We start from the raw sequence: 119,165 nt of genomic DNA, 5'->3' as shown, positions 1-119,165 counted from the left end.
GGGAGATCACGTTTTCTTTTAGAGTGATAACAGCCACTCAATCTAGGGAATAGCTTTCATATTGCACGAAAAAAAAAAAAAAAAACAGGACACTAAAGCTGCGCTAATCATTATTCTTATAGTTAAAATGGATCAAATCATTTTACGTAATGAGAAGCGTGTTATTGTCCAACACACTGAATGCTCAGCACCTTTCAGCTTATTGCTTTGGTTTACAGTTTTACCCTCCTTTAGAAGTTTGACATTTCACCAAAAACAGCTCTGATAAACCCACCAACATTGCACTTAGCATCTTAAACAGAGGTTTTCTCAGGTTTTGATCAACAAAAACAGCTAAAAGAAGGTTAAATGTGGTAATTAAATGCACCAGGTGGCATGTTAACAAATGTTTAATAAGCAATGTTCTTGTCTAAAGAATGTCTTTCTTTCTTTTTTAAAAAATTTTGATTGTGAAGACCACTAAGGTGACAAAACCATTTGGGGGGAGCTGAGAACATGATCGAACTGTACCAAAATGGCCTCAGTGGAAACCCCACCCATACTGTCTGTACTAAAACCCCTCAGATTTTGTTCTGCTTGACTTTATCAGAGTTGGCCATTGCAGAAATGATGTTCATGTACTGTTCTACTGCTGCATCACCCCGAAGAGACATTCATATTCATCCTGATAGTGTTTAATTTTTATGCAGCCCTCAAACTTTTATTTGTGCTACGTTCAATCTTCATTTATTCTTCATCAGAAACACATATAGTCTACTGATATTTACACATCTCCAATTTCTCTTTACTCTGACTCCAAAAGTACTCAAATTGACCTTGTGGTTGCAGAGATATGCTAAGTGGGCAGCCCATTTAATTTATTTGGTCTGACTTTCCTGATCAGAGACTGATGGTGGCCATAAGGTGCAAAAATTCAGAAAAAGCAGTAATGCAGAAAACCAAAACATTTCATAAAATAGAGTAATTAGGTTTGTTCTCTAATTTTTGAAAATGTGAAACTGTCTGTTAAGCTGTTTTTCCCATTTTATAATGATGTTACACTTTACAGTCCCCATGTAGTAGGTACAAAATGAGCATCTTAGATTTAAATAAGAAAGTATGTTGATATATGAATGCAAAGCGGCAGTTCTTAGAACCACAAACTTCTCTACACAATCCTATAAAGTGATCATAAGGTTTCCTCACACTGCAACCATACAATAGAAAAGATTAAAGTATGATCTGGATGTGGTGGTTGTTTTATTCTCAAAACAACTTAAGGGAACTTTTAATTTCATATAATTTGATAACTACTGACCTCTTGTGGTTTTTAGCTAAACGTCCACTTCAGTATTTTCATGTTTCCAAGAGAAAAGGTGTCATTTTATACTAAAAGAAGCCATGGAGCACATACAGAGGAACTTTATTCAGTGTTAATACAATAAATATACAACTCAATCTACTCAACATGCGACTGAAGGTCAAACCAGAGATCATCTTAAAATGACACCAAATAGCAAACCATCTGTAAATCATACAAAATATACAAAAAAAATCATTAATATTTTTTTGTCAAATGTTTAATTAAAATGCAGTCATCAGATAGGGTTATGGAAATGCAAATTGGACTTTCAGTGTATTTCTACCATATAACATGTTGACAATAAAACAAAATCTAAAGTCATAGTCCATCTAGCACATCACAGTTCACACCTTCTCACTTTCACAAGTCAGAAACATCATCCTAAACCTGCAGGTACCATCCAGTCTGATTCCTTTCAAGAATAATCTTGTAATTTCAGTGGGGTTGGACTAAAACAAGGCATGTTGCAGAGATGAAGTCATGACCGATCACAGACTCTGTTCTGCACTTTAAGACTTAAAGGCCCAATTTTTTCCATTTACACCCATTCAAACACATCCAGATAAAGGCTAATAACTGGCTTTAATGCAAAAACGCAACACACACAGCGACCCAACACAGATTCTCAGAAGCACTTTGCAGCTTGTGCAGTATGTAGAAAAACTACACATTTAGAGACAGTTTAGAAAATTATATACTCTGGATTTTTTTTTTAATATATTTTGAGTGTATAATTAAAATAAAGAAAATAACATTAGATTTGATTGTTTTTGCTGGAGGTCAGTGATAATCAACATGCTTATCAAAATCAAAAATGGAGAAAGCAAAAACTAATATTACATTACTGGCCCTTTATTCTATCTTTTTAAGTAACTGTTATTGCAGTACAATGATTTACAGTAGATACATTTAAGAGCTAGTCTTCACATTTTTATAATCTTGCACTGTCTCAAATGTTTTAATGATGGTAAAGAGCATCCTGAGTAAAGCTGAGGAAAACCTGCAGCACAAGAAAAGCTGAAGATAAAATATATTTTTTCATGTTAAACAACAAAAAAACATACATGCATACCTACTACATACAGGAAAGTGGACTGTTTACTAATTTGGACATTTATGTTTTACTTTTAGGGGAAAAAACTCCGATGCATGTACAAAAATCTGCACTAATGATTACAAAGGTATGAGACCAATGTTATAAATATATGTTTATATGCACATGCAATGTGCAGACTCCAGAGAGCAGATTTAAAGTGCAGTTTGTGGGATTTCACAATAGATATGCAGCTCAAAACAGGCAAAAATAGTTTAGAAAAAGTGATAAATCAAGCACTGCCTCAAAAATGGCAGCTATGATCAACTTTAGCAGTAGAAAAAAAGGATGCAAATCTTGCTGAATCTGTTTGTGCTGCCTGGTCTGAGACACCACCTTCAGTTCATTTCTTTTCTAATGTTTTCTAACCCAAACATCAATAGATACTAATACAAGAAATTAATAGGAAATATTTTTAATACATTTTTTGATAGCTGATAAATTACTGGAGTTACATCTCACATGCCAATTTTTGCTAATTATTTAACTTAAAGTATAGTTAAGGCTGAATCTTTTAGGTTTTTAAATCAAATGTTTAACTTTGGCCTCAAGGCAAATAAAACTTAGAAAACTATAGACATTTCACCAAAGTGATCTCTTGGAGGCACTAGTAGAAAAGTCAGGAAGTGCTCATTTCTGATGATGAGATGTTTCAGGTGGGCCAAAGCTGTTAACTGAGCAACACTGCCACCTACAGGACAACACTGCCACTACAGCTTCACGTACCAAATGTTTTCTTGATGCAAGCTTCTTACATGCAACTTAAACTGAGTATTTTCATTTTTTTACAACTGAATGGAGTGAAAGTCTTAAGCATACAGTCTTTCAAAGGTAAGTGGTAGTTGAATAGTGAGATTTTGGGAAAAGCACCACTTTAAAGAAGCTTTAAAGAAACTGTTTCATAAGATTCTGAGAGAAGCAATTCTCTCAGAAAACAATTCAAAACTTCAGCCAAACAGATAAATCAAAGCTCGCTTTGATATAGGTGCACATGTATGAACTTCTTTTGCTTGATAATAAAGAAATTTTAAAAACAGGGATCAGAGACTGGGTTGAAAAGAAGCCAAAAATGGCTTACGAGGAGAAATGCTCGGGTGATTGCAGAGGGAGTCGGCCCAGCTGCATTACAATTCGTTAACAGACAGCTTGTATGAAGGCAGAAAAACATTTAAAAAGGCACACAAGCATTCATGAGCTTGGCCACACACACACAAATATATATATACAAAAACCCACACAGAGGAAATTGAGCACGCTGGTTGATCAATACAAGTGCAGAGTAGGTGAGGGGTCCCAGAGTGCACAACGTTGCCAGGGCCAGGCCAGTTCCAAGTGGTTGCTTTCTCTCATTCAAGTTACAGATTACAGCTGACGGATGAGTCAGGAGTAGCTCATTAACCACCTCAGTACGGTCAGAAGGCTGCAGGACTGTCCATGTGTTCAACAAGGGACGGGGTCAGAGGAGGGGAGGGGAGAGCTGGATGGACAGAGGAACAACTCAGACCTGCTCCTTGAAGGTTTCTTGTGCAGCTCTGGATGCAGCATTAGCAGCAGCCGTCTGGACGGTCTTGTTGGACATGACGCCTGTGGCGAACTCCTGCTGGGCCTTCTCAAAGCTGGCGCCGGTGGTGCGGTACATTGCATGGACCTGAAATGAGAATGGAAACAAGATAGTTAAATTAGGACTACACAGGATACTCCATAAATCACTTCTAAATCTGTTGAGGGTTTACCTTTTTGAACATGATGAGGGACAGCACAGCCAGTGATGTAAAAAGAGCTGCTATGAGGATCATAATAATGCCCACTGGGATGCTCTTATTCAGGCCAGTCAAAGCGGAGATCCACCCACTAAGAAGAAGAAAATCATGACCAACTAACAATGAACTCTTTACATCTCCTCCCTCACTGAGTTTATTGTTGTCTACCACTAAACCACTGAATTAGAGGACAGACCACAGCAGAAGCTGAGCTAAATTCAGCGACTCAAACACCATCTTGGTGCCTTAATTTTTCCCTGGAGCGTTAAAAGTTTAACTAATCTGCAGGTAAAAATAATGATTCAGTCCTAACGTGCTAAAAACTGCAGTACAACTGTAATTTCTAAAAATTACATAATTGTTTTGTAGATTTACTCTTACAAATTAAAGCATGAATGAAAGTGTAAATACTTGGTTGTTGATGGCCAAATATGATGAAAAATGTATTTTTTTTAGCATTTAGTGTGTAGAAAGAAGAAGAGGCATTACAGCCTATCATAGGATAAAGTAGTAAATCAAAAATAAATAAATAAAAAAGCCATTAATTAATTGATTTGTTTAAGTTTGGTCATATACAAACAAACCCACAACTACATACAGGAAGCTTTTCTACAGTGTTCAGAGCCTGAATGTGATAAGCAATCAGTCCTTTTTGCTTTCTTCTGTCTTGCTGCAGTACATTCACACCTGCTTGGTTCTTTAAAAAAACCCAATAAAAAACAAAAACAAAACATTCTTAGCAGCAAAATGTGATGTAGTAAGGGAAATGGATGCAGAGAAACAAACCACCACACACTTCTGTTGGGCCAGAAGGGCATGAATGAGCCTGCATGTTGTTCTTTTTAGCTTTATTCTGCTCAGTATGTCAGATAATAATTTATAAATTACAAAACTTGCATGATTTCTCTTCCATTGTGGCATAAATGTGAATTATAAGATTACATACAGAAACCTCTACCACTCTTAATGCACAATATGCCTGAAATACAATTTTCATCTGCCTTGAAATGTTTATTTTTCCTACTTGTCTCACCTTGCGCCCCAACCACTGATTCCAATGCACTGGACAACATAGATGCCAAACTGGCAGATGTATACAAAGAAGAAAACAAAAAATCTGAAGGAGCTGTCACTCCTGCAGAGAAGAAAGAAAAGGCAAACAAGATATGAATGATAGAAGCCAGATTAGTTTGGTGTTGTGCATCTGCATGATAACGCTTGTGTTATTTACCTGAAGGCTCCATAAAGTGGTCTGTACCAGCAGACAAAAGAACATGGTGTAAAGAGCAAAAGCCAGAGGATGGACAAGCCAAAATCCACTCCACGTCCTGGATCCACACAGAACCAGGCCAGGCAGCCCACCATGTTGGCCAGCAACGTCCCACTGTGAACTAAAAGAGAAGTGGAGCAATAAGTAATCTTGGAGCCTTTACTGTAATTGGGACAACATGGCTGCACTACTTTGTAGCAGTACATGTCAAGGCTCAGAAAGTGGGCTGCATTATGGCTGCTGCAGCAGAGTCCAGTGTCCTGCAAGGTCAAGCCCACCATGAAAGTGGAAGAAACACTGATGCTTAACATTTCCACATGTAACACTGTGCAGAACTGGAAACAACACACTGAATAATTCATTATTACCATTTGTTCTTGGGGTCCTAATAGCAGCTGCACGGTTAAAGTTACCGTTCAAGCAAAGCAGCAGAGTCTGTTTGACTCCTGGGATTTTACATCTCTGTGTGGAATATGGCATCAGGCTGACAGACCACAGCGGACTGGCTGGTGGGGAGATATTTATACTGACTGTACTCAAGATCCACCCGTGCTAGATAAAAATCCAGTTTTCTGGATTAAAAAGAGGGTTTTAAGTCAAACAATAATCTCTGTAGAAACTGTGCATTTTCTCTGAAGTCTATCTGAACAACTTTCCAGCAATCATCTGACAAAGTCTCTTCAATGGACCACATGACTGAACCACATGTGTTTGTCATGTGGCTGCTGAATTCCTATTGAAGCTATTCATCCCCTGATAAACACACACACACACACACACACACACTTAAACCACTATTGGAAACAAGCAGAGGGAGGAAAAACAGTTCAGCACCTCTGAAGAATTAATAGAACAGAATAAAAGTTCAGTATTCAAAGAGACTGTTAGCTTCTTTATGACATAAAACAAGTTATCAATAATCTAGTTTATGAATGGGAGCTTTTCCATTTAACCTTCTCTCAGTTGGAGGTGTTTTCTTTTGGGCAGTAATCATCATAAATGTAGATGGATGCACTTTATGTGTGCTTATGAATGCATGCACTGAAAGGACACTCACAATGTTTAATTATTTATCTGCCAGTCGTTAAAAATAAGCTCTGTGGTGCTGCACAAGTTGGCTTCAGTTCTCTGCAACTTAATCAGATTACAACCATCAGACAGCAGAGCAGCACTGAGCAGGAAGCAAGAAGTCAGATGGTTTTTCTCATTCTGGATTAGTTGTAATGGCAGAAACAAGAGAAACAACTGCAACGTCTGACTTAAATGCAATAAACAATCTTTTTTTGCAGTAATTCCAGTTTGAAAACTGGTTGCCAGCTAATCTACAAATGTCTAGACAGGAGGTTTAAGTCTGGAAAGCCTCTACCAGTTAGAACTGATAAAACCTTTCAGATGAAAAGCAAATAAAGAAGTCCAGTAGTCTTCAACTTCAGCATATATGCTCACCAGACACCCAGAACAGCCCACGTCACCCCAATTTTATTAAAACTTCATTTGCTTCCAGTCAAATTTCGTACTGACTTTGAAATTTTAGAGTTGACTTTTCGGGCGTTACATGGTCAGCAACTTGCTGTGTCATTATTCCTCAGGGCGCACCCTTCGGTCCTCAGGCCAGAGCCTCCTGAAGGTCCCAGAGACCACTTTTAAAACCTAGGGAGACCTGGCTTTTCAGGCTGTAGTCCCCACACGGGAATGACTTGCCCCTGTCCCTCCGTGTGGTCGACTCCGATGACTCTTTTAAAAAGCAGGTAAAAAGATATTTTATTCAGGAAAGTTTTTGTTGACGGTTATTTATTTTATGAAATGATGTTGTTTTATTGCACCCATTTTATATACAGTACAGTTTTATATTTGAAAAGCGCTTTATAAATAAACTTTACTGTTAGGTCCACCTTGCTAGTACCATGTTGGACCCCCTTTTTCCTTCAGAACTGCTTTAATTCTTTTTGGCTTCATGGATTAGACAAGATGTTGGAAACATTCCTCAAAGATTTTGGTTTAGTGTCAATGAGAGGAAGGCCGCTGGTCCAAATGGAGTCACAGGAAGAGTACTTAAGGCGCGCACAGAGTGCACTGTTAGCAGAGGTTTTAAGTACCACCTTCAGCCTCTTGCTTCTGCAATCTGTGGCTCTCTCCTGTCCTAAGTCAGCCACCATAGTTCTAGTACCGAAGCATTGCTTCCTGAACGACTACCACCCAGTTGCACTAACCCTCATCGTCACCAAATGTTTTAAAAGACTCATCTTACCCACATTAAAGCTGCCATTTCTGTTTGACCTGTTTTGGTGAGTCTGTGTGAATTGTAGCCTCAGTTTCCTGTTTTTAGCTGACAGGAGGCACCCGGTGTGGTCTTCGGCTGCTGTAGCCCATCTGCTTCAAGGTTGGATGTGTTGTGTGTTCACAGATGCTATTCTGCATACCTTGGTTGGACCCAGTGCTTATTTGAGTTACTGTTGCTTGTCTATCATCTCCAACTATTCTGCCCATTCTCCTCTGACATCAACAAGACATTTTGGTGCAGACAACTGGATATTTTCTCTTTTTCTGACCATTCTCTGTAAACCCTAAAGATGGATGTGTGTGAAAATCTCAGTGGATGAGCAGTTTCTGAACCCAGAGGTTATGCTAGATGTTTCCCATTGTTGGTCATTTTGACAGAAAAGGTCATAAATATAATCTATATTTACCCATCACTTACATTTTTCAAACGACAATAAGGATATATTTAATAGCAATTGATTTTAATTCATTTTAACTAATATTCAGTCTGAACAAGCTGAACAGAAAATCCACACTTAAAATAAGAACAGTTCACCCGCTTGTGCATAAAGTGGGATTGCTGCAGAGGCTATTGTCATGAGGATTTGGACTTTTTGCCTTGGCCGTTTTGATGTCGTTCTGGAGACTGAATCCGTGCTGCGTTGCCACACTGGAGATTGAAATTACAAGCGTCACTTCAAAGTTTTGAAATCAGGGAACATTTCTCCAAGTGAAGTGATCACAAGTGGGCAAGACTCTCAGAATGAGGGGTTACTGATCCCACAAGCTCTTGTTTCCGTGAGAGGACATCCCGCAGCATGCGCTCCTTCTGCACCGTCTGTGACCTGTAGTGGTCTTTTTTCCAAGTGAAGCCAATGAAGTCTTGTATCAAGAGAGATAATAGCTAATTAATACGCTCACTCGTTACCAAGTGGTCAGGGGTGTAAACTGCAATCTGACAAAATCACAGGTTGTCTTCACATTTTTGTCAGATGGAAAATATTCGGTTAACAGCAAAGTTACTTTCAAAGTCGCTTAAATCCCCTTTCTTCCTCACTCTGATGCTCAGGTTGAACTTCAGCCAGTTGACTTCACCATGTCTACATGACTAAATGCATTAAGCTGCATTAACGTTTTAAAATAAGCTTTTTGTGGCAAAGGTCTCCTTTAAGAGGACTTTGAGGGGCTATTTGAAATTCTACATCACCTCATACACCAACACATCATGATGAAAAGTTACTTACGCATCCAGAGGTAGTACATGATTTTGACCGTCTTCTGAAACTCTACAGGAATATCCACGGTGATGTCGTGGTAGAAACACGGACCCACAGGCAAGTTCTCTGGGAGTGGGGGCCAATTGTTTTTCCTCCCTGTAACAGTCAGAGTGAGTTACTTAAACACCGTACTGAACAGAATAATACTTCATTAAAGTGTGAACAATACTAATTTAACCATGTCAATAACATTTTTATAACAGAATGAAAATGTTGCTGCTCTCTTCAGTGGATGCTAAGTCATGCACAGGGGAGAACATAAAAAAGCTGTGTCAGTGCTTGCAGATGCATTCTGACTTCCTGCTTGGTTTCTTGTGTGCATCAAGACGATATTAAACGGAAGTCTTGCATCATCATGAATTGGACCTAATCTCCTGAGACCCGAGCATTAGTTTGACTTGTGTTCATTTCTTCTAGCTATTTGGGGTTAGGAGGAACCAATAAATATAATTTTATAATTTATGATTGTACATATTTTTATGATCATACATATAATAGATGATGTAGACATGAGTATAATTTTAAATTAAAAAACAAAGTCTGTTCTGACACCACCAAATGGTAAGTGGTAACAGGTTTCAGTTATACAGAATTTAGTCTTATGGTGCAGACAACCAAATGTGTGATGTCCTCGTATGCGGACACTCAATTAAATGTTTGGTCTCTGATACAGAAACTGTCTTGTCCATATATGGCTAAACGTAGAAATCCTAATGGCCCATTTATGCTTCCTTACGTACGTAATAGGAACGCCCGTTTCAAGCGTTGTCATACATCGCCGGTCTTTATACTTTCATGTGTCTTTTACGTTGCCATGGTTATGAAGTCAGTTCATTCACTAGCAGGCAGTGCTGAGGACAGAGTTCACTCTTGCTCTCTGTACATTGCTATAAAGTTTTTTGCAGCCACCCAACACACTCACACAGCCTTTCTTCAAAAACATCTTATCATCTTCTGCATTAAGCATAACTGGGACTTAAGCTAAAAAACATTACCAACATTGACTACTGTCACAGTGAAACCAAGGGAATCCACTTATTTACTTTCTCTGGAAGTTTAAATTGTCTTTTTTTACAATTATTTGTGTACATAATAAACAAATGGGTCATCTCTTTCTATAGCTCAGATAGTTTGCCAAGAAATTCTCCATTATTTCCTTTTTGAGCTAAACCATGACAAAAATCACTTCCTGCTTATAGCTGAATATTTAGATCTAAATTTATGTTCTGACATAAGGGTTGTGTTGCTCCTCCAGACTGAATATCACCAGGAGTCAAATTGCTCCTTTAAATTAAGATCAAAATTTGACTGTAGTGTTGGTGGAGATTAAACACTTGGAAGACATCCCACTGAGCCTTTCTGTGCATTAACAGGCATCACCGCTCTATGTTTCTTCGTTCTGGTGGCTCTTTCTCACCTCCTGAGGCACTGAGCGACTGCATCTCTCTCTCCCGACGGTCCAGCTCTGCAGCCTTTTTTTCCAGCTCCTCCTGCCGCCTCAGCAGCTCAGTAGCGGCTCGCGATGGCTCCTGCACGCAAACAGATGTCACCACACTTAAAAGCTCTACAGTCATTAGATGGAATATTTTATTTCAGCTCACAAGAAGACATTTGAAATAAACCAATTTTCTGTTTTCTTCCATGTTTAACCTGAAGTGATTTCCTTGTAAACCTTCTCTTGAAACCCCAGCGACAGAAAGGGCCTAAAGCAGAGCTGCTTTTCTCTCCACAGAGTCAGCATGAAATTAGATCTCCTGTTTAACACTCAGTTCACAGTCAAAATCTCTGCTGGTGCTGTTGGATTAAACCATCACAACCTGCTTGACAGATCTATTTGTTCGGCGCATGTTTTAAAAGATAATGGGCACAACCGCTTGTCAGGTAGAAAGGTCATTAAAACAAATTCTAAATGTAATCTCTAGTCCCAAAAAACTGTCCTGTTTATAATAATCCTGCTTTATTACAGGATTTTTACAGGATTTAGAACATACAAAGAAAGTCAAAGGGCAACTAATGATATTCAAAGCAGCCATTTTTAATTGTAAGCTTCAGCTATGCTCAGTCATACCTGTCCCTGAGGCTGCGAGTAGGCTGGAGGCTCCTCGGTAGGTTTCATGATGGCAGGTTGTGTGCTGCCTGTTGGGCCTGTAGTTCTGGGTGCCATCCCTGCAGGTGTCTACAAGGGAAACATGAGAGTAAATCCATTTTTAGCCAAATGTCACCATCACTCCTGCTGACAGAGTCTGATAATAATGTGAAGGTGCCAAAATACACACATCACTGACATACTGTCAAAACTGCAGCAAAATTAGGAAGTTATAGTGTTCAAAACGGTGAAAATTTGGTGAAATATAGTAACATATGAGCATTATTGAAAGACTATTGGTCAGTATATATTACTGAATAAGGAAACATTAAAAATTTCTGTTCAAATATGTTAGGATTGTACAGAAGCTTCATTACCAAAAAAAGAAAGATCTGTGTGAATGACAGAGTATAAACAATGCTAAATTTTATCAAAATATAAGTAACAAAGAATGCCAACTGTGGTGTCAAAAACGCAAAGGCCTTTGTTAAGAGAAAAAGCTACTCTTAAGATGCATGAAAATGTTTCCCCTAAGTTTCTTTGGATAATAGTACAATATTAAAAGTCAAGGAACTGCTCTAATGTTTGGGAGCTCACAGTTGCATCTTATATGCATCTTATATTTCTGAAAATATACCATTTGTTGAGTGCTAATTTTCTAAAATAAACATCTCAGATGGCTTAAACTTTTCAAAGGCAGAACTATCAACTACTTGACATGAAACGCGTTTAAAAGCCGCCAAGATAAGTTTAATAGTATGAGAATATGGGGTACCAGGCTTTCTGATGGGGGGCATTTGGTCCCTGTACGACCGGTGTCAGAGCTTAGTCTACGGTCCTGGCAATAAGTCGGATCCATTTCCGATGAGGGTTAGATCCACAGGTGGCTGAAATGAGTTTCCTCCGTAGCTTATCTGAGCTCACACTTGGCAATAGGATGGAAAGCTCGGTCATCTAGAAGGGAGCCCAGATGAGGTTAGGACGCCTCCTGGACGCCTCCCTGGTGAGATGTCCCAGGCACATCCCACAAGAAAGAGGCCCAGGGCATGCTGGAGGGACTACAACTCTTAGCTGGGTTGGTAACACCTCAGTACCCCCCTGATGTATTTATATAGCGCACACATTCACACACTTATGGTGGAAGCTGCCATGCAAGGAACATGCAGGAGCAATTTGGGGTTCGGTGTCTTGTTCAGGGACACCTCGACAGGTGGAGGATCGAACCAGCAACCCTCAGGCTACAGGAAGGCCACTCTACCCACTGAGCCACACTGCCCCTACTAGAAGTGGGCAGAGAGCAGGGCAGAGAGAGGGAACCCAATAACCCAATAAGAGGTAGAAGATGAATAGATGGGCTGCTGCTGTCATAGTCAGACTGAGTCTTGTGTGACAACATGCTTGTATGTAATGACATTTTTGCAATAAAAAAAACTCTGTATACACACAAGCTTTAGAAGTGTGTTATCAGTGAATACAAATTCATGCTTAAACAAGAGAACAAACGACTATATTAGAAGTTGTGACCAGTTCCTGGTGAAATCTGAATGATATATACAAAAATATCACTTATTAGACTTGTATGTATGGACTCTGACAGAACTGAAATCATGCATTTAACAACAAAGCTTTTAAGTGATACATCATCTGAAAATTGTATGTGAAATTTGAACCTACAAAAATATATGGATTTCTTTAAGGTACAGAAAATCCCTCAGATGCTTCCATGTATGTACGAGCTCCCGGCCACTTGATAAAGTGAAATGATACTCACTGGTTTGGCATCTGTGAAGGGATTGTAGTCCTCTAACCCAGCAGGTGTGGCTTGTCTCACTTGTGTCACTGATGGATCCTGGGGAATTAAAAAAAAATCACATGGAAAAATGTACAACTTACAAAGCAGAGTGTACAAAAAAGCTTTAATACTGTAAAGAAATACTTTATGAACAACAATACTAGCCTTGATATACTTTAAATGAGTTTTTCACCCAAGGACAGCAGCACAAAGCAGGAACTCGGGAGGAAAATGGCTCAGCGTAAAAAACCCTTCATTATTCTGCCAGATGAAGGCTAAACAGCTACCTTTATATAAATGCAACAGCCTATAATTCAATACTGGCAAAGATGGGATGATTCCAATAATTTTAACAAGTCGGTAGTTATAAATATCCAAGCACAGGAGTTTCAGAAAGGGAAGCGAATGCTTTTGGCAGCGTAAGACAAAAATAAAAAGAAAAATTTGTGCTTTTCTCATTTGCTGCAAACCCTTTTCGTTTTAACCCAAACAATACTGTTCACACAAGTTTGTAAGTGACAGCCACACCACACAAAGTGGAAAGTAAAACAGAAGCTAAACTATTTAAGATCAGACCTACATTTAGTTTGTCTGAACGACAAATTAAGGGTGATACAGGAGTGCAATCATAGCTCATATTCAACTATAGCTAACACAACCAGTAAAGAAATAAAATTGAAAATATTCTGCCTCTATTTAAACACTCCTTTCCTTGTAGCAATCTGTTAAGTCACATTTTCATACATTTCTTTCCATATTAATCTTACCATCAGCAGTCTTCAGCCACACACAAGTTTCATTCAAATTGCAGCTCAAGATTAACATCCAATCTGTGTTTCCCTGGTCTGCTATCCTTAGTATCTCAGTGCCGTCTTCGACTCTTAAATGTCTAGGAACATCTCCTCTGCTGCCCCACATGCATACACACAAACATGTCACCAGACCAGGGTCATGAATATTTTAGGGTATGTTACGTTTAAAATTTAATTCTGCCCTAGTGCACAGCTCATCCTGCACATGCATATTCACCCTGTTCATTGGATGAATCAAAAGATCACCATGAAAGCTCCACCTGTTGCATTACTGCATTTTGATACTGATTAAAATGCAGTAAATATTGTGTTTTGTGCAGATGCAGGTGCATAAACCTCACAGTGACACACAAAAGCTGAAAACTTCCAACTTTTGAATGCATACTCTTTGTGGTCTCGACATTTTAAATATGATTAAATTAGTGGGACTTGTAAGCGATATTTGCAGCCATGTGTTTCTTTTTATTAGCTAACATGAAGCCGTTTTTTTTTTTTTTTGGTATTAGACCACATTCTGAGAAATAGGACAACAGGCAGAGTGATCTGATGCATAACTGAGAGCGATGGTTTTTTAGCAGGAAAGGAGCCAGCGGGGGATTCTTGTACCACATTTTGCCATGACAGCACCATATGATTTCATAAAGTATTGAAGATAGCTCAGAGAGGGGAACAAAGCTCCATCTTTCTTCCGGCAAAGCACTGTGAGCCAAAGAAATGACAGTAAAGTGGCAAGACAGCAGGGGCTCATTGCTCATGTCAGTATGCTAATGAACTCCATGAATTATTCACTTCTCCTGCGTCTGTGCACTCAAACTGCACCATCATTATCCTGCCTTTAAACACATTTTTTAATGATAATATTTCTGCAATTAATTAAAGCTGATTTAATTTTAGAATCGTTTATGGTCATCTACTCGTATAGAGGAATCATAATCATTGCTTTTGATTATTTATAGTCATGTTTTCAATATCTAATATGCAAGACTGTAATCATTAATCAAATAAGCCAATCAGAGATAACTTATCTGAAATATTTTGATATTTTCAAATCATTTTAAGAGCAAAAATCCTTGTTATTTGCTGGTTTCGTCTTTGTGAATGTGAGGCTTTGCTGCTGTTCACAGCAATCTGTTACGTAGAATATTTTAACAAAGCATTCTAAATTATATATGTTTTTAGCCCTGAAAATCTTTTAAGTTTTGTTTACCATACAATTTTAAAATTGAGTTAATATCAAAGTTATAGCATAAATTTAAGTTGATAAAATAAAGACTTTGCAGTATTTGCTCTGGTAGCATCATGTTACTTTTAATGCACTGCTGGAAAATAATTATGTAGTCCGTATGTTACATTTATTAAAAATTAAGTGGCATCCTATTTTTTAAGAATAGAAACAGATAACTTTCCAGAAAATGATAGAAACCAACGTAAAAAGAAAATCATGGCAAATTTGTGAATGTAAAACAAAAACTAAAACCCACTTTATTAATTTATTTTTGTTTCTATTAAGGTAAAGAATAAACGTTTGTTATAGATTGTTTTTAGCTTTCTTAAGTTCTATAAAAACAGAACCTTATATCATAATGGATAAAGTAGCTGCGTTGTAAAGAGATTTTCCAAAAATAATTTGTGTATATGTTTACAACTGATATCATGAGACATAAAAAAAGAAAGGCAGGTTTTTAAGGGCCAAACAGTAAATGAGTAAATGCATGCCTTCACCATGACGAGGCCAAGTAAACGCAACACTGTCTACAGTCAAACAGCTGACAGAGGGCATGACTCTTCAAAACAATATGTTCACTTCCACTCCAAAGCAGTACTACAATAAAAACTAGAATTACTACTTTATGTCTTAATTACAAATACAAATACATCAAATTGACCACACGTTGATACAAACGGCTGCACCTTATTTGGTTTTCCAACTTAAAAGTGATTAAAAAAGCTTGAACTTTAAAAAAAAAACAGCATTCTCCCAGTCGGCTGCTGTCTTAAGTCAAACCTAACATCCGCTTTACTTCATCACAAGAAAGGCTATAACTTTGAAGCATTACATATATTTTAATATTTGGCCATTTCTGACAGGAAAGGGATGTAAACGGTGACGGCACAACTTCAAGTAGCAGAATTCAAGCAGCCTCATCATAACGGCGTTGTCCAGACAATAATATTAATGTGAGCTGAAGAAGCAGCTAACGTACAGCGGCTAACTGAGCAAGCTAATGTTACCTGAAATGGGTTGTTTAACTCCGGGTCCGCGAACGGGTTACTGTCGAAATCTGCCATTCTCCAAAGATGACGACCTACGTCGCAAAGTGTGTCCCAGAGGTGATTATCTTGACCACAATTAAGGGTAAAATACTTGGGCTAACTTTAAAGAAAACGGAATAAATGATACTGTTAAAGGTGAAGTCAAGTGTTGACCTGTTTCCAGAAATACTATCCGGAGGGGGATTGGTCACCAGTAGCAGTTCAGTTGTCACGTGATCAAACGTCAGGCGGAAGTAAAGAAAAGTCAGAAAAGTAGATAGATAGATAGATAGATAGATAGATAGATAGATAGATAGATAGATAGATAGATAGATAGATAGATAGATAGATAGATAGATAGATAGATAGATAGATAGATACTTATTTATAAGTATTGTTTTTTCAACATATTTTCAACACAAGTATTGTTTTGTGTTGAACACGAAAAATTAAGTAAATGAACAAAGTACTAACAAAGTTCTTAAATTTGTACCACATATCTGACATTTTAAATAAATAGACAGTACATTCCTTTCCACATTGAATTTTGGAGTTACTTGCGAGGAGTACGACTTGCACGACATTTTTGCTCACTTTCTTTCTTCTAAGACGTGATCTTGATGCCATGGCAACAGGGAGTCTCGGGGCGTTTCAGCCATAGATGTATAAATTCTAAACATGACATCGGTGCCACATCAACCATCTGCAACTGTTTCATTTACAAAGGTGTGTCCCAATTCAGGGTCTGACACACCTTATAGTCTTCCTGTATTCTAATTATCTGTAAAATAGCAGCATTATTCTTTTAAAATATGACATACTTTTATGGTAGTTTTTTTCCGAGTTATATAACTACTTTTTAAATCACATATTTCTTTCCTATTTTGTTTTTCTTTTCATCAAAGTTTTCTTTTGTATTCACTTTTTACGGGAGAAAAAGGCTTTCACAACATAAGGCGTTTGTAAACATGTTTCACGGTCCCGTTATGAAGTGTGTGGGGAACATGACAACAGTAGTTTCTGGTTTTTCTAGATCTATGTAGTGTCTGCAGCTGAAGCCCAGTCATGTGACACCAACTTGTCCAACTCATACTTCCGCTTCTGCGTGTAAAAAGTTGTGAGAATCCTGGTAGAAGTTTAGCTCTGTTAGAACTTTAAACGCCAAATTACACTAAAATATCGACCCATTTATGAAGAGTTAATAGCTCGAAACAAAAGCAGGACACAGCTTGATATTTAGAAGCGGAGTCATGTCGACGGGAGCTTTGTACAACGACCAAGGAGGAGCGGAGGCTGCAGTGGAAGCGGGGCAAGAGACCACCCCGACCACATCCAGCACCGGAGCAGCCTTTGGACTGTTCAGCACTGACTTTAAAAAGTAAGTTGACTCAGCATGTGTTCTGTCCAAAGCTGTTGTGGCTCATTAGTTGAAAACTAAGAAAGCTATTGCGAACTTCTTGCGGCTGTTTGCAGCGTGGCCGACTTTAAATGAGGCCAGCATCAGCACAACATGCAGCGATGACTGTTAGCTGCTCACTGAGTTATCATACCTTCTAATATACTCACTTATTCTGTTCAAACAGGGATGAAACTAAAAATAGGAGCCACAGGCTCCTTTACAAGAGCACGGGCCCCTGGGCATAGTCATTAAAGGGGCCCCTCATCCCCCTAGGAAGATTGAAGATGTAAATTGTCACATGCCCTTTTATACATGTCCAACATGCAGTGAAATGTTAACGAAGTTGCTCCCCAGACCGCAAGAATATGATGAAAGAACACAAAATAAGTAATAATAATAAAACATTAAAATATGGATAAAGTAAGAGTAAGAATACAAGTAAAATAGAAGTTTAACAGAATTATTTACAGATGTTCAAAAGTATCTAAATGAATAAATAAAAACTTTAACTGCATAGTAGATAAATCAAAATTAAGGTGTTTAGCATCCTTTTATGGGCTTTTCTACAAGTCGGTCAGGGTTTTTCATATCATTGTGGCATCTTTCTGTCCCTTTTCTGCTATTAAATAACATTTGGGATTATTTAGCATCCCTCTGGTTGTTCTGAGTCTCACAGTAGTCAGTTTTAATCCTTTTGTTGACTTATGTGATTTGTTTGTTTTTTGTAATTAATCTGTTTTGTTTTAATTTAATTTAATTGGTGTGCATCATGATATATATTATGTTTCTGTGGTTGTTAAAAGTATTTTTTCAGCCACTGTATCACTGCCACCATTTTGGGGTTTGTGATATTTTGTCAGTTTCTTTGTGTTTTTTTCACATCTTCTGTTGGTCTTTCAGTCCATGTTTGCAACAGTAAATACTGTTTTATTTAGTGTCCGTGAAGTTGCACTTGTTTTGCGTCTACTTTTAGTTGGTTTGCATCCACTTGTTAATATTTTTGTGGTCTCTTTGAATTTCTGTCTAATCATTTTGCATGTTATTGTGATATTTTTCTCTCGCTGGGCAGTAGATTTAGTCCATTTTTTATTTTGTCTTCTTTTTGATATTTTTCTTTTTGTATGGGTTACGTTAGTGTTTCTATCCTTAAGACCCACTGCCATGCATGTCTGACTTGTTCTCCAACACACCTAATTCAGATTAATGAACTTCTTCATCAAGTTCTTTGCAAACTTGTCAACGAGCCGTTCATTTAATTTTGGTGCGTTAAAGTGGGGTTACCTCTAAAACAGTAGTGGAGAACTATGGTCCTCAAGGACTGCATTCCTGCACATTTGACCCTCGTCCTGCAGTTTGTCCCCATGTGTCCCTGCTCTAACACCCCTGATTCAAATCAGATGGATCCAACAGCAAATCAAGTTCTGCACAGTGAATCATTAATTTAAATCAGGTGTTAGAGACGCATGGGAAACTTGCAGGATGAGGTTCCCCACTGCTCTAAAACATGCAGGGCAGTGCTTCCTGAGGACCAGAAGTGAGAAACACTGGTTTACATAAATTGGCAGTCCATTTGCTAATTCAAGATCTTAGGGTATTTTATCTAAGTTACTCTTAATCAACAATTTATTCTTTTTGGGATCAGTTTCTATTTCTTTTAAATCATTTTGTTTTATGAGCATCCTTTCAAAGACATGTTTTGCCAGTTAGACCACCAGGGCTTCTTCACACCTTGTGCTTGGTCTTTGAAATTATTAAGTCCTAAAGTCTTGTATGCCATTCATTAATTGCATTAACTTTTCCATTAACCAATAAATGACTAAAGAATTTAAATAGTGTTGCTAACAAATGCTGACAACTGATGCTCTAAAAAATCTGGAGAACAAATGCTTGCAGCTCATTTGCTGGGAAACTCATTGATCATCAAAACTTTGGAAAAATATAAATTTTTATTTTTATAAAAAAAAAAAACAAATGGAATTCTGCCTTTGTTGCCTTGAGAAGTAATTAATTTGCTGCTGGTCCATCTAGCTATTACCTGCTGAACAGTAGATGTATATGGACGAAGGTTTGTAAAGGCACCTATTTAGCCTGAGAATCAGGAAGATTAACTGTCTCAATATGAATCCGCTAACATATCTTTAACCAAATCTTTAATGATTGAGTGTCAGAATCTCATTAAAAATGACACCATGGCTTCAAACTACATGTCTGTCAGAATATTTGACAAAAAATGCAGATTAATCCATTGAATCATACTTTTTCACTGTTTTGAGAAAGGTGTTACATGTCTGACCTGCAGGAGGACTGACGGCATCTCATCAGAACAGTTTCTTAGTAAATATGACAGATGACATTAGTTTTCTCTGAGAAATTTTTTTTTATATTTTAATATGTTAATCATATGCAGCTGAATTTAGCTGTAAAACATGCGTTTTTATTGTTTAGTTTGATACCACAATGACCTTCTTGTGCAGAAATTGAGAAAATATGCTTTACATATTTTGTGATTAACCTGCTAGAAATGACTACTTTTGTTTTCTTGCCAATTAGTTTATAACAGAAACTTGCAGGCATAAAAAACTGTGTTCAAATGAAACTTGAAAAGAAAATACAAAAAAAGTTAATGTTTTTTTAATACATGATAATAACTTCCCTTACTTCTGACATTTCAATGTTAAATATAGTTTAATTGTCATTTAGTGCATTTATACTTAAACAAGGCTGTGCGTCTAGCTGCCACTAGAGGGCAGCAAATCACCAATTCAGTTCTCTGTGTTTGACTATATTACCAATCTCAATGATGATGCATATCAGCTGCTGTAGTTTGTTTTATTTTTTTTAGAGAAGCTACACACAAGAGCTGCAGGTGCAGACAAGCTTCAGTATTTTATTCAGTTTTTAGACTCTCAGCTCCAGTAAGAAATCTTAGAGACTTTACAATGTCCTACTTTGTTTAAAACATTGTCTTCAATTTCCCCTTCTTTGAAAACTTTAGATGGAGTCATTATAAAAGGTTTCCATTTGCGAAAGTGTTAAATTCTGCTTATAATCCCATGGTGGGCCTTTAAGCTGACTCATGATCGTTTGGAAGAGGTCAGTTCATATGTTTGGCCACCTTTAGACCGTGCTAAGAGAGCAGAAAGTAAACACAAGGAGTTAAATGATGACTGTCTGACACAGTCCTCTGTTAACCTAATGCATGTTCTTCAAGTTGCAGCACCCATATCTCATATTTGTGGTGTTGGTAAAACTCCAGCTTGATCAGTAGTTAAGTTCTTTTTGATTGATTTATTTTCAATTAGATTTGAAATGCTGAATTTTTGTTGCATTGAATGGGAACAGTAACGCTGCTTTGATGTTGCTCAGTTTCAAAGGTCTGTTCTTTCTGCCTCATTGAGGCACGAAAACATGTGACTTATTTATTATCTGTGACCAGAGAAATTTGTCACTGTGCCGTCTGGTTGTATAAATTTATGAGTCACATAATTAAATTTTTAACTTTATTATCAGTGAAGTGGGTTTTTGGTGAGTGTGTTAACTTAGTTCTTATACTATCTTGGCACAGACATTCAAAAAGTAGAAAATAGCCATTTCTTCATAGAAAAACAGAGGATTTTAATAATGTGGAGCCATAACTTATTTCAACATGAATGAGACTTTCTGTCTCTAAAGTTGTAGGGAATGATTCAATCTTAGTCGGCAGAGTTTATCATGAAAAATAGGAATGTCGATCCTTATTGGATCCTGTGCTGCGACCGTTCTTAGCATGACGTATGCAAAAGATTATGACATGTTTCTTTTTCTTTTTGTGAGATGCATTGATTACAGCTCTATTTTCTCTTTGAATCAGTTTAAAGAAAATTGACTAAATTCCTTCTTTCACTGGAGGAATGTGTAGAGGCTGATCTCATGTTACAAAGAGTTAACCAGGTTAACTGAGGCTCATTGAGCTATTCAGGTGCAGGGATACCTCTGAGTTATATGTTGGATCACGGGAACTGAACAGTGATCCCTAAGCAATAAAACTGAGCTTTAGTTGATCTGATGTGTTATTTATAACTCTGGCACATTTAAATTCAGCCAGTAGAACTAAAAACAATGAAAGACATGATTTTTATGGCTGTAATAAATAGGAAGGTTCTGGAAAAGGTTCACCTGGCTTACGGATGCATGTCCTGCCTCTGTCTTTTTTGGCAGTCTAGTCATTCTGTTTTGGAAGATGAGACTGACATGTCCACATGGAGGCACTAATCTCAACAGTACACTTTGCTTCAGGCTTGTATGATTGCAGCTGACATTAATTGACAATTTCGGGTGCAAATACAAAGTATAACATCTGATCATGAAGTCAATTTACTACCACTATACTGGATTTGTATACTTAGAAACCATGCTACTGAAAATATGTGTGATAAATATAATTCAGGAAGCTGACGTGTTATGACCAGTTTTGGATGTGATGGGGAAAAAAGTTTTGAGAAGCTTATAATCAGTGATATGGTGCATGTTTTTGCTGTTTAGTTTTTGAGTTGGGATGTTTTACTGAAAGAAGAGGGAAAACATGAATATATGATAACATTGCATAACTTTTTTTTTAAAGAGATTTTTTTGTTGGACCCATCTGCAACCAGACAGGTCTTACTGTAAAAATACACAAGTTTTTGGGGGAAGTGTGGGCTTTATTAGGCAAGGCAGGTTTATTTGTATAGCTCATTTAATCTTCAAGACAACTCAGTGTTTTACATAAAACATTTAAATCATTACAGCAAGGTGCAAAAGAAAGAAAAACTGAGAGAAACAGACAGATCGTATACTTTGAGGTACATATAATGCAAACAGACATCCATGGAAAATGCATTGTCATCGTTATCATCATCATCATCGTAATTGTCATCATCATTGTACCATCAATGTGCATATGTGAGAAATCATATTCGAACATATTCTACTTTAAATAAAAGCCTCTAACATCAGCCATGTTTACATGTGCTAAATGGAAAAGTTGATTTAAAATGTGAAATTCTTTTAAAATTTTAAGAAATGTATTTGTTTCACAGATAAACCAGTTCTGGTTTGGTCCCATCATGTTGCCCACTAATTTTTTTAACCCCTTAAAATCCTGCAATTTTATCCTAAAATGTGTTTTTATGGATTAAAGGCTATTTTACTGGACCCTTTCTGATGTAACAGTAGCGTTTTAGTTGTGGTATCATCAGCTACTGGAGTACAGTATGGCTTCAAAGGTACGCTGCCTAAGCTTTTGCATTTGCGACTGGTCTGAAGTGTTAACTGAATCTACAGTTATGATTATAACCTGGTATGGTATACATCATTCACTCAAGAAAATTAACTTTCTAGTGGTGTGTAACATGTTAAGATACTTGGAAAGGAGGTTGAGTAAAATACACATTTGTTTATGAAATGACATGTTCCACACACATCTGCTACCAACAGGTTAAATAAACTTTATTGAGTGAACAGTTCATTGCAAACTATAATGGCTGATGTAACAGCCATGCACAGTAAGGATCACCTTTACCCAAATTTTGTAAAATGTGTAATTTTTTTTTTTTTTTGCATGCCGATCAGAACAACCATCATCATAACCCACCCTTCTGAACTGGAATGAAACTTTGATCCGAATGAGTGTGTTTGGATCAGAATTTGCTGATTGGTGTGTTTTACATGAAGCATTTTTGTTCCCATCGGGCTTTTAATCTGAATACTTGTGTCCATGTAAACATGGCTACTGTCTTGTCTTTATCAGGTGTGTGCTGCAGCTTGCAGCGTGTTCACTAGTACTGCATGACCCAAATTATAAATCACAGTATTTGATTCTTTTTTTCTATGCATGACTGGGTGGTAACCACATTTTCCATTAATTAAGAGTGGAATAACTGCAGTAGATTGGCTAAAAGTAGCTTATTTGGTCATATCTCAGATCCGTCTTTCTTCACAGCACTTAGTGGAAAATGATCTGTCTGTATGGATTGCGTTGCTTATCTTGGCCCACTGCTTGTTTTTTAATAGGTGGTAACCTCTGTAACAGATCTCGACTGTCCTGCAAGAGGGGTTTTAAATCCCAAAGGTTTTCTTTGCTGTTTACTCTTGGTGTAATAAGTTTAATAAGGGCCAAGCAAGAAGCAATAAATTGCATTTATAGTGATAACTTTTTAAAAGCATACCCAGTGAGTATTGATTGCAATAACTGCATCTAAAAACTGGCTCCTCCTCCCCCTCCCTGCATTTATCATGCCTCAGAAACTCAAAAATCAGAATTCAAATTGTGTAGAAAACAAATCTGAACTAATTACTTCTTTGTTTTTCTTCTGATACACCCACACTCTGTTTGACTCTCAGCCCAATAACGTCTTGATCAGCATGTTGCAACTTGTCCTTAGACAATACTATTGAGAGGTCATTGGGTCATTGTCATGTGGAAAAACTTCGCTCTACAAATAGCTGTATTTGTTAGTAACAGTTAACTGTGGCCACTTGCTGCTTAACTACTTACTACTTCTATGCAACACCCTTACAGATTACATCAGGCTTTGAAATTAGCCAAAGTTATTGGGGCTTTAGGTTGATTATTTACTCCAGTGGAAAGCATAGCAGGCAAAAGAAATCTCCTCCTCCAAAATCCCACTGTTTCACTCAAGTATTCAAGGGTATTTCCTCACATTCATTCTGCTCCTGTTATCTTTGATGTAGGCCTGTCCTGTTGGCCTTGACAGCCAAACTTGGCAGGGTATGTGCTCTCAGCGGTGTCAGGCTAAAGTGGATTATTGTGCAGTGGTGGTGATGAAAAGTGGCTCAGTGTTTACCCACCGGTGTAGATAAGGCCCTCCTTTTTCCCCCAGAGGGAAGTGGCTACAGTCACAAAGGGACAGAGTAGCTTAGAGCCAGTAGGCAGGTAGGTAGCCAGCTTTCCACTGGAAAGTCTACATGTGTAAAGAATAGAGGAGAAACAATTGAAGGACAGCTGACCAGCAGAGGGAAATGAGGTCTTACCCTCAGGCACAAGGATGACTTGCCATTAGTGAGATGACAGAGCATCTTGTGACTTTTTTTTTGTACCACAGAAGAGGAAGGGAGTAGTGAATGACAAGACACAAAGTTAGTGGAGCCTGTGCTGATTTTTTTTTTATTTCCAGCTTTGGCAGCTATGAACAAGACAAGAAGGCGACTGAAATAAAGCCAGGAGAACAAACGAGGCACACAGCTTGAAGGAAAGTAATTACCGCTGCTCTCGATTAGCCTTCAGTTTGTGGATTTACAGTCAACTGTTACAGTGGAGTCCCTGAGAGGACTGCAGTGGAGGAAAGCCGGCATGGACGGTGGCTTTTCTTTGCGCTCAGAGGCAGCGGGAGCCATGAGGACAGTGTTGGTGTCTGCTGAGAATCTACAGCTCACGCTGAAGCCTGAGATCAGTCAGGAAGAACAGGCCCTCACACACACCAACAGCAAACCAAACGAGACACACAAAGCGGGGTACTGCAGTAAGATCACCCACAGCACTCATCCACACGTGCTTCTTAAGTCTTTATTTGACAAAGCGGACATTGAATATCAACTAAATACTGAATTCAATAGGAATTGGTGGGAGAATGTGTAAAACCTGGCAGATTTATCCAAATTTTGTCTGTAATTAAACAAGCAGCTGCAGACAGAGGAAAAGTAAAAGGCTAAAATCAGCGTGTTAGGATCTGAACATACTACTGTGGGCTCTCCATTGGAGCTTGGTGTAGATTTTATAGCTCGGTGTCAGAAATATGTGGGTCAGTCAGAGCTTTGGGCTGCTCTTGATTGTGTTGGTGCTTTAGCTTTGCTCTGCCGTGGAAAAGAGAAAAGTTAAAATGGATACAGATCTGCGTTGTGATGAAGACAAATTTTAAAATGATGTAGATTGCTCAGCTGTTGTCTGAGCTCATGCTTCTTCACTGTTTTTCATTTTTGGAGTTTCAGTTATGAAATAATTTGCTGTTGGTTCCTCCTGGCTTTAAGCCAATCAGCATTGGGCCACCTGAAGGCTATGCTCATATGTTTCAAAGTTTCTTCATAGGAAAGTTATCTGAAGTTTGTTTAGTCCACTCAGAGGGGTCATAATCTCAGATATAGGTGGAAACATCTGCCTTTATTTTGTTTTCCCCATTCAAAATTTCCTTCAAAGACATTGAAATATTAAGATTTTCTTGTAGATTTCAGAGAGACCAAAAGGTGTTACAGGCTAATAAACTGCTAGCTTTACAGTCAAACTAATCACAATGCTTTTGAACATATTTAAGTGAAATCATAAACAGTGCAGGCACCGTGGTTCATACACCTTTTCTTAAAATATTGCTACCAGGCAGACCGACTTTATATGTTTCATTCATGCATTTGATTCATGAAATTGTCCTGGAAAATTGCTAACATCAGTCTCTACTATTGCTAAAGTGGATGAGAAAAAAGGGCATAGTCTGATTATTACAGAAACAATGGGATGGAAAATGCAGCTGGGATAGGGATAAAGCATATTTACAGGAAAAGGCATCTAGCCTTCTGAAATTAAATATATATTTTTTTTATTAAAATCACATCATTTATATTAAAATGTACTTAAGTAAGGAAAATTTAAATGACCGTTAATCTTTTGCAGGCTTAAGGTGGTATAGCTGGAGTAGTGATACTATATTCCTTCAGTTGGGTCATTGGGGGCCATTTTCTCCATGATAACCAAAAGAAAAGTGACACTTTGTTCCAGTGGGGCTGTAGCAAGAGTGGAATGAACTGGGATTTCATTCAGTTATCTGTGGTGTGAACTAACAGTTGTTAGGTTGATCCAAAACTAGTCAGAAAAGTGATTGATAATGAATAGAAAATCCACTCCAGCTCAAACTAATCCCCCAGTAAAACACTTCTTACCCATTAATCTACCTTTAAGATGTAATCAGAAAAAGTTATAGGTTATAAATGCACCATTGGATACATTATAGACCTGTCAACAGTATTGGGCAAACAATCAAGGATCTTCTAAGTTAAATCATCACGAGGGAACTTCTGCATACTTCTACATCTGTTTGCTGGGTCTCTGCATGAAACAAGCTGCTGTGCAGTGTTAGAGCCACATTGTGAGGTAGCATTAGCTGAGGAATGAGTGCTGTCATCATGTTTGCGATAAGCAGTTTTAACAGAAGTAGTTGTGATGCTGCTGGTGTGTTAGTAAGGACAGGGTTGCTGCTGTTTGCCTGTCTGAACTGTCATTGTGTAACTGTTGTATACATGCCCTGAAATATGTGAAACTGGCACAGGTGTTAAATACATGGACGTTTCTCAGCACCATTAGTTAAGCTCTGACCTTTAAGCTGATTAGTAATGTTGCCTCTAATGCAGGAACTACAATATTTTCTGTCCTCAGGAATGAAGACCTGAAAGAGATGCTGGAGAGCAACAAGGAGTCACTGAAACTGGAGGCCATGAAGAGGATTGTTGGGGTAAGTGTATCAGAGGAATACACACCTTCTTTTAAAATTCCCTATAGGACTGCTGTGTTCATTTGGGTTTCAATGCTTAATGTTGTTCGTTTCAGCTCATTTCCAAAGGGAAAAACTCATCCGAGCTGTTTCCCGCTGTTGTGAAGAACGTTGCAAGTAAAAACATTGAGGTAAGACGCTGTTGAGAAATTGGTCTTAACTGCAGCCATGATTAATTTCATCCTTATGTGACAGAGCACGTGGGTTCACTAATGCGTGACGATGGAGGAAACGTCCTCATACAGAACCTTTGATGGATCATGTGGATGGGTTTCATTCAGAGGCCTTTTTCATTTACGTGCTGGTAAAGTTGCACATGAAACCAAACAAAATTAAATTATCGCAAAATGTGTTAGGGATGATGGAAATGAGCAATTAATGGTATAACTGCAGTTATTTTGTCTATTCATGATCAAGTCTGCATAAATGTAATAAATAACTGGATAATGTGAAGAGAAATGTCCCATTTCAGCATCATTTTCCAGTATTTCCAGAATAGAAAGAAAATTTACTTTCTTATAATGAAGCAGCCTCGTTGTGCTTCCATCTAATCTGCAGTGAAAATGCCTTAATTTCAATTAATTGAAACGGTTATGTGACACCGACCTACAGCACATACTGTTCAACATAACTCATTTATGCATATTTATTTATACAAATACTATATTTGGTGAACAGATAAAAGAGCAGATCCAAAGTTAACATTTCCTTTTTACAGCACCATTCATTTAGTTTTTTTAACCCAATAACCTTTTATTTACTTATATTATTAAATAGAAAGTTAATAGATTTCAATCATTTCCATGTTAATGAGGCCACTGATGCGCATACTGTATGTTTTGTAAAAAAACTTTTAAAGTTGCACAATTTAAATAATTTTTTTTCATGTTTTAAATGAGGTCAGACTAGTACAGTAGTAAAATTATGTTAAGAAATCACAAATATATATATATATATATATATATATATATATATATATATATATATATATATATATATAAACCTCTCGACTCCAAAAAAAAGATAAAAAAAATATCAAACTCTTCAAACATGTTTTTTTTTAACCATAAAATAATCCTAACACGTACATAACCAGTTAAGATCAGCATTATTAGCCTTGAGGTGGATAACCTCATTAAATAAAAAAAATAACAAGCAGACTTTCGCTATACTCTCAACATAATGATGAGCGTCCAGACTTTAAGACGTCATTACAAATTGGGTATACGAGCTATACGAGAATGATACTATTTAAACCAACAAATGATTTTTGTAATGCAATGTTTAGTATTGGACTCTTGGACTTTGGACGCTGCTAATATATAAGCCTTGTAGGATAACTAAGGAAAGTGCTTCATGGATAATATCTTTACCAATGTGTGTGGCCCAGCAACAAGTGGTAAACTCTTACTGATCATCTTCCTGTATTTGGAATCTTGCATAGTTTAAAAGAGAGTTATCCAGTTGAAATAAGTGAGCCTACTTATAGACTAGTGAGAATAAGGACCCCAGAAAAAAATTGAGACTTTAAAGGTAGATCTTGCAGACTGTTCTTGGGATGATGTGTATGTTGAGGATGTGATAATAAGATAATACCAATACTAAAACAATGAAGACAAACAATAAATTGATAACTGTAGACCAGTGTCCCTTCTTCCTCAATTCTCAAAAATATTAGAGAAATTATTTGGAAATCAATTGGATCTTTTTATTGACAAAGACGAATTACTCTGTGAGCACCAGTACAGGTTTAGGGGAAACAGAAGGACTACTTATGCAGTTATAGAGATGGTAGAAGAAATAAAAGACAGTTGAAAATGATGAGTGTTCCGTTGAAATTTACATTGATTTGTGGAATGTGTTCAATACCATCGATCACAGCATATTATTGAGAAAGGTGGAAATATGGATTAAGAGGTGCAGCTTACTCTTGGCTGCGGAGTTACTTGGAAAAAAGAAAGCAATGTGTAGAAATAACTAATACGATTTCACAGTTTAGAAGTTACCTGTGGTGTACCACAGGGATCTGTAATTGGCCCAAAGCACTTTCTGCTTTATATTAATGATACAAGTGACTCTTAAAAAACTGAATATTGTGCAAAACTTAATTTCAGTAATTCAACTTAAAAGGGGGAACTAATATATACATACATGCAAAGTGAGATATTTCAAGCATTTATTATTATTTTGATGATTATGGCTTACAGCTTACATGAAAACCTAAAAATCATAATCTGCGAAAATGAGAATATTACGTGAAATCAATAAAAAAAAGGATTTGGAATACTGAAATGTTGACCATCCGAAAATTATAGTCATGCATATGAACTCAGTACTTGGTTTGAGCCCCTTTTGCATGAATTACTGCCTCTGTGTGGCGTAATGAGTATTTATTTACTTGCAAACATACAAGCATACATAGATTCATTCCATTCTCAAAGCAGAACAGGAATTCGGGACCACAGCAGAAACTTCCTCAGTTACATTGTGCTTCCTTTTTTCCATATCTCCATGTTTGAGTTAAACTGACCTGTTGATACAGCTGAACCAGCTTCTGCCAAACATGCTGCTTATTTTCCAAATTTTGGCTACAGTTTTGGCTAAAGCAATATTTTTGGATCCTCTTCTTCTGAAACCCATCGTCTTTTCAGTCTTTTCAGTCTTTTTAGTCTTTACGTTTAGCAGAGCAAATCCTAATGTTTTATACTTCATACTTTTATAGATCTTGCAGTCAGAAAGGAAGGTCTTCTTTCCAATCATTTACTTAAAGGTTCCACATTGAAATGAGGACAACAGCAGCTGCTGAGTGACATGAATTCCAGTACAAAATGTTCTACATCTCTCATTTTGTAATTTTGGTTGATGCATGACTGATTGCTTTTGGTTTATACTTTAAATAAGTTCACCTCTTTAAAAGAATGATGGCATTGTATCTTATAATAGCTCATTTTAGCTTAATTCTTCCACATGAATCAATAACAATAAAACTAACTTTCGGACTGCTAACCACAAATACGTGCAGCAGCATAAAGAAACCATCTTATGCTCTGCTTCTGCATAAACATGCCAGTAAATCCAGCAGTGAGAGTCCTGACAGACCCTTGCACCACCTATTCCAGCAAGTGACCAAATTCTCAGCAGCTGCTCAAGAAGGGCTTCCATGCTCAGAGCCTGTGAATATTGATTAGCAGCAGCAGAATAATCAGATAGCGTGATGGGCAGCATGTGAGCGAGGAGCCTGAGGTTGGGTGCTGTGCGTGAGGCATGCAGCCGAAGCAGCTCGTGGCAGGGTAGGGGGAGCAGGTGGGTGGATATAATTGGGAGGAGAGAGTCCACAGTCACATCTTCTCTCCTCTACCTCACACTCACCAGCTGCTAAGGTAGTGTGAGGTCTTCTTGGTCCCTCCTTTTGTTTCTTCTCTTCCTCACTCGACTCGCCTACAGTGTATATCTTGAAAGATGGCCCTATTCCTTTTGCTCCAACCCTCCTCCCTTCCCTCCTCATCACCGTGAGCACCCATTGATCCCCTTTAATTAGTGCACTAGCATAACAGCACAAGTGCCTGCAGTTTATTGACAGCGTTGCGTGATTTGATATCAGCGCTTTATATTTTCTTTAATCATTTCTGTACTTGAGTTTAACAGGACATACTTTACACAGCATATGTTTGCTAATTTGCTTTTAGCTCATTTGTCTACGTTTTTAAGCACATTTTTGGGTAATGAAAGAAATTATTCTTTTTAAAAAAAGGACAGAAAATCCTATTTGATGCTGGGTAAGTTTCACTTATAGTACCCTTAATCACCTTTTGAGCAGTTAAAAATGGAGTCTGTCATGTGATTTGTGGTCATAGAGCCCAGATCCTTGAGGGCAGATGGGTTGTGTCTCCTTTTTATAGTGAGTAATGCCATTAATTCTAGCAGTAATCACCAGAACGATGATTGAGAACTCTGGTGCAGTGCTGCAGGTCAATACAGGCTGGATTAGAAAGCATGGTGCTGATTACTGGCTAAAGCTCTTGGTGATTGTACCTAAAACGTAACCTTACTCCTGACCTCGAGCTTAAATCAGCACATGAATGAAATTATAAATAGTTCCTCAAGCAAATCATCATTTTTCATAACCTTTTTTCACCCCATTTCGTTATCTGTAAATCCACAACCTCAGAAACTGGCTCAGTTTATTCTGCTCTGAGTATTTGATGTGAATCAGCAGGGGAGAAACCTTTGACCACTAGTTAAACTTGTCAGGAACCAGGACAAATATTATCTTGGACTCTCCTGTGAGAAAAGAGGAGGTGTGGACGGTAAAGCTAAATACAGGTGCAAAACAAATTCAGTGTTATTGAAAGGAAGAAGACTAAAAATCATAATCTTGTTTCTCTGCCTGAAACAACACTGGGTCAAGTCTGCAGCTTGTGAAGACAGGAAATCTTTTCAGCTTTTCTTCCCAGTCCTTAAAATAATAAACTGAAATTTTCCTGTCTTAAAAAAATGTAAAAATCTAAATATAAGCCCTGCTTTTATGTCATGTATTATTGTTCATTTTCCTTGTTTTTTAGTTCCAGTCTTATATATTTTTATTGGTTTTAAAATAGCCAGCATTTGTTTTTCATGACATTTTATAACACAGTTGGTTTTTGGATTAATCTTTTTTCAGCTGCTTCATTCTGTTTCTGTCGTCTTATGCAGCTGAAGAAGCTTGTGTATGTGTACCTGGTGAGGTATGCAGAGGAGCAGCAGGACTTGGCTTTGCTATCAATAAGCACCTTTCAGCGGGCCCTTAAGGTAACATTTGTTTTTCTCAGGTCCAAAAAATATCTGAGTGATTTTGTTAAGACAGTTAATGAAACAGCAAGAGCCCAAGACAAGAACCTGTATCTTATCTATGATGCGCTGTTAGTAGTAATCATTTCATTATACTTGGGCACTTTCTCTCTATGACAGGATCCGAACCAGTTCATCCGGGCCAGCGCTCTGAGGGTTCTGTCCAGTATCCGTGTCCCCATTATTGTTCCCATAATGATGTTGGCCATCAAAGAAGCTGCGACTGATCTGTCCCCATATGTCAGGAAGACCTCTGCGCATGCTATCCAAAAGCTGTACAGGTAAAGTAAAACCACACACACACAGACTGGTTTCACTGGTTCTTTTAACCACCTCATTCCTGACTCTGACTCAGTAAATGTTTTGTGATGTTGATATAAGGGGCTTTGCCCTGCAGTTATTTTTCTAGTATTAGAGAAGTCTTTATGAGACTGGCATGTTTGAGAGAATGAATGAACTTTTAAAGTCTGAACAAAGTAGTAAAAGTAAACATGGACAAAGTTAAATGTTTAACAGCTGATAGCAGCAATGCTTCTTTGTAAGACTTGGGACAATTTTGCTCCTTATTTGCAAAACATAATTAGATGGGAATGTCGGATTTCTGAGTGCGACTACATCTACAAATTATTTCCTTGATTAACTAATTTGTCTTAAAAGTAAAAAACCTGAAAGATGGTTACTACTTCCCCCTGTGGATTCATTTTTCTGCCTTGATTACATAATCAAACACAATAGGTCTGCAGTCTGCACAGTCCACAAAAATGCTTTATTCCAATTAAAATAAGTTAGATTAGTCCAAAACTGCTTTTAAGTTGAATCCAGTTCTGTCCAGTCATGGCCAAGAAGAGCCTCCATCATCCTGTTCTGTAGAGCTAATTTATTCATGTTTGTCATAAAAACCCTCATCAGCCAAAACGTAGATGCAAAATGTAAAGCATAAATAAATAGTCTTAAATATTCAAAATTGTAAACTCATATATGATTGCAGACCAGTACCATGCAATTACAGCATCATTATCAACTAAAGCTGACAGTACCAGGATGCCATGCTGCATGCCTCGTGTGTACGGCTTCTGCAGTGTGCATCAGCAGGCCTGAAATAAAGAAGAAATGATAAAATCTAATGGGTGGGAATTATTTTTAGGGATACAAGACATATCTCAGATGATCTATACACACACCGGTTCATAGGTAACACCTTTAATTGTTACAATGCAGGTTGTGTTTAAACATTCCTGCATGTTGGTTCCTGTTGACATAAACTCTTCTAATTTTTGACACAGCTGCTGCTATGATGAAGGTTTTCTTCTGTCTTCATGTAGATTTCAATAACAGCATAGACTGTAAAAGCAAATAGAAATGTTATATACATTTATATATATATATATATATATATATATATATATTTGCCCCTTTAGCTCAGAATACACGTCCATCTGCTAATAGATGCAATCTGTTGTTTTTCCATGTTTTTTTTAATGAACTGGCTTGAATTGATTTGTTTGTAAACTGCCCTGAGATGACGTTGTTGTGAAGTGGTTCTATAAATAAAGCTGAATTGAACTGAATCCAAAATATAATGCAGTACATTTTAAAATGTATTAAAATCACAGTGGTTGTCACTCAAGAGTCTACTACTATGTTAGTAATATTTTGTTTTGTCCATTATTCTGCTTTACATGTGGTACGTGTTAGTTTAGAGACCCTAAAACATGTCTGTTGTGTTCTCATACAGTTATGTGATGTATTGTGTTATCGTTAAGCCTATAAAACAAAAGATGAACATATTGATGCCCACTACAGAAAACTTCAAGTGTCTGTTTTAGATGGAAGAAGTGACTCTCCGAAGATAAATCCTGCTGACAGACAGTTGATCTAAGTTGCTTTGGACACGGACACTTTTTTTTCCAAACTCTGTCTGGAGATGATTCAATTTGTTACTCTGTCAGGAAATAATTACCATCCAATATTTGGCAATTTGCTTAAAAACTCTTTTTTTTTTTGGTCTTCAGTTTGGATCCTGAACAGAAGGAGCAGCTGATCGAAGTGATCGAGAAGCTATTGAAAGACAAAAGCACAGTAAGTACTTGCTTACTGAGCATTCCCTGAGTCCAGTATTCATCATTTGAAGGAGCATACTGACCACTGGAGGGCGCCCCAGTCAAGCAATTCTCCCCTGAGCTCTTCATCCCACAGCTCATTCGGCAATGCCATGGTTTGTTAACACCCACTTAAACCCACACATCTTCAGATGCTCCTTGTTAAGCGTCCATTTGGAAGGAATTTTCGCACTGATGCTAGTGTCAGCTTAATTTTCTCAAAGGCCAACTACTTCTTTCTCTCTTTTCTTTTTTTTTTTTTTTTATCCAAAATGGACCTTAAATGAGTTAGATTCTGAAATTCTGTGTGTAGGCCAGTGGCAGAAACAATGCAGACAGCCCATTAGAAGTCAGCAGGCGGCACATTCATTTGAGGAGGTCACAGCTAATACTAAGGGTGCTTAAATGCCAATTTCAAATATGTAGATTCTGGCTGGAGAATGTGGTGTGTGTGTCGTTTGTACACACAAAACCTGCACAGTTTGTTGTGATTATGTATTCATAGACTATACCTATCATTATACAAACAAAACAAAGCAGCTTAGGCCAAGGGGGGATGGAGAGCCCAGTACCAGATGCATAGCATATTTAGCCCCAGACGCTAACGAAGACAGATGACTTCTCCGCGTTGGAGCCCACATTGTGAGGCAGGGGACAGAGAGAAAGGGCAGCATCATCACACAGACACACAAGCGCATCAGTCGGTGATGAATGGTGAAAAAACCTAAACACAGTGCATATTAAATGGCCATCAAATGATGCATATTTATGATGCTGGGATGAGGCCATCTTGTATCTCGAAGTCCTGCAAAGATTAAACTGGAATTGATGCTATGTGAGTGCCCAGGAGCTGAATCTGTGCCTTCACAGTATCTTTGCATCAATAAGGCTAAACTAATAATGTCATTTAGTGTAATATAAATTGCTCTTTTTAAGCTTTTAGAGATGAATCAGTTCACTTCTCTGAATGCAGCAGCATGTCTTTGTATGCTCTTTGGGATCCTTAACAGGTCAAACAAAGAACAGTAGTTTTCGGCTTTCAAGCCAAAAGATGTACAAAAAGCTATTTTCTGTGGTGGGTTAAATGCATTTATTTGATTTCAGGTGGTTATGTATGCATTTCCAGTGGTTCCAATGCCTGTACTGAACTGTAATGAGAGACATAGTTCCTATGGTTTTAGGAACAAGGTTGACTTGTAATCAAGGACTACTTGTTCTGATGTTTTTTGTCTGTGCTGTGCTGTGATATAAGTTTCACCACTCCAGAGTATGTTTGGAAACCTTTTTCATGAGATCTTGGTCTGCTTGTTTGGTGTGCACATTAGTTTTAATTACTGTGTTTACACTTAAACTGCAAAGTGTGTACAAATACTATTTTCTTTTTAGCCTGGCTCATAAAAGTGTTGAAAGTTGGACAATTTCTTTCTTTCTTTTACTTTATTTTTTTCCTTTCCAGTATTAAATCTCTGGTCCACTCTCTTATGAAAGACTGGGTTTTAACAGTATATTTTTCCATATTTTACTTTGTGTTTGGGTGTAAAATATCAAATAAGGTTTAGGTAGAAAAACGACAGGCTTTTCCTTTAGTTTTCTGTACTTTGAGGAGGTTAAAGCCACAGAGTTGATTAAGAGGACATATTTAAAACTATTTCAGATCGCTGAAATTCTTTTCCTAAACTTATAAAATCCATCCAATGAAAACATATTGAATCATTTATTTGTTGGTTAGGTAACATCTATTACATCCATTAATTTCCAAAACTGCTTATTTTTATGCTTTATGTTGCAGCATTTCTAAACCAGTCCCAGTGAGCTTCATGTCAGAGGTGGGATACTTGCCATATGTTTTAAACTGATTCTTTATGTCATACAAAATGGAATAGAGCCTTTATAAACAGCATTACTGCTGGGTTTGTGTCATGTGGGAGAAAGGGACGTAACATGAAAGTCCCATAATAAAACTTAAGAACATTCACATGACAGCTTGGGATGGATCTGCCCCCTTTTGTGGACATTTCCTCTCACTCGTTGCTGTAAACTCCAACTTTATAAAGTAACATCAAGTACAATTCAGCCCTTTTTACACTGGTCAAAAAACCTGCTTATACCCACTAACATCTGAGTTTTGAGTGCTAAAGGAAAGATGAATTAGCATTCATTCAGTCCCGCTTATGTATGCAGCGATGTTAGCACCTGCGCCCAAGACAAATTTCTCCCAAGGACAAATAAAGTTTATCCTATCTTATCTTCACATGACCCTGCAATACTTGCAGGTTTTTTGTAGATTAAGGTCAGTCGGCAGCAGGATAGAGAGACTGTAGCTTTCAGAGAGCTGAAGCTGAACAGACTTCAATACATTTAGACTTGTTTAGCGAGTGTTCCAGCGTTTTTAAAACACTCATTTTGGGTTGCAAGTAAAACAGTTTTTTTTTTCTTTGCTATAAAATGCTTTTTCTGGTATAAGTCAAATTCTTTGCTAATTATTTGCACTGTGCAGTTATTGTTGTAAGATGCTGTTATAACTGTTTAAAGCACTTCATAAGATTGCACCATCTAAGCACATTGCTGAGGTTAGCAGATTAATCTGATTAATCTGAGATTAATTTTTATTAACATTTTAGCCAGACATTTTTACTATTTCATATTGTAATAATAAATAACTACAAGTGGATAAGTCCTGTTAAGCTGATGTCATTGTGCTGTTAGTGGGAGGAGGAAACATTTGGTTATTGCTCAGCCTGTGGCGTTGTCCGGGCCTCCTCACACTAACCTTTCCAGATGTTTGGTTAAACGGCTGTGACACATGGAGGGCTGCTTATAGACATGGTGGTTTAAAGAGAAAATGGGAAGGCCTGACGACAGAGACAACATAGGAGTTTGTGCAGCTGTTTTACCGTGATGGATCTATTATCCAGCCATTACAAGATAAATGATCGATCTCTCCCATCCTTCCCCCCCCATGCACCTTCTGCAAAATTGAAATGAGAACAGAAAGGAAGAGCAGGGGGCGGGGTAGGTACTATGATTAGGGGCTAGGTGAGATGCCCATTAATTTAAGAGAAAAGGGAGGGAGGAAGGAGAGAGCAGGAAAGAAGCAAGTGAAGGGAGGATCGGCCGACCCCACGCCGGGCCATCAATCAAAAAGAAGCACGTTGTCTCTGACGTGATGACCCAGCACTCTCTGCCTCTCTGGCACCTTAATTAGAATTCATAGCAAAATAGATGCAAGGAAACGTTTTGGGCCCTTCATAATTTTATAGGAAATTTATTGTTATTAGAAGAACCATTTGCTTAGTGTGATTTTTCCATTACCAGCTTGTCACGCAGGGTAGATAATATGCTCGGGATGGAGGAGGAGGGGGAGGAGGTGTATGAACCCCATAGATTGGGGTGTCAGTTTTGTTGATGGTGCATGTAGTTTACCTTGGAGCTATGTCTAATGGGGGAAGTTGGTAAAGAATGCACAAAGCCTTGCAGCAGGACCAATATGTTCAGAAACACATGTGCCTGTAATAGCCCTGGAGGCAGGAAAAGCCTTGAGAGAACCACCAGGTGAGAATAACACCAGTGTCAAAACACAGAGGTGTCAAGATAGGAAAGTGGGTAATGGTATGCCCGTCGTGGGTTAGTGGTTTCTGCCAGTTCTGCTCCTGATGATTAGAATGTGTTAATTTCAGCAAACCAAATGACTTTCCATTGATACCCAGTATGTTAAAATAATGCTAGAAAATAAGAAATGGTTGTGATCAAACTGGACTGCAGAAATAGATGTAAACATGTTAGTCCTACTGATATCATACAACACGGGATCTCTCAAAGTCAGATAATGGGATTAGAGGACTCTACATCCCTACATGTTCTTGTTCTGAGCTTTGACCTGGAAGCAAAAGAAGAAGCCAGTCCATAGAAAAGTGAACTAACTGTAGAAATGTCAGATTAACTGCACCAAATAACAAAAAATTACTACAAATAAACTGCCTGAGTTGTTTTGGTCTTTAAAAACAAAAATTAGCCCCTTCTTAAAACGGCCTGTAGCCTTTGGAGAACTTTTTTTTTTTTTTTTTTACAAAATGTATTTTCTAGGGAAAACATTTATAAAAACTGACAAATGATAGGCAAAACATGTATAGATATAAACAACATAGAACAGTTAAAAGTGAAGTGTGGTGACCATATAAGAATCAATTGTGAAGGTGTGCAACAAACATGAGCAAAATGTGACATAAAACTAAACTGGGTTGGATTAAAATGCATTTTTTATATATCTATGCATCCTGCAGTAAAAGTACACTACATTTTTTATTTAAACATTATCCTGCTCTGTCTCAGAAACAAAATTATATACAGACAAATGCCTCAGTATATAATGACAGCTTTTCATTTATATAGGTTGTCTAAACCAAGTTTAAATCCATTAATATGCTTTACCTGGAGTTGGATATACTTATGTGTTTTATTTATATATAAAATTTAAGTATAACATAAAATACCATCTGTGTAGGTGTAAAGAATCTAATCATTACACTGTTCTAAGGTACAGATTTCTCATTCAACCTTCTGGCAGCAACACCTCATGCACACTGAATCAATGCAGGCTCATGACAGTGCTGATTGGTAAATGCACTGGATTCCCACCGGGCCACCAGGGGCCAGAAGACTTTAATTGGGAAAACTAGATTCTGCTGCCTTTCTCTTCTTCTTCTCCAGCCTGTGTTATTGATGTTTGCATATTAATACACAGCCATGTCACTCACTCAGTCACACAGTCGGTGAGGCAACAGGCTGTTTGGTCGTGTTGGGATGGGGGGGCAGCAGGCAGCAGCCAAATGAGTTTTTCCTTTTTTACCAGTGAAACATAGTTGATAATTGCATCTCTCAGCTGTTATTTCCTTCTTTGCCTCCTTTTACTTCAGTGCAACATTTTTACTTCAGAGAAACACTTGAAACTTTAGGCACGAGCGTTTTCTTTCCAATTATCAACTCACTGCTGTGAGAGCTGAATGTGCATATTGTAATCAGAGTTGTAAATTTGCACTGTGTTTACTGAAATTGCAATTATAGAACAAGCTGTAACAGGGGTCATATCTTTTAACCAATGTTGCATTTCTCTAGAGTCTATATGTTACGGTTTGTTTAGGAGATGAAGTATTTGTTAAATTTGCCTGTAAAAAGGTGCTTTAAATCTGTAAAACCTCCATTAAGTCATTTGTTAATTAAGTGATGAGAAGTAAATTAAAGTAGCGAGTTGATGAGTTGGTTTATCTTGTTTCTCGTTGAAATCTTGTCTCCAGCTTGTGGCCGGCAGTGTTGTGATGGCCTTCGAGGAGGTGTGTCCAGATCGCATTGATCTGATCCACAAGAACTACAGGAAGCTGTGTAACCTTCTGGTGGATGTGGAGGAGTGGGGTCAGGTGGTCATTATCTCCATGCTGACGCGCTATGCAAGGACGCAGTTCACCAGCCCTTGGAAGGAGGTAAGACACTTGTTTTATGTATTATTCTGTTAATTCACAAGCTGACAAACTTTTCTGTGACATGTTTTTGTCAAAATTATATAGTTTCTTTAACTTCTTCCCTCTGTTTTCTTTCATCATCACCTAGCAGCTTCTCTGCATCACCATAAGAGTTTTTTTTGTACTATTATTGAATTTGAGCTACAACTGTACACGTTTCTGACAGGTTAGAAAACACTTTTTCCTCACCAGTTGGTTTCCATCATCTTCTTTTTTTAAAGAAAGAGAGCACCATGAAGCATTTACAATATGTGGCTTTAAATAAGTTCTCAATTTACCTCTACTATTGAAAGTACATTTTCTCAAATGTGTATCATAAGCCTGCTGTTTTTTAGTGCTATGGATTAGGCTGCAATGATTATCTGAAAATGAACGGTGATTAATTTTGTAATTTTGTTTTTCTGCTTATTGACTTTAAGAAGACTAGCAGCTATATATTGGTGATAGGTGCTGGAAAACAATAACAAATACAATTTTTGTTTGTGTTGAAGACTTTGTGAACCTGCACAATAAAGGCAATGATGTAAATGATACAATTTTTTTAAAATAAGTTTGGCATATCACATGTATCCTTAGACCTTTTTACAGATTTGAGTTTTCATTTTTGTAAATGCAATGCATTGTCATTACACAGTCACTGACATGTTGTTATGTTAAATATAAGAAGTGAAGTGCCTCAAGATAAACATTTAGTGGCTGTAAATCTCCACTAACGTAGCTCTGAACTACAGCAGACAACAGACATGCAGCTAAATGATCCTTGAAAGGATGTCAGCTAACTGTCAGCATGCTGCCAAACAAAAAGACGTAGATGAAGACTGTTGTGCAAAGTCGTCACAAATATCTAAAATACTAATTGTGCGTTTATGTATTTATTCTGACAGCTCCATTTCTGGCTATGGTGACATGGATTTGTGATAGTATTTTTCCCTTATTTTCCCCGGTTCTTGCCCACTATACGTATCAGAAAATAGTCCCCCATCAAGTGCTGTATTCATTTTTGAATAGCAGTTGCTAAACTGACTGTGCACGCCTGTTTACAGGAAGCAGCAAGCTTAAGGTGATCCATGGACAGGCCTCGGAAATGAGGGACTTAAGCATTGTTTGATCTCTCCTTGGGATTTGTTGATAAAGAAAAAAAATCAAACTAGTTCTGTGTTTTTAAAGTTTTAACTCTAAAATATAAAGTGAAAGAATTTTATTAGCGTTTATTTTTGTTTGAATCTATAAATTGTTTTTGACTCCCAGCTTATATTATACATCTGTACAAAACAAACTGTGTGAGTCCTGAGCCATGTTTTTATCCAACAATGTCCTCAAACAACAGGACCTGTTACTCCTTCAGCATTAACTCAAGTTGAATCATTTTTGGTTTAGTACCATCTGGAAACACTGATAGACAGTGTATCGTGTTTGTATTTCAGGATGGTGTGTTTGATGAGAACAATGAAAGAGCTTTCTATGACTCGGACTCGGAGGAGAAAAAAGGCCAGATGGCTGCAAAGCCCTACGTCATGGATCCAGATCACAGACTGCTGCTGAGGAACACCAAACCTCTGCTGCAGAGCAGGAACACGGCGGTGAGTTGATGGACACTCAGTGGGAATTAACTGTGAAAGTGTGAAGAGAGCAGAAGTGAGTTTCTGTTTGCATGTAAGCACTCAGAAGTGACCTCTCTCCAGTTTTCATCTCATGGAAAGTAAAATCAGTGTAGAAGTGACCAAATGAAATGGCACTTATGGTGGCTAGATGTTGAGTGTGTGGGGTAAAAAAGCATCTTTATTCTCATCAGCAGGCTACATTTACGCTATAATACCAAAAGTGTAGAAGCAAACGCAAATGTGTTATAATTTTTACTCCTTGGGCCGAAGCAGGGGCTAGGGGCCAAGACTCTGGATCTGATAACTACCTATTGACCAGGCAGGACTACTCTGGTACTATGTAATGCAAAGACACGGTCTACCTGTGGGTTTGGCCTTAATATACTGATCTAATTTTTTAGGTCAGTTTATTAAGACTATTGGCGCCACAGGTGAAAAGCAAAGAGGTTTTGGGGTTTAAGATATTTAAGGTGCTAACCAGCTCACCCTTTCTTTTGGTTGCAACACTGTACTAGTTGTCTGGGGTTAATGGAAAAAAAAAAGAATAGTGTTTGCCTTAACTGCTCTGCAATTGGTGGAAAAGCTGCCCAAAGAATGGCTCTTTTTTAGGTTCAGATTCAGTCATTTGACTAAGTGCGCCTCCTCTATTTATTGTGTTTTTTTCCCTGTTTTTTGCACCTTTATTTGAACATTTTCCCACTTTTGTTGACTGTAATTAGCATGTCCGTATGCATGTTTGACTCTTTTTTTTTTCATTATTAGTACTGCACACCTATTGAAAGTATGCACGTATGTTTTACTGATGTGTGTGTTGTGCACTATTTGTGTGCAGTTCTGCTCACTGGGACTGTTTTAGGATGTTATGGGTGATGTTTAACAATGGTGGAGTATATTGAAGGTGAGTTTAAGGTCAATATATTAGGGCCAGTCCCCCTTAAGTTGAAATGTGAAAAGTTTTTAGGTCAGAGATCCAAGCGCTGCTTTGCAAGCATGCAATGGCTGCATTTCTGTACACCTTTTATTGCTCTGCTTGTTTTTGTGGTATACAGTACACAAACATTTGGTTTAATATCATCCAAAACTATTAGAAAATCTAATCTGTGTCTAATGAGAGAGAGTGCAATAGAATATTTTAACACTGTCATTGTTAAAAGATAATAACGAGGCAAATTGACTGCTACATAATTATTCAATAAACCAGGTAAAGTCTGCTTTCTAAAGACTGATCACAGGACTTTATGTGTATATATTGGATAAAAACAATCCAAATCATAGACTTTATTTTGTTTGGACTGACCCCTCTTGCTGTGCTGTTTTAAGACCTGCTAGTTAGGCATGTCAGTGCCGCGTCTTGTCTCTTCACTGTCCAACACAAAAAGCTACACATCAGCTAACGCTGCTGTGGCCCTGTGTGGATGGACGCACATCTCAGCAATGATGCATCACAGGACACATTTTCTTTACATAAATACAGCATGTGCACAAGAAAGACTGCCATTGTGCACCCCTTCAAACTGAAAAAAGAAAACGCAGCAATCGCAGATCTCCATCATCCAGGAGTCTCAAGGTCTGTGTCGCTGTGTAGCAGCGGGAGGAAAAATGCTCCCAAATGAAAGTGTTGATTAAAATGTGACATGCTGTTACTTTACTCGCGACAGCACAGTGACATCCTCCATCTTCATAGAAGCCTCAACCCTTTCATCCTGCCTGTAACGATGGACACACGTCCCCCTGCTATTAAAAGCACCACAGAGAAATTACCTTTATAGAGATGTGCCATGAGTGCCTCAGTAGAGCCCTACGAAATGCATTTTATTTGAGTCATATGCTGTTTGTGTAAAAATAATACAGATATTAAAACATTCAGTTTTAAAACACTGATAATGGAAAAGTAAGATATGTTAATCTGATTCCCGTGTTTGGTTTGTTTTTAGGTTGTGATGTCTGTATCTCAGCTGTACTGGCATCTGGCCCCTAAACATGAAGTCAGCATTGTCACCAAGTCACTGGTTCGACTACTGAGAAGCCACAGGTAAAAGTATTTCTTTGTGTTTCTTTTTTACTTCCTCCACAGTTAGCTGTGATGAATATGTTGTGTTTACTGGACAGTTTTTCTGTCCACCCCTGATTATTGCTCCCCTCTTTTCTTTTTGCAGAGAGGTGCAGTATATTGTACTGCAGAACATCGCCACTATGTCTATTCAGAGGAAGGTAAGACTGCTTCTGGACAGCAGAACAGTTAAAAAGAAAACCTCTTGTGTTTGTGTGGTGGTCTGTTTTTTAACATGAATTGTCTCCAAACAGGGGATGTTTGAGCCATACATGAAGAGCTTTTACGTGAGATCCACAGATCCCACACACATAAAAACTCTAAAGGTAACTGTTCTGTGCTTCATGCAGTTTGCTTGAATAAAGTTCCTCTGACATGCACGTCTTCACTTTTGTCTTATGGCTTTCTTGCTTGCATGATATATATATTATTTGCAAAATAACATGTCATGAAAGAACTGTAATTCTATGAGAACTTGAAGAGCTTTGAGGGGTATTACACCATCTCATACTGCAGTGACCTCAACTACAAAGGGGCTCCTATTTATTGTTACTGCAGTGTTATTAACCCTCCATGTTTTATGCTCTTCAGTTAGCAGAAATATGTTGAAGTATTTATATGTTCAGCCTGCTTGCTTGGCACAGTGGCGTGAACTGTCACTGTGACTTGTTCTAGTGAAAAAACTGACTCTGTGAAGTCTGTAGTGATATACATCACTTGATTTACTGTCCAGCCTTGCATGAATGGCAGCCACGACTCTCTCTGTAATCTTTTTACCGACACTTCTGAATGAATGTGATGAACATTAATGAAAAAGTGACTAATGTCTTAATGACTGCATGCCATCACGATTGAAGTCAGTGATGATGTAATGTTCGTAACAGGATTATGTTATTATAAATTATGAAATTTTGTCAAAATGAGCTAAATCAATCCCTTTTTTCACGAAAACTAACTTTTTCTTCAAGTCACTTGTTGTCAAGTTCAGTATTTTAAATGCTAAATACCAAATGCGTAATCTTTCTTATAATTACACCTAATCTCAGATTTCAAATCCTGAACCAAGGCATCAATAAGTATTCTTATGTTATTTGAGCATGTAGCATCATGTCATAGTAGGCAGCACCGATGGACTTATCATCTCTAAGTTCTCTGATGGCAGATGTGACTCCTGAAGACATCTTACCGTCCTGATTTCCAGCTGATTAGTTCTGATGCTTTGGATTTGCTCTTTTCCTATACAGAAATGCTCTTCAGTCACTAAAAACACTAACTCCCTACACACCGACCTCACTGTGGCCTGTTTTATTCAGCTTAACCTGAAATAATACATTTTATACATTGGCCAACAAGCTCTATATAAAAGAACTGAAAGTTCTGCAGTGATGAGGTTAATCCCCCTTTATGTATATATCTGCACTTGGAAATTATCAGGGCCCTTTGACTCTCAGGTGAGACAGACATCAGAGAACCATGTTTCCTCCTCTTCCTCTATCTGTATGATCCACTTTCAGCATTTTTTTAAAACATTTTTTTAATGGATGCTTTCAAAATCACCCAAAAAGAATTGTGATAATACTTTTGCAAAAATCTAGCTGCCGTTCTCTGATCAGTCAAACAGTAAACGATAATTAAAACTAGTAAAAAAAAAAGGGAATTTTGCTTCTTTTAGTTGATGAGATGAATGAAACTTTCAAAAATGCATTTGCACATTCTACATTTTTTTTGTGCAATCTGGATATCTACTGTACACTTACTCTAGTCTCGCCATATTACCACATATTCACATGGACTACCGCAAAATGATATTTCTGAACGTCCTTTCCCCGAGCCACCTTCACCATTACTAAACCTGTTTTTATTCATTTACTAATTTATTTTTCAGTTGGAGATCCTGACTAATCTGGCCAATGAAGCCAACATCTCCACCATACTGAGAGAATTCCAGGTTTGTTTTTTATTCTTGTTTGTTTCATGATGTTTTAAATCAAATGCATTTTCTTATTGGAAATTTTATTTCTTTACTGTCTTCCTGTAATCTTATTTCAGACCTATGTGAAGAGTCAGGACAAGGCGTTTGCAGCTGCTACTATTCAGGCCATTGGCAGGTGTGCCACCAACATCTCGGAGGTGACGGACACCTGCCTCAATGGCCTGGTGTTGCTGCTCTCTAACAGAGATGGTAAAATGCCACTGATGAGAGTAGATTGATTCTATTGCAGCCTTTGTTCTGCAGTTTAACATTATTAGCTAACTTTGTCTCTGCAGAGACTGTTGTGGCTGAGAGTGTGGTGGTCATCAAGAAGCTGCTTCAGACTCAGCCCACCCAGCACAGCGAGATCATCAAACACATGGCCAAGCTCTTTGACAATATCACTGTAAATGCCTTTAATATAATAATAGCAGCTGCACCACTGACCCATTTGTTTTCATCTTGAACGCCATGAAATGCAATACATGCTTTTTTTCTTTGCTTTTCTACAAACTTGCAGGTTCCGATGGCGCGGGCCAGCATCCTGTGGCTGATGGGAGAGTACTGCGAGAGGGTGCCAAAGATTGCTCCTGATGTGCTCCGTAAGATGGCAAAGACTTTCACTGCAGAGGAGGACATTGTGAAGCTGCAGATAGTCAACCTCGCAGCCAAACTCTACCTGACCAACTCTAAGCAGGTATGCATTACCTCTAATGTGGAGCAGCTACTCTACAGGGTTATTACCACTAAGATATTATAATCTTTTTTTATATGGCGCTATGTTGAGGTAACTTACTACCTCTGCTACTCTAAACTAAATTCCATAGCTGTTAATGAGACATCTTTAATGTAATGGTGCATCTTGTAGTGCAGCTTGGTGTCTACAGACCCATTCCATTAGATGGGGTGATATTGGCCTCTGAGCTGGGTTTATGAGCCCAGACGCAGCCCTCTCAAACGAGTACATTATTGCACCTCTTACTCCTCATAATGTGTTGGACAGAAAAGAGGAGGAAAGTGGAGCAGACAGACAGTGTGGTGTAAGATTTAGGGCATAATGCTGTCTTCATGGCTGCAGCTTTTTCTTTGTTTGCTTTTTATGCCAGTCTAAATAATTTATGTTGCTGCAGGTTCTCTTTATACATGTCCTAGGTAAGGGAAAACTTTCTTTTTCTAAAAATTTTGAAAATATCTGGGGGAAAAAAAGGCACAAGTCTTTTGGAGACAATGGGTTGGCATGAGCGTTTTTATGGATACACATTCTAACATTAAATACAACGATTTACAAATCTCATAAAAGTGTATGTTATACAGACTATAAAGATGCTGTAAAGTTTGTCATTAAGCAGAAAAAGCAAATTTGGAAATTTACTATATACTCATCAATATATCCTGGATTTTAACTGGAAACTTAAAGGATGTATTATAGGGACATGAAAAACTTGTTTAAAAAGTTGTGTAATATTTAAAATCTTTTTACATGCTCAGTCGTACCACACTTTTAACCCCTCTAAAAAACTCACAATTTCTTCCTTCAGTTGATCCATTACCTTATATATCACACCAAACTCTTCCAATCTCTCCTTCCTAACACTTCTGTTCACCCAGACCAAGCTGCTGACCCAGTACATCCTGAACCTCGGCAAATACGACCAGAACTATGACATCAGAGACCGAACACGGTTCATCAGACAGCTGATTGTTCCCAACGAGAAGAGCGGCGCCCTCAACAAGTACGCTCGGCGCATCTTACTGGCTCCTAAACCAGCTCCGGTGCTCGAGTCTGCCTTCAAAGGTACCCCATACATTTGTAAAAGCAACATATAATCCTTATTCTGAAGCTTATTCAGCAAAAGTTAAATGGCTTTAAAATTTTAGATTAATTTCAGTTTCTTCCTCATGTCTCTTTGCTCATTGCTTAATGCATATTAGGCAGAGTTTTATTTCACATAGTTGCTGTATCACCACTAGATTGACGCTGTGGTGTTATTATTCTGGTGTGTCTGTCTCTTTGAAGGGCAGTTGGGTCAGACCCTGATACCTTGGACTAATGAGATGGGTAAATCATTGAGTTAATTCTAACCTTTTTCAGACACTGAGACACTCATTTTCTCTCTTCCTCCTAGACAAAAGGGACAAAATTGCCTCCTGCAACATTATAATTCACAGGCAGTTTCCACCTACTGCATGTTTATGAAAAGCCTTAACCACCTCTGTCATTCTTAATACTTAAGATTTTATTTCTATCTTCTTTTTAATCATCCAGGCACCATTTTTAGACCACCTTACAGAGGCACAGAATCTAATCATTTTAGAAAAAGGAGAGATTGTATGTGTATCATGAAGGTGATGATGTCTAAATCTCATACAAATGGCACTGAATTACTGGCTTCCTCATTAGGAGCTCGGGTCATTGCTGCCTCCTTGTCTCTCCTTTCAGATAGAGATCGTTTCCAACTAGGGACCCTCTCACACAGTCTCAACACTAAAGCTGCAGGATACCAGGAGCTCTCAGACTGGCCAGCTGTCGCTCCTGACCAGTCTGTGAGAAATGTGGAGGTCATTGAACCGGTAAGAAATCCTCTGTTACTGGGTTAGAAGTATGTGAACGACTTGAATGAGTATTTTGGTGTAGTGAGGCTCTAGTAGCTCAACAGAGACATGCAGTAGGTTCATTGATTAAAAAAAGTACACAGTAAAACAAAAAAAAGTAAACACTCAGATTACAGTTGAAAAGGAAAGTTGGAAACACATTAAACGTTATTTAGAATGACCAGTGATTCTAGCAATGTTTATACATCTTGACTGTTTAACTGAATTTACGGTAGTGTGGAGGTTAGGAAGGTCACTACACGGCAAGAGAGTTTCTGGTGTGAAGCTTTCTCTGTAAAGTAGCATGTTCTTGCTGTCCCTGCATGGATTTTCTCCCACTCAGGCCCACTGCAGCCTTCAACAGGATGAAGTATGTAGAGAATAATTTAATGTTTTTTTCTGGTCTTATTTAACCACTCACAGTGACTGAAGACTACATGCCACATTCACTCAATGACGCACACACTTTTATATATCGGTTTTTATCTATATACACACATGTTGGTACCCTTCGGTTAATGAAAGAATAATGCACAATGGCCACAGAAATAACTTGAATCTGACAAAAGTAATAATAAATAAAAATTCTATGAAATTTAACCAATGAAAGTCCGACACTGCTTTTCAACCATGTTTCAACAGAATTATTTAAAAAAAAATAAACTCATGAAACAGACCTGGACAAAAATGACGGTACCCCTTGAAAAGACTGAAAATAATGTGACCAAAGGGACACGTTAATCCAAGGTGTGAGATTAGAAATAAAATTATAGACAAGCATGTTAAAGGTAAAGGCTATAAGACCATCTCCAAGCAGCTTGATGTTCCTGTGACTACAGTTGCACATATTATTCAGAAATTTAAGATCCATGGGACTGTAGACAACCTCCCTGGACGTGGCCGCAGGAGGAAAACTGATGACAAATAAAACGGACGGATAATACGAACGGTAACAAAAGAGCCCAGAAAAACTTTTAAAGAGATTAAAGGTGAACTTCAAGCTCAAGGAACATCAGTGTCAGATCGCACCATCCATCGTCGTTTGAGCCAAAGTGGACTTAATGGGAGACGACCAAGGAGGACACCATTGTTGAAAACAAATCATAAAAAAGCCAAATTGGAATTTGCCAAACTACATGTTGACAAGCCACAAAGCTTCTGGGAGAATGTCCTATGGACAGATGAGACAAAAATGGAACTTTTTGCCAAGGCACATCAGCTCTATGTTTACAGATGGAAAAATGAAGCATATGAAGAAAAGAACACCGTCCCTACTGTGAAACATGGAGGAGGCTCTGTTATGTTCTGGGGCTGCTTTGCTGCATCTGGCACAGGGTGTCTTGAATCTGTGCAGGTACAATGAAATCTCAAGACTATCAAGAGATTCTAGAGAGAAATATGCTGGCCAGTGTCAGAAAGCTTGGTCTCAGTCGCAGGTTATGGGTCTTGCAACAGGACAATGACCCAAAACACAGCTAAAAACACCCAAGAGGAAAACACGGGACTATTCTAAAGTGGCCGTTTATGAGCCCTGACCTAAATCCTATTGAGCATCTTTGGAAGGAGCTGAAACATGCCATCTGGAAAAGGTACCCTTCAAACCTGAGACAAATGGAGCAGTTTGCTTATGAGGAGTGGGCCAAAATACCTGCTGAGAAGTCTCATTGACAGTTACAGGAATTGTTTGATTGCCTCAAAAGGTTGTGCAACAAAATATTAAGTTAAGGGTACCATCATTTTTGTCCAGGCTTGCTTCATGAGTTTAAATAATTCTGTTGAAACATGGCCGAAAAGCAGTGTCTGACTTTCATTGGTTAAATGTCATAGAATTTTCATTTATTATTACTTTTGTCAGATTCAAGTTATTTCTGTGACCATTGTGAGTTTTTCTTTCATTAACTGAAGGGTACCAACAATTTTGGCCACGTCTGTACACACACAATCATGCCTCAGTAGTCTTCACTGGAGGCAATGTATGGGGTTCAGTGTTTTGCCGACCTTCTGATTAGTATGTGACTGCTCTTCCTCCTGAGCCTCAGCTCAGGTCATTGAATCTGTGTGTGTCCATCCATGCAGGCAATTAATGGCCAAATAAAAAAGTATACATTCATTCATTCTCTGTATCGCTTAGTCCATTATGGGTTGCGGGTAAGCTGGATCCTATCCCAGCATTAACAGGTGAGAGGAAGGGTACACCATGGACAGGTCACCAGTCCATCACAGGGCCAACACATATAGGGACAAACAACCATTCACACTCACTCCTAGGGACAAATTTTAGAGTCATCAATTAACCAAACATGCATGTCTTTGGATGTTGGGAGGAAGCCGGAGTACCCGGAGAGAACCCACGCATACACGGAGAGAACATGCAAACTCCACACAGAAAGGCCACCACCCTCAGTGACCTTCTTGCTGTGAGGCTGCGGTGCTAACCACCACACCCCCGTGCAGCCTAAAGTAGTCAAAAAGTATACATTTGTCTGTATATTTAATCTAAATCTGTGTATGCTGTCAGAGTGGCACCAACAGACTTTCTGGGTCTGGCTGCCACAGTAAGACTGGTGAACAACAAGGCAATGGTCTCTGAATAAGATGAGAACATCCATCAGTGCAGCAGCACTCCGTCTGTCAGGCTTTTTATGAGTGTATGAGCACATGGGAAGATGAGAATTCATCCAAAGACACTGAAATAATTTACAAAGCACAAGAAGAAAAAATCTTTTCTAATGAAACATATTTTTCTCCACACACAGAGTGTGGAGGATTCCGGCCACTAAGGATCACCTTGTTCATTTCATTTTTACATCAACATAGTCAAGGCAGCTTCATGTTGTGCAGATGTCTTTCTGCAACTGAGACCTGGAGACGAGCCTGTCGACACTGTTTTTGCCTCTATCATCACTCTCTGTGTCTTACTCTGACATGTTAAATCTGTAAAGGTGAAAGAGTGGGCACCTACGGTTGGGAAGAGCAAGCAAGCAAAATCTGATGACAAGTTTTACTCTGATGATGAAGAGAAAGACGAGGAAGGATCTGAAAGTAGCGGCAGTGAAGACAGTAGCAGCAGCAGCAGTAGCAGCAGCAGCGAAGGTTTGTTTTTCTTTGTATATTAGTCTCCACTTCCTCTCCTACCACTCAGCCTCACCGCTCTGTTTTTCATTCTGGTAGGTATGCTTGTGTCTCTTTTCTTGTGGAGATTGAGTTTAATGGGTTATCTAGCCATCCAAATGGCTCCCAACACACTCACATTTCCAACATTTCCCCATCATTTGGCTAGTGATGGGGAGTTTTTATTCAGTCTAAATGGTTTTTCTTTCCAGAAACTAATTAAATATCATTCTGCTGTTCTTGTAAATATATTAGTCATATAATTCTTTTCTAAAAAACACTTGTTTGCAGCTTCTCTTATAAAAAGTATAATGTGCAGAATCAAAAATACCAAAATCATGAATTAACAAGTAAAGAAAATACAATTTTGTATATATTCCTGCATTTATTATTTTAATATGTTTATTCAGTTATTTATCACCTGTAACACTGCCTAGTGACTGATCCTACTTTAGGACTAGGTTAGAAACTCCCAACTTAACATACAGCAAAAAATGTATACATAAATTTAACTGGAATTGAAGAAATGAATACATATGCTTTTGAATGAATTTATTTATGGATCCTTTGTTCACCATAGCACAAGTAAACAACTGGAATATGTGTATGCAGTCTAATGTTTGGTTTACCTCTATCATTTCTGTGCAGTGAGTTTTCATACCTTGCTGGGAAGCTGGAGGTTTTCAGCATGTCTCTTGCAGATCAGCTTATTTTTGCTGCCTTGTACTTGTTAATTTCTTGTACAATGCTTAAAAAAGCTAAAAAATAAATAAATAAATAATGTGACTGCCTTTGTAGATATGGTTTAATGAACAGTTCTAATCAATACTATGTAATTTACAGAAACTTCAGCTTCCTGTCACATTTTCACTGATAAATGTTCTTATATTTTTAATGTGACAGCAATAGTGGACCAAGTGTGGTTTGCATAAGCAGGAAGTTAATACGGCTCCTCCATAATATGAGATATCAGACAAACGATCAGGGAGGCTGATATCAGTCGGATGAATTACATAACAGTTGAATTATTCATAAATGGTGTTAACAATGAGATTTAAAAAGTGAAAGTAAAGAATAAATCAGGTTTATGTTTGCTTTGTTTGTACAGAGTCGGGCAGTGAGAGTGAAGAAGAAAGCAGTGAAGAGTCTGAAAAGACCTCCAGTGATTCTGGCAAGAGCTCCAGTGGGTCTGAAAAGAGCTCCACTGACTCTGGACTGGAGAAGAAAAAGAAGAAAAGGACCAAGAAGGCACCACAGAGGAAAGGCAAGCCAAATGCTGCTGACAGGTAAAGTGAACTCCCTCCTGTATGTCGCTGCCTGAAAGCATCTTTTTTTCTTTGAATGTTACCTGATTCTTATTTGTTCTCTGTTTCTTGCTTAGCTAATTAGACAGGTGTGTGCTTATGAGAAGCATCAAAGTCGTCGTCAAAAAGTTGTGATTGTCACTCTGCTGCATCAATAATCACATCCTCCATCTGTTAAACAGTGCAGCTACTTTTAGTATCTGCTGTTTGTGTCAGTCCATTTCTTGGTATGATCTCAACTCTTCGCTTGGTGCTTCTCTTCTGTAATCACCATGAGCTATTTATACCAGGGCAGGTGTTAAATAGAAGTAAACTGAACACTGGAGTTCATAGATTTTTTTTTTTCTTTTTTAAGCTGAAACAAGATACAACAAACTTATTAAATTTTAAGTTAAAGAAGTGACTTACTTGGTTTGATATAAATGGCTTCTTGTAAGATTTTCCAAAGCTGTTCTTTGGATGTTTCCATCCAGATGATCCCACATTGCTTCAAGAATGCTGAGGTCCAACTCCGGAGAAGATTTATCCCTCCTTCAGACCTGTTACCACTGATTTTCAGTCCATTTCCTCTGTCATTTGGCATATCTTAGCCTTTTTCTTTTAGTTTTCCTTCCTTAAAAGTGGCTTCTCCACAGCTACCCCTCTAAAGAGACCATTTCTGATGAGGCTTCAGCCAGCAGTAGATGGATCAACTGAAGGTCCAGATGGATCTCTCCAGTTCAGAGTTAGGTCTTTGCTGGAGTTGTTGCGATTTTTTTTTATATATATATATTATTTTTGGCCATCAAATACTTTGACTAATTTTGCCTTCATATACCATATAGAAAAATGTTTGTCATCTCCACGTTTATGGAGACCTGTATGATCTGATCATGTTTTTTTTTCACTTTGACCAACTTCATTAAAATATTGTGCACATAAATTCACAGAAATCCTCCAAACTGAATTGAAAAAAAATAGCTGAATAAAATCAGCTGATTTGACTGCTTTTTTCTGGCAAAATAACTAAATATGGAGTATAGAAAGAAACAAAGAAACACATCTCATCTCACTTTTACATTCTGATGTTTTTGTGCTAATTTAAACTATCATCTCTCCAGTGTTATATGGTTAGTTGACTTCAATGAAGTCGAAAGACGAGTTTAAAATCTGTACTTTTGAGAGAAGTTGACAGAAGCACTTTGTGGTGTAGTTTTCTTTTGGTACGGCACTTTGAAATGCAAAAGTGATCTACTCACCCCAGTGTGATTATAGAGCTCTATAAGGGTTAAAGACACCACTTTCAGATGCTGTTTGATTGCTGTAGACAGTTTTTAGTGCTGACACTTCTTCTCTTGTCCTCCATTTGTCCAATTTCCTCAGATGTTTTAAGGACACGCTGCAGACCATGCTAAGATTTGCCACGTTTCCAGCTAAAAGCTCTTTAGGGAATCACCTTGTTGCTTCAGAAATATTATTTTCTATCTTTTAAGTTGTATTAACTTTGGTATTTTTTGATAGATGGAACTAATAAAAAATGGGGGAAAATCATGTGAGAAGCTGCTAGTAACACACGGCCTAAAGATGCTATTAAATGGGTTATTTTCTAATTTTTTTTGTTATATTTTGATGTAACACTGGTTCATCCCTAGAGTTGGGAACCTTTTTTTTTAAATGCTTGAATGATTTATAAGAGGACTGGGATTACTTCTCAGGACCACTTTGAGACATTACAAGAATGTCTGACTAGAAGTAAAAATAAAGAAATGAGGCTTGACTAAAGACTTGCGCAGTAGTATAGGAAGGAAAAGAATGTCGTTCAAACATTTTGGCACACAGTTACTGTACCGTGTATGCAACACCTCTTTTCCCTCTTTCACCACACACATACACACTCCCTATCTCTGTGAAGCTGGCCGGGCTGCTACAATATTACTGGTGTGACTTCCATTAACGGACTAATCAAGGCGAATTTTCCTCCAGTAATGTAACCCACATTTACATGGCTAATGGATAATGTCTTTTGATTGGTCATTTAGCAGCCTGGTGTTACCAATGAATGAGATTTGAGTCATTATTACTGAATATGCTCACGCACACTCTCTGACACACTGGCAAATTTAGTTTCTTACGCACTCTACTTCATTTGCTCACAGACACACAAACTCACACAGAATGTACCTGATTTTGCTGTGTGACAGGCCGCCGGCTGACCCTGTTCTCTCCATTAGAGTGTATAATTAGAGCAACTCACCCCAGTGCTCAAACACACACAAACACGCGCACACACACGTACACTGAGTAATTAGAGCAGCTCACCCCAGTGCTTCCACAACAAACACAGCATAATGCCCTCATTATGGCCCAGTCATTTCAGGCAGGGCCTAATCAGGCCCACAGTGATTTATATCACTTTTTCCTGTTCGCAGCAAATGAAATCTGTAGGCCAAATTAATACTGGCTTTTCATCATCGCCCAAGTTAAAAAGCCAGTTACCGTCGCAATTCCCCTCATTAATTTAATGGCTGAAAATCCCAGGCAGGCGGAGTAAACACTCATTATCGGAACAAATTGAAGAGGGACAGAGCAAGTGAATGAGAGGAGAAAGATGGAAAAAATCTTTTTGAGTGAATGCAGCTCCAAATTAGCTTCACAAACAAAAACAGATTGATTTTTGTCGTTTTGATCGGGTCGAGCTGGAGCTTTTCAGTCTAGATGAAGAAAAAAAAAAAGAGATATCACAAAGTTTACTTTGCCTTTCTTGTGGATGGACACTTTGTTTAGAATTAAGTTTACTTGGAAGTTGTAGAGGTTTAGTCTATATCAAGAGTAATTTGATTTAAAAATCTGTAGAGTAAATAGTTATTATATATTTATGCTCGTATTGTGTTATTCATACTGACTCATGCTTGAATGTCTGAGAGTTGTCTTCTGTTTCAGTGACTCGGATGAAAATGGAAATGGACCTGTAGCCCAAGCTAGCAGCTCATCAGTGGAGAGCTCCACCGAATCAGACTCTGAGGATGATTCAGATTCAGACCCCCCACCACCACCGAAGAAGACGGATGCTAAGGCCAGACCTAAGGTGATGTCATTGAGCTGTAGGATAAACTCGTTTGATGGAGATGCACAATTGTTTATAATAAAAAAGCATTTTTATATAATATTGTGTATGTGATACATTTGAAACTCAAATATATGTTTAATGTATACATTAATGTGTATACAACCATTTGCCATAACATTATTATAATAGGTGCAGTGAAAACTTGTTATCATGGCACACAGCAGTGGGTGGGATGTAAACGGCACAAAGTAAAAACTATCCTTCAAATTTATTTGTTGGAATCAGAAAAACTGTTCAAGAGTGAAGACTTGAATAGCTTTATGTAGTCCAAATTGTGCCAGCTGGATGGCTTGGTTAAAGCATCTGTACAACTCCTGCTCCAAAAAACAACAAAAAAAAACCCCAAAAAGACCAAGTAAGGAAAACCTGTGACAGGGTGGCAAAGCCTCACGGATGCACATGGAAAATAAAAGCTGGTCCTCATCTTATCCAGTATTGATGCTGTAGTTCAGATTACAGAAAAAATTAAGCTGATTCTAATAGAAAGACGGCAGGATGTAAAGTGCATTGCTGTTTCTTGCATGTTGAGATGTGTAGTCACAGATCAGTGAGGATGTTCATGCTAACTTGTGTTTACTGATTTTTGAACACCTGCAATGTGCACCTGAGCATCGGGGCTGCACCGTGGAGCAACGTTGGGTTCCATCATGGTTGGTCCATGTGCATTGCTTATCTGGGGACGACACCGCATCTGGATGCAGTTTAGAAAGAGGGCAGCCCAGTTGGTGATAGAGCCACTGTTTGGGTTATATAGTCTTACTGTAGGTCTTCCCATTCATATAAATGTTACTTTGACACAAACCACTTAAATAAATATTGTTGCTGAACAAGTGCACCCCTTTCTGGAAACTATTTCCTGATGGGATTTGCCAATTTCAGGATTTTTGACTTTGTTTATTTTTGTCTGGAGGACTTCATGCCTCTACATGTTTATGAAGGAGGACCTAAACAATATTAGGCGGGTGGTCATGTTACGGCTGATTGAACTTTATTTCAGGTTCTGATGCTAAATACCATTGGTCTCGATTAGGAGCCATTATAAAACATTTAGTAACATTAAAACCACTTGCCTCATATTATGTATGACCCATGTAGGGACATGGACTTTGAGGATGCTATATGTGGTAGTGGATCTTTTGGCTATTGTTGTTTTAGCTCTTGGTGTCTGTGAATGAGGAATGTTGGATTGGATCATAACTTTGGACTTTAGAGTGAAAGGTAAACGTTTTAAAAGGTAGAGCGCTGTCAAATTGCTTTAGGGTTTAAATGTACGGCATCCTCTTCTTGTGATTTGGGGCTTTTTATCATTCTCTCTCTGTCAGGCTTGTTTCATGTGTGTTGCATTCCTGTTGTGTCCCGTCTGTTACTCTTCTCTGGCTCACTTAACTCCTCCATCGCTGACTCCTTTCAAATGTCCAGCTTCTTTGATATTTGGCTAAAGTCTGTCTGCAAATCTCAAAAGTTTCATCTTTAAAGTTTCTCCACATTTCACAACCCCACCATCTATCTGCAGCCTGATAACTTACAATCTTGTAATGTGAACCTGGCTTTAGGGAGAAAAGACAAGTCACACGTATTCCGAGGACAGTTTTCCATCAGAACAATGCTTTTTAACATATTTTTTTATATTATTTATTTCTCAGCCAGTAGTTTTAATATTATGGTTGATCTTTGTATATAAAAAGCTACAGAAAATAATCCATTTGCCTTGTAACGTTCATCCTTTGTTCACTGTATCATGAGGATGATATTGTAAACTCCTCTGAGTATTAACACCATGTTTTTTTAACCATGTGAGCTGAAATCTTCTATTCCTGATTTGCACTTGCTGATATCATTTGGCTCCATTGTAACTCATTTATTTTTTCTCTGTGAGTGTTTCATTTGCTCCTTTCAGCCCTCAGAAACCCTCTTGTTTTTCCTTTTTACCTGTTTTACTCATCACATTATTTCTCGCCCTCCCTTTGCTTTTCTGCACTATAAAATTCTCATTTCATACACTCTGTCATTTGTGCATGGCCTATGAATTATGCATCTTTTTCTCCATCTCTTTCTACATGGCTCTTTCAGACCGCCCCTTTGTAACTAGGTTTCCGTCTCTATTACCACCTCCAAGCGTCAATCAGAGAAAATCTGATAAGATATGGCCTCTATCTTTATGGTTTGTTTTCATTCCCATTCTTCACTCGCTCGTCTGTCCTGTTTTTCTGCTGTCTGTTCAGCCTGGAGTATGTAGAGTGGAATTTTATGGTTCTTTATGTGACGTGAACGGAGTCAGGTTGGTTAGGAGGGTACTGAGAAAGGGTGATAAAATGCTCTCGGATGTTTAAATGCATTTTTATTGGGACGTTTGTGCTGCAAGCTTGTGGTGTGTGTTGTAATTCCCAGCAGTCAGCTCCCAACAAGCCTAACCCTGTCACACGAGGTGGTGTATGGCGGTTGTGACACGCCACCCTGCATGACTGATCACTGAAATTCCCAGACATGTTAAATATAAATGCAGAGTATCTGTGTTTTTGGGAGCAATGTGTCACATCTTCAGGGACTCTGTCAGTGAAATTGAAACATTTCACCCTCTGAATAGGATGATCACACAATTTCAGCTCTTTTTTTTTTCTTATTTCACTCCTTATTTTTTGTGTTTTCTCACCATCGAGTTGCTGTGTTTGCTTTTCAGGTGGCAGAGAAGTCCAAGAAGGAGGTCTCTCTATTGGATCTAGACGACTGTAAGTTAATATGCAAATTACGCTAGAATATTTATTTATTTGTATTTTATTTCAAACTGAAACCTCAAATGAAAAAGTAAACATTTAACACACAAATCAAAGCTTTTATAGTTGAAAAAAGGATAAAGGATGCAGTCAAATACTTATCTAGTTCTAACCCATTTTTCCATAATAACTCCCCCTGAAACTTTAAATCTATTTCATCAGGATATTTGGTGTGTCAAAACCAATAATAATAATAATAATATTAATAATAATACCCCATCATAATAAATCATAATACACAGTATACATCACTTTCAGTAAGTTTCACTGATTGTTTCATATATTTTAATGATATCATTTTTTAAAATCCTTTGTTTAAATCTTCCCATTGTCTGACGTGCTTTCATGCTTTCATGATAGCTTTTCCATATTTGATCATCTCTTGTAGAGACACAATGAAGTTTAGTGTTTGTCCTCACAGCAGGTTTTCTTTTAACATGTATGTTCCTGAATTCATCCCCCCTCAGTTGGTTAAACCTTTGGATACTGTTTGGGAATTGACCATTTTTAACTCTGTACATATTTAAACAATTTTAAAATAGACCAGTGAGTTTTTTTTTTTTTTTTTTTGTAATTATTATTATGGCTTTTTTGTAAGAAGAAAAACACCCTGTACTTTGGCACAGTAAAGTCATGTTTGGTTTAAAGGAACAGTACAAAGCTACAATGATTATCAACTGAAACTGATTCAGATATTTATATATATAAATTACAACAGTACGGTTCTTCAATCTTATTCAGTATTACTCCAGGGAATTTTATTTTATTTCAATTTCTATATTATTTATGAGTTTCTTATTAGGGTTGATCTATTGCCAGATTCTGTATATTTTGTTTTTTTTTTAATTTAGTGTTAATTTATTAAGATCAAATCAACTCTTTATTTTATTAAGTTCTTTTCTAACAATATCCAAAAGCTCCTCCAGATAATCCCCACAACAAACAGATTTGTATCGTCATCAAACAAAAATTGTTTTTTAACAAACTGGATATTTTAAATATATTGTTAATATACAAAATAAATAATTGTGGTCCCATAACTGAGCCTTGTAGAACTCCGAACTTAAGGATTTTGATTTCACCTGATTTATTTGTACATACTGTTTTCTGTTATTTAAAATAAATCTACATCGGTGTTATGTACAAAGCGGAGAAACTTCATCAATCTCCTCATTACCAAATTATAGATGCATATAGATGTTGAATTTCCAACTATGTTGAATGAGCTGAATTGTCTTTGCTAAGCTGAGTGGACCAAAAAGAGCAGAGAATAAATATGAGGTGGCTTGAATTAAACTATGTGCTTTATGTATAAATGTTTGATGAATTCATATTCTAGACCGAACCACTACAACTACAGTTTAAGAAACTTACATTCACTTCACACCTTATTTACAGAGTGTGTCGTCTGTCTATAAGAGCATTAGTTAGAAACTCAAAGTGCCCATCAGAACAGAGTATTCCCTCCTGCTTCTCCTGACATGAGCTGCCTGAAACACCTCATTTTGTAGTTCAGGTTTTTCTTTAAGAGCTCATCTGTATCAGCGTGTTAATCAATTGAACACTGGCTGCCTAATAACTAGTGTGACAATAAGAATTAGCAGCAGCCTTGAGCTTCACCATTTATGATAAATTAAAGCAGACTGAGTGTTCAGAGAAAAGTCTGTCTGTGCTTAGGAAGGTTTGAGTGAAATGGCCCAGGAGTATCTGAGTGGCAGCCATGAAAAGAGCTGTTCATTCTCTAAATGCTAATAAAAGGCGTTTCTGTGTCTGGATTATACTTTATAAGACAACATGTTTGTCCCACAGCTCCTTGTGGCTTCAACATTCAAAGAAATGCTTTATTATTTGTTTACAGTTGTACAAATTCTTATCCATGCAAATAAGTCAGAGGAAAAGAGGATAAATATGAGAACATCCTTCATTATTAGTATGTAAATACTAACCTGGATAAAGAGATAGTAATTTTTACATCATACCTTATTATTCAAAATTCAAGATTTCTTTTTGTCATTTTTTATTTGAGCTATGTGCAGACAGGAAAAACATACACTTTTTTCCCCAGCTTATGCAGTACCACACAAAGAAATTTCAGTCAAAGAATAAGATCAGATAAAAACGGGTAAGATAAAGAAAAGACATTAAAATGATTAAATATAATATAGCCTCTAGCCTGTTAGGGGAAGTTAATGTACTATTTGTGGGATCTTTTTTTGACAAGCTGTATTTTTAGGACCGCTGTGTCATATTACATCCAAATGTAAGCATTTAGGAATTTCTCCTACCACCTTTCTTTAAATATCTGTTTTCCAAAGACCTCGAGGAAATTTTAATTAATTTATATATTTATTTTGTAATGAATATACCTGGGTTAGGATAGTTTCCTTTAAGAAACAGGAGCCAAAATTAAGCAAGTCAGACAAAAGGCGGTGAACAGTTTATAGTAAATGAATACATTTTTCCAACTCTAGTGATGCCCTTAAATAACATTATGAGCCTGCAAATGATCATCATATGGGCTCCATAAAAACATGCTGTACCTTTTTCCAACCTTTAGTTTTCCCCTGATTATTTGCTTTAAACCACTTTAACACATGTAATTTTATGATAAGCAATGCCACATGAAAACAAGTTCAGAAATCGCTGCTCATTTGTTCTCATTTTTGGCCATTGTACTCCAGATATGATCTTTTTAATCAGAATCCCATGAACTAAAATGGCTTTAATGTCATGCCTGAACCTTTTAAGAGCAAACAATCAGAAATAGTCATTTTTCAGGGGCAGTCCTAATGTTCTGTGATTCAGCAGCTTGCTAGTTTAATCCTGTGTGTGGTATTGTAACACAGAGCAACCGTCTGTTTTCATACATCAATCAGGGTTTATCTGTTGGAAACACAGGCTGCTTTGACTGCATGAAACACTTTAGGTTTTAGTATAATTTTCAGTCAATGATGAGATTGTGAATTCAGAAACTGGTGAGGCTTAAAGTCTCAGAAATTATTTGATCTTTGTTGCGAAGACCTCTAAAATTCACAACCTTCCTGCTCCTGGGGGAAAAAATAAGCTTTTAAATTTAGGAAATTTCAGTGGTATTCCTATAAAATCCCAAAATACTGAAAGAAATTAAACTAATACTAAAAGCAACAAAAATGTAATAAGCAGACTTGCATCACCATGTAAAACATCTGATTGATGTTTGGAAAAAATCTCCATATTTAACGTGATTTTTCTCTCCATGTGAAAAATGTTGCCCATTGTCTTAAATATGATTTCAAACAACTTTAAAACCTGTCTTGTTGATGTCAGCTTGTACAATTTAGCCTTTTACCCATGCGGTGTTATCTAAAAGTTTGTTGTTTTGGACAGCATAGCAGAAAACATCTCCAGTGTTTCTTCTTTCTCAGATTCTCCAGCACCCACAAATCCACCGAAGTCTTCGATCTTCTCTCCCAGCCTGCTGTCCGACCTCGAAGGCCTCTCTCTGTCCAACGTCTCTTCCACCATGCCGGTGAGTGTACGATGAATGTGTGTTTCTGCATTAGAGACACGCAGGATGACATTTCCTCCATCAACATGCTCTGAGAGTCAATTGTTCCTCTCTGTCTGACACTGACAGTACAGCACGGTGTCGTATGAGACGGCGAAATGAACCTCTTTCCCTTGTGGAACATTTCTGCTCCAGACACCAACTATTGACCTTTTCTGCCTTGTTATATTTATAGCCAGTCAGGATGGAGCAACAGCTCTCCCTGTTTCCTGTATGTCTTATAGTCTGTCTTTCTCACCCTCGCTGTCTTTTGCTCTTCCACACCCTTGAACTCTATTTCTCATCTATAAGTCCTCCCACTCTGTTTCTCTCCTCCTCTGCCCCTCTTATCTCTCTCCTCCTCTCTGTCACCTTCCATCTCTCTCTGTCAGACGTTGCATCCCTTGTGTCTCCATGTTGTGTATATCTGATGGTTGACCTTTCCTAGTGTGACGGCTCCTTTCTCTCCTCAGTTTGCGAGCGACTCTTCACATCTGTGTATTTTATATCTTCTCCTTCCCCGGGGAGGAAATGTCCAGACCGTTCTTTCTGTTGTTGCTGTTTCTATTTCATGTGACAAAGTTAGAACTCTGGCAACTCTGCAATCTGGTTTTCTTTGTTTAATCTCTGTTTAATTTATTGATTAATCACATGAATCTTAAATGATTAAATAAAATTTACTGTAAAATTGTGTTTTTCTTCAAACAGCAGAATAAAATATTACATTTATTTTAGTCAAATAAAACTATAATCAGTACATAATTAGCAAGTGATTTACTCGTTTAGTCATCCAATACTTTATATAGTTATTATAACTGTTTGTAAATGAGGTTTTAGTGTAATAAAACATTAGATTTACATTTAATTAATGAGTAATGTAATAAAATGTTAATGACTCATACAATTATGAAATTAATACTGATCATTAGATGCCATATTATTAGATTTAGATGTATTACAGGTGTGCAGCAGGTTTATTTTTCCAGTGCACATCAAAATTACCAGCATATGCTCCTATGTTCTTTAGTTCTCATTGAAAGATGACAGCAGCTTTACTTTAAAGCAGCACTACTGGACTGAAACGACGGCTAATCCAGCATTCGTCTTGCATCCTGTCTCTTCTCTGAGCACTCTCCAGCCAGTGAAAGTCAGTCTAATGTTGACTCTTGTCTTATCCTGCACTCTGTCACTTTCTCTCCTGCTTTTCCTCTGATGATGTCTTCTTGTGTTCAAAACGGCCAGTGTGTTGGTATCCAGTTGCTGGCATGTGACCTGGTGCTGTAAAGCAAAACACAGGGGTGTCATGTGATGCACCGGGCTGGGAAAAAAACAGTGTGAAGTGCGGTTTCCCAACTCTGGGACACTGCAGGAAGACAACAGCTCCAGAAATCAAAAACTGCACAGGGTGTAAGGTCGGAAACCTGCTGCATGTAGTATTGGTTTAACAATAAACAGATGAGCATAGTTGTAAAAAAAAGTACCCAGAAATTACACATGAATAAATAAGAAAAACTCAAACCCAGTGACCATTGCATGTGCAGCTGAATGAAAAAACTTGTCTACTTTTAATTGTTTTAAGTCTTGATTATCAAAATGAGTGAAGTTTATGTTTATGTAAAGGAGACATTTAAAGGACATTGTTGTTTAAATGCTTTTCTTTCGAGTCATCTCCTGATTGTGCTTAATCACTAAAAGCCATCATTTAACCAAAAGCACCCAGAACTTAAATGACGTGGAGCTTTTTCATGGAGCTAAAAGACTGTCTCAGTTCTGGATTTGTAGCGTTGTAGTTGCCTTGCTGGTCAGCACACTTTCAAAAGTACTACCTCCCTACCAGGGTAGTTTTTGGGGTAACCTGGTTCTTGCTGTGGAAATAGAAAAAAAATCAGCTGTTACCATCTGTAAGATCTTACATAGAGACTTTGAAACTGACAGCAACAGTCAGCCAACAACTAAAGATGAAACTGATCGTCAGACTACTTTTCCGCGTGACTTGACTTCCAGGTTCCGGTCAGAAGTAATAAATAGGCCCAATTATCTCAGAAAGTTGAGCTCATCCGAAACGGCTATGAAATGGGCTGTAGGATGCAGGGTAATGCCATCTCTTCATATCGTGGTAGCCTGCAGGCTTTAACACTACTCTAGTTCTGTGGATATGTGGTTGTACTATAAGCACTAGGGTTAAGCATGCTAGCTTTGCTATCAATAACTTCTAAAAAAAAATCATAAAAAAGGGAGAACCCCTCAGTATGGAGCCACAAGGACTGCACCAGGTGTATTTAGAGGTTAAGGGTGATCATACCATTTCCTTACTTGTAGGATAGACATGAATGTAGCTGTTTAGTGTGACTTAACACTTAACCAAGTTCAAGGAAACCTCAAACCCTTCTGTAAAGGCAAACTTTATGTGCAAGCAAATTGTAAGAAGCAGCATTATTGTTTAGTTTGATAGTTTAGGGGAATTTAAGCAAAATAATTTCACTCAGTCTCATAATTTTATATTTACCAGTTTGTTTCCCTGCATGTTAAAGACTGTGTGCCCACTCTGATTGGCCTCCACAGTATCCCACCTCTGCTTCTTTACTTGGCTCTGCGATGAGTTCATCTATATTTTGAGTCTGCCCGTCAGCCCTGCCCGCCTGTCAGTCAGTATGATTGACAGCTGCTCTCAGGCCAGCATTTATGCAGCACAAGTCTTGTTAGCCAGTCTCTCCTCTTCAGGTGAAGGCCAGGGAGTAATAGAGAATAGAAATGCAGATTAGAACAGGGAACTTTTTACACATCAGCATCTGATTTAGAGTCAATTCTATGCATAAATACATGATGGGCTGCAGGATTCACAGACAAGGGTAAATAAGCTCACCTTTATTCACACACACCCCTCCCCTTGCTGCACACAACAGCTCACACACTCACACACACACTCACTGGCCTCAGTGTCATTTCTATTTCTCAGCAATCTGCCCACTGAGGCAGTGAGTCTGTCTCAGCTGAGCGCTCGGGCCTTTTTAGAGAATTACTGCATGGTTATCAAAGGCATTTAGATTAACCCTGGTCACTGTCTTTGACCCACCTCCTCTTCTGTCTCCTCCTCCTCTCCCCAGTTTCTGCATGCTGTCGCTCTCTCTAATAACATTTTGACATTAGGATCCCTCACAAATGCCTCTTAAATCCCCCACCCTCCCCACGCCACCCCAAACCTCTTCCGACCGCTGTCCGTGTGTGCGGCGGGGTGGCTCAGGCTGATAACTTTTCATTCATAATTAGCAGTCAGCGAATGGGGCTGCGTTGGGGGGAAATTGAACTGTCAGCGGCGGGGCGCAGGGCGTTTGACCCCATCACGCCCAGAGGGGGCCATCATAATTTGTTCATTTGGTGTCCATCAGGCGAGCGCCAGCTCATCCCCTCCTTCTCGCTCGTCTCCCTCCTCACCCCTCTGACCTCCCCGTAGTGGGCGCTCTGGGTTCACGTCTAATTATGAATCGGCAGAAAGACCTCGAGCGCCACGAATATAGCAGCTCCTGCCCTCCAAACCTCCTGCTGCCACTCAAACTGCAGAGATTGCTTCTTAAATAGGAATAAATACCCACAAGGAAATGGTCAGTCTGTGCAGGGGCCTGAGCAGCGAGCTGGTTGTTTGGGCGAATGTTTGTGTTTTAATGCAGCTGTTGGCAGTTTAGTGGCTATAAATATGCATATTTGTCTCAGACTTTTCATCTGTTGCCTCCTTTTATGGCACATGCGTTTGCCTTTTTCAGAAATGTAGATCATATGTGAGATTCACTATAAACGTGTCTCAACAAACCACTTAGCTGTTTGATTGCTGCAAGCAAGCACTTAAATTGAGGTCTTAACCCCGTATATCTGAAATTTATAAACATAATTATGAGGCCATATCTGCGTACGCATAATTAAATTGCTGTTACTGCGCCGCTTATTTCTGATGATGAAAGAAATGTGTTAAAGTGACATCATTGTATTATCTGGTTGTTCCATTACAAATGAAAAGTACATTAAGCGTATTATATTCTTTTTTTTTTTTTCTTTTGGGTTTTTCTTTAAGAAATTAGCATAAATTCCTGAAATATAGACCTAAAATAAAGATTTTCTTCCATATTGTGTTGCCACTGTTTTTGAATACATACCATAGTTTTTTTTTTTTCTAGTTTTAAGTTAATGGTGATGACAATTTAGAGAAGCTCAGACATCCATCATGCAATTCACATGCAATCATGTCCTTATATTCTTTGAGAAATGTAAGAATTAGACCTTTGAGCCTTGAGTGTTGTATGTCCATAATGAAATGAGTATATATCTGCAACTACAAGGTCTTTTGAATACTTTTAGAATCATAGTAAACTTTATCAGCAATATCTGTACATGTGTTACTGGTGTAGCGATTAGTCTCTTAGGCGATTTTCTTCAATATGGCCGTTTTGGAACAATCTGTTCTCACTGTTCCCAATTGGGGGGACCTCAAGTTTTAAAAAGATTAATATCTAATCTATTGTGGCTATAAATGATGCACAGTTATGGGCCTTTGGTAAGTTTAAATTGCTGTATTTGATTTTGTGTTCAGCTAAAAGAAGGAATGAATTAGCAAACAGTTAAATAATATACAGTTTCTTTTAGTTTATAGCACATTTCATGTACAGAATAAGTCAGTGGTTTACACAAGACAATAAAAGCATTACAGCACGTGCAAAAGAAACATGAAATAAAAAAATTAAAACAAATGAGAATAAAAGAAATTAGATAGGACCAAACATATGATAAAAACAAAATACTACAAATTTTTTGTCCTTAGTCAAATTAAGGAAATTGCTTGAATTCATCGTCTAAAGGTATTGTAATTTAAATATCTATTAAAGAAAAATTGAGATTGGCATTAAATATTCTTCAGATCAAATTAACATGCTGATGTTTTTAATCAATAAATAACCATTAAATGCAGCTTTAGTTAAATGAATGTCATACTTGTAAAACTAGATGAAGGACACAAACTCCTGAATAACAGCCCTCTATTATTGCTAATGTTCTTAAATGGAAAATTTTAAAATTAATCATTTTAGAATATCTAATTTACTGACAAATTGGCATAAATTAACTAACCTCTGTCTGTATGCACTGGAGAGGCTTCTTGTCACATTGAAGTAGTTTTAGGTGGCTGTGGTAACATTTATTTAATTTACTTTACAGTCAAGGTCTTTGTGACGTCCCCCAATTAATTGTCATCTTCTGACTGAAGGGAACAATTAGGGCTTAAAGTCAAACACATGTCCCTTATCTTAGTCCTCCCAACTCTTGTTGAGCATAATGAAATCCTGTCGTTCGTATCTGAAGCAGACGGTGTCTGAAAAACAGAAATGGATTTTCAATATATGCCCATGAATCTCTGTGCAGCTCACACCTCTTTCTTTTAAATTGGCCTTCTTATGCTCACAGCACAAGGCTGCCCGGCTCCTGTTAGCCCCCTTTTGAATATGTCAGCGGGATTTTCAGGTCATTTGCCAGAGAGGATGGTGGGAACGTTGCGTCCGGGCTCTGAAGGTGACTGGTGCCTGTGTCATCCATCACAGAAGCTTCCTTTAAGTTGATGCATAATAGAGCCTCTCAATCAACTTCCTCGCTTATTGTCACCTCCCTCCTTCCTGTCCAGGGTGAAGACTGTGAGCCAAAGAGAGAGGGGAAAAAAAACATAAAGGCAGACTGACAGAGAAGTCAAGGTTACATCCCTCCTCTCCTCTTATTTACACTTGAGGTGTTAAGGGATTGCTCTGCGTAGCAGGACAACAGAGGATGGAAGGGTGAAGGGGGTATGTGTGGGCACTAGTGTCAGGCTTTAACTGTCCACTGTGTCAAATTGGTGATAATAAGTAGCTTGAAGCCCTGTCCTGTCGTGCCGCCTGCTCAGGGCGAAGCGACAGAAAGGACCTTGAAGCAGGATGTCTCTGTCAGGGAGGTAAATCTCTGTTGTGATGGGGTGGCAAACATTACAGCAAGCTTTATCGACACCGACTGCTGTGACACATCCAAAAGTGGCCCAATAAATTTGCAGGCTGGCAGTGGCGTGACGGGCACTTGTGAGGGCGCAGCGGCGTTACAACACAGCAACAAATGTTTGTTTGACCTCCTTTACAGACACATGGATGGTCTGGTCACAGGACATAATACTTGTCTGTCAAGGGGAGGGGTAGATTGTGCTGTTTATTCTAATAATAGTGGGTTTACATCCTTCTGACACTGATGCTGATGTGATTCTCAAACAAGCCTTACAAATACAGTTCTTAGGAGTTTAAGTTAAAACTGCACTAGTTGGAGGCTACCTAAAGCCGTCCAATTTATTTATTTTTCTTTTTTAAAGAATAAAACTCAGTTTAATTTTATTGGATTATAAATTCATTTTGAATGAGTCCTTTAATTTTTATTTTTTTTATTTATTTTTTTTTTTTGCAGAACTGTGGTTTCTTTAACTAATTAGCCTCAATGTTAACAATACCCTATCACCACCAGTAATGGCGTTGGGTTCTCCTGATCAGTCTGCCGGTCTGAAGTGAACACATTAAGAGTAATTTTAGCTGCTCATATGTGTCAAACTGATTGGCCATCCAGTCCATTTGTCCTGCGAAGCCAGAGTACATTTGCACAGAGTTCAGCTTTGTATAAACAATGTGCTCTGACAGCATCATGTCCACATCTTTACTCTGTTTCTTCATATCATATATCGTTAGTCATATTCATTTTTATTTATATATATATATATAGAAAGGTCAAGACAGGAGGACTTTTGACTTTTATTGAAGGCTAAAGAATCTTCTTCAAGTTGTTTTTCTTTCTCTGATGCATTTATTTTTACTTTGAATTATACAAAGACAACTGGTGTGTGTCTGACTTTTATGCACATTATGTGACAATTTCCATATTTGACAACACCATGCTTATGCTGTGTTGTGTTTTATTGTGTGCGCCACGCCATCTCATCTCCTTAATGAGAGCTGACAGTTGCCAGCATCGAAATCTCAGCATCACCAAGTGTAAACGGTGTTCGCCTACGTAACAAGATGTTAATTTTTAGGATAAGAAAATACAACGCCAGCTTCATCTCCTTTCTTTTCACTCTCAAAGGTAATGCAATTTCCTGCCTCTGAAAGGTAAAAGCCCCCCTTTTAAACAGTGGGCGAGTGGCAGCTTTTGCCCAGGCAGGCACTTGTGTTTCTATTCATTACAGGCTGTTTTCATTCAGCCTGTTTTGCCTGAGCATCCTTCCCATTTCCATCTATCTCTGCTGATTGAGTATGTTTCTTAATGCACTTCTCTTTACTCTACGGAGTTAATGAAGGAAGCGCTGGGGTGGGTCCCACTTCACCTAAAAGTGGTGCGTTCTGGCTGCTGATTGGATGAATTCAATTGTATGAATATAGGTGATGTGAAGACTGGAGATACTTGTAATAATCTGGTCTCTCATGTGGATGCATTTGCACTATAATGCACAGTGTCCCAGGGTATTGTGTCTATCCAGGAAGCTTCAGGCATGTTCTGTATGTGCTGTTTTTTTTAATTCATCCCCTCTGCTGTATCCTGCAGGGATTAGTTGATGTATAAAAGATGAATGTGGCATGATCTATATGTCAGCACAGTTTGTTTTCCTAGAACTACACAAAGTCACACTTTTCAGTGGAATATCTCTTTGTTTAATTTGTTTTTATAGGTCAACACTTCACCTTTTGGCCCTGTGAAAACATATGAGTTGCTGCACCATATGACAGGAAAAGGATTGTCTGCCAAGTACCACTTTCCCAGGCAGCCATGTTTGTACCAGCCTAGTATGGTTGCAGTACAGATCATACTGACCAACAACTCAGACCACACCCTGGAGGAGATCCATATAGGAGACCGAAGCCCAGCAAGCCTCAACATCCACTGCTTTAACACCATTGGTAAGTGTGCGTTCATCACATGTACGATACTCTGTTGACTGTCAATGAAAACTAGGTAATTAGTTGGAAATGTATATTCTGTTTGGTAAAAACTCCTCAGGTAAATGTAGCAGTGCTATAAATAAGGTTTTTGCAATAGTTTATTATCCAAAGTGTGAAATTAAATTATAACGTTTGAGAAAATAAGCAGTGATTAAATAAGGTTATTTTGTAAAAAAAAAAAAAAAAAAAAAAGAAAAAAAATTTTCTTTTCCTTTTACAGTTTTTTTTGCATCTATTTCTTTAACAGAGATGCAGCCACTACAACAAGCAGATTAAAATCTTTCCCTGTTGTGTTTAGTGGTTTGTATCGGAAAACATCATAAACAACATAAAATATATACTAACAACATGGATGAATATAACATTATTGTAAATCCTACATCATAAATCTCTGGTCATCAGGTTATTTTACTCAATATAGCAGGAAAGAGTATGTTTCTCCGTTTGTTGTGGTCGATTTCATGTGAAACATGATCAGTAGATGTGTTTTTTCTGAAAGAAAAGTGAGTTCTGTAGCATCCTCAGTGATAATTAGCATGTACACCTGGGTGTTGTGTTCCTATTGATGCAGAGCTGAGCTGGAGATGGTTAAACCCACGTTTGCTGCAGTCATTTAAAATGGGAATGAATGCCGGGGAAACACTTAGAGCCAGATGTTTCTGTGAAAGGTGAATATGTGTTAAGAAGAATTCCTAAAGAGGATTAGTTACTGTGAGTTTCACAGAGTTTGGATCAGATTTGTTTGGGTTTTTTTCTGTATTATTGAATAAGCTCAACGGCCTACAAAAGCAGCTCGTATTGCAGCACTTTGTTGTACATGGGCTGTGAGGTTTGAAATCAACTTTTGTAAATGGGGAACAATGTTAGATTATATAGAGAGGAAAAAAAGGATATATCATGGATCAGGATAAAACATTTAGTGGTAGAATAATCCATTAAGGCATATTGCTTAGGACAGTTGTTTAGATAAGCAAAATAAGCATGTTCTAATTAAATACTGATTGAATGTGTACTTAAAGCTGTGTCCAAATGTGCACCCTACTCCCTACATAGTGCCCTATATAGGGGTCACGCTATTTTGTAGGGGTGACTGAATGTCCAGAGAGAAGAAAGTAGGGCACTCAAAATTACCCACAATGCATCTTGAAAAGTAGTGAGCATCGATGGTCACTAGACTGGTTAATATAGACCACACGAATCTCAACATGATGCAAGGAGGCGAAAAAACATTTTTTTTGAATAGATATAGGCAGCTTTGTGTCCGAATCGCCAAAAGAATGAGTGCCCTATGTAGTATGCTACATAGTGCAGCCCTATGTAGTGAACGAAGGGTTGGGGAGTAGGGTGGACATTCGGATACAACCTTAGTGTATCCTGTAATCAATTTTTTTTCCAAACTGTGTAATTACCTTTATTCTATAAAGCTGAAAATGTATATATTTAAACAGGATTTATACTAAATTAACAATTTTCACGCTTTTCTGTATGTTTACGTTATGTTTCATCAAACTAAATCAAACATTTCAAGTGTGAAAAATTTTAAGACCGGTTGAATAAAAATTCTGGCATTTTAACAGGCAAACCACAAGAGTTTTAGTTTTAAAATCAGATTTATTGTCATACAACCCATTTTATTTATTTGATTCTTTGTCCCGTGAGTTTGAGGTCACCCTTGTTCCTTCACAGTGGCTTTTTGAGATGTCTGCATCTGTTATTATTTGTCCAGACAGATATTAAATCATCCTCAAGTTATCAGAAACCTCTAAGCCTATTTGCTCTCAGTTCAACAAATAGCTCTGTCCCATTTCCCCACCCTGAAAACAGCCAATATTACTTCTTCTAATCCCTGCTCTTTAATATCGATCAGGACCAACACACAAGCACCATCTCCATATTTCTTCACACCCTGTGTATGATTCTGTACTCTGTAAAGTGAATGAACGGCCCTCCTAAAAAATTTTCATTTCATGTGTGCATGAAACACACACAGACAGACAGAAGTGGTGTGCGATGGAGCATGTTAAAACTGTCAATTGCAGGGGATTGATTGGGCATTGAAGGAACTCAAGCAGCCAAACAGTGGGTAATTTGGATCGATTGAGACGGGCTACTGTGAGCTGGCGGCTGGATTTAGTTTGGATAAGTTGCAGGGGATGAATACAGACAAAGCTTTATGTAGTGCTGTTTTGTGTTTGTTGGGTGAAGGGTAATACATGACAGTTTGTATTTAGTAAAAACAAAAAATGCTCTTTGACTTAAAGGTACATTACTTTCTGCGGCTGCTTAGTTTTGTGTGAAAAAGGGCTGATGTGTAGCGTAACAGGTTAAAATGTAGTATTTTTTTATTTACTTAAGTAATTTAATTCAAATACTTAAGTGTTTACTTTTTAGTCATGTGGAAGTCATATTATTAATCATTTCTTTTTCAACAGATAACATCGCTAACAACTAGCTTTAACAAAATAGAATTGTTTTCAATTTGAACTGAAGCCACAAAATGATCAGTTTGATTGATTTCCTGCCTTATGTTCAGTCAGTAGGCGGTTATAACAGTCTGCAATATAGCTGAGGATGTTGCTGACATTATATGTGTCCTTACAGCAAAGCGACGAGCTCATTCATACAAACGAAGTCTCTGGGTCTGATAAATAAAGCCAACGTGGAAGTGCTAAAAACTGTAGTTCCTCCACTGGCCAGTAGAGGTCACCTCACAGACTTTAACATTCAAGTTTCAAAATATGTTTTAGACTTAAACAACAGGAAGCCCTTACTTCTGTGATCCTAATCCAAATTAATCTATTTTATCTGAGATTCATGAGCTGCTTGAAAAGCTGCGACTTAGATTTCTTTTGGCTGGGGTTGCTGCAGCGTGACAACGTAGTTTCCTAAGGTTTTATATTACCCTTTTTAAATGATCAAGATAATCACACAGATTAAATTAAATAAATGTTCTATGTTATTGACAAGCCACAAAGAATAAATGTCCCTAGTAAAAATCATGCTACCACATGCTAATATCAGGCTTTTGTGTTCAGTTGGAAAGTTTAATTGGGATTTGGTCCTGAGTCTGCACAACACAGAACATAACACATACTGTAGGTCCACATGTTAATTTACAGTGAGGAAGTTGCATTTATTAATGGGCAAAATTCATTTTTTTTTTTACAGAAACTGATCCTCTTAAACAGAAAGCAACAGCTATCAAGAAGAGTCAAAACTGTACTCCACTGGGGATAAAAAAAAATATTACTACTGAGAAAGGATTTAACCGCCATGTTTTAGCAGGTGTACCAGGGTTTGACAAACTTGTTTAAATACATGGTATCTAGTTAAAATCAGTATTTCAGCCATTTACACTTTAAGGTTGACACTTTTGTAAAGTTAAAGATGAGACTGTAGGCGTTGCAGTCAGTAAAAATGCTGTTACCTCTAATTCTTAGTCAGATTTTGATAGTGAAATAGCAAATTCCAGGATTTAAAATAGTCTTTTACAAACAGTTAATTCATGATCATTGGTTATGTATCGTTTAGGACAGGACAGAGCAACAACAAGACAGATACGTATGCAGTACAACTCATACATTTGGACCCATCTAGTTATTGTGAATGGATATTTGTGTAGATTTTGTATTGATGTAATTTACAGCTTTACTGCACTTATTTGCCATAAACAGTCGGACGTTACGCATAATCACACACTATTACTACTATTACAAAGATTGTAATACCAAAAGAAGGATATGCTTTACAATTCTGTGTGCATGGGCATCCTTAGTTCCCATAATTATTCAGAAGAAAAGCAACCTCAGGTTACATGTTTGTCTAATGATTTGGATCAGCAGAGACGGAAAATAAAGGTAAACCTAGAGACAGAGAGCCTGGTAGAAGTGGTGAAAGCTGGATTAGAAGTGAGTCCTTGATGGCTGTGTTTTCAGAGGGTTTTCTCTGGAGTCTTTGCTTTCCTATTCTATCGGTGGAAAGGTTATCTAGTAAAACAGATCTTCTCTGTGGAGAGAGAAACACGTGCCAACTGGGGAGGCATGGAGGATGTTTCTGTCTCTCTGTTCCTCTCACTGTAAACCTCCTCCTCTAACATCCAACTGTCCAGACTCTCTCTGTTTAGCATCTTTTGTTTTGCTTAACTGTCTTCCAGCTTGCTTTTTATCTGCTCTCTCTTTCACTCCATCTTGATTCTGATGGCAGTTTTTGACAAGCCTGTTGTTTTGGAAATGTGCTAGTCCTTCATGTGCTTTTTTTTTTTCTTCTTCTTCTTTCACAGAGGCTAGAGTTGTGTGGAATGAGATTGAAGGATAGATTTCTCACACACGATGGCCTTGCTGTGTGATGTAGAAAACACAAGTGGTGTAGATGCTTGTATGTTCCACTCTGCTGCTATGCCCTCTCCTCCTCCACTTTGCTTCATCTTTCCCCACACTGCACACTTAGCCTTTGTCACTCACCTTTTTTTTTTTTCCTCTCCTCTCATTTTTCCTCTACTCTCAGAGCGGTTGGACCCGGGGGCTTCGGTGACAGTACCCATGGGTATTGACTTCAGCGACTCAACACAAGCAGCCAACTTTCAGTTGTGGTGAGACAACCTGACATCCAGTCATATTATATTTCTCTCAGACCTTCAGATGTACATCTCTTTCACCTCTGCTCCTCATCATCACCTCTACCTCCTCTCTTTTTGTCCTGCTCGTCTGTTCTTTGGTAATTTACCTTTTCCTACCTGCTCTGTGCCAGCACTCCCAGGTGAGACATCAGCCACAATTGATCCCAGTTCACTTGGATAACAATTATTCCTCCTCTAATCAGCCCCGGCCCAAATCAGCCCGCTGAATGCCATTGGCACCGCTGCTCAGCCGATCGATAACCTTATCAGAAAATCTGTTTGAGATGGGGGAATCAATCCGGCCCAGAATGCCATTCACAGAGCATGGTTTGCAAAGCAATCAAAGGAGAAACATTTCATACACAAACAAAGCAGAAACACACACAAGTGCACAAAACACACGATTCCTGACAGGCTGCTGTTAGTTTAGTTCAGTTTAAATTACAGAACTGAGAGTATTTCTTTTATTTTTTTCCTGATAAAGACCGCCGACTTTACTCTTTAGATTCGGCCATTTTTCATACAGATTTATAACCCTAATGGATTCATCATGCTGTTAAGCTGCTGAGAACGAATATAATATGTATCACCCATTCTGACCCGTGGTAATGTTTGCCTAATTCCTCTACTTGTCATTTTCAAAACACACAAGCGGTTTTAAACTTTGTTTTACATGGATTTAGACAACAGTACCATTAATAACCTGTGAGCTAAAAGTTCAACCTCAAAACTTCACTTTTTTTTTTCATTATAACTCAAATTTATACTTTCTTTACAGCTTGAGAAGCAAAATGTGTCCTGGTGGTTGGTAATTCTCAAGTTTTGTCTTCAGGGCTGTTTTTATAATTACAATACTTGCATTTCAGAATACTTTCAGGCATTTGGACACAAGTCAAACTTACATTGATGTTCAGAAATATCTGTGAATAACAAAAGTGCCACAATATATTTGATTTTAGTTATTTGTGTAGCATTGGATGGTACATCCACAAAACTCCTTGTAGAGTCAGAATCATGCTATACCCTCAGGTTGCTATTAGTTATAAGTTGTGATTGTGTAAAACATGCCTGACATGGATGTGCGAGTTGGAAATATTAAAGGCTAAATGCATGCACATCTGTAATGAAGCAAAATTTTACTTTGCATTAGCATAAATGCTCCCAGGAATATTTAGGGACGTCAATGATTACACCAGCGAGATCAGGGCATGGGACATTTTTAAAGGGACGTCAGAAAAGAAAGAAAAAGAAACCAGGTCACCCAAAGCTCTGCTGTCAGTGGGATGGGAAGGCATTCATTTTCTTTTAATATATTAATCATTTTTAAAAATGACTTTAAAGAATGGAAAAAGTGGTTCTGTGTATTTTTGTGCACAGTATGTTAATAAAGTAGGTTAAGTAAAAAATAATGATCAGATCATGTAGATTAAATTGTGCTGGAAAAAAAAAAGCAAATTAGCATGTTTGTGAACATTTTGGTGGTAAAATGTAACAAGAGCATTAATAAGGGTTCAACTTGACCAAACTGAATATTGAAATCTATTATATAGTTCTTAAAATATACACAGTATACACAGAAATGCCTACAAAACTTGGAATTCAGAATCCTTTGTAAACATATGAGCTCATTGTGATGCTTTAATACATTTACAGTAAGTATGTTTAAATGTTTACATCTTAGACAATATTGTTCACAACATCACCATGAAGTTATTTAATAAACAACCCATGGGGTGTTTATTCTTGTACAGATTGTATATTTCTGGTGACTTTAGTTAGAAATATCACCAATCTACATGTTCCAGCTAAATGAACAGACTGACAGGCGTTTTACTCTTCCTCATTGTTACACTTACAGTAATGTGCTGTTACACTGCTGTGTTTATGCATCCTTCGCGTTAAAGAGGAATATTCTTAAGAAAAAAAAATGCCACCTTTTAACCAGAACTGGAAGCAGAATCCAGATTTCTGTTTTGTTGTCTTGCCTTCTGATTTTATACCAGCTAATACTCATTCTGTATGATTGTGATGTTTTAATCTTTTTTTCCAGAAAACGTAAGTCCTGTAAAGCTAATTTGTGTGCCTATCTTTTAACGTGACTGTATGTGGTGTTAACTTGAGATGTTATTAGGTCCAACATAGTCGGATCGCAGCTTTTTATACAAGTTTTCATTCAGTTGCTGTCAGATGTTGACGAAAGAGCACCTCTGAGACTACTTATGTTACACTTGGGTTTTCTTTCTTCAGCACCAAAGAGGACCGGTTCAATGTGTCCATTCAGCCTGCTGTAGGTGAGCTCTTAAAGCCCAGTACCATGACTGAACCGGACTTCTGCAAGGAGCAAGGTGAGTTTAACTTTTCATAGTTTTGAAGGTGAAAACAGATCTTTGTTACAAGCCAACATAATTTGTGCTGTTTGTTGTCGTGAAGAACAAGAAATGGATTCACTTTTCTGCCTAAGGCTGGAGCTAGGTCTTACTAAATATCAGCCTATTCATGGGTTTGGTGCACTAAAAATGTCCTCCTGTAGAAGTGCTTGCTGTGGGGGGTTTAGAGAGCTGAGAGCATATTTATATCCAAGCCACCAGTGTGCTCTTAAGTGCCTCCTAAATGGTGCTTCTGCGTTAATTAATTTTCATCCACTGTTTGCTGTGTTGGACTAAATAAATCTGCACTCAGGCACAGAAAAGGGCTTTAAAACAGAAGAACAACTTGTTTTGCAGGACAATTTTCTCTCTAACAAATATCCTTTTACACATGCTTGTGGAGGGAAGTTAATCATTTCTTTCAGGTAATAGGTTTTTATTATATTTCATGTTAGGACTATTTTTTATTTCTACCTAAATTGTACACATTTATCTCTGTTCTGTATTTTAAATCCTTGCACATTAAGTGCACAAGACTTCTCCATTTCCATTTCAATTGTTTTGCTTCTCTACACACATCAAGTTTATGGGCTTTTTGATTCTGTTTTCCTGCCAGTAGTGGTGCAACTATATCATTAGTTCTGGACAAATGTGTTAAATATTCTTCAGCAATGGCGTTAACCATGTTTTTTGTTAGCTTTATTAGATGGTTAAACATTTTACATTTCCTCAGGAAAACTTTTGGGCATGAATGAGACCTCTGCAACCGTCACCATGGCGACAGCCAACGCTTCCAGCCAGGCCATTAACAAGCAGATCCTGTCTGTCGCTAACGTAGGTGTGGTTTCATCCAGCCAGAGCAACTTCCACAGGTGAGATATCTGCAGCCCACTGGACCTGCAAGCAGATCCACACATATAATGTCTTATACAAGCACTGTGATGTAGATATTGTATGTTTTTAGATTTCAAGATCAAGTTAGTAAAGGATGATCACAAGCCAGACATAAAAGAGAAATAAAAAAAAAGTTGTCTGCGGACCTCAACAACCAGTTTTGATATAAATCAGGCTGAAAAAGCCATCATTAAAGAATTAAAGGGCCAGCAGTCCATGGTTGGCTTGTTTTAAGAGGGAAAATTCAAAATAACTGTGTCCACCCTCTGAACCGGACGGCCAATGAAAGTCTGCAAGGCCACAAAGAAACCAGAGCAACTTGTAAGCAGCTAAAAACTTCACTCACTAGTTAATGATCATAAATTAAAACATTACACACCAATAATGTGGCAAAATTACAGAGCTGAAAAAATATATCCACAGTTATTCCACTTTAAAAACCAGAAGGCTGCTGGAGAAAAGCTTTGGAGGAATAAACTAAAATGCCTCCAAGGTGATGTTTAGGTTTGGTCAAAAGTTACCAGACATGTGTAGTTACAGTTATTCCTGCATAAGATACTGAATGCAACAGTTCACACACTTTTCCTTCACACAAGTGTAATGCTGGAATTTTTCCTCAATAATGAAATTACTAACCTCTTTTGTTTCACACTTTCTAATATTAGATCTTCTGTGATGTCTAAGGTCATATTTATGAAGAAATTCTCAATCTATGATTCTAAAGAGATCTTTTAATTTGTAATAAAAATAACAATTCAACCTTATAAATATCTGTAATTTGTGATTCAAAAATATAACTTCTTTCGGACATTAACGTTTTATTTATTTGTATTTTTTATATAGAATAATGCTGCTAGTGTGTTAGAGATTTGATCTGACATGAACCATAAAAAATGTACATTTTTAATACATATTTAGACACTTTCTGAAAAATACTTCTTTACTTTCTGATGAAGAGTTTGATTAAAAGTTTAAAGCTGCTTTGTAAAATCTGTGCTAGTAGTAATATAATGATACAAGACAAAATAAAAAAAAACACATTCAAAGAAATCTTTAAAATTGTTCATTAACATCAATTAAAACAAGATAAAAAAGGCTAAAATGTAAAAACTAAGTATCACCACTCAGAGTTCGTATGTAATAGACAGGTGGGTCTTTAGCTTTGCTTTAAAAACCTCACTGCCACATACCTGCTGGGTGTCAAGAGGCAAATTGTTCCACAGCATCGGTTAACGTAAGGAAAACGTCTTTTTATAGACTTTGGGGACAGACAAAGACCAGAACTTAATGAATGCAATGTAAATCTAGGTATGTATGGCTTTACCAGGTCAGATAGGTATGATGGTGCAATGCCATTTACTATTTTATATGTGAACAGCAACATGTTCAAGTCTGCTCTCACCTGAGCAGGAAGTGAGGCACTGGAGGGATTTGAATATAACTGAAAACAGCTTTTCTGTCTCTTCTAAAAAATCCAAGTCAGTACAGACTCTGGCATCTTTATTGCAGAAAGATTTTGTCATCCAAACCTTTGGAAATGAGTTCAGATGTCTTACTTTGACTGAATTTCATGATTAATGCACAGATGAGAAAATGTGGTCCGTTTGTTCTTCCTGAGACAGTAAGACGAATGTTTCAGAGTGCGTGTGTCCATTAAAATTGCACCTTGGGTGGAGTTTTGTTAAAGAGTGTGTATCGGTAAAGTGTCTGTGTGTCCCGCCAGCATCACACAAACATGCCAGGGGAATGCCCTGAGAAGCCTGGCTGTGTAATTGGTGTACACAGAGTGTGCTAATGAGCTTCCTCCTCTGTCACGCACACCCGAACACCTGATAGATAATTACACCTCCCGCTCTCCCTCTGTTTCCTGCTCTGTCTCTCTTCTAATTCATCTCTGCACCTCCATCTGTCTCTCCCTCAGCACTGCTGTCTCTCTTTCACTTCCTCTTTGTCTTTCACTCCATCCCTCGGCACCATCTCCTCCTCTACTTCTTCTTACTGTTTGTTACCTGGCTGTCTTTCACTGTTCCTGAGCTTGTGATGATTTCTTTATGGACGTTGTCTAAGACGTTGCATAAATAAGGGACAAATAGGAAGTTGGATGGGGAAAAACGAGGGGGGAGATATTTGCACAAGGGCACAGAGAGCTGAAAGAGTGAGTGGAAATCAATGTTAGCCAGTGAGAGAGGCCTGCATCCAATACGCCCATACTTCATTCAGAATAACCAATAGCTCAAATGACTCCATGCTATCAATCTCTTTTCTCCCTCTGTGACGGCTCGAGTAGAAGACACTGTTCCAGCGTTACCCCGTAGTCTCACAATAATAAGGGCACTTTTCCGTTGTGTCCTTACGATGACCGGCTGGTCCATACTGTCTTTGGAGGTCCATTTGTTGGAGATGATGGAGTTCCTTATTCAGAAAAATCCTCAATAATCCTGGTTTGACAGGTTTCTCTTTGAGAAGTGGTCAGTAGTCATGCACAGCTCTGCTGATATGATCGTAGCTGTAAAATCTACCGTGTCTACCATGAAGCAGCGAGGTTCATGACAAACCTTAAAACACTTATACATCATTCTACATTGTCATCAGGTTGGGAAGTCTGGTTGCCACTGGTATATTTGTATAATCAAAGCTATTCTCTGTCTATCACTGGCAAGCTTAAAGGCAGTAATTGTTATCACTCCCAAGACTTGTTGCTCTAACGTTCCCTGATGTCTGCGCTGATGTTGGGAGAAGGTGTTTAACTGTGCTGCTTTCTCTGTGTGAAATCAGTTGCAGAAAGTTGGTTTCATTCAAAAAGCTGTAAATAATTTGGGCACAGGAAGCTGCAAGTTTATGGCTGACTGTAATTGCCCCAGTGTGACAAGTGATGATTAATGGTGATCTGATACTTTAATAACCAGTAGTTTTGATTTATACATTTGTTGGTGTCTCCAGGTTATTGTGTGATAAGTGTCTTTTGAGCTTGTTTTCACACCACGGTCTGCTCAGCTGTTTCTCTGCTACATGTGAGTTGCTGATCAGTTTTAGAGCCTCAGTGTTGAAGGTAACAGGCGGTAAATGTGTTTCTGCAATGGAGAAATGAGCTGTGTCCACTTTAATAGCACTGACTGCAGCTACCATTGTAAAAATAAGCATATACACCCAAATAATCAGCTGATCCAATAAGAAGCTGGTCAAAATTCAAATGTTAGTTGGTGTTAGTTTATTTTACAAGTTGAACAACTGTAATACGCTGATACAATTCTGTCTATCACAGACCTTTACTGATTGTAATTACTGGTCAGCCAATGCAGTTTGCAGGTCCTTGATGTAGTTCATGTTTTGTTGCAGAGCTGATTAATTAAAAATGCCAACAAGATCTATTCATTTTGCTAATTAATAATTAAAACAGCTCTAGAATTAAACTAACTAGTTTTTAATAGCTAAAAATCTATACATTTTTGAATGAGGCTACACAAAAAATCTAGAAAGCTTTTATGGACAGTTATGGTGTTAATTGATTAAAAAAAAGTAGCCCCTGTGGACACTGATTTGAGAGTTTGTTTGTCCATTCTTTTAATTATTGACAGCTTCTTTATGTTTACCTTTCATAACTTAAGGAGTTTTGTTTTGTTTTTGTTTTTTTTATTAACACTCTTTTTACATTCTCCTTTATTGGCCATGTCAACTTTATAGCTATGCTGGCAAAGATTTTATTTGTTGTTGTAGACCATTGTACAACAACAAATGCCACAGAAACCCAAAAGAAGTTGCAGGTTTTTATATTTCAGAAGCTGTGATGTGTCTGTTTTGCTTGATAACAGATAATAATTAACATTCTTCTTAGGGTTGCACACTAATGGCACCATTACTGGTGTATTGCTGCTGCATTTGCTTTGACTAGCACACACATGCACGTAGCAAAGTGATCGATCAGTTCGGATACACCCACTGAGAGCTTATTGTAGAGGTCACTCTGCATTATATGTGATGTGTGAGTTGACCATCCAGGTCTTTTTATTTCTTCTTCTTATCTACCTGAAAAATGCAATTTTTTTAATAATAGATTATGTTTCAAAATGAAGCTTTCATAGTGTTTAAGCTGACCACACACACTGAGGTATAGCTGAGTCTGGGAGTTACAGGTTTAGTTAAACAAAGCATCTGCACTCCCCTTGTTCACCAGCAGGGTGCAGCACTGCTTTTCCCAAACAGGCATCAAAGCCGAGCAGAGGTGAGGAGGAGGGAGATGCCACTGAAACACAGAAATTGATTGCTGGAAAGGAGGATGGCAATAAATCAAGCAGGAAAGCAAATGTAGAAAATGCTGTTCTAGTTTATGTCTAAACAGGCGGAATAGAATAAATGTGCTCTATTTTTCAGTCCGTTTGAAAGCAAATTTGATCAAATTTTGCATGCATTGCCAATCCCTCTGGTTAGAGCCTAATTTTCAAAAAAGAAAACTGAACTCTTTGATTTATAAGCTGTGCTTTCTCTTTAAATAAGGATATAATTAGATTATGTTTCTTAAAAAATCCAGAATTTCTCTGTTTGGTTCCTCTTCTGGATTTAATTGACCGTCATTTCTAACCTGACTAATAAAGCAATGATTTCCTCAGTAAAGATTTTTTGAGAAGACATCGTGATGACCAATGGGGTCACATGTTTAACTCCCTCCTCATCGCATCTCCTTCCTTTTTTTTCTGTTTGTCCTCTCCTGCCTTCTCCTCCATCTGCCCCGCTGCCCTTCAGTGTGGCGCTGTGGTTCATCCGTATGGCTGAGCTCTGGAGATGTGTGGTGGGTTCCTGGTTCTAATTGGGGCTAATAGCTTTGGCCATCTGCCTGGTCTGAGTCTGCTCGCTTGTGTTCAGCTCTGGTCTGTCCTGGCTGACCACTCAGCTGAAGGACACTCCTCCACTTGTCCACCTGGCCCAGAACCAGCAGCAAACAGCGGCACATCTGTGGCCACCCCACAGCTGGCTCAGGCTTATCTGTTTCTGATGGAAACATGCAATCTTTTTTCCCTGACTCATTTGCAGAGAATCATACAAGGCTTAGTGGTTTAGCTGTTTTGTTTCAGGGCTGAATCCTCTGCAGCCCATGTCTTCTCTGCATGCGGGTGGATGTAAGGGTGAACCTACTTTGTGTTTGCAGTGGCAGGGTGCAGGGGAGGCAGATGGCACACACAGGCTTTCCACACTGAGGAGAATCACAGATAATTGGAGAGTGATGCTTAGCCCTGCCCTGCCGATCGATGCCAATCCACCTGCTCTAAGTCCAGGGGTTATGCTTTGCTTTTCTTTCCATACACTGCAATTAATCCAGTGTTTAGCCCAGTATGTGAAGAGTGCAGAATACCAATGACCCGTTTAAGGCACGCTCAACCTTAGTCGCTCCCTTCTAGTCTTTTAACAATGCACTGATGTTGCATTAGATCCAGATGTGATCTGATTTTTGCACCTGAACGCAGCAAAAGGCATTTAATGCAAATATATTTACAAATCAAACACAATCAAAACACTTTATTTTACCTGCTCTTATTACCACACATGGACAAAATCACACAGCGTCGTCTCCTGAGACAGAATGAAAGCAGCCTCAGGGTGGTGTTAACTGGCTGAGTAAATGATAGATTTATATCCTAAATCCATTAGCAAAGCCACAGGGACCACATAGACACCTCAGGCTGCTGACAGAGGGGGCAATAGAGGGGCTAAGGGAACAAGACAAGCAGGTTTGTTTACATGTTATATTTGAAAAATAAACACTTAATGCTTTTTTTTGTAGTTTGAAGCAAAACTACAACACAGGGAAAAATAATGCCCAGTTATTTATTAAATGATCTGAATTTTGTCGAAGTCATAATTTTGGGGGGAAAAAATTCATCCTCTTTTTTTTTTTTTTTTTCAATGGCTTGTATTTCCTGCTTAAGTGGCTAATATTTTAATTAAGTCTGAGGAGGACTCTCTTTTTCCTCCCTGAGCGCTCCCTGATAAACTCCCTCTCTTCTGTTGACGGTAATTTAGCATTTCCCCAGAGACACACCCAGATACACAAGGTTGTGTGAGCCAGCACAGTTTCATTGTGTCCTCTCAGAGCCTCCCTCCTTCCTCTTCCTCATCTTTAATGTGTGCGCACTAATTGGTGGATGTGTTAGTCGCTCTTGTCACGCAGCAAGACGCGGCCGGCCTCTGAGGCTGCGCCTGTCCGCAGGCCGTCCTGTGGGGGCTCTTCACAGGCTTTAGTCAGGCCTAAGTGAGGCTCTTTGTGGGCTGTTTGACAGGCCTAAGCGGGCTCCCGCAGGGGGTCTTTGTTGCAGGGATGTAGTGCTAAATGGAGGCAGATGGCTGGGAGTTAGCCACGTGAGGGGGCCCAGCTCGGCTATGTCACCCTCAGAGAGGGTCACACTGGGTCATAGCCTCTGTCTGCCTCTTGTTAGCACTCTCAATGGGGACCATGTGCGCCCAGATTTGCCCCCAGTTTTCAGGAATGGTATCCAAGGAAACCAGTGACGGAGAATTCTCCCAATGGCCCAGAGGGAGCTGGTGGGACGGGGGCATCCCCCATACTGGTCCCAAGGCTCCCACGCACTCATAGACTCTCACAGTCCATAAAAACAGGCTGGATTCTGTTTGACTGGCATGAAGGGCGTGTTTCAGCTCTAATGACTCTTTAGTCAGCTGGGATAATAGACTGTCTGTTGCTCTGCTCACTATATTTCCTGCCGTGTCATTTTCCCTCTTTGTCTCTTTCTCTAATTCAAGGTAATTACAAGGTGTGAGGAGTTGAAAATTTTTTATCAGAAGAATTTATGGGTTTTAGGACTGTTTCTTTGTGTAGGCCTGTTTCGTGCCAACACATTTCTATCTGTTTTTATGTTTGAAAGGCTATATATATATGTATGTGTATATATATATATATGTATATATATGTGTGTATGTGTATAGTCGTCAACCAGAAACTATTATCATATCCAGCTGTTTTTTATTAGAAAAATTAAAGACATAATAAAACTGTTAAGAGGATTTGAGATTGTAAAGACATTGAACTATAATGCAGCATTCTGAATATGACCCAATTCAGTTCAGCTTTATTTGTACAGTACCTTTTCACAAGTCATGTAAAGGCACTTTACACAGTCCAATTTAATACAATTCATTGTAGTCCAATTAAATCCACATTAGTCCAATAACTGTGTTCATATAAACCAATTCAAATAAATTATTGCTCAACTAAGGTAACAAACAGATTGCATCACATCTTCTCTTTGATTTAGGCCCCCAACCTGAGCATGGACAGTCAACAGTGGGGAGGAAAAACCTGCCTGTATAGGAAGGAAAAACCTCCATTAGAACCAGAGTCATAAGGGTGGCCATCTACTTGGACTGGTTGGGGCTGGAGAGGAAAGAGGGATCAACAGCACTATACTTCTCTAAGGCAGGAATACCTGCTAAGAAAGGAAAGATAAACACAAATTATTGACAGTGAGAGAAATGGATGTCCCCAAGCAAAGTTTACAGACATACAGCAGCATAACTAAAGGGATGGCTAAGGATTGCTTAAGCTTTTGTTATGAAGAACTTTATATGGGATAAAAAAAATGGTAATATTAGAGGCTAATGTCTGTTTATGGCTTCTTTAGCACCTATGATACCCATCATCCTTTGCAGTAATAATCTGTCAAGAATATGCTGATAATTTTAAAAACAATGTGCTTATTTACTTTAGCCAAGGTGATGATGCAGCCCTTTCCCTGGTTTTTAATTTATATTGATGCAGCTATTTAAGAAAGAAAAACTCCCAAATTTCACACTGAAAACATGAAATAAAGCCATGTCTGGATTATTGTTGATGATTTAAGATATTTAGACTTGAAATCCAGATTAGGTGAATTGATCATTGAATGAATGACTTTCAAGCATCTCTGTCCAGAAACCAACTGTTGGATAAAGCCTCTCTTTAAGGTCATCTTGTCCCCAACACATCTGGTCTTTTTTTACCCATCGAAGCATTTCTTTTCACCTGCAGGTTTGCCGGGCAGACGGTCAGCAGCGGAGCTCTGGTTCTAGTTTCGCTGGAGCTGAGGGAGTCCTCCACCGCCCTGCTCACCATCAACACAGAAAAGAGTGTCATGGCGTCCATGCTGCTCCGAGACCTCAAACAAGCCCTCGCTCAGGCATAAAATCCTCCCGTCACTCCAGTTTGTGTTCCGATTATGAAGGGGAACAACACTTACCGAAGTTTTCATATATGATGTTTATGTTTTGGGAGAATTAGGACAATTCTTGCATGCTCATTGCACTTTTATACAAAAATCCAGAAGCTAAAGAAGCGTAGGGTGAACTGCTCACAGAGAATGAACTTGTTCAGTATATCTTATATGTATGGTTGGTTTTTGAAGACATTGTCCAGCACCATCATAATAAATGTGAAAATCTTCATGAAAGTGTTGAACCCCTTGGAGGCTTCACAGTAAATATTTAATAAGTGACACTCCTCTCATTGAGAATAAAATTATCCCACCAGTTTTTTTCTAGCCAGAGCAAAATGTGACACTACCCCACATAGCAAAACACACTGAACCTTTACTTAATTAAATATCTTCTTGCTAACGGCCTTGACTAAACATGACTATGTACAAACAGCTGTACGTACTTTTGGTGGGGAAATTACCTTTTTTTTTTTTTTTTTTTGCCCCACTATGAGTGCCAACATATCTGTCCCTTGTTAGTTTTTGATTAAATTCTTTATTGCCCAAAATAAGAGAGGCATGATTTTTACTCATCATCATTAAACTTTAAACCTTTCTGAAGCTTTAGCAATGCCAAACATTGATGTAGTTTTACATTCCAGCCCTTAAATGAGCCCCAATCATATTTGTCACAGTGCCTTAGACACAGAAATCATTCATTAGACTCATGTCTTTTTATCTGAATGCTACTTCTCATCAATAAAAATGTGACTTTAAAACTACAATGTCCTTGTTTTTCCTTTTGTGTTAGTAACATTCACCAGTTTGTCTAAAATCTCATCGTTATTTAAGAAAATGTGGCTTAAACACATAATCATTAATGTGAGCTCTACTAATTGGTCGACATCTTGTATCCTCATCACATCATGATTTTGATGAATCTGTCACCTTTCTGGTTGATGTATTCTTCTTCCTCTTCATCCATCTTCTGTTCCTGTAGAACAGGAGCAGCCAGGCAGCAGCTTGTGGTCCAGGTTAGGTCCCTGAGCAAATATCAGTTTTAAAAATATGAGGTTAATTCAGAAATTTATCTTTTTTTTTTTTTATTATACCAGTGTTTCATTAAAGTCAGTGGATGTAAGTGTATTTAATATGTATGTTGCTGACATTATGTGTGTGTGTGTATATGGGCGGTCTCTCATCCATCCAAGCTCGGGTTCTGGGAGCTTGAGGGTTCTGCACAGTATCTTTGCTGTGCCTAGGACCGCACTCTTCTGGACCGAGATGTCTGAGGTTTGTCCTGGGATCTGCTGTAGCCACTCTTCCAGTTTGGGCGTTACTGCCCCGAGTGCTCCGATGACCACGGGCACCACTGTTGCCTTCACTTTCCAGGCCTTCTCAAGTTCTTCTTTCAGGCCTTGGTATTTCTCCAGTTTCTCATGTTCTCTCATTTAATTTGATTTTGCGGACTGCATGCTGATGCAATCCCATTTTTAAGAACATTATCAGGTTTCTTTTGAATCTGTTCATTTTAATGTCAGCTTTTTTCAGTGCTTTTTTCAGGAAATTACCAACCCTAAACTGCATTTCGGTACCACTACACTAATTTATGCTCATTCATTCTGATTTTGATGTTTAGGTTAATTAATTTGCAATACATTTATTCTCAGATAAATATTTACTGTGCACCTAATGAGAATCATATGCAATCTGTTTCTGGACACTGATCAGCAGCTACATCAGAGTAACTTCAACAGAAACACCAGGACCTGAAGTTTCCCAGCCGAGCGTTACATTAAGAGATAATCACTTATTTTATGCCACTGGTTGTAATGTTGTGGCTGATCAGCGTATATTGAAAAATGTTCCCAGGTGTTTTTGCATTCCCTTCTTTCCTCCCCGTGCAATAAACCCAAGGAATTTATTCTTTAAATAACAGTTGATTATGAGCGTGTGCCTGCAGAGTTGTAACAAAACAATAACGCTGCAGAATTATTGTTTCTCAGCTCCGAGATGAAGATGCTGAGCTAAGTTTTAGCCCTATGAATTTACTTTATGTTAAAGTGTTTATCAGGACAAGATGTATGAAGGTTTCATGCAGGCAGATTGATGAAATGCTCCAGTTTGCCTGCAAGCTGCCTGGAACCAGTTCTGCTGCGTTGCTCTTTGTTGAGTCAAGTTGTGCAGAAGTACGTGATGTGTTTTAGCATCGGCGAGGCCAGTGGTGTAGTGTGCTTTGCGTCTGGCTGTCTTTTCCGGCTCATAAATAGCGTCTCTCTGAGGGCTGTGGTGAACACCTGTTAGCTCATCTGTCACACGAGCTCCACTCGCATCCATCACCTCTCCCTCTGTACTCATTCCCTCAGCCAGCTGTTCCCATTACACACACACATACGCTGTGTCAGGGCTGCCAGACACACACTCACCACGCTTTTTTCCCCCTGCATCATACAGAGATGTTCAAACATATCTACATGCTTTACAACCTACTGGTGAAAAAAAGTTTGTGTTTTTTAGACAGCTAAAGCTGTGATTTGTGCTTGGGCTACTATCCAAGAATACAATATGTTGCCTCTGAAAGCAAAAAACTAAAACATACCTGCATCAGGTTTTCTGAAATGCTATAACAAACATTGTGTTTGCCCGTTGTTGTTTTTTTCTTTCACCTTTTTAAAACAATGTCTTGTGTAGACTTGATGGGCTATCTCTTTCCAGTAAAAGTGTTCACACTTGCAGCTTGTTGTGTACTGATAGAGATAAAGTTGCATCTACCAATGTATGTTTTCAGACACTTTTGCATGAATCTGTGAATCACACCTATCACCTTTTATACATTTGCTCAGGAGTCCACTGCATTGGTTATTAACTCAGGGGTTACCTTTAAGCATCGATATTGGATGTGTAAGGCAGGGGTGGGCAAAATTGGTCCTCAGTCTTGCAGGTTTTGGACGTTTCCTTCTGCAGCACACCTGAATCAGATTAATGGGTCAACATGTTTGGGGAGAACTTGACAACAAACTTCATTTGAATCAGGTGTGTTGGAGCAGGGAAACATTTATAACCTGCTGGATTGCAGCCCTCATAGACCAGAGTTGCCCATCCCTGGTGTATGGTGTCCCAAGCTGTTATACTGGTGTCACCGTGGTAACTTCAGCGAGCTTTTTGCATCAACATGTATTCTTTGCCGTACTTCAATAACAAAGCATGATGTTCTCCTAATGTTAGCAGGGCAGTTTTATCTTTAATTTTAATAAAATGCTTTTAAATCCTAACATTTTAGTCCCGGTTCTACTGGATCTCAGTGCTGTGCTTAATACTGTAGATCACAGAATCCTGTTGCACAGGCTGGAAAATTGGGTTGGATTTTCTGGAGCGGTTCCTAAGTGGTTCAGGTCCTACTTACAGACCACAAAGATCAAGTTTGTGACCTTGTTTTATTAATAGAATCAGATCTGACTTTCAGAAGCTACATCAAAGCTGTCACTAAGAAGCTTTTTACCAACTCAGAAACATCAACAAAATTAAAAGTTTAATCTTCCAGAAACACCAAGAGAAACTCATCCATGCATTCATCTCCAGTAAGCTGGATTACTCTGATAGTCTTTCTACAGAACTTCCCAAAATGAGCATTAAACAGCTGCAGCTCATCCAGATGCTGCTGCTAAAGTTTTTTTAAACCTTATTGCTAGTTTACAAATCCCTGAACAGTGTAGACCCAGAATACATCTGTGATATGTTCAGAGAATATAAACCTGCCATGGCTCTTAGATCCAAGGACTCAGGTCAGCTAGTTCAGACCAGAGTCCAGGCTAAACAATAGGGAAGCAGCATTTAGATGTTATGCTGCAAAGAAGTGGAACAAAGTGCCAGTGAAGATTAAACTTTCACCAAATGTAGACATTTTTAAATCCAGGTTAAAAACATTTATTTTCTCATGAGCCTATCCATAATTTTATTATGATTTTATTTTGATTTTTAATATTATTTTGTTTCTCTTTATTCTCTTAAAGTACTTTATAAGGATTCTTCTGCATCCTGCTGTAATGCATTTAATGTTTTATGTAAAGCACTTTAAAGGTTCCAAATTTTGCTTTCTAAAGGTTTTCTAACAGACACGTGTGTCCTCATAGCGTGTGTATGAGGCCCAAAAATGAGAAAATTCTGTCACCACTCTCACTTGCTTGCTCCATGTTTTAGTGAATGTGTGCTCAAACAGGTGAGTCTTCCCTCGTGAAGGGAAATATCCACTCCCCCTGGTAGTGGATGCTGAGCCTTCCCTCAAAAATCACCAAGCAGGTGCCAGCGAAAGCCAGATCCTCTCCCAGAAAGGGGCATTGAGTGGACGTGGAAAGGCACCACTCATGAACATTTAACGGTTCAGACACAAAAACAGTCCGTTCTTATTAGAGCTCACTAGAGCCACTTTTGGAACGGCTGAAGTGCAGGACCATGGTTGAATTTAGAGTAATACTCTTTGAAAACAATGTTGTTGACCTCTGACACCCATATGAAATTGTTGGAAAATTTTATAATATGGGGCCTTTAAATAGGCTTGTACATGAAGTGTACTATACAAATAAACTTACCTGGCCTAAACATGACCTGCTTGCTTTAACATCAGGTGTATATCCCCTTCCTATGTCCTTCTTGTGTTAAATGTTAATAAATTAAGCATAGTTGGTGTGTCTTTTACTGCTACAGAAGCTGGATAGCTGGAAACATGCAACTACAGATAAGTTCCCTGTGCACTGAAAGCTCACCAGGGGGCCCTTGACCTGGTAGTGGTATATTGTAATAAATTGGGATTGAGGATGTATTCTTTAGCTTAGTCACATTAAGATTTTCTAAAAGTCTGTCCTTATTTTTATTTATTTTTTTCTCTGACTTCTTTAAAGTCTGAGTAAGTTTATAAAAAATAGATGTAAGTCAATGGAGTGTCTTCTGAAGTAATGGAAACATAACCATGTATGAGAGGGATCCATCCCCCGGTGTTGGCACCTTCTGTAATGGGCTCTGGGGGAGGAATGAGAGAACAGGGGACTGCCTCTCTTCCCCCCACTCACCTCTCCCTCAGCGTTTCTTTGCAGTGACAGCTTGATTTGGTTGCCTCTCTGGGCTGCAGCACAGTGACATGATGGGCCTGTTCAGCTGGTCTTATCACAGTCTCTGTTCGAGGAGAGCAGAGAGATGGAGGAATAGACTGGAGAAGGGGGAGGGGAAGAAGAGGATACTAGCTGAGGAAACGCCTGTCTGACCTTACCGGTGAGAGCAACTTCTCATTAGCCAGAATGTGTCTGATCAGCCTTTCCTTGAGCTGACAGGGAGCCAAAGACATGCAGGCAAAAATACAGCATACATAAGCAAAGACAGTAGGATTATACTGGTCATGTTTGAAGTTTCGATTATTTGTGACCACACATTCAGCTTCACATCAGTGGGACAGCACTGCAAATAACGTCTCTCTCTCTGTGTGTGTGTGTATATATATACACAGTATGTACAGTATGTACTGCAAAATTCTGAATCTCACTGTGTTCCTTTAGCCTACTTGAGCCATTCTTAGTGAATCCCGATCATCTTCACCATAACAACAGTTTCCATTGTTTTAAAAGTTATATCATCACCTCCATCCAGACCATCATTTTGTACCTTATCTTTTCTCACCCTTATCAGCATCACTTGTGTTTACCACCACATCCATCCCCACCATTACAACCAAGACTATCACAGTCATCACCTCCACTGTCACCATCATCATCATCATCACCATCATAACTACAATTACCAGTACTACAAAAATGACAACAGTTAAGTCTCTAATGTGAACGTCTATGAGCTATGTAGTCATTTCACAAATGTAATATATTTTTATTTCCAAGCAGTAATGCTAATAAACATATGCAATAAATAAATAACTTTTAAATTTGAAGTAATAAAAAAAATAGTTAAAAACAACAAAAGTCACATATTGCTGTTTCATTGGGCCATCTTTAACTTTGCTTAGAGCAGCATTCGATGTGGCATCGTTTCAATAAGCTTCTGCAACATCACAACACTTATTTCCATCCAGAGTTGTGTTAATCTTTCACCAAAATCTTGTATTGATGATAGGAAAGTCCGACCATTGTGCAAAGTCTTCTCCAGCACATCCCAAAGATTCTGTGGTGGCCGATCCATGTGTGAAAAATGATGTCTCCTGTTCTCTGAACATCTTCACAATCTGCCACGTGAATCCTGGTATTGTCATCTTGGCATATTGCTAGGTTACAAATCCCTGAACAGTTTAGACCCAGAAGACTTCTGTGATATGTTCAGAGAAGATCCAAGGACCCAGGTCAGCTAGTCCAGACCAGAGTCCAGACTAAACATGGAGAAGCATGATTTAGCTGTTATGCTGCAAACAAATGGAACAAACTGCTAGTGGAGATTAAACCAGATGTAGACACTTTTATTTCCAGGTTAAAAACATTTCTTTTCTCATACCTCTATCCATAATTTATTATCATTTTATTTTGACACATCATCATTATCAGTGAGCCATAAAAACTAAGATAGTACAGATTTAGGCCAAATGTGTTAGCTATCTGGGTATTGTGAACCTCTCCACACTTGAACACCAGTAAAGGATAAATTGCAAATTCTAGATCCTTGTAATTTATTTGAACTAACCCCTCAAATCTTTTTTTTTTATTAAGTGTATATGCCTGGAGTGCAATATGATTTGTTTCTATGGCTGATTAATAAAAGTTATATCTTAAAAAAACAAACTGCTGTTTCCACAGCTGATCATTTCACAAGCTGCTAACGAAGCTAATCGTTTTTCTTTTCTTTTTTATCCTTGCTGCACAGAAGTTTCTTTTAAATGCTTCTTTGGAGCACAAACTCTAATGACTACATGTTTTCACACTGAAATGTTCAATCAAATTCTCATTAGGGGGGACAGACACATTCAACTCTGCTGATTTGATTTTTCACTTTCCTTTTTGGTGTCCCACATTTATCAATCTGCAGTCCAGAGGAGATGAGGAGGAGCAGTTTTTCATCACGTTAGCACCTGCACTGTATTTAATGATCTGACTGATTTAGTTTCAAATATCATTCAGTAGATTTAAGACAAAATTATTATAACTTGTTTGAGGAAAGAATACACTTTCCTTTAATTGTATATTTTAAACATTGAAAAGGAGCATAGAAAAATTTGTGCATGCTGTGGCTTTATGAGGATGCACTGATCTACTTTATGTTGTTGCTCAAAGGGCAAAGAAAACCTAATCATTGCAAATTCTTTAAAAGGCTGCTTTTATCACTTTGTTTACCCTCCATTTTTGTGTCCTTTCAAATAGAAACACTGTTCGCCAAGGGCTGCCTTGCAGGTGCATTTAACAATTGACTCATACTTATGTTTCCTCTGTAGTGAAAGCATGCACAAAAGAAAACACTGAATAAGAGCATTTATGGTCGGACCTTAAGAAAAAGAAAAAAGAAAAAACACCACTAGCCTTTAATTAGCATTTGATTGCACTTTAAAAACCTCTCAAGTGCATTAAAAAGTGATCATACAGTCAAAATAAGGATTGGCTTCATCAGTAGTGACTGGGAAGTAAAAAGCTTAAGTGTATGGATTCACACAGAGGTAAACACATTTTGCACCCGTGGCTGTGATTTATTTGTGATACAGATGCAACCCTGTTGACAGGTTAAAATGAGTTAATATAAGTTAATAAGTTAAAAGGGGTGAGGGGAAGGTGAGTGCTGTTAAAGTGCTCCGCTGTGCTATTCGCCACCAATTTGCCCCCATAAAGGCTTGCACTAAAACAGACTCCATCTGACATAGTGGCATATTAGTGGTGCAAAAGACACATAAACCACAGTGATTCAGGCACACAAAAGCCTCCTCGCCAAGTCTCTAGATGCTCCTAATGAAGACCTGTATATGACAGCGAGCACACAATAAAGCAGCGCAGAGCAGAGTGCCGGGCCTCTCAGGCTGCAAACACTTTGCATCTGCATCAGCCTCTCAATGATGATAAAAGCCAGAGTGGAGACTGGAAATCAGAGAAGAAGTGCCTCAGCGTGCAAGTGTTTCTGTTTTCAATGAATTTATTGCTCATTCAAGGGATTTAGTTGCATTTAGAAAATTGAATTTGCTTTTTGTCATGATTTGCTCACTAAACAGTTGTGTGTGCTTATTTCCTCCTTGTTACATGGTGCATTATGTTTTCACAGGAGTTTATTTGCCCTCAGAACCAACTGTTCACCTGGAAATATTTGTGCTAATTAGAGTTGCGACTTTGGAAAATAATCTCAGGATTTGTTGGTGTTTACTGTTTTACATGATAGTCAAGTTCATGTTTGTGGATCAAACTCTTTAGACTTCGAGAGGATAAAAAAAAAAGAGCATTTTTCTTATTTTTTTTAAAGTTTGACAATCTAGACAGTTTACTGATAAATCAAGTTCAGAGACTTTAAAATTTAAATGTAAAAATGGAGCTTTCATTTCTAAAAAATAAAGCAACACATGCTTTAATAGCAAACAGTGGACGACTCCTTTGGTTGCAAAAAGAAGTCAGTTTGTGTAAATGGTTTTAGAGAAAATGGAAACCACTCAATTTATTTTATGATTTAAATCACAAGCGTTATGCTTCTTCAAACAGTATAATGTTAATTTTGCAAATCAGTATCTGGTTTAATGTAACAGAGGCAATAAAGTAGGTTTTCTGTGGGAGTACCTTGTGATCAAGCTGCTGCTTCCACTGCTTGGTCTAAATGGGCAGTTTGTAAAAACTAAGATAGTGACGACAAAATACAAAATATTCACGGCTTCAAAATATCCACAAACCAGTTGGTGACATCCTGGTGGCTACATCAACCTGGTCTTCTGAAAATAGAAAGAGAGGTTTTGTTAACTTGCAAACATGCATTCATTTCAGTATTTTAAAGAAAGAAAATTGCAAATGATCATCTAACTCTTTCAACCATCGACAGCCTTTTATGTACCAGGACTAGACTTTATGTCTGTGTGACTCAGGTAGATGCAGCATTGCAGTGATTTGTTTCCCTTGCACCACATTTGGAGTTGTAGCTGAGAGGATTTAGAGCAGTCTCAAATAATTTGCAGTTTCAATAAAGTGAAAATGTTTTTCTTTCTCTGGAGTTTTTCAGATCTCATTCTGGGATGGTAAAGACAAATTTCTCAGAAGTGCCTTATCATTTTCTGCTTTTAGTCTGGTTTTAAACAGAGTGAATTAAATATTTTGTGGGTTCAGACTGTTGTACTTTGCTGTGGGATTTTGTGATGCCTAAATTTAAAAACTGTAACAGAAATGACGAGTAAGGAAAGTTCATCAGAATGTGTTCTGATAAGACATGTATTAGTTTTTATCAAACAAAATGTTCAAATTCTCCATTTTGTTTCACATAAGATAAGATAAGATAAGATAAGATAAGATAAGATAAGATAAGATAAGATGCTGAGTGAACTTCATGTTTTGTCCTGTTAAATGCAGGTTGTGCCATGTGCAGTCATCAGGATCCTTCCCTAGAATATAATCTGTAACTCTTCCTCTGTCTCGCTCTGCAGTCATGCGCTATAATGCGCCCGCCTCTCATCTGAATGCTAATTTGCTATTTAAAATCCTCCCTTTTCCACAGTGGGGACTGGATGAATTTGAAATCGCAGATGTAGAGAGAATCAAACCTGGCCTCTCCTGCTTCTGCAGCTCTGAAGGCCGCTTAATTAACCCCAGGCAGGCCGGCCTGTGGGGCGCGTTTCCTGGCAGCGCTTGGACAGGCGGTGGACACTGCTCTCAGATTTAAATGCGCATCTCATTTTCACGGTGCTGAGCACGCACAGACAGGCCCTCTTTAGCGCAAAAGAGAAAAGAAACAGGGGGGAAAGGCAGTGTTGCAACCCCAATTCTCCTCCCAAATCCAGCATCTAATCCCTTGAGATGGCCTCGGAGGGGGCGGATCCCAGGTCGACCAGAGTCACTTTTGGGGAGTTAAACGCTTTGGAAAGATCCTTTTGTTTGCTCCACGCACACGGCAGCGATCTATTGAGGCAGCTTAAATAGAAAGTGACTGGGCTTTAATTGGAGTGGTCTGTGAGCAGTTGTCATATGGAAATATTTGAATAGAGATCGTGCGCAGCACTTCACCCAAATCCACTGGCAGGTTTGGAGGGTTTGAGGGCAGCAGTGAAACTGAGGGATTACATAAATGGACTCAATCAGCCAATTAACACTATAAGCGGCTTTGGGGACATGCTGGTTAACATTTGAAAAGAGTTTAAGACCTGGTCCACTTGGGCGACCCACCTTTGTCACACTGGTGAATAACAGATGTGTCATAATACAGGGGGATTACATGAGAGGAGGTTGTAATCTTGTTAGGCTGGTGATTGTGTGGACTGCTTGAGCTTTGCTTTGCTCTAACTTCACACAGGACTGAATATTTGGATATGAGTCAATTGTTCCATTTTGTTTCATTTCTCATTGAAGATGATTTCATATCAGCTCGGGGGCCTGACAAGGTTACACGCTGCATTTGTTTGAGTTTGGCATCTCTAATCATGGCGTTTCCAATTGTGTGATTTATGTTCGGCGTCCAAATGCAGGCTATGATTACGGGCCTGGTGGTGAGTGCAGTTTGGATGTCTGCGGTAGGCGAACGGGGGAGTAAATGGGCGTTTTATTTATCACCGGTGCCACAGCCCCCCGGAGCGGAAGAGCGCCCTCCCAAATTGAAATATAGCGGAGTTTACTCTCCTGATTAGGGCTCTCTCCGCCGTGCTCAGCCCAAGGCTATCATCAAACAGAACAGCAGTGCTCTGACAACTAATTGCGCCTGGATTAATGTGGCCTGGAGTGACAGCAAAGCTTCCCTCCAAACCAGCAGTGCAAAAAACCAGCAGCTCAGACAAATCTTACTCTGAATCCATCAGATTACTGCAAGTGAACATATTTTATTGTGTGTTTAAGATCACCACACTTATGAACTACCAGAATACACAAGTGCAGAAATAAAATCAGTTTAATATTATTTCTAATAATTCATGTGTGCTTAAGTTTGATTGCTGCAAACTAGGAATCTGATGCTTTCTATCATCAGATAATCCAAGTCTGCAGATCATTTTTTACAGAACTTGCTGTTTTCATTAGAACATTGAGTTTATTTACTGTAATGCCACAGAATTACTGCTTGCATCAATTTTAGATTCCTGCAAATAGGAAAATATAAATATTTGAAGATAACTTCTTCTGTATGTCGAGCTGGGGCGAAATAATAGAAAGCACAGACAAAAGCTGGTAAACTGTTGACCTGCCACATTAAAGATAAAAATAATATAGAAAGTGTTTAGTGAAGTATTTTCTGAAATGAGTTTTCTAAAAATGTTCCTTTGTTTATGATTTTGTTGTTTTATCTTTTGATTTTGTGTTTTAATTGTCTGTTTTCTTAAATGCTGTTGTTGTAATTGGTTTTTCCTGTCTTATAAGAACATTGTTATGCTTATGAAATATTATTTTAGCTCCTTTTGTAATTCTAAAAAGGTTATCAGTGTTGAGTTTTCTGTTTGTTGTTGGCACATTCAGACCACCACATCAAACTGCTTTCATAAAAATTATATGAGTTGAAAAGGTTGCCAGTAAAAGTTAAATGAGTATTAAATACTGCAGTAAGAATCCACTCCCCAACTGTGCTCATGATTTGTTCGTCATAGCTTGACTCCATCTTTTCTAACAGTCTTTGAATTTGTTTGAACTTCAGAGGTCAGTGTTGTTTCGACAGTGTCTATAAATACTGAAACCAGATTTTAAACATCCCCATCCTTATACTGTCCTCGGTTTAATGATTTCTATCACAATGAGTTTAAGTTTTAAGTTCAAGTTTATTCAGTCACATAATAAACAACAAATGTTTTCAGAACAAACATGACATTATAAAAGTAACTGAATAGGAACAGGCTGAAGCATAATGCTTATTTTTAAGCCTGTCCTATCCTAATGAACACATCTTATCAGTGTTCACTTAAGAAGTAACAGAAAGGGGAAAAAATATATATTAATGTAAAACTTGCATAGTGTACCCCAATACAGAAGTGTCTTTGTAACAGAGAAGAATAGGGATTGTTTTTTTTGAATATCTACAGAATTATTCTAATTATTTGGACAATTGTTACAATTTTTAGTTTTTTCTTTATCCTCTGTGCAGTGGTCACTGACTCCGGTCCTCAAGATCTACCATCCTGCAGGTTTTAGTGTTTCCCTGCTGCAACACAACTGACGCAAAACAATGACTCATTAACAGGCTGGACGTTGACATCAAGTTGTTGGAGAACCTTTTCACTTGAGTTAGGTCCATTGTACCAGGGAAATACTAAAACCTGCAGGATGGTAGATCTCGAGGACCAGAGTTTGTGACCTGACTCTCTAGTGTTTTCACTTCAGTTAGTTGTTGCCTCCACTAGTCGCCAGAGTACTCTGTAAAAGGTTGGTGAACGGTCCTGATAAGCCAGAAATACATTCAGTCTGTGAAAGTTCAGGTAATAATTCTGCAAACTGAGGGTTAAGTTTGGGTAGAACAGACTGAAGAGCAGAGGCAACAAATCTGAACACTTTGCTTGACAATTTACATATGGATAACTTAGTTTGTGAATATTTTTCTAATGTGTTTTTTATATTATATATTGTATTTTGCTACTCATCATTTTTTGTCATTTTAGTTTCAATTTTTACACTTTTGATGAAGACTTTGCTTTAGCTTTGAAAAAAACCCAACAGTGTAGCATGATTTACCCTTTAAAATTAGATTTCTTTTAAAGGCCGATGTAAGTTTGTACTTTCAGCTGTTTCTTTTCTTTACTTTCCTTTCCTTTTTTCTTTTCTTTTCTTTTCTTTTGCTATTTCAATTCTATCATTTGATATCTTAAATGCAAAATAAAATGTATTTTTACCTGTAACTCATACAAATGCAGTTCTCTAAATAGTTTCTTAGGAATAAGTACCACTGTCTTCTAGTACACTGTTTAGCGTCCACCACATATACTTTAGCCTTATGCAATACTTTAGACCTGAGATAAATTATCCCTAAAATTCCTGTATCCCTTTAAATTCTACTGGTTGTGTTATGTTCACATGATAAGTTATGTGTATATAAAAAGAGGTTTGTACAAACAGCTTCTGCTGAAAGGGGTTACAGAAATGAAAATAGTCATAAAATGTTTATTGGATCATATAGATTTGAAGCTTGCTGAGATCAGGGATTTTTCCCAATAGGAGTACATAGCCTACACATTTCTGTGTGGACACAAATAAAAATACAGAAAAAAGTTAATGAAATCAAAGTCTTATTTGCAGTTAGTACAACATGTTATAATACCTAATTCACTTTTAAAAGCATCAATACATCAATTTGTGCGTGAAGGAGAAAACAACTGGCTTTCAACAGATTTTTCTTTCAAATGTAAAGACTAGATTCTAAATTATTTCACGTTTTACTTCTTTTTCCTTGTTCCACTAAACAAACAACACAAACTTCCTTCACAATTTAAAAAAAATATTGAAGAAACATTTTGAACAGATATGGACATCAGTAAGGATGTGAAACCCAGAGATGTTGACTTGAGGCTTTGAATGCCAGACACTGTAAATTGATGTTTCGTGGGAACTTATGACATTAAGGAAAAATACTACTAGACTTTCCCTTTAACTGCACCAGAGTGCCACTTTTTTCACTCAAATTTTTTCTCAGCACAAAATGCTCCTGGGAACTTAAATTCCCATTAATTACAAATAAAACTGTGTTATGAAAGAAACAAGAAACGGTGACCCTCACCTCCTTTCTCTCCAAATGTAAACCTCCTTCAACCTGAGCGAATAAAGTGTGTGCATGTTTGTGTGGTGGTGTGAAGGAACAGGGTGGCCGGCTGGCCCTAGAGACGCTCACCTGAGCGTCACGACGTGCAACCCGTCCATAAAGCTCCAGCAGAACAGCCTGTGACCTTTACTATAATTCATCACGCTGCGCAGTGACAGAGGGGTCCTTCACAGGCCGATAATTTGATTACTATAACATCTGTAACATCAATAATGTCCGATGAGATTGTTTTGCGCAACCAAACATGCAGAGGCCATAAAGGGTTGTTGTGACATTTAACCGCGTGCAGTCAGCGTTGATGCAGGAGTGGAGGATGATGCTCGCGCTGATGGTGATGATGATTGTGATTTATGGCCTCAAATGTTATATTTTAGATCACCTTTACGCGCTGGTTTAGACGGAGGGGTGAAAGGAAACACACATGCAGCACAGGTCAGCTCAAGAACTGATTATCTCAAAATCAGCTAATTATTGGGCGCAACTCAGGAGGGGGTGGGAGGCTTCATATTCCTGTGGCGAAGTGTGTACGAGAGAGGAAGCCAGAGACGGAGTGATTGTGGGGATATAAATGTTTTGCTTAACCAGAGGAAACACCGTGCCCGCTAACCGATCGTCGAATCCATTAAGCTAATTTATTAAATGCAATTTGCCGTGTGTCATTGAGCTGAGTAATGCTGGGGAGAGTTGAAAACTGGGCGACAAAGGGCCATTGGGCGGGACAGCGGGGATACACGGCCCTGACACGCGGAATTAGAGACGAATTAAGAGACTCATTGAGGAGGTGGTTCCAGGATAAACACAGCCGCAGTCAGACAGAGGCAGAGAAATCCAGCGGCCCTCTGAGCCTCTCAATGGATTTCTGCTCTCGTTTTCAAGGTACTTTGATTATTGAATTTCCATGTTCAATAAAGCCTATATTTAGCGAGCCGTGCAGGTTTGATTTGCAGGTGGTATTCCCACTGGCGCGCACGCATGATTAGCACTTCTCTCTTGAAGCTAATATGCTTGAGGTTGTTTTCCCCACGCACCCTGCATTAAATCATCTTCCAGTGTGTTTTGCAATCCTCTTTGTTCTGCTCTGCAGGTTCCTTCATTTCTGCAGGTGCCTCTGTGAGGCTTTTAAAGCGCCCCTCGCACACCTTGAACTGCAGGCTTGGCATTTTCCCCCTTTTTCTTCTTTAATTTCAAGCCCAGACCAGTTTTTTTCTCTCTCTCTCTCAAGAGTCACAACTGCTAATGTTATGAGATTGATGTTTCATCATTTTCACCATTACTGTGAATGTAAAGAGAACAAGGAAGAAAAGAGAGCCCAATTCCTCACTGGAAGAGCTTTAAAAAAAGGGAAAATCTCATGCGCCATGGTTATTAGCTCTGGCAATTTATTTTATGTATGTCAGAAAACAAAAAGGGCAGAAAAAAGAAGAATAGCCTATATAGACTTTCTTTTCCATTACCAAACATTACAACCTTATTTCCATCACTGCACCGTTAAGTAATTTGCGGGTGGAAAAAAAAAGCCAACACAGTCTGGCGGCATTCTCGGTGCGTGTGTTTAAACCCATTACTTTGCCTTTTAATCAAACGGCGCGCTGGTGTCAAAACGCACTATTTTCTCCATGCATCTCCCCTCCCTGGTTCCAGTTCACCGGGTGACCTTGAAAATGTTTGCTCTCCTAAACGTCCCACCACCCTCCTCCTCCTCCTCACCACCCTCCTCCTCCCGTGCAGCCCTTCTGAGCTCCAAGTTCTTATCAATTTCTCAGCTGATCCCGAACCAAGCCACGGACAGGTCGCCATACTGGACGCGAATCAAACAAGTAATATGTAAAAACAAGTAAAAAGATGATGTTGTGAAGGAGTCATGAAGAGGTAACTTCCCGCGGAAAATAATCAAACTATTGATATCAGATGTATTCTGCTCCCATGGCGGGCTTTCCTTGAAAGTGTCTTTGATGGATGACATTAATTTGCGTCATTTAGAGTTATATCAGCTTAAAAAGGGCCTGTAGTTGGGTTTGTACACAACTGCTCATCCGTGCTAATATAAGGAAATGACAAGAGATCTCACCTATGCTGCCTCCTGCACTGCAACATGAAGAGAAAAAAAGTTTTAAGGCAACTTATCTAAATCCTGATTAGGACAAAGCATTAAATTAATAACAGTAATTATTTTACTGTCACTGCATCAGGCTCATATTATGGACTATTGCTTCAATTACTCTGCTGATCAGTTGATTTAACCTGCAGGTGCAAAAAGGTGGGAGAAGCGCGTGATGATTACATACCTGAGAGCGCGTGCGTGAGGGAGGGAGGCAGAACAACAAGGGAGGGAGGAGACGGTGGAGGGGAGGAAGGGAGGGCATCTGAGTGTGAATGTAACAACACTGGGCCGCATGATTTATCGCAATGGGAACGCAGCTCCAGTTTTTTGGTGCCTGGCCTGTCCTAACGCATTTCGCTCCAGCCATCAGCTATGATTAAACACCTGCTTTCGCGGGGGAACAAAGCGCACTAATCCAATATGTATTTCTGACATCTTAAATATCACCCAATCCCCTGACATCACAGGCCGCTTTTTCCGCGGGATGGAATTCTAAAACATATTTTTCTAATTTATGGACGGACTATAAATCAAAATTAAGCCGACGGACAACGAAATATACATCAGTGAGGGGGAAAAAAGCGAAACTGACGATGAAGGGGGCTCCTGCAGCCACATGCTCGCACACAAAACTGAAGCCCATGTCCTTGTATGCGCACGCTCCTTTTATCTGTCTACTTATCACTCACCTGATGACAGACTCCTTCGTATGTTGCAGAGTTTATGTTTTCCTAATGACAACACACATTTTGCTTTCAGAACCTTTTTAGCCTTTTGAAACCCTCACATGTTTTATTTAACTTTACAAATCCAATCAATGCTGGTGATAAGTTCCTCAATCAGTCGATTAGAGACAATTCAAGAGCTAAACTGGGCAGAGAACTGGGAGCTCTTCTTTTCACAATTTGCATCCCTTTCTGCATATCTACACATTTTTTTTCCTGAGTACTTTCTATGCTTCAGCATTGCAGTTAGTGGTTAGATTGCAGTCATTTGATTTCTTTTTAATAAAAATAATTAAAAAACGGATAAATACACTAAAATGTATGTATTAGTCAAATCATTTTGCTGCTGTTACATTGACACATTATTAGTAATAATCCAATAAAGTGCATATTATGACAGTAAAATATGTATTTAGCTAGCCAAAGCATGTTTTCACTGACAATTATTTACTTGTTATGGGATATAATGTTTTTTCTGCAACCTTACTTTTACTTCAGAGAATAATCTGAATTTTTCATTGCGCAAACATAAACTCTTTAATGTTCAACTAAACATTTAATATAAAAAAGGAGATAGTGGCTGTTTCAATAACAGTAATTACTATTGTTGCAACTAACTGCTGGTTTGTGTGCTTAAATGTCAATATATTGTTGGATTAATGACATATTCCTACAGCAGGCAGTGCCTCAAAACAGCTTCCAAAGCTCTTTAAATGTCTTATTTCCATGCTTGCAGAAAGTACTGGGATTTGAGAAGCTAATCCAAGAACTTTTTTTTTCTTGAGAAAGGTTAGAAGAGATTATTTAATCATCTAAATGTGTACTTTTGTGAACCAGATGTGTCAGTTCTGATATAAAGGTAATTGGTCAACAAATAAGAAATTCAATCTCATCATCATTTTAACCAATTTTTGTTTTGCTTCCTCTAGTATGTGGACCTGAGATGCCAAATTATAAATTAAAGAAAAATACAACAACAAAATCTGTAACGTTATTTAAGAAAGCACCAAAAAGACCAACTTTAAACAAAAACAGTAAAACTCAACACAACAGTGAAGCACAATGATGGAACGGAACATACTTTTAATAATAATTAAAAAAAATACCCACAAAACTTAGTAAAACACATAAATACTGAAATATTCATGATAAAAGCACTGAAACTTTTTGTTCTTGTTTTTGCAAGATGTTATTTTACATACTGTTGCTTTTTGAACCTCAGGGCCACCATACATCTCCTCATATCACACTTTTTACATTCTTTTTTTCCCAGTAACAATAAAAAAATTCTGCAATATTTTACATTAAAGAAGTGACATGTTTCTGTTATTCTTCTGAAGTTATTGCAGCTGAATCTGTCCCCCACCCTCACCCTCACCCCCACTCCCACCCTCAGGCCACTGCACCCCCCTGAGGTGACGCTCATTGCATGTGACTCCTCAATTTCGCTGCTTCCCTGCATTTACAGCACATTTCTGCCGCTGTATCACCGCACTATGAACTATCTCGACAACCGGTGTTTGCACCAGGTAATGGATTGTTTTTTTTATTCTCTGGACTCCTCTGCTATTGTGCTGAGAGGCCATTTTTTCTTTTTTTTCTTTTTTTTTTTTAACAACAGACCCCCCCACCTTATTTTCTATTTGTTCGTATTCTTGGTGTAGGAATTCATGCCCTTTTATAGTGTCCTAAGTGGCCCTGCGTAGAAATTAGTCTCACGGTGGTGTTGATTCTATCACAACAATGACCCATTACAGGATAACTGAAAAACTAACCCAGATAATTGTTTATAGTGGCCCTAATTAATGCTCTAATGACTGCATTTCATGCCTCCTAATGAAAATAAAGTATATTTTCAAGCATATAAAGTTGGTGGCCAATAGGGCGAGTAATTGTCATAATGTCTTCTTATTGATATTTATGTAAATAAGCAAGTTTCTTTAATCAAACCATTTGAATCAGGTGAAAATGTTTGGATTCATTACAACGCACATGCAGAGAATCAGTGCAGCATTAATTTTAGCACCACGGACAGCACACGTAAACCTTAGGACGTATCGGCCAATTTGCATCTAAAGCGACTCTGTCAAACATGTTTTGGTTTTGCGTTTATGAATGTTATTCAAGCATTAGTGCCTCAGATAAAGACTGATATTAAGGTGGATTATTTCCCCTTAGAACACACTGTAGTTAAATAATCTGGACCGGCTGAATGCTGATATGTAGCTGCTATAAAAGAAAATAAATCTACTGACTTTAACTTGGGCAAACTGGATAATATCTTCACTTGACAAACAAACAAAAGGAAGAATTTAAAAAAAACTATTTTTAACATATTGGATTAAATGCTGACTTTTCATGTTTTATAGCACAGACCAGCAACACCAAAAACACATCAGGTGATCTGTTTTCTTCTGAGATCATTCTGAAAAGCTTTGGGGAAACAGGTGGCTTAATTAAGAGAAGAATGAAAAATGCAGACATTCCCATCCATTCAGCGACTTTTATGTCAGACAGCACAATTTAATGGCAACGTCACTGTCCACAGAATGAATGCTTGTCCTGTCATTTTTATCTCCCTGACAAATTGGTTTCTTTTGCCTAACATGCCTTCCATGGCTGCCACTTACATCTCAGGAAAGCTGTTTTTCATTTTTCACCAGCATGGCTTCCATCATCTGCTTTTCTCCTACATAAAGCTCCTAATATTGAGTTACTGCAGGGTTCTTCCTTTGTCTCATCCCGTTTTACAGGGATAAGCCTTTTGTTAAAGATGTGAAAGGACTTTGTGATAAAAACTCATCATAAACATTTAGAATGGTATCTAAGTGGAGCACATTTACTCAAACATTAAGTATCTACTGACATATTACTTATTCTGGAATTACTTACCTATACATATTTACGTAAGCAGCTTACTTAAACAATATTTTATTTAAGTTTTCTTTATATTTTAAAACGAGAATGTTACTTGTAATAGATTATTTTTACATTGGAGCATACCTGATTTTCTGAATGGTCTAATGTGCAGGTTTATGTGCTGCTCAGTTCAGCCTGTTCTCTTAAAGAGTTTTAATTATTGCACACCAAATTACATTTCCTGTTATTAAAATGCATTTTTTTAGTTTTATGTGACATTTTATGCAACGTACTATGACATGATGATATCCTGCCCTGTGCCATGACCCAAACCATTTGGGTGTCATTTTAACAACATAAAATGACACACCAACCCTTGAAATGCATATAAATAAATGCATATAAATAACAGCTGAAAAGTTCCCAAGATGGTATGTTATTTGTATTCATTGCCATAAAATACACATATGAAGGGTACAAGTGAGACACTGGACTTTCATTCGAGAGACTGGGGTTCATTCCTCATTTCATACCATGTTGTTTTGTATGGAGTTTGGACATACTTGCATTTTATTTTCAGACCTTAGTTGATTTTCAGTCACAGCTTTGTTGGGGGACTTTCTCTCAGAGGACTAGGGTTCATGTCCTGCTTGGTCTCATTTTTGTGTTTTTATATTATATTTCGCCTTTGTTTAATTTTAACTTTAGTCTTGCTTTTTTTTTTAATTGGTTTTTGGTCCTGAGTAACTGCTTTTACTTGTTTGGTTGCAGGATTCTTACCCAGGAGACTAGGGTTCATGTCTTATTTGCAGTATTAGTCAGTTACATATTTTTGTTTTTCCTTGCTGTTTGGTTAGGTTTAGGTAACATAGTTTGAAGAAAAGAACCAGACTTTTCACAATAGTTAGACATCAGTGAGCTTTGCTTTTACCTTTCCTTTCCTTTCCTTTCCTTTCCTTTCCTTTATTTTCACCTTGCTAGGTTTTGGACAGCAAGCATAGCTCTTAAGGCTTTAACAATGTGTAGAGCATTTTTTTTAAACTTCAGTTTGTAAAACATGTTGGAATTTAATCAGTAACAGCTGTCAGATTTGAAAAAATGCAGTTAGTCTCTGTAAGACTTGAAAATGACATAAAAATGAAGATTAAATTGTTGATTAGGGACAAAATAACATTTTGTAATGAGTCAGAGGTAATGATGCTATTAACCCTGTTCTAAAAAATGGTTGACTGCATTTACATCAAATTTGTTATTACAGAAATGAAGCACAACAAATAGCACATCTTTTTTTACTCACGGTCAATCTGAATTTGTAGTGCTTGGTTCTATTTTTATATCTGCAGTCAGAAAGGGACTCCACAGAGGAAGAGGTTAAATACTGGACCAAAAGTACACTAATGGTACAGTAATAGTTACATACATACTTACATACATTTTAGTACCATGTTATGTCACCACTTATCAGCCGTATGGTAAATTAAGCTTATAAAGGATGACATTTTATTTAATCATGGCCTGGATGCAACATTAAAACATTTGGCTCACATGGTGATACATAAAAAAATACATTAAAAATCTAAAAAATACAACACATATGGAAATACTTTAATTTACATGGGATTATTTATGTAGGGGCTTTACATTTGTAACGTAAAGCAGCTTAATAATTCTTCCATTTTCATTGATGATGCAGTGTCATGTAGCCCAGACTGTTATAAATAGGTTCATATTTCCCAGATTTTATGGACTTTTTAAAAGAGTCAATTCAAAAATCCCCCAAATCCAACAAATAGTGGGTTCATGTACAAAGTTGTGTACTTCCACCACATCTACATGCACAGATACACACTTGAATCTGTGTGTGAGAGAAATGAAAAGCGCAGAGGGAGATGATTTTTCATTTTGTGTTTCGCTTTAGCTCTGCCCCCTTCTACTGAGGATCCAATCAATCTGCCAGCTATTAAGTTTGTTAATTGATAATGCATACTAATTAGGCTGTGCGCAGTTACTTTGGAGACTCTGAGGAGGTAATTGTAGGCACAAGTCCAAATGGAGTTTAAAACAGTCTGTGCCAGGTAAAAATTCATTAGGTGGATAGATTGGAGAGGACGAGGAGGGGGAGGAGGTGTGGAGCTGAACAGGTGGAGAGGGGGAGGGAGGAGGATGGGGGTCAATGCTAATGCCAGTCTTTGGAGAAATTTCCCACTGTGATCCAATCATTGTTTCTTTACCGCGACTCACCACTTATGGAAAGAATTTATTGTCATCCAATAAACTTCTCTGTTCAGCTGTCAGAGTCAAAACTCAACCTCTGAGCTATAAAACTTATTTGATCTTTCAGTTCGTGTGATTCAACTTCTTTAAACTCACACATCAGGGCGGCGTAATCTCAACTCTCCTCCTCCGCCTCCTCAGCTCTGTTGTCCTGAGGCATGTGTGATTGACACGCATTTAACATGATAAGACCTACTTCTAGGACGTAAGCATGACAGCTGTGAATCAAAGGCCCGGCTGCTAATTGAGATGGTTGTGGTGTGTTTACTGTCCCCTTTTTGGTGTCAGCCTGACGACCCTTTGAACTGACTGTCACTCTGCTCGACAAATGAATGTGTCCCTCGCCATGAGAGGCATGCCTGGGGATCATGTCAGAAGCGTGTTTTACAGCTCGTCTCAGTGTCTTTGTCACTGAGACAGAGTGACAGAGATATACTGTGTAGGAGTGGAAATTTGGTAGATTTGGCTTAGAAGTGTCTGCAAATCCCTAAAGTAGTTGAGAGATTGCAGAAGGGAATTGTGTTAGCGAGGACAATAGTGCACAGATTGTTGTAGTACAAGTGAACTGAAACTAATCCAAATACATACAAAAGCAGGACAGCGTATTACAAAGGTATACAGTGCTGATGGGACTTCTTCTGTCAGATGGTTGTCTTTGCTTTTTCTATTTCACTGTTTTCGTAGCTGACAAAGTGAATTAGCCATTCTGCTGCTGTAATGTAAAAAAGCAGAACAATTTCTGCCATCTCAAACTCAATGACGAGAAACTGTAAACTCTACAAATTGCTTTGATGTTCTGCTGTTGTCATTATTTATCCAGCAATATCCTCCATTATAAATATCACCGGCCGCCTTTCGTTAGTTTAATAATAATTTATAGTGAGAGATTTCACTTGCAATGTGAACCTATCCTTCACTTTTTTTTCCCAGTGGTCACTTGTTAAATAATCTCTGCCTTTCTCTCTCAGTCTTATTCTCTGTCTCTCAGCTTTGTTTGTTTCCCGCTCACCTCCTGGGACACCCAGAGACAGACAGCCTTGCCAGATTCATTTTCTGATCAAAGCTGTTTGATTTGGTCAATTTTGCCACATTGGAGACGTTCTCTATTACTGAGATAAATAGCCTTGGGCTAACTGTCAACGAAAACTTGTAAGCTAATAAATTATTCCAATTTCTTCCAGCTGGATTTCTCTTGGGAGTCGGCCTCTAGGAAATACACTTTTTGATTAGTAAATTTCTGCCCATGTGTGTGTCTGTTTGGGTGTGCAAGCGTGCGCATGTGTGTATGTCCGGACATTCGGTTGTGTCGTTTTTGATTAGCGGGCAGGCTTCTGGAGTGGAAGGCGGCAGAGGGGGCTGTCAGTAGAAGGAGGCCTCTAATGCATAATGCATTGACAAGGCTTTGGATGCTGCCACCTTCGCTGGCACGCCTGGGAGAGGAGGCTGAGTCGAGCTCACCTGAGGGGCTGCAGCTCTGCGATCCCCTCCCTGCTTCTCAGTCCTCGCCTGCACTCCAGGGAGAGGAAACTTTGACAGAAGCCAGCTCCCCCTCCCTACAGCCCTCAGGTGTGTGCTTTCCAACTCTGACTTACACACACACAAACATGCACATTCAAGATGAACACACACAGCCAGACTTTCTTTTCTTGGCCTGGAAATGGGCCGATGGGTAGAAAAAGTGTGTCATCAGCAGAAACGGACAGAGTGAGAGGACATGACTGATAGGCTGGAGGGGAAAATTGATCGGCTCCATGTCTCCCAGCCAGGCAGTCTGTCCTTCCATCGTTCCATCCCTATAAACTCCCCCTTCCTCCTCCTCTTCCCCTGGCCTGTCTCTCCACTCTGCTAGCCCTGGTGACTCAATAAGGCTCAGCATGCTCCACATCTCTAGCCTTGCTCGGCTGGGTTTAGGCCGGAGCAGATAAATAGGTGTGCGTACGAGCACCAAAGCCACACACACCATTCATCAACCTACCAAAACTGTCCCTAGATGATTACCTCTTCCAAGCTCCCCAAAACCAGGGGGAGGGAGATAGAAAGGCGGAGATGGTAAATGAAACTTTTGAGGGGTCAGTGGTTTTGTACTTTGGCTATTCATCTTCTCCCTCACCTCGCAGGGCTGCAGAACGGCAGGAGTGCTGCTGGGTAATTACCTCTCAGCGTGCCACACTGCTTCATTATGTCCTGCAACTCCAATCCACTGAAACATTTGTAATTTAGTCTGGGAAGCTTCACACAGGCCATGCTGAGAGCAAGATGGTTGTGTGTAGATGCCTGCAAATGTGTGAGTATGAAAGCAGCCGTGTGTATGTGTGTGTGTCCCTCTCAGGGTAATATGTGTATGCATATTATTGCTTGGGATCGCTTCTATCTCTACCAGAGCCATTTAGGAAATGAATCAAAATTTAATTAATCAGCTGTGGAGATTGCCCATTATTTTCAATGAATACTGTTTTTCAGATGTGGGAGTGGTTTAGCATTCAGTGACTCTGGCACTGTGCAGAATACAGGATGCATGTGGAAATAGGCTGATTATTAAGTTATTTTTATATGATCTGTAGACAGTGTTAAAAGAAACTGGCCAAACCTGACAACACTTATTCATGTTTGACTTGAACAGAGGACTCAAGAGTCTCCAAGTTCCACATCTCTCCTGTCATGACCCTCAGCTAATCTTCCTCTGTGTCATCCCGCTGGCCAATCACGTCCCGGTTTGCTGGATGCAGACCTGGAAGGAGCTTTCATCATACAGACAGAACGGTGACAACACACTCATACCTCCAGCCCCCACAGAGCTGTCGTCCAGGCCGAGGCCCAGCCTCTCAGATGTGGATTCAGATGAGAGGACGGATGGATGAACAGGCCTTTGTTTTGACAGAACCGATGGGACTGGGGTTACAGTCCGTGGCGTGAGCTGTGTTGTCTGATCTTCTAAAGGCGCCACTCTGACAGAAAACACAGAGCTGCCACTCACATGGCTTTCAATATGACACATGCTTTATCTCTCACTTACCCCTAAAAGCCCACAAGTCTGCTTAAAAAGACACGTGAACTTGTTTAATTTTTAGAGAAATACTTAAAAAAAAAACAGAGAATAAACCTGTGAGCAGATTTGAAATATCAACACAATGTTTTGATGATCATGACAAAAGACAAATTTTGGGAATGACCAGCAAACCCTCTATAAATCCCTAAACCAGTCAGTTCCAACTGCTGACACAGTTGCTTATTTTTAATCAAATAAAACAAATAAATCCTACATGAATATATATATATATATATATATATATGTATATATATATATAGAATATATATATCGATAGATAGACAGACAGACAGATAGATAGATAGATAGATAGATAGATAGATAGATAGATAGATAGATAGATAGATAGATAGATAGATAGATAGATAGATAGATAGATAGATAGATAGATAGATAGATAGATAGATAGATAGATAGATAGATTTGCATTAACATATTCTAAGTGTAAAATCAAGATGTCTTTGAATCCAGCCTGCAGGCGTGCACATGCTTCCATTTACACTACAAATTTGTATATGTCAAATTCCTCACAAAAGCAATGAGAGAGGAAATGACATTTCATGAAAGCAAGGAGAGTGCCTTTGCTTTCTGTTCAAAAACTAAATAATAATTAAAACGAAGTAAAAAATACCATGTTTTGTCATAGTGTCATGACTCTCCATATTCATCAGACTGCAAAACTTAAGACACAATTCAGTTCTAATTACATTTTCATTTTATTTCTAATTTATTACCAGAGAACACTACCTCATTGGCTTTTAGATATTATTATTCTCATAGTATCGGCTGGTTAAAGTCTATGGTGGGTTTTGCATTAGGACACTGACTTGCTGACAATATTCGACTGCAGCAGCAAACACTATAATGTCATTTGAGAGTTAACTAACCATAGGGTCTCTCATAGGATGCCTGGAGGTTTGCAGGACTTATAGGTTCCATCTAACTTTCTCTGCTTTGACCCTCTCCTCTGTTTTGCAGGGGTATGGTCCCCCATTTTTTTGCAGGATCAAGGAGCTGTAGTCACATATACTTTTAAACTTCACATTGGACAATGACTGAATAATTTCTTGGTCCTTAACATAAAAGGGGACCCTCTAGCACTGCTAAATGGAGAGATAGGTCCAAGGAGGAATAGTGACTCTTTTGACTAATTTGTCCTAGATTCAAATATGTCTCTTATTTACTTGTCTGTTTTAACTTTTACTAGTTTACACATCACAACTATCTAGTTAGGTTTTGGAAACCTTTTTGTAGGGAAAATGTTTTGGTTTAAAAAGAAGTTCACAGAATTCTCAATATTTCCTGTTTGCAGACCTGATTTATTTAGTGAGACAGCAAGGTAGAGTGGTTGTCTTGTAACCTGAGAGTTGCCAGTTCGATCCTCAGCCAAGTTGAGTTCATGTTGGTGTCCTTGGGCAAGACACTGAACCCCTAATTACTCCTGATGGGTCGTGGTTGAGAGCCTTGCATGGCAGCTTCCGCCATCAGTGCGTGAATGGGTGAATGTGATGTATGATGTAAAGAGCTTTGGGTATCATTCCAGGTACAGTAAAATGCTATATAAATACTATTTACCATTTATTAACATCTGCATGCAGAAAAACATATAGCTTTTTGACTTTTTAAAGTCTTCAGTGCAACTGGAGCTGAAAACAAAATAATGATAACATGGTTCTGTCATGTTTACATTTGATCTTGTGATATCTGCCTCGTTTCAATAATGTAGAAGTCAGGTGAAATGCAACACGGCCATTCAGACTGAGGCTGCTTTTAAAAAGATCAGATTTAGTACCACATATCCTCCTGACTACCAGTAGTATAAATTTGTCCTCTGTGGAGGACATTTGTAAAACTGAATATCTCCATCCCCCTGCACGCTATTAAACCCACTCATTTTGTTCTCTAAAAAGGACATCCAGGGCTTTTGAATGGTACCACATTTATAGGGGTGGGGCTTTGGGAACATCCTGTTTTTCCTCAAGGAAAATGGCATTCATTACCACAATCACATTTCATAAGAAGAGGAAAAGTAAGTGCATAACTTCTTTTTGTGCAAATGTAGTCCTGAAGTATTATTGTAATATTTCTTTATGATATCTCTTGAGAACACAGTAAACCATTTTCTAAATGAATATAACAACATTTTACCACAACATAAGTTTGAGAATTGTCTTCTGTAGTGGACATTTGTAGCTATTTCCTGAATTTTGTTCTGTATTTTTCAATTAAGAAGAACGAGTTTCATTGTCAGAGTTTTCTCATTACCCTTCAAACAGTCGGGGAAATTAAAAAAAATATTGATTAAACAATTTGTTTTCTGGTAGTCAGGAGGATATGAAAGGAGCCTGTGTTCAGTTTGAAAAAAATAACGATTTGTGCTGTTCAGACTGTCATAAAAATATCAGATATGGGTCACATATGGTCAGACTTGTTATTTAAAAGTGAAATTTGAGCCATTTTCGCCTACAGTGTGATCACAGCCCATTTCGCAGGCTTAAAAGTTTCCACATTAGCACAGCCAACGCTTAGACCATGGGCACAGCCATGTTCAACAAACACTGGATGATCTAGAAATAAAAGTTTGTGTCTTACTTGTTGCCTACGTATGTTCCCTAAAAGAAACCTGATAATGAATTATAAAATGTAGACCAGAGGTTTTTGAATAGTACATTTTGTAAGTACATGTAGATGCATCAGATCCGATTATTACAATTATCTGGTTACTTCTAGTTATCAGACTTTGATGGTCATGTAAACGGGTTCATGGTCATATTTATATATCCCTACACTCTTAAGTGATTAGAGAGGTCAAAAGTAAAAAAGCTACAAAAAATGTATTTTACCTTCAACCATTACTGTTAAACTTAGTATCTTAGTCCCTTAACTCATTTTGTGTCCCCATGACTAACCACCTTAATCTAGAAGCCCCCCCACCCCCACCATCACCTGAGAATTCCCTCTAACTAAGCAGCTCCCAGCAAAGTCCCTATTAGAGACTGTTGGCCTCTAATCTGCTAATCAGAAAACTCATTTTTCCCCTATCCATGAACTCCCTGCACGCCACACACACACACACACACAATTGTGTTGATGCTGTAAAAGGCGGGGCCTTACAGTAGGAGGAAGAGCTCCCTGGATCCCTCCTTTTCTCCCCCTCAGTGGAGAGCAGAAAGTGTAGGGAGGGCAGGAGCAGCCAGCTGGGTTGTAGGAGTAATAAAGAAGGAGAATCAATAGGGCATGCAATGGAGCCAAGGTGCTGCCATTCATCACGCCGCCTCCCTGACTCCCATCATTCATCATGCTCAATGAGGCAGCAAATAGGAAAATGACTATTTGTATCAAACACATCTGCACTCATCCACCAAGGTATTTTATTCCCATTAACTCTCAGAGTAAAATACGCACAGGGTTGTTGTTTTTCCCCCCCTCCTTCCAGTGATTGTGTGTGTTGGAGTGTGTGTCGTCTTTGTGGTGCACGTGTCTCTCTGTTTGTAAAGAATAGTGGTGAAAAATTTCTCGGGCACACAGCATGTTTATAGTATAGTTAGCTTTTTTCCCTCCCTTTTCCTCTCTGTCTCTGTCTATCTCTCAAGTATTTTTATGATTAAGCCACACCCACATACCCACCCTCCCCAACCCCATCTCCTCCCAGGTCTCCCTCCCACCTCCCCATCATCCTTTATGTGCTGTCATTGGCGAGTTTTCATGGATGTCTTTATTTCTGAACACCAACCACAAAAACACACACACAAACACTAGCGGGCCTTTTCTATTTGGCTTTTGGGTTAACACTCCTGTAATAAATCTCCACGGCTGACTCTAAGTGTGGATTGTATTATTCCAGAGCGGCTTATTCATGCCTTTGCTCTATAAATTACCCGTGCCAGGTAAGATGGAGGTGCAGCTCAGCAGCTAAAGGCTGGATGGGATGCAAATGTCGAGGACTATCATCATTATAGTGTAATACCCCATGAAATGGTGGGATCATTACAGTCTATGGCAGGATCATTATTGTCTATGAGCTTTATGAGGTTCTGGGGAATGGCAGAGAAGCACGATATGGGGAAATGGGCTCACGTGCACGTACACTTGCACAAACTCCTCGTCTAGGCTCTGTGATCCAACCCCTCAACCTTTACATTAAACTAGTACTGCTTGTTTTGAGGCAGCTCCCCTGGTGGCAGCCCCATCACATCACTGTGGACCTACAATTTTAATTGGATCTGTCATACTCTAATTAATGTGAATGATCCTCAGAACACAAAACATAAACAACCAGATTCTCATTAAGATGAAAATAGTCCCATTTTTAGGGGCTTGTTTATTTTTTCTACATAAACAGAGAGACTAAACAGCAGGTAGCAGTACGGGAAGTATCAACTGAACAAAGAGTACTAGTCATCCTTCACAGAAATGGACTGGTTTATAACACTTTATTTTAACTGCTCATTGAGCAGTTTTAACCACAATATAAATGTAGGATTATTATTCACGGCAGTGCAGGCCAGTGGTGGAAGAAGAGTTCATGTCTTTTACTAAAGTACAAGTACAAAAACTTTTTTTTAAGTCATGCATTGCAAATGTTGCTTAAGTTCAAAGAGATGTTCTTTGTTATTGCTGAAAAATACTCTTTAAACCTCTTTGCTTACAACTGCTTAACAGTACAAACGTTTTTGTGCTTCAATGAATCCAAAGTTTTTCTCTGAGGCATGAGAGGTCAAATTGTTTTAAATATCCAGGCTAAAAACCAAATTTATTCATTTATTTGGATGCCCTTTAGCTGGAGCAAACGCTGTAGCTACTCATCATGGGGTCCACAGTTCACAAACATAACAAACAGCATACAGAATCATAGCTACAAACAAGAAAATAATATACAGAAGACGCTTAATATAAGTATAAAGCATGCAAATGAATAAAAAGAATGTTCTGTACCTACTGCACCAAATCCCCATAATTCCTGCAATAGTCATCAATTTGTATAAAAATGTGATTTCAGGGAGATTCAACCTCAATAGCTGGTAAAAAAAATTCCACATTATGATAGCTCTATATATTACACTCCTTCAGTCCTGTTTTTTTTCTCAGCAAACTGACAGCAAAAAGCTTGTTAAGTGCTTTTGACAGCACAGACAATGTTGTTGTGTGTTATAGAGCACATTCCAGAAAAAAATAAAGAAGTTGACTTTTGGAGTCATTTATTTAATAAATTAATGAGCAACTTTTAATGATGATGCCTCTTGATTTTGGGCCTCTGTCTGTTTAGCTGTGACGTGTCCTCTGCCATGTTTCTGTTTAGTTTGTATGGCCTGAATATCCCTTTTTCCTTATTGTGACGGTTTATATTGTGCTAACAACTCTGACCAAGACTCCCTAAAACAAGAGATAATTTATGTCAGCCTCTGCACTAAACAAACACCAGCTCTACATTACAAAAGACCCTTATAATCACTGTTGCAGGTAATGGGTCCACAGGAGGGTGGTCCAATTTAGCAGACCATATGGACTGAGGCCCAACCACCCTGAAAAGCTTCTACTCCAGACCTGGTATTCCTAACCTGGCCAGGGTTGGACTCCTTATTCTTTTTTTTTACATGCACTACCCATTGCATTGAGCCTGTGGACAGTGACCAAAGTAGAAAGTCGCAAACACATGAGGCTAGATGAGCTTCCTTCAAAGGGTGTCTGGACTTACCATTAGAGGGCAGAAGCTCAGTCATCCATGAGGGTTTCAGGGGGTTTTCAGATTTTTTTTCACATCATAAGGAGCCAGTTTTAGTCATTTTCACACCTGGTAGGATGCCTTCTGCACGCCAGCTAGGGGAGATGTTTTGGACATGTTGAAGGCCTTGGGGTAAACCTAGAGCTTGCTGGAAAGATTATATCTCTCCACTGGCTTGGGAACATTGTTGTTTCCTTCTATTAAAGCTGAAGAAGCAGGTTGGGAATCATGCCTTTTCTTATATAACATATAAACAATATAAAAATTAATGAATTGTGTAAAAGGATAAAACAAAGAGCTGATTAGTTTTATTGATCCGATCCTCATCAACATGCTCATTAATGTGTTCATCTAGCTTTATATGAGAGACAACAACAGAAATATAGACAAATGTAATAAATCCCAAGAAGGGAAATTATATTGCAACTTAAAGAATTAATAACATTTAAAGCTACAAAATGATTAATTAATTAGTCAATATAGAAACTATATGTCATAAGTCTGTTTTTTTCTGTTAGGTTATCAGATGGCAAAAAAAGTTAAGATAAGATACTTTTTCTTTCAAAAGTTGTAAATAAAAGAAAAAAAAAAACATTTATGTGATTATATTAATTTGCCTTTTCAAATGGAACAAATACCAGATCAAAACATAATACTGTCACTCTGCTAAAGATATCAGTTTTGGTTTAGCCAATTAAATAAAAAGAGCTACACTTTAATTAAACACTATGTACTTCATGATAAATCAGTTTGGTCCTTATATGGATTTAAAAATATCTAAAAGAAAAAAAAAAATCCCTCAAAACTAAAAAGCACCAAACACAGCGAGACAAATCAGCTAGACCTCCATTAACCAAAGTTCAGATTTTAAGAAACAAGGCTTCTGTTGCTCTGGTTTTATTGGTCTCTGATTAGTCTCCTGTAGAAGACTTAAATCTAAAAAATAAAAAAAAACAACTTGCAAATATGAAGCTGAATCTTCCAAATTAGTCCCCATAATGTCCAAAAATTTCTGGGTATTTCTGGTTTCAGCTGCTCTTGTTTAAGACTACTTTCACTGGAATAGAAATCCACCTTCACTGCATAGGAAATATTTGTAGCACAGTAAGATTGATGATCTTATAGCATGTCTTCATCATGAAAGCAAACTTATAATTATGATGAAAAAAAAATTGAAAGTGTATAATTCAAGAAAAATAAACTCTATTCCCCGTAGCAATTACACAAATTACACAAAGTGTAAAAGCTGCAGCGAGGTGATAAACATGATCTACTGATAGTGTTATGATAACTATAGGTGTGAAATTGAATAGTGTTTTATATTTAGTTTAATTACAATGCGGTTGTTTCAGATATAAATGACTAAATATTTTCTTTAATTTTGAATTGCTTGAATAACATTTGAGCATCTTTCAATTATCTTAAACAGCTCGTTTTGTTATCATATCAAAGTTAAGCTTAAATTCTCTCTGGTTTGTGGCTACAGACACGAAGTTCTCTAAAGCCCTCTTTCACTTTTCCCTTTCTCTTTTAAATCACCTCCATCTGGCCTCCTGCCTGTGCCCCACTTCCCAGCAGCTCCTCGGGGAGCAACCAACAAAGTCACAGACTGCAGGAGCAGGCCTTTCAAATTCATAAAATTCATAGGATTTTTCACAAATGAATGAACACAATTTTCTACCAATTTCTTCATTATGCAAATATGCAAAATATCGTATTTAGGCCAATTAAGGCTTCACACAGTTCCAAATTTAACCATTTAAGCCATAATTGCAGAAACTATCAAATAATTACCGCTGCTAATTGTGAATATTTGTGACAGATCCAACAAATTCTCACACAAATTTCATTTTATTTGAGGAGTCAGTGAATGCCATTGCAACTTTTTCTTTTTTTTTCTTTTTCTTTTTTTTTTCAAGTCTAATTTAACTTACATAATAAAGGGAATTGAGTGCTTGTTATCAAATTTGAACAATTCATAAGGCTGTAATGTGGAATGATGAAATAAATTGGTTTGAGATCCACTCAGTATTTTACTCATCTTATTAACTGGTCTATATTTGTGAGGGGAAAATGTCTCCCAGTGTTATTGCAGGTGTCACAAAGTCTTTCAAACAGTGATAGAAGCTGATAAATGGTGATGGGCTCTCATCACTACGCCCGCTCCTCCATGTGGACTGACACTGATTTAAGAAATACCTCTTTTTTGTTGAAATGAGCCATTTAATAACAATCTAATGAAACATTTAGTGATAAAGCCTTTTTTTTCTTCTTCTTCTTTTTCTTTATTTTTCTATAATAACCTGCAGGGAGCAGCGGGTGCTGCGTTCAGGGAAGGTCATCTTTGGACATGGAGATCTTTTCTACCCCCACTACCAGACACAGGCATTTATAACTGTCTTGCTGGTGACCCGTTAGCGGATTATGGATGTCCCCCTCGGGCAGTGATTTGTTTAATCCGTGGAAATGGTCCTGGTGCTATGTAAACAAGCCAAGTGCGGAATGAAGGTGGCCGCCCAAGCATAGCGGGGAGGCCCCATTTGTCAAGGACCCTTCAGAAACTACAGGGCTGGTGTTGCAGATGTGATGTCTTTATTTTATACAGAGGGCAAAAAGACTCAAAGGCTATTCTAGCTATTTTAACAAGAAGACATTTTTTCTTACTGAAACGGCTGCAGAGACATTCAGCTGAATTCAGTCAGTTGATGGAATTAAAGTGTTTTTCTCATGTTAATTGCCTTGTTGGGATATTTTTGATTACATAAATCAGAGTTAATTACTCAAAACTAATATGCAGAATTATTCCGTTTTAGTGTTTTTAAAATGATGACCAAGAGGAGTTTGTATCATAAACTTTTAAAAGATGCCTGAATATGCCACCTGACAACTTAGAAAAATTCTATATTAAGTGGTATTGTATATTTTATATCATTTAAAATTTGTGAAAGGGTGTCTGAGCTCTCCTGACCTCACAGAAACATATAATATAGATTAAATGTCTTTAACAATACAATAATTAGCACAGGATATAAGAACATTTCCCGTTACCTGAAAAGCAACAGCAGCAGCTTCATTGCAGTTGATGCACACCTCTACTTGTCGTTGTGGATAAATAATTCCAACATGTTCTCAGCATTTTCAATCCTTCACATATTTGCGATGTGTATTCAGAAGCAACATATATTGTAGGGATTTTCTCTTCTAA

General features: G+C 38.3%; 2 protein-coding genes across 6 annotated transcripts; one reads left to right on the top strand and one right to left on the bottom strand.

The window, feature by feature from the left end:
• Window positions 1–1,386: 1,386 nt before the first annotated feature.
• Window positions 1,387–16,177, bottom strand: LOC121630337 (secretory carrier-associated membrane protein 1-like). 2 transcript variants are annotated; one of them, XM_041970592.1, is made up of 9 exons: window positions 15,924–16,177; window positions 12,859–12,936; window positions 11,070–11,177; window positions 10,419–10,530; window positions 8,969–9,097; window positions 5,427–5,586; window positions 5,229–5,330; window positions 4,169–4,286; window positions 1,387–4,083 (listed from the first exon to the last, which is right to left on the bottom strand). In XM_041970592.1, the coding sequence occupies exons 1-9, from the start codon at window positions 15,978–15,980 to the stop codon at window positions 3,934–3,936; spliced, it is 1,014 nt and encodes a 337-aa protein (XP_041826526.1). In that variant the 5' UTR covers window positions 15,981–16,177; the 3' UTR covers window positions 1,387–3,933. The 2 variants fall into 2 exon arrangements, with proteins under 2 accessions (XP_041826526.1, XP_041826527.1); XM_041970593.1 differs by lacking the exon at window positions 15,924–16,177 and adding an exon at window positions 13,647–13,736.
• Window positions 16,178–17,028: 851 nt separating this feature from the next.
• Window positions 17,029–86,143, top strand: ap3b1a (adaptor related protein complex 3 subunit beta 1a). Of its 4 annotated transcripts, none has more exons than XM_041970166.1 (28): window positions 17,029–17,322; window positions 26,741–26,816; window positions 26,912–26,986; window positions 31,548–31,643; window positions 31,803–31,963; window positions 33,695–33,761; window positions 39,073–39,255; window positions 40,719–40,874; window positions 42,830–42,927; window positions 43,052–43,106; window positions 43,200–43,271; window positions 44,831–44,893; window positions 44,995–45,127; window positions 45,214–45,323; window positions 45,438–45,614; window positions 46,526–46,712; window positions 46,935–46,976; window positions 47,358–47,488; window positions 50,452–50,602; window positions 51,729–51,906; window positions 54,844–54,988; window positions 57,708–57,756; window positions 61,206–61,309; window positions 69,036–69,264; window positions 73,810–73,894; window positions 76,169–76,266; window positions 77,021–77,159; window positions 85,196–86,143. In XM_041970166.1, the coding sequence occupies exons 1-28, from the start codon at window positions 17,195–17,197 to the stop codon at window positions 85,347–85,349; spliced, it is 3,342 nt and encodes a 1,113-aa protein (XP_041826100.1). In that variant the 5' UTR covers window positions 17,029–17,194; the 3' UTR covers window positions 85,350–86,143. The 4 variants fall into 4 exon arrangements, with proteins under 4 accessions (XP_041826100.1, XP_041826102.1, XP_041826099.1 ...); XM_041970165.1 differs by lacking the exon at window positions 17,029–17,322 and adding an exon at window positions 24,275–24,834; XM_041970168.1 differs by lacking the exon at window positions 46,935–46,976 and having other exon boundaries at window positions 17,030–17,322.
• Window positions 86,144–119,165: the final 33,022 nt, after the last annotated feature.

This window comes from Melanotaenia boesemani, chromosome 19, assembly GCF_017639745.1.
Source record: "Melanotaenia boesemani isolate fMelBoe1 chromosome 19, fMelBoe1.pri, whole genome shotgun sequence".
Classification (NCBI taxonomy): domain Eukaryota; kingdom Metazoa; phylum Chordata; class Actinopteri; order Atheriniformes; family Melanotaeniidae; genus Melanotaenia; species Melanotaenia boesemani.
Note: the sequence above shows the minus strand (reverse complement) of the source record. Positions and strands in the feature narration are given on the sequence as shown.

Bases quoted from the DNA above. Each gene is read 5' to 3' on its own strand.
- LOC121630337 (XM_041970592.1), bottom strand. From the start codon at position 15,980: ATGGCAGATTTCGACAGTAACCCGTTCGCGGACCCGGAGTTAAACAAC. The intron at 10,531-11,069 runs GTATGACTGAGC...GTTTGCGTGCAG, and splicing joins ACTCGCAGCCTCAGGGACAG to GAGCCATCGCGAGCCGCTAC. The intron at 9,098-10,418 runs GTGAGAAAGAGC...TGACTGTTACAG, and splicing joins GTCGCTCAGTGCCTCAGGAG to GGAGGAAAAACAATTGGCCC.
- ap3b1a (XM_041970165.1), top strand. From the start codon at position 24,674: ATGGACGGTGGCTTTTCTTTGCGCTCAGAGGCAGCGGGAGCCATGAGG. The intron at 26,987-31,547 runs GTAAGACGCTGT...CGTCTTATGCAG, and splicing joins TTGCAAGTAAAAACATTGAG to CTGAAGAAGCTTGTGTATGT. The intron at 50,603-51,728 runs GTTTGTTTTTCT...TTGTTTGTACAG, and splicing joins CAGTAGCAGCAGCAGCGAAG to AGTCGGGCAGTGAGAGTGAA.